The 122,243-nt window shown below is 42.8% G+C and overlaps 4 protein-coding genes across 14 annotated transcripts in view; 1 reads left to right on the top strand and 3 right to left on the bottom strand.

The window, feature by feature from the left end:
- Nucleotides 1–6,075: 6,075 nt before the first annotated feature.
- On the bottom strand, nucleotides 6,076–13,307 carry rnf222.S (ring finger protein 222 S homeolog). Of its 2 annotated transcripts, none has more exons than XM_018238589.2 (2): nucleotides 13,155–13,307; nucleotides 6,076–7,262 (listed from the first exon to the last, which is right to left on the bottom strand). In XM_018238589.2, exon 2 carries the CDS (start codon nucleotides 7,237–7,239, stop codon nucleotides 6,607–6,609), a length of 633 nt encoding a protein of 210 aa, XP_018094078.1. In that variant the 5' UTR covers nucleotides 7,240–7,262; nucleotides 13,155–13,307; the 3' UTR covers nucleotides 6,076–6,606. The 2 variants fall into 2 exon arrangements, with proteins under 2 accessions (XP_018094078.1, XP_018094079.1); XM_018238590.2 differs by lacking the exon at nucleotides 13,155–13,307 and adding an exon at nucleotides 9,538–11,931.
- A 14,913-nt stretch (nucleotides 13,308–28,220) lies between these two features.
- Nucleotides 28,221–45,683, top strand: ndel1.S (nudE neurodevelopment protein 1 like 1 S homeolog). 5 transcript variants are annotated; one of them, XM_041577817.1, is made up of 11 exons: nucleotides 28,221–28,357; nucleotides 35,968–36,065; nucleotides 37,091–37,244; nucleotides 37,457–37,605; nucleotides 38,958–39,094; nucleotides 39,370–39,543; nucleotides 40,845–40,936; nucleotides 41,112–41,272; nucleotides 41,425–41,459; nucleotides 43,125–43,249; nucleotides 44,435–45,683. In XM_041577817.1, the coding sequence occupies exons 2-10, from the start codon at nucleotides 35,980–35,982 to the stop codon at nucleotides 43,241–43,243; spliced, it is 1,107 nt and encodes a 368-aa protein (XP_041433751.1). In that variant the 5' UTR covers nucleotides 28,221–28,357; nucleotides 35,968–35,979; the 3' UTR covers nucleotides 43,244–43,249; nucleotides 44,435–45,683.
- A 4,844-nt stretch (nucleotides 45,684–50,527) lies between these two features.
- Nucleotides 50,528–104,140, bottom strand: myh10.S (myosin, heavy chain 10, non-muscle S homeolog). 6 transcript variants are annotated; one of them, XM_018237388.2, is made up of 43 exons: nucleotides 103,722–104,138; nucleotides 99,355–99,728; nucleotides 90,899–91,055; nucleotides 74,796–74,823; nucleotides 73,956–74,058; nucleotides 73,545–73,574; nucleotides 72,096–72,113; nucleotides 70,710–70,802; nucleotides 69,731–69,794; nucleotides 68,916–69,014; nucleotides 68,035–68,178; nucleotides 67,687–67,782; nucleotides 65,785–65,903; nucleotides 65,356–65,508; nucleotides 64,980–65,153; nucleotides 64,644–64,817; nucleotides 64,428–64,542; nucleotides 63,637–63,830; nucleotides 63,210–63,331; nucleotides 62,151–62,220; nucleotides 61,875–62,035; nucleotides 61,556–61,664; nucleotides 61,288–61,419; nucleotides 60,824–61,030; nucleotides 60,567–60,704; nucleotides 60,181–60,304; nucleotides 59,140–59,311; nucleotides 58,727–58,939; nucleotides 57,649–57,793; nucleotides 57,353–57,559; nucleotides 57,159–57,263; nucleotides 56,883–57,035; nucleotides 56,299–56,547; nucleotides 55,977–56,189; nucleotides 55,573–55,785; nucleotides 54,670–54,831; nucleotides 54,314–54,442; nucleotides 54,119–54,207; nucleotides 53,877–54,000; nucleotides 52,560–52,768; nucleotides 52,187–52,295; nucleotides 51,937–52,109; nucleotides 50,528–51,851 (listed from the first exon to the last, which is right to left on the bottom strand). In XM_018237388.2, the coding sequence occupies exons 2-43, from the start codon at nucleotides 99,697–99,699 to the stop codon at nucleotides 51,704–51,706; spliced, it is 5,982 nt and encodes a 1,993-aa protein (XP_018092877.1). In that variant the 5' UTR covers nucleotides 99,700–99,728; nucleotides 103,722–104,138; the 3' UTR covers nucleotides 50,528–51,703.
- A 12,510-nt stretch (nucleotides 104,141–116,650) lies between these two features.
- The window catches only part of LOC108702227 (bMERB domain-containing protein 1-like), a 7,834-nt gene continuing 2,241 nt past the window's right edge, over nucleotides 116,651–122,243 (bottom strand). The window contains exons 2-6 of the mRNA XM_041578895.1: nucleotides 121,109–121,229; nucleotides 120,049–120,122; nucleotides 119,232–119,346; nucleotides 118,574–118,647; nucleotides 116,651–118,404 (exon numbers count right to left, since the gene is read on the bottom strand). Coding sequence (XP_041434829.1) covers nucleotides 118,286–118,404; nucleotides 118,574–118,647; nucleotides 119,232–119,346; nucleotides 120,049–120,122; nucleotides 121,109–121,229 — 503 coding nt within the window. The 3' untranslated portion in view covers nucleotides 116,651–118,285. The remainder of the gene's footprint in view (nucleotides 118,405–118,573; nucleotides 118,648–119,231; nucleotides 119,347–120,048; nucleotides 120,123–121,108; nucleotides 121,230–122,243) is intronic.

The raw sequence follows: 122,243 nt of genomic DNA, 5'->3' as shown, positions 1-122,243 counted from the left end.
CAAAAAGTCACGTGATTTCCCTCCCGGCCCCTAATTTGCATATGCAAATTAGGATTCGGTTCGGCTGGGCAGAAGGATTCGGCCGAATCCTGGCCGAATCCCGAACCAAATCCTGGATTCGGTGCATCCCTACTTGTTATTGCTACTTTATATTACTTATCTTTCTATTCAGGCTCTCTCCTATTCATATTTCAGTCTCTTATTCAAACCAATGCATGGTTTCTAGGGTAATTTGGAACCTAGCAACCAGATTGCTGAAATTACTAACTGGAGAGTTGCTGAATAAAAAGCTAAATAACTCAAAAAAACACTAAAAATGAAAAAGGAAATTGTCTCAGAATATCACTCTCAACATCATACTAAAAGTTAATTTAAAGGCAAACAACCCTTTTAGGGGGGCAGCACTCAGATGCCTATATGGTTAAAAAAAATTCATGGAGCAAAAATCACTTCCTCTGCTGATGGATGCCTTGCTATTAAACCCGCCAGCAGAAGTGGGGGGTAGGGGGAGTGCTCAAGTGGGAGAACTGCTTCTAAGGGTGAGGCAGGAAGTCTTAAACCCAAATAAACAGGCTGCAGTTATATAGCGTAACTTTTTGTCACAAATTAAGGAAATAAAAATTGTATTCCCCTCCCCACCCCTAATTTGCATATGGAAATTCGGTTCGGTATTCGGCCGAATCTTTAGCGAAGGATTCGGAGGTTCGGCCAAATCCAAAATAGTGGATTCGGTGCATCCCTACTAACGTGAATCACGGGAAGTCCGGGCGCAGCTGCCCGCCGCTTCTGCCCCACAGACACAACACGCAACTATCGGATACAGAAGAAGTGGTTGTTCCAAACTTTATTGTTCAGCCTACAAATATGCAGTGGGCAAGATCTAGCTGGTGCTTGTGTGCTCAAGAACTCCCCTTTGCTATAGATGAGTCCTATGCTAAGCTCTTATTTTCTAGGGTGTAACAAGTGGTATTTACCACTGAGGTGCAGGATCCAGGGGGGAGGGCCTTGTGGTACCTGTACATAGTCTTATTACATATAGAAATCATTATTTTGAACTATGTGCCTTTGGATTTCCTTATATTCCAGTTGCACATGCCGGTTGTCACACATAACTTGCCTGTTCATTTGGATCTGGGGGCTCTCTATGGATCCTGACTGACTTTCTGTTGGGACACCCAGACCTGTATATATTGTGGGTGCCATGGATCACTGGAAAATGGTACTGTTGGGTGCGTGCCCATTTGTGGAGTTGGGTTTCTTTCCATGCTCACCAACACGACTCTCTGGAAGTGCTAATTATGTGCTCCTAGAAGTGACACTTAGGGCTTGTTTGTGGCACCAGTAGAGCTCTGCTTTCCATCATTGTACTTGTTTGCTAAATAATGGACACAGTTAAGGGTCACTATAATGTGACACTGCTTCCCACACCGCTCCCAATACAATGACATAGACTGTGGTGTCTCCATGTGGAGCAAGAGAAAAGGCTTTTCTGAATCATTAACAATCCAGCCATTGTCAGAAATGAGTACCCAGTGTAATAGCATTTCAGGCATAGCAGCCATGCGGGCAAAGGGTGTAAAATCCATAAGTTTTGTCTCGCTGTGCCCTGGAACAATGCAAGACAAGGCCTGACATTCGTACACCCCATGTCCTCTAGTATCTCTTCCAGGGAAGCAGCCGACATATCATATGGGCACATACTCAATTGTTGTACAATAATCGGTTTTCTGTTCTCTTATCTTCCCTATTCAACAACATTTAGAGCTTTCCTCACAGCCAGGGAGTAATATCCGACCTGACTTATTATAACCCCTGAGTCAGGAGGTGTATTGCTGTGTATTATATGATCTCCATCGTAGGAAAGTGACACTGTCCATAGACGCCCCATGTGCCTGCTAGTCAGTTCCCCGGGCAACCCAGCCAGCCACTTCGGCCCCCACCGCAGCAGAGTGTAACCGCACGCAACCGAGGACGCACGTGCGCAAAGCACTTTGACTTCAGAGAGCGCACCCACTTGAGGACTAGGGGTAGACTGTATATGAGGTACGTTACGTCACATACTCTTCTGCTTACCCCTAGTTCCAGGCCAGCCCTGCTGCTAGTAGCCACCCTTCTCTCTGAAACACATGCCACTTGGCTTGGGATCATCAGATTAATTGACACACTGAATAGTTTTTCCAGTCATTTAAAGGGCTGGGTAGGTAATTTGCAGAACAAGGGCCTCTGTCAGCTAAATAAGGGAATCCTTTTGGTCAGCATACAATCCCTGCCAGTTGTGATTAAGTGCACAGCCTTTCCAGGGAGAAGGGAACAGTGTAATTTGTCATTAATAACCCATAGGGGTTATTCTCATCAGGAGAGATTTCTCTTGTGTGTCTAACACGGATATTTAATGAAGTCCCAAGGAACATGGCAGCACACATCTTTCCATTTCAAGTAATAATGCTGTCCTTAAAATAGTTTATTAGCCAGCCTCCTTGTTCAACTGCAACTCCCAGGAAAGTGATAACAGCTGAAAATATGCAGAGAATTACAAGTTGTCCTTCTGCTTCCCAGTCCCTTCAGCGAATCCAAACATGGCAAGTGACAATCAAGTTTTCCACTTGTTGCGTCTGCCCTGTGGCATCCTGTGTATCTGGGTCAGAGAAGGAAATCACCAGTTGACTCAGAACCTCTTTATTTGCCGGGGGGAGGGTATTTTTCTGAAAAATAATATGTAACATACAGACTGTGGTTCCCTGCTGATGGGGAACATTAAACACAAATGATGTATTCTTTGCTGGTGTTTTCCAGCCCAAATCATACAGCAGCTCTGTGCAGTGGAACAAGTCTTCCACAAAAACAAGAAAGCAATCATTTGGGGTGTTAGTAACCCTTTATCCCTGTGAGGTCAGAGGGCCATTAGTGAATCGTGACATGTTAGCATCAGGGGTGAACTGTGATTGGCCAGAAGGCAGGACAACAGACTGGAGGATTCTGGGAGCAAGGCAGGACATGGAAGGAACCAGCAACATGAACAAGCAGCCACCTAAGCAGCGAGATCCTAAGGTGCCCAACTGTGCCATTGAGACAATCTGCACCTGAAACTGCCTATGATGTCCACTGACTTGAGATGTTGATTTAAGGTGGCCATACACGTAGAGATCTGCTGGTTTGGCGAATTCGCCAAACGAGCGGATCTCTCCCCGATATGCCCCCATTGAGGTGGGCAATATCGGGCTAATCTGATCGTGGGCCAGCTTAAGTCATAAATAGGGTTGTCACTTAGCCAGTACTTTACTGGCCCAGGCAGTAAAAACAATCCCTGATACCAATGCTATTAATAGGGAAAAGAATATAGGTAGTCTGGTATTTTTTCCGGAAAAATAACAACCCAAGTCACCATGTTGGATATTGGCAGTATTAAAAGTGAGTGTGAGGACCAATAAAATACAAGTTTTGGGTTTCTACCTGGAGCAGTTGCTTTTGTAATGAGAGAGATGGGTATAAGAGGTTGGGTGGATGGAACTTTGCATTAAGAAACTGTATGAAGTGGACTTGATGCCTAAATATATCTTTGCTCAGGAGGTGGGCCAGTTGGGCTCCTGTAAGTGTTTGTTCCAAGGGCCAATAAATGGATTATAACAAGGGCAAGGAAGGCTAGCTAGGAGAGAAGCATATAAAAAGACTCAAATGGCATTTGCCCCCAGGTATTGTTAAAATCCCCAACAGATATGTAGCTCACCCTTCAGCCAGACAATGGTCAGTGAGCCTGTGCTCACCAGCCTGCCCATGTGACCCTTGTGCAGGGATTCCACTGTTGTGTTAGATACAAAAAATGTAGGACTCATTAAAAATGTAGGACTCATTTACTACACATGGCACAATCCACCATGTTTTTGCATATTGCTCCCATACCTGCATGTAGCTGCAGTGGGACCTCAATAGACCGCTATTGCACAAGAGCCCCAAACTGGCAGGCCCACCAATAATGTGGAGGGTTCTCATGTTTGCCAGAAGGGAAGCACTCTGTGTACACTGGAGTTTGATCTTGCCATGAAAGGGTTACAGCCCCTTACCCCAATATTCTTCTGGAAAAGCTAAAAAATACCCCCAAAATGGGTTATTATTATAGAACTAGCTCAGAGTTTTATTCCTCTCTGGCATCTGTGGCCACTATAGAGCTGGGAAGTATCGTTTAACAATAGCTGAGGGTTAAGGGTATTGTTGACGTAAATACTAGAAAAGTTTATGGCCCTTATGCATGGGGCTGATTTCCGTCTGGCCCAGTGCTCCTGATATTATCGACTGGGAGTAAATTCTGCTACCAAAACACAACACTGGGGTTACAGCTCACAACCACCCTTGGCACTCAAACACTAAAGATCAGTGATCCCTCTAGAGACAGTCTGCTCTGCAGTTTGTTATTGTAAACAAGTCTATTAGTAAAGGTGGCCATACACGGATAGATCCGCTCGTTTGGCGATGTCGCCAAACGAGCGGATCTCCCTCCGATATGCCCACCTTGAGGTGGGCAATATCGGGCTGATCCGATCGTGGGCCCTAGGGCCCAACGATCGGATCCTAGCGTTCGCCAAACGGGCGGTCGGATCGCGGGACCGCATCAACTAACAGATGCGGCCGCGATCCGACGGGATTTTTAATCCCATCCGATCGAGATCTGGCCGACTTTCGGCCAGATCTCGATCGGGGAAGCCCGTCGGGGGCCCCCATACACGGGCCAATAAGCTGCCGACACGGTCTGTCGGCAGCTTTTATCGGCCCGTGTATGGCCACCTTAAGACCAGTGTCGGACTGGGACACCAGGGGCCCACCCAAAAACCTTTGACTAGGGGCCCACCAATTAATCTTAGAAAAGGGGACCACTCTTAGTAGTATTATTATTCCTCTCCTCACTCAAAATTTATTCTCCTAGTCTCTTTACATTCTATAATCTGTTATTCCATCTATTTAGCCACTTTGTTCTAATAGAAATAGGGAATGGCCATTAAATAGGCCACATGTCTAGCAGTATAAGGGCCCACTGACACCTTGGCCCACCGGGACTTTTCCAAGTATCCAGTCCGACACTGAGTAAAACAGAGCCTGAGAATGTGACTGAGATTCAGGGGGTGTGGGAGTGTATTAGCAAGAGAGGGATTATGCGAATGTCAAATTGTGGTTTCCACTATATTGTGAGTTTGAGCCTTGTGCCTGTGAGTCTTTGATTGAATGCCAGTCTGATAGAGTAAGTGTCAGTCTAAGAGGATCTTGTTTTTTGTACGAGAGGTTGGAAAAATCTAATTTCCCTATTTGTTGGTTGAAATGCCCCTTGTGTTGTTCTTGCAGTAGCTGAAATGACAGTGTGAAAAGTCAATGTACATGCACTACTCTAATTTCTCATCTCATTGTATAATCACAAGCATAATGGGTAAAAAACTGTTCGGAAACCCCTGGTGTTTATATTCCTGTTTAATCATGATACCTAATGACCTGGCTGTGGGAGAGAAGATAAGGTAAATTGCAAGCTTTAAGCTGATTTGTAAGCCGAGTCATCAGCTAATTTAATCGTAGTTTTGCAGTTGGGCAATTTAGAGTAGAAAGACATATTTACCCATTTTGGGAGAATGTGTTTAATTATAAATAGATGGTTTTCTGGGGTGAACTTATATTTTGCAGTTTGGCAGAATTTAAGAGATGGATACTTTGTCTATTGATATTGATGTCTAATCTTGAAAATGCAAATCCAGGCAGGTCATGTAACAATTAGATAATCAGGTTGGATAATTCCAGGCTTTTTTTGCCTTTTCTCCCCTCATCCATGTGATAGAATAGCCAATGGCGGAACTACCGGGGGAGCGAGCGGGCCAGCACCCCCTCAGGTCCCCCCCCGGCAGCCCGTGCACCACTGAAAATGCGGCTGTACGGAGGGGGGCTGGGCTCGTCACGCACCAGGTCCCGTCCCCCTCTAGTGACGCTAGTGTGAATAGCCTCCAAAAACTCTAATAATAGTCCAAATGTGACCCCTCCCAGTCCCAGGGCCCGTGCCACAGACAATATATTCCATACCCCAGATAAAACGAGGAACTGAAAATGTACTTTTACAATTTACTTTACTTTCATTTCTTTCAGAACAGAAAGTACCTTCCCCTCCATATTACAAAAATAAAGGTATAAAATAAATGTCTTTACATTTCACAGTTTGGAAAGAGTTAAACAGAACTCATGTTGTGGAGCTGCCATACTGATTCTTGCTGTGTGTATAGTAAGACAAGGTGATGTTGGTAACGCTACAGGTTGGGGAAAATTATAGTTGTTAATTATGACCACATTTTGGCACTTTGCTCCCTTCTGTTTCTGAGCATAGAGATCTGCAGCCACAGTTAATGCTGCCTGCATTTGCCCGTACTGTATTTATGAGGGACAGGAAGGTGGGGGCGAGGGTAGGTAGGAGTCCCCTCTCCCAACCCCTAGTTTGCATAAAGGTGGATAACAGGGCCCTATATTTATATTTCCCGCCTGCCAGGAGGGCAGTGGCTTCGCTGACACTTTGTTCTGTGCAGCGCACTGGATCATACATGTGGCACAAGGTGCAGGGCACAGCCAGATCTGGGAAAGAACATTCCATCAGACCTTTTTGGACAACAAAATCCATGGCAAGACGGCTGCTAAAACAGCCACTAGGAATATCAATAGGAGAATGACAATAAGTACTGGAGAGTGGCAGATATTGTCACTGGGGTGCAACGTTGTCGACTGAGCAGGGGCCACCGCCTCACATGCCAGAGGCTGTCCTTGGTCGCTGATGATAAAAACCTGAGATCCAAAAGAGTCACCGAGGCCTTCTAGGCTAATGGCAGTGTGACATGTGCATGCTGGGAGTTCAGGTTCCTCTGCTGTTTCTTCGGTTTCAGAGATGGGGATCACCACCGTGTTGGGGGTCCTGGTGCTCTTACAGTGTCTCTGGCAGGAGGGGGAGATTGGCACTTCCAAAATCTGATGGAGCTCCCCTGATTTAGGAGGTAAAATGATTCCCCTCTTGCTGAGGAAGGTCACGTAGCGGCACAGGGGGCAGATGATGTTCTTCTTGACAGAACCTTCCTGCTTGGCCGTTAGTAAATATTTCACTAGGCAGTCGTGGCAGAATGAATGGCTGCAGCTCAGCCTCCTCTCTGAAGTGTTGGGGACCTGAAACTGCTCATAGCACACAGGGCACTCGTTAGGCAGGGGGGTCTCCTTGCCACCTTCCTCGCTAGACATTGCAGAGGCTTGTCCTTTGGTGTCTGAAACACAAAGCCAAACAGTGACCAAATTTGCATGGGAGTAACAACAGGTACAGATGGTACTTTCTGTGCAGGTGGGAGAGGGGTGGAAATACACAGTTACTTCCTCCCAGTGCAGTAGGTACAGTGGGTTCCCTGGGTATCTGGGGAAGGTACTTTCTGTACAGGTGGGAGAGGGATGTAGATATACAGTCACTTCCTCCCAGTGCAGTAGGTACAGTGGGTTCCCTGGGTATCTGGGGAAGGTAATTTCTGTGCAGGTGGGAGAGGGGTGGGAGATACACAGTCACTTCCTCCTCCCAGTGCAGTAGGTACAGAGTGGGTTCCCTGGGTATCTGGGGAAGGTAATTTCTGTGCAGGTGGGAGATACACAGTCACTTCCTACCAGAGCAGTAGGTACAGAGTGGGTTCCCTGGGTGCAGGCCCTGACTGGCAATTTGTGAGTTCTGGCAGATGCTAGAGGGGCTGCTGTAAGGTCCCATAGACAGTCCCCATCTAGTGGGCTGGTGGAGGACTATTTGGGCCTCTGTGACTTGGAATGCCAGGGTCTATTTTGATTCCCAGTCAAGACCTGCCTGGGTATATGGGGAAGGTACTTTCTGTGCAGGTGGGAGAGGGTGGGGGATACACAGTCACTTCCTCCCAGTGCAGTAGGTACAGTGGGTTTCCTGGGTATCTGGGGAAGATACTTTACATGCAGGTGGGAGAGGGTAGTTCAGTCGATAAGAATGTTGCAGACACTATATTTAGTTAGAGCTGCACATCATGTTGTCCTGAGCAGTATTGGAGTTGTTGTGGCACTACAATATCAGTGAAAGGAATGCAGAATATCTTCATTTTATGCCACATATTTTTTTACACTGAATAAACAGAGTCAGATATACAAATAATCTCCTTTCCAGTACAGCCTGTTCGGCACAGAACATAAGATGTGTGCTGGGCACTTTGTGACCTAGAAGACCAGTAGGCAGCTGGCATGGTGGCCCTAGGTGAATCTTACTCTGCCTGGACAACACTTTCCCTTTACCAGGCTATACTGATAGATGGAAAATACAATATACTGTAAGCCTGTTCTCAGCCTTGATCTCATGCCTTCTGATTTAGAGCAAGTTCAGGGACAGAGAATCATGATACTGACACATTTACTATTCTTTTCAGCTAACCAATTAGCTTTAAGGGTTAATTTATCTTAGAGCCAGGTCACTAATGAGAGGGGAGGAGTAAAATTACCCCATATGCATCAATTTATGTCTACAGAGTATAAGTGATATTTGTATAGAACATGCTGCTACATTGTGCCTGGGATGGAAGCTTCCAGATGGCATCAATGAAACCCTAATGCAATTTAAAGGGCCATTACACACAAATATACATACATCTGTCTGTGTGTGTATATAATTATATATATAGATAGATAGATAGATAGATAGATAGATAGATAGATAGATAGATAGATAGATAGGATATATATTGAAGAAAGGATCAGCACACACTGTATGTCAGGTGAAAAATCTTGTCATTTATTGTGAAAATATCAGCATAATCCGACGTTTCGGTCCCACCTGGGGACCTTTTTCAAGGATATGGTGTGTCTTTAGTGAGTTCCTTAAATACCCACCCCCCAACAAAGTGTTTAGGCGCCAAATGACGTCATCAGTCCAATCAGAAGTGTTACTTTAAAAGTTTTTTTCTTTTTGTTTCCTTTTGCCTTTGAAATCGTGACGATTTCAAAGGCAAAAGGAAACAAAAGAAAAAAACTTTTAAAGTAACACTTCTGATTGGACTGATGACGTCATTTGGCGCCTAAACACTTTGTTGGGGGGTGGGTATTTAAGGAACTCACTAAAGACACACCATATCCTTGAAAAAGGTCCCCAGGTGGGACCGAAACGTCGGATTATGCTGATATTTTCACAATAAATAACAAGATTTTTCACCTGACATACAGTGTGTGCTGATCCTTTCTTCAATATATATACTTCAATTGATCTTGCACCACTGGAATTACCTTCGTCTGGAGTGCTGGTACTGTGGGTAAATATATATATATATATATCTGCAGCCTTTCAATTGATATTTCTGTTGGGCTGTATTTTAACATCAGATAGAAGGTTGGAAACCCCCTTAAATACCCCACCCCATTATATCAGCGTGCCAGCCTTGCCTACGAATTTGCAACTCCAGCCCTGCATTATAATATCTTTTTACAACAGACAAAATTATTGGGCATGCTTGCCCTTTAAGCAGAATGTGTGCCCCCCTGCACCACACTTACTTGCTAAGAGGATCCCTTGGTTCTCTCCGGCTGTGTCATGGTCAGGAAGCCAAGCAATAGTGAGAGACAGCAGGGTGGAATAAGCTATATAACAATGGCATTCTCATTATTCATCCTACATTGCCATGCCAGGACCTGGGTGAATCAGTCAAGCTCTGAATGTTGTCCAACCCGTTTTCCTTTTTGGCAAACAAGCAGGAGGAATCCAACCTATATACATTTACAATGTATAGTTTGTCATCTGGTGAAGCCTATTGCCGTATGCACTGGGGCAGTGGGAGGGATCAACAAACCTTTAAATGATGTCATTATATGATAGGTATCACATTTAATCAGATTATAATTATGGGGAGACGCCACCCCTTATTCACCAATAAACATGTTTATAGAAAAGGGGAAGCTGGTGGGCCACAGTTTGTAGAAAAATTGACGTGAAACCTAATTCCCCACATACAAACACACTCTTCTTTCATTTAGATCCTTCTATAATTTCATATATATTAAGATTCTGGTCTGGCAGGTTCTGGATGGATTCCTCTATATATTTATAGCACAGAATGTCTGTATATATTTTATATAACAATATGCATATCTCTGTATGTGTGTGTGCGTGTGTGTATATCTATATATATCACGTTAAAACTATTAGAAAAAAATTGCCATTCTGTTCACGTCAGAATTCTTTGTTGTAAAGATAGCTAGAATCTCTGCCATAAAGCAGTGTACGACTGCTGTCATTACAGAAATTTCATTATACTGTTTATTATATAGTTGTGGCAGTTCCAATGAGTTGCAGTACTGTAGAAAAATGTGTAGCTCAGGTTGGCAGGGGACACAAGGTCACAGGCCTTAGGTGATATTATAACACAAGATTTAAGTATTTGCTTTGGGTCTGTTGGACTATGGCAGGTAAAGTAATCCCATTTAATGGCACTATGGGAAATGTCATGGTGTAAGAAATGGGCATCTTGGCTTTGACAGTAGGTATTAATGTGAAAGCAGTTGTCCAGGAAACCTCAATTATCTGAACAAAGAGTTGCCTGTGATTAGTAAGTCCTATGTCTGCTGTGGGGACCATATATCTAATTACTGTACTATACCCATTTAACAGGATTTGGGCAAGTTTAACTCCTCCATCTTATCATTTGTTAGGTCAGCTGTAGGGCAGATGCTTAAAACCAGGATAAAAAAGTACACTGGGGAGTGCTGGGGAGAGAGCCTGGAGAAGAGAGCAGTCTGGGAGAAGAGGGGCCTGTGACAAGACAGAATGTAAGGACTGCAGACCAGAGGGAAGCCATCAGTGGTGTAACTAGATATTAGATATCTAGATATTGGGGCCTAGATATTACTGGGCCCCACAGCAAATTATTTTTAAGGCCCCCAAAAAGTTTAGAGGTTGACTAGTTTTACGCATATTTATTGAAACTGTATATAAATTAGGGCTTCATGGGGCCCCTATACCTCCTGGGCCCCACGAGGGTCTGCTTCCTCTGTAATTATGCCCCTGGAAGCCATGCCCCTGCCCTTTTGATAACACTTATATAGATGTATCATGTTTGTAACTGTAAATATTGTTTTAATCTAATTGTAGTTGTTTAATTGTCATACCAGTCCCTTGATTTACTATTCAATATATAATCATTTCACTATCCAATTATGCTGTGAATTCATTGTCTGCTTGCTCAAAATAACCAAAACCCTAGTTGGTTAGGGGTGAGGTAATATATTATTATTATTATTATTATTATTATTATTATTATTTTACAATGGTAGCTCCAACTAACATGCTAGCAGGGGATGTAATCTGTTCATCATAATTGTTACAGTGTTCTCGGGGGCACAAGAGCCAACACCTTAGAATTCCATGAATTCCCCAGCTGGAAAGTTTCTGTCCTTTTATATGTAAATGATCTCCTGATGATCCTGCTGATTATCAGAGGAAAATCCAGCTCTATAAAAGCCACTGATACTCCCAGACCCCCCCTTCCTGCCAGAAGCTCAGCACCCAACAAATAGCAAAAGTCACAATGTACAAGATCTTTAGTTCCTGTTGTATATAGCAAGAGATTTCTAGCTCATTCATTGGCCTATTGGGATTTCAGTTATATTACATGGAGTTGTATCATTTCGGTTTTTGTGACAAACAGACCTTAACCTAATTAATTATCGAATTATTCTGAGGCTTCTAGTACCAACCAGCCTGTCCTGATGCAAACATAGATAAAGGCAAATAATAGTCTACATATGACTAATGGGTTTCTTGCAGCTGAATTCACGATATCACAGGAACAGTAACATCAAAAAATGAAAGTGTTTTATAGTAATGAAAATATCATGTAGTGTTGCCCTGAACTAGTAAAACTGATCTGTTTGCTTTAGAAACACTACTATAATTAATAAAACAAGCTGCTGTGTAGCAATGGTGGATATTAAAAAAAAGTCTATATGGCACAGGTTAAATAGTGGATAACAGATAACACCATTATGTTCTACAGAGCTTATCTGCTGTGTAACTTGAACCTTTGCTCCTTTGAATGGCTGCTCCCATTGCTACACAGCAGCAAACACATCATTTTTACTAGTGCACTGCGTTATATTTTTCTTACTTTAAAACAATTTAATTTTTTTTAAGCTACACTGCGGCTTGTTTATATTAATTATAGTAGTGTTTCTGAAGCAACCAGGAGATGAGTTTTACCAGTGCAGGGCAACAGTACATGATATTTTCATTAGTTTAAAACACTTATATTTTTTGGTGTTACTGTTGCTTTAAAGACAAGACAAACACTTGCTTCCCTGAAGAAATGTGCCTCTCTTCCTGAGGGTCGGTGGTTGGGGGCAGTAAGATAATGGTCAGTTTAGCAGACAACTGGCAAACGTTCACTCTTCAAGGTCTGTCAACAGCAGAGAGTGGGTTTCTCTGTAGGGAATGTTACAGTTGCTAATTCCTTTGGAATTCAGCGAACAGTAAAATCCTGAAAAACTGGCCTGTTATTATCCTAAATCTAAATGCCATAAACCTGCCTCAGGGGGTGGGGGGCAGGGTGTCTATAGTCTGTCTGTTAATGGCCAACTAGTACAGATTTCCATTTCATTCAAAACATTCAGAAAATATTGTTACTTTTTTCAATTCTTAATTTAAAAAAAATAAAATAAAACATGTTGTACAAATGTAGGTCTTGTGCCAATAGCCCCTTAGTCTTCCTTTTTTATTCTGGGGCCTTTGTCTGTTAATTTATTGTGACCTCCCCATTCTCATATTATTGAAATTAGCCAAGCATTTCATATCAAAGCGCTTCATGTGTTTTGTTGATTTTCAGTTTCCAGAACCTTTGGGATGGCAGGGTGTCCTCCCTCTTTTAAATTAATCACTTGGTTACAGAGCTTGCACTCTACATACCAAAAAGAAAGACACATATTACATACTGCACAGGCTCAGTAATGCTGACAGTTTTACATGGATATATATACTATGCCCAGAATCCAGGTTATATAAATAAATAAATATATATATATATATATATATATATATATATATATATATATATATATATATATATATATATATATATATATAGAGATTTATGCACCCATGCTGTCCCTGACCAATGACTTACCTTTAGTCCTGCAGAGCTGACTTGTTCCTGGTGGGACTTATTGTGCTGAGATATTTATGGTTTTCCCAAAAGGCCCGCCCCTGTTCCACGTGCATTCAGGGTGTGATCTTACCTGCCTCCCTGGCCTCCCAAAACATGTCTTAGATTTCTCCCACCACCCAGACAGGTATAGATGTTCTAATATGCTGGTAGGGTTTCTGTTCTGAAGAAAATGTTTTTACTCAGTATGTTGTAAGGGAAACTAAAGCTGACCATAGACGCAAAGATCTGATAGTACGAATTGAGGATTCGTACGATTTTTGAACCGTGTGTGGAGAGTCCCGACATTTTTCGTCCGGCGGAGATCGGTCGTTTAGTCGATCGGACAGGTTAAAAGATTTCTGTCGGCTGCCGATAAGAGAGAGAGAGACTTTTGTTTAGAGGAATCATATGACAGGTTAATTTACTTTTCAAAAATGAGCTGAAATGTTGTTAAAGCTTGCTGTGATTATCATTTTAGTAAGCCAATAAAGGTATCACTTTTACACCACTTTCATTAATGCTTCATATTAACGATCACCCTGTAAAAATTTCAAATGGCTAACATGGTAGCAAAATCTTTAATTGCAACTTTCTCTAAACCCTGAGTTCTATTAACAATGTTACAAAGTCTTTAGCACCCTCATTTGCATGATAACACCCATTCCACATGCCCCCAGGATAAGGCTTTCACTTCTTTCTAGAAAGAAATACAGACTTTCCTCTAGTTATTTCCTTTTTCCTATTAATAATATTGGCACCAGGTCTCATTTGTATTCTTCAAGCTGGTAAAAGAATTAGGGATGCACCAGGATTCGGCCTTTTTCAGCAGGATTCGGATTCGGCCAAATCCTTTTGCCCAGCCTGACCGGAATCGGAATTTGCATATGCAAATTATGGATGGGGAGGGAAATCACGTGACTTTTTGTCACAAAACAAGGAACGAAAAAATGTTTTCCCCTTCCCGGGAAAACATGAAGGTCGTTTACATGTGGAACACTGGGATCTGGGCAGGTGGCAGATTTTGCTTGTTGTTAAATCTATGCACATCTCTGTGCTCCAGATGTGGGTATGATGGATGCACGTGTGCACAATTGCTAGGGGTAGGGGGACGGTGAGAGATGCCAGCCTCTGGGTACCCCTCACTAGAAATCCGGCATTGCTGACACCACCGCTAGGTCCAGCTGAGAGGGTTGAAAATGTACCTTGTTCTTCTCAGGAGTAGCTGGCTCTGGCCCTCTAACATGAATCTTAGTTGTGCAGCCAAAGTGGCCTCTAGTGTTCTCAAAGCAAAAAAGCAGCTTTATGGTTAGGAGAAAGCAGGAAACAACATTGACTTTTACTTATGGTACATGGCCATGTTGCCACTAGATGGCAGGGCTGTGTAAATAAATGTCATATCTCAGAGTTCTAGATCAATAGAAAGAGTTGCTTCAGACCCACCTGTTAAGGGGTTATGCTGTCACCTAGTGGCAGACCGTATATTAGCACAGGATGTGTTTTGTATTCCTAGCACAGGAAGTGATAAAGCTGTGACAGCCTTGTTATGTATTGTGAGACTGCAGCATGATTAAACAGCAGCTCTGAGTGGACCTGCACAGTCTCTGCATTATTGAACAGAACCACTGCAAACATGGTGTCAGAAGCTTGAACTACAGCACACCATCCACGCATCCAGCTGGAAAAGAAACTCTCAGCATACTAAGCATTGGTATTTAAGCAACCATGTACGCAAACATGATACCTCCACCAGCCGAGATGAAGATGTCCGGCGACTTGGCTACCAACTGGGAAACATTCAAAGCTGAATTTCAAGACTTTATGTTAGCTTCCGGACTGGACGAGAAATCGGAAGAGGTACAGGCAGCCACTCTGAGGCGTCTAATGGGTGGTGAGTGCAGACACATCTATCGCCATAATCTGCATCTGACAGAGGAACAGCAAAAGAGCGCCACTGCCATCTTGGACGCCCTTGAAGCACATTTCAAGCCGACAAAGAATGTAATCTTCGAGCGCTTTGTCTTCGGATCATGCAAGCAAGAGCAGGGTGAGACGATTGACTGTTTTGTAACCAGACTGAGGGAGAAAGCAGCAACATGTGATTATGGACAGTTAAAAGATGAACTTATCAGAGACAGGCTGGTGCTAGGTATTACTGATGAAAGCACGCGCCGTCGCTTGCTAAGAGAAAGGGAACTCACGTTGGCGTCTGCCATTGATATTTGCCGAGCTGCGCAGCAAACAGACTTGCGAATGAAAGTGCTGACACAGGCCAGAGCAGATGACAGTATTAATGCTACAGCTGCCCAAAAGCCAGCACTTCTAAGCACCATAAAGCCCAGCATAGCACGATATCCTAACTACTCCAGAAGCCCTGAAAAGTGTAAGTATTGTGGCAGCACACACAACCGGGGGAGAGCGCAATGCCCAGCTTTTGGCAAGACTTGCCGACTTTGCGGCACCCTCAACCACTTTGCAGCAGTGTGCCTTAAAGCAAAACATGACCAGCGTCAGCTACATACAGTTGACGATCAAGCGGAGCTTGAATGGGAGGTGGACAAGGAGGACAATGGACATATATACACCGCCAGTACTATGGGCCCACCCAGCTCCCGAGGAAAAAAGTGGTTTGTCAACCTTCAGCTCCATGGCATCCGACAACGTTGCCAGCTTGACTCAGGAGCAACATGCAACGTCATGAGCCTTCATGATAAACACAAGATAGCACCCAAGGTAAAACTAGTACCTAGCCAGACCAGACTCAAGCTGTATTCGGGGGAGGTGATGAAGTCATTGGGCCTTTTTCGTACGGAATGCTTCATAAAGGGTCTACGCCACAGACTGGAATTTGAAATAGTCCAAGCAAGCCAGAACCCGCTCCTATCGGGCTCAACATGTGAACGTTTGGGTCTAATGCGCATTACTATTCCAGACGAACTCCACAATCTGGAAAGCCATACCACAGGGGTGCTAACTGAGCACCAGCTTACCAGCACATACCATGATGTGTACAATAGTCCGATAGAGTCTCTACCGGGGGAAGTGCACTTTGACCTAGATCGAACTGTCACACCAGTACAATGCTCGCCACGCAATGTTCCAGTCGCACTGAGGGAAGCTGTAAAAGCCCAGCTGGACAAACACATACAGGATGGGAACCTAGCCCCAGTGACTGAACCCACAGACTGGATAAGCAACATGGTTATAGTCAAAAAAGCTGACAAAATCAGAATCTGCATTGACCCAAGGGCATTGAACAAAGCGCTGAAAAGGTCCCACTATATAATGCCAACACTTGAAGATGTCCTCTATAAACTGCCCAAAGCCCGTATTTTCTCATTGGTGGATGCCCGGGATGCATTCCTACAAATCAAATTGGACACTGAGAGCAGCTTTCTTACTACCTTCTGGACACCCTGGGGGCGAATGCGCTGGCTCAAACTACCCTTTGGTGTGTCTGTAGCCCCAGAGGTGTATCAAAGAAAACAACATGAACTACTAGCCGGCTTGCGAGGTGTGGAGCCAATTGCAGATGATATACTAATAGTGGGTTGTGGAGACTCACTAGAAGAGGCCACTCGCGACCACGATGCCAACATGATTGCCCTTATGAACCGCTGCAGAGAAGTGAAACTGAGACTGAGCATCAAGAAGCTACAGTTTAAACTTAATGAGGTCCGCTTCCACGGTCATATACTATCAGCAGAGGGGTTAAAGCCAGATCCTGAGAAGGTGAGGGCATTAAAGACATGCCTGCTCCAACCGATTCAAAGGGAGTGCAAAGGTTCATAGGATTCGTCACCTACCTGTCAAAATTCATGCCCCGCCTCTCAGCAGTGTGCGAGCCCTTGCGCAGGCTCGTGGATAAAGAAATGCCATGGCACTGGCTGCCAAAGCACCAGGAAGCAGTTGATGAGGTCAAGCGACTAATTACCACAGCACCGGTACTAAGATACTATGACATTAGCAAGCCCATTACAGTTCAAAGTGACTCCAGTCAGAATGGCCTCGGATGCTGCCTATTGCAAGATGGACAACCTGTAGCATTTGCTTCCAGAGCCCTCACGGCAACTGAGCAGAATTACGCTCAGATCGAGAAAGAATGCCTAAGCATTGTGTTTGCCTGCCACCGTTTCCACAGTTATTTGTACGGTCGGGGAAACATCACGGTTGAAACAGACCACAAACCGCTAGTCGCGATATTCAACAAACCTTTGCTTAGTGCCCCAAAACGACTTCAAAGCATGCTACTCTCGCTCCAAAACTATGCTCTGGAGGTGACCTATAAACCGGGCCCATATATGTATGTCAGTGATACACTGAGCAGAGCCACAGCACGCTGGCACGAAGCGGACGCACCTCATGCCCAGCATTCAGTCTGCAGCATGTACCGTGAAGAGCTCGTCATAGAGGGCATAAACCAGGCCGACTATTTAAATGTCACGCATCAGCGTCTGTCGCAGATCAGGGAGTCCTCTGAGCAAGATGAACACCTCAAGATCCTCAAATCAGTTGTGCTCAACGGATGGCCTGATTCAAGGGCAGAGACACCTGTGGCTATTAGAGAGTATTGGAACTACCGGGATGAAATCAGTTTACAGGATGGGGTGTTCTTCAAGGGCCAATGCATTATCATTCCAAAGCAACTACGTGCAGAGATGCTACGTCGCATTCATTGGAGCCATATAGGTGGTGAGGCATGCTTCAGGCAGGCTAGAGAAACACTGTTTTGGCCGAATATGCATGGGGAGATCAAAGACTATGTAGAACAGTGCACTGTGTGTAACGAATATGCACACGAACAACAAAAAGAGACTATGATGTCACATCCCCTCCCTACACGGCCATGGCAGATTCTGAGTATGGACATATTCAACTACGCTGGCAAGGATTTTCTGCTTATCGTCGATCACTATTCAGATTTTTGGGAAATAGAACTGCTGCCTGACCTGTCGGCGGACACCACCATTAAGAGATGCAAGGCTCAACTTGCCAGGTATGGCCAACCCGACCGAGTCGTCACGGACAATGGTCCACAATTTGCTTGTGCTCTGTTCACCAAGTTCTCTCAGGAATGGGGTTTTGAGCATGTTACTTCATCACCAATGTACCCTAAAGCTAACGGTAAAGCAGAATCGGCAGTGAAAATTGTTAAAGGCCTGTGCAGGCGAGCAAAACGTGCAGGAGACGACCCATGGAAATCAATCTTGCTGTGGAGAAATACGCCAACAATTGGCATGGACACTAGCCCCGCGCAACGCCTAATGGCCCGCAGGCTGAAAACTCCCCTCCCAGTGACTGACACACTACTGGAACCTTGCGTTGCATCAGAAGTTCCTGGCAAGCTGCATTTCAAACGGCAAGTGGCAAAACATGCATATGATAAAACGGCCAGGGACCTTCCGGCACTAAATGTGGGGCAAAATATAAGAATGAAGCCTCTTCCAGGTGACAGGACTGGCATATGGAGACTAGGAACTTGCCTCCAACAAACAGACCCTCGCTCCTATCTGGTTGAGGTGGAGGGTACACTGTACAGGCGCAATCGAGTGGACCTCAGGCCAGCAGAGCGAGTGGACCTCAGGCCAGCAGAGCCCAGTCCTAGCAAGCCTGCAGTAACAGTAACAGAATCCAGTGAAACGCCGAGACTAGAAGTGGAGGCCACAGTGGAGAGCCAGTCTGAGCACTTGCCTGCAACGGACTGCACATCGGCCTCACAGCCTGAGAGTGAGTCTGAGATCCCGCGTTACTCACGCAGTGGCAGGCGAATTCAGCCACCAAAAAGACTTAACCTTTAAATAGTTTTAAAACAGTCATGTTTGGTTATCTTTGAAAAAAGTTACATATGTGCATATTATTTAAGTACAGTAGGGCAAATAACGTTACTACTTGAAGGCTTGAAATATTGTTTAAATATGTTGGATTATACAGTTAGAAAAGGGAGATGTTAAGGGGTTATGCTGTCACCTAGTGGCAGACCGTATATTAGCACAGGATGTGTTTTGTATTCCTAGCACAGGAAGTGATAAAGCTGTGACAGCCTTGTTATGTATTGTGAGATCTGCACTGCAGCATGATTAAACAGCAGCTCTGAGTGGACCTGCACAGTCTCTGCATTATTGAACAGAACCACTGCAAACACCACCCTCCACATAATATCCCCGCTTCTGCCAGTGCTATGCCGCAAATACACAGGGTGCTCAGCCTCTTGCTTCCAGGCCATATACCCACTTCTTTCAATCATGAACCATAAGCTATCTACCATAGGTTTTATGATTAAGGGCGGCTTGCCCAGATATGCGTCAGGCTTTGTTGTCTAAAAGCCTATTGCAATAAACTGCTGCTTTTTTAACTGGAGTGCCACCTGGTTCATGATTGAAAGAAGTTAGTATCAGAGTTCTGGCACAGCCAGTGTGAGGCTTGTATGTAAATATGGTCAGATATCATTGACTTTTGCTTCTTCACTGAGTAGATAGCTAGAGTCTTAGCCATAAAGCGTGACAGGACTGCTGCTTACAATGGGTATCAGATAGGATCTGTGCCAATGTGACAGAATGCTCTGTTATAAAGATAGCTATAATCTCAGCCATAAAGCAGGACAGGACTGCTGCTTACAATGGGTATCAGATAGGATCTGTGTCACTGTGACAGAATGCCCTCTTTTAAAGATAGCTGGAGTCTCAGCCATAAAGCAGGACAGGACTGCTGCTTACAATGGGTATCAGGATCTGTATCACTGTGAACGAATGCTCTGTTATACAGATAGCTAGAATCTCAGCCATAAAGCAGGACAGGGCTGCTGTTTAAAAGAGGAGGGACACAAAATTAGATTATTTCCACATTTCTTTATTACACATAGTTTTTATACACAAATATAATTGCGCTGTTTATTTTGCATCGTATCTGATTTTTCTTTTTTGGCAAATGCACACACATATACACACCAGTGTTATAACAATCTGTTCTTGAAAGTCCAAACCAGTCACGGAATAAATCTGAATGTGTCAAAAGGTGCCATTGCCATGCCCCCCCCACAATGCATCTCTTCTTCCCCTGCAGAGAATAGTAATTGCAACTTGCAAATCTGATACGAGACCCTTCCAAAAATTTGCAAATCAGGATTAATTACCATGCAAATGCCCTGATAATAATAAGTGAGAGTTGCAGGGAGGGAGTTTCACACTAATTACACTCACTGTAATAGTAGTTATTAGCTCTTCTGCATAGACCCAACACGCCATGTCCCATAGCCAACAAGATCCAACCAAATCTCACCCACCTCCTCCATTATTATTCTTCTTCGTCTGCTCAGAACTTCCACTGAGATTCCTATTTGTCCCTAATATGATTGATGAGGCTGGTGGGAAATGATGGGATTTGAAGTCCTATTTATTGCTGTTATTCCTTAGACAATAATAACCTATTGCTGTCGGTACAGACACTAGTGTTTCTTGTACATCTAACACTCATGCACAATAGCATTTGCACTTTGTTACTAGCACTCTCACATCATTAGTGAAGCACTCACATTACAGGAACATTACACAGAATATTTCCTGACTAAAAAAACAGTAAAGAAAAATTAAGTTAATGAATCAGTAAAGCACATAAAACGGTCAATTATACCGGCCCCTGTACATAAATTTTATATGTAATAACAGTTTTGCTGATATGCATTTCGCAGAAAAGTAAAGTAAACTGAGTCAGTAGTTATTTTCCTTTTCCTAACTTTTATTCCAATGAATTTTGATCCCATTTTTAAATCAATTTTAATATATTTCATTTATTGGTAACTAATTCAATCAGCACTGACACTTTAAATAATCAACTTAGTGGTATTTATTTTATATAGTTACACAAATATATCATGTTTGTAAATTAATGTGAAGGAATTAATCTCACATGATAAAAAATTTATTAATTGATGAATCACTGTACAGGTATGGGATCTGTTATCCGGAAACCCGTTATCGGGAAATCTCAGAATTACAGAAAGGCCATGTCTCATATAGACTCCATTTTATCCAAATAATCCAAATTTCCCTTTTCTCTGTAATAATAAAACTGTACCATGTACTTGATCCAAACTAAGATATAATTAATCATTATCGGAGGCAAAACCAGCCTATTGGGGTTATTTAATGTTTACATGGTTTTCTAGTGGACTGAAGGTATGAAGATCCAAATTACGGAAATATCTATCTACAGTATGGCTACCTTGTTGACCTTGATGGGTGTGAATTTTTTTTCAACCTCCATCCTATGTTGTTTGAGCAGTGGGTGTCTCCTTATAGTCCTTTTCCAGAGGCACAGTAGGAGGTGAGTAGCCAATCACATGCCTGACTTAACACAAGGAAAGCTAGAATGCAGTTCCCTGTTAAGTCCAACTACCCATTCAACAAATAAGGCATATTCCCTCTATATATCACCTTTGAATTGCACCTGTACATTCCTTGCCCAGTTAATGAGTTGTATTAACCCTCTGGGATAGCTGGTGCACATGGCAATGCTTTTGGCAGCAACTGAAACAAATTATCCCCATACTACTAGTTAACTCCAAGGAAACCCCTGAAGTCAGAGGAGCCCAGCCGTACCCAGCCGTTCTGGACCGAGAGTATTATATGAAGCGGCTCGGTGAAGGTGGTAGTGAAGGTGTACACTACTTCACTGCACAAATATTTGTAACACAAGTTATTTGCCTGCTCTCTAGTTGGATCAGTGGTAACGGAGTTCTTATTGGCTCCCAGGCTTGTAGTTCTGGGACTGATCATTACAAGTCCCCTAGAGGCAATCTAATGTAACAAACTTCCCAACAAGCATCCTCCCAGGCAGGTTCGGACTGAGAATTAAAATAGGCCCTGGCATTTCAGGTACACAGAGGCCCAATCAGCCCACATAGAGGTCCAAACCGCTCCCTACCAGCTCACTAAATAGTGACTTTCTATGGCACCTTATAGCAGCCCCTCTGGCATTTGAAGATTGCCAGTCCGGGCCTGCTCCCAGGAGAGTAAACAAACAATGTATGGGCTGTGTCCCACTGAATGCCCCAACAAATACCACCCTTGATCTATATTTCCAAAATATTGTCAGCCAGTCCAGACATCACTGCTTAGGTTTAAGGATAACTAGATACTTAAAATAAATATAGCTAGAAGCGCTGTATTTTTTTTACTGGATTATAGCACCAGCCCTGAGGTTCAGCAGCCCTATAACAGTAATAATCCAGGTCTTCAAAGTTTTCCCCAGCAGTTCCCCATCTTGGATCTTGTTTGGGCATCGTTGGTGTGTCTGTGGCACTGAACATGCTCAGTGTGCTCTGGGCTGCTGTTGAGAATCCTTGGGGTTGTTGGTAATCCTCAAGCAGAAAATGAGGTTTCTCTGTCATAGAAGCTGATGCTGTAGGGCTGATTATTAAATTCTGATGCAGACTGCACTGAATTATATGCTGCTGTCTGATTTAATTACTAATCATGCTTGTAGTGTAACTTTTTTATTCTATATATGCTGTATATTGTGCGTTGGTCCCTAAGCTCAGATTGACAGCAGCCCAGAGCATGTGCTGTGAATCGCAGAAAAGATGGAATGCTGGCATTGGGTTGATACGGAAGCCCAAAATGAAATGTGCAGCATTTTTTTAGCCTACTTATTTTTAAGCTTTAGTTTTCTTTTAAAATGAAGCCAGAAATGACTGAGCTCTGGCGTTGAAACCCTAATGCCTCCAGTTCTTCACCTTGAGATGAGATGTTGCTGGACTCCAATCCCCAACATCCTTTATTATAAAATTAATCATTAAAGCATGCTGGGAGTTGTAGTACTTCAATGTCAAGGTTTCTTGTTCAGGGCAAGAGCTGCCACTGCCTAAGAACCAGATCTTATTCCATGCAGTGTCCACAAGGGGGTGTGCTGGCACGTCAGTTTACAGAGTAGGACACATTTTGCCTTTTAGTGACCATTCAGAAGCTACTAAAGTCAATGACCCCAGCAGAGACAACAGTTCCTCAGAGGGTTCTGCAGATTTTGCTCAGTACAAATGAGATGGTGCCTGCAGCTACATTTCCCATATTTAGAAAGAAAATACTAATGAAAGTGAATATACAGGAGGTATGTGCACTGGCCAATGAGAGTGAGTATAAGCCGTGAAGGAAACTAAGTGTAACAATAGAATGTATGTTGGTGGAGTCAAGTGTGTCAAGTGAAATGTAAAAGGGCTTGGTAGTTTCTATGGCAACACATTCAGCAGTTATTCTTTTGCTCTCACTGAGAAAGAAGGCGGGGAGAATCAATGGAGGAATTGTGGGATTTGTATATACCACTGAGTTTTTATCATCCTTTAAAGCTAAATTGTCCAGTGAAAAGAACTCTCCTAAATCGTGTATAAGGAAGCTAAACGGTACTGTCTAAGGGAAACACCTCCCATATCTATAAATAAAAACATACAGAGATACTGTACTGTCTAACTGAAACAATATAGCACCTCATGCCCATATGTTTAAATTTTTGGGCAAACAATAAGATATAACCTCATATTGTACTGTCTAAGCAAGGGAAACAATATGGCACCTCATATATATATATATATATATATATATATATATATATATATATATATATATATATATATATATATATATATATATATATATATAATTTCTGATGGTACCCGCACAAAGTAGGAGCACACCGGTGATTTGAATTTTTTTTTTAAAACATATTGATTTTATTATTCCATTTAAAAACAGGCCAACGTTTCGGTCTCCACCTAAGACCTTTATCAAGATGGAGACCGAAACGTTGGCCTTTTTTTAAATGGAATAATTAAATCAATATGTTTTAAAAAAAATTCAAATCACCGGTGTGCTCCTATACTTTGATTTATACAAATAAGCATATTGAGGAGGCACCTGGTTCTTTAAAACGGTGCGCGGGAGGCCGTTGGACTATATATATATATATATATATATATATATATATGTATATATATATATATATATATATATATATATATGTAAGTAGATGCCGGTGCACACAAGGAATTTTTTAAATAAATACTCCTTTATTATATTGACGTTTCGGTACTCAGCTGGGACCTTTCTCAAAATAAATACAACATGTATTTATCTTGAGAAAGGTCCCAGCAGAGGACCGAAACATCGAGATAATAAAGGAGTATTTATTTAAAAAATTCCTTGTGTGCACCAGCATCTAGTTACCTATATTTGAATCTCTGGGAGCACCAGTGTATGTAACTTATCGGAAAGCGAGTGCAGTGCCATTGTGATGTGTGTATATATATATATATATATATATATATATATATATATATATATATATATATATATATATTATGTTTAATCACACCACCCATTATTGGTTTTTGGAGTAAGAGTGCAGGTACTATTGGAACAATTATATATATATCTCCTGCCTGGTGTACTCACAACCAATAAACAGCAACTGCCTGGGTGCCAGGTCAAATCAAATATTCATACATTACCAAAAGAACCGCACTACAAAGACTTGTTAAGTAAAAAATAAAGTTTGTGGTTTATTTCAATGTTTTGGTTCCGGAGCTGAACATTGAAATAAACCACAAACTTTATTTATACATATGGTTGTTTTGGTAATGTATATATTATATATATATAGAAAATTAATGTTATGGGCACACAATAAGCTATACCCTCATATAGCAGAGTATAGAAACTTCAGGTAAGTACAAATTATAACATATACACCCCTGTTATAAATTTCCAGTACATAAAATAATGACGAGAGAGAACTGTGACAATTGGCTGTGACAGCAGTGATTGAGTGTCTTTAACCCTTTCCCTAATCCTAATAAGCAGATTGAATCCCTGAACACGAAACAAGGCACAAAAGATCCGTCTGTCTACCTCGGCAGATGGAAATTCCTCTGCAAAATAAAAGTGCCACTGTAGCCTGAATGAATGCATGAGAGGGCTGATACACACACACTGCAATATTCAACAGGGAGGATGCTGTCATGTGTGGGAAAATAGGGACCCATTTGATGTTATTCAAGGGAAATGGAATAATAAAGGATAACTGATTCCTGTTTTTTTTTATAATGAATGGATAATGTTTTAGGGATCCCATCATAAACACTTGGATGTCGTTAATATGGAAGTTTATCAAGGGGATGAAATAGCAGCACTCAAAACACCCCAATCCACCACTCAGACCTCCCATAGAGATCTACAGGAGATGCTTTGGCTAGGGCAGACCCAGTAGTAAGTAACAAGCAGATCACTGATCAGAAACACTTCTTACACACAGCTCCTTTCCAAGAAAAATCTGTGGGCACAGAGGGCTGTTCCAGCTTGAACCCCTTTCTCAGGGTGGAGGTAAAGTTCTTATTGTGCCAAGTTTCTATCTTGTGGAGCTTGCAATCTAATAAGGATACAGTCTAGGCAGGTGCTCCCATGGGAAATTTTAGATCATTGGGTGCTAATTAACCCATTTCCTGGTGGGAGAATTCAATGCACCACTGCTTGACGAACCCTTTCCCACGCTGCTCATAGACAATTTGGGACATTTCTTTTTCTTCCTGTGTATCTTAGGTGCCATATTGTTTCCATTAGTTCAGACAGTATGATGGTATATCTTATTGTCTAAACAGAACATTCCTTTACTATACATTTGTATTTATACATATTTTGTATTGTATACAGCTCCTCCCATATGTATTTATACATATGGGAGTTGCTGTATGGGCACACATTGATATATTTATGTTCTGCAGGAGGAAAGAATAGAATGAATGGAATAGATTGGGCCATGATCACTTTAAAGGTATATGGCATTTTGCAGAACAGAAAGGCTACTGGGAAAGAGGAAGTGCAGAAGTGAGATACCAGATTGAGCTCGGAGGGGGAAGTAGAGGCTGCAAATTGATCTGCAGAAGAGCAGATTACTTCATTTCCTTCCTGTCTTCATCACACTTCCTGTCATTCACCCACAGGAATAGCCAAGAATGTAACCATTGCTATAAACATCCCCCACCCCCTGCACAGAGAACTCTAAATGTTATGTGGCCCATAAAATAATTAATTCAGGTGCATGCTGCATGTCTTGGCTAGTTAGACATCAGTTTAGTCTGCGTGCATCTGTTTTGACTGCTAATCAGTATTGTCCTGGAAGTTGTAGTTGCACCCTTTTCCTAAAGTTAATTGTTAATGTTCCAGACTCCCAGTAGTAGATGATTTGTTACACAATCCTGTAAATCAGTGCAGTGCTGGGTGCCAGCTGGACTGGGTGCAGAATACTGGGAGATGCGGGGGAATGTTCTATTCATGGATCTGTTTGTACAATGTGACCTAATTCTCTTCGGCCCAAATTATTCAGGATCTCAGAAAAAACCCTGTCTTGAGGGTGTGCAGAGAGGGGGGCTGAAGTCGGGGTGATTTGGGGATAGTGAAGCTCAATACACTTGCCTGCAGCTAATGCAAGTGAAGGGGACACAAGGACAAACTCCGAATCACTGCTTAAGTTAAGTGCAAATTTATTGTAACCCACACAACAAGTTTGTGTGCCTGCATCATTTATCTGAGGGAAGATTTGGGGGTACAGTGGAGTCAGGGAAATAGGGGCACAGTAAAATTCCCTGCAGCATTTATATGAGGCAAAATTTGTGGGGCACAGTACACTTGCCTTGCCTGCAGCATTTATTCGAAAGGGGATTTGAGCACACAGGAGTGAGGGCAAAACATTATATTACCTGCATTAATATCAGAGAGATGATTTGGGGGTACAGGGATATCAGAGGATGAGGACACAGTACAATTGCCTCCAGCATTTAAGAGAGGATTTGTGGGCATGGGAGTCAGATGAATGAGGGGTGCAGTTAGGGTTGCCACCTTTTCTGGAAAAATACCAGGCTCCCTATTAATAATATTGGAATCAACCATCATTTTTACCGGCCAGGTGGCAACCCTAGATGCACTGCACTTGCCTGCAGTATTTATGTGAGAGAGGATTTGGAATAGGTGGGCACTAGGGTTGCCGCCTGGCCGGAATTTTACAGGCCTGGCCGGTAAAAATGATGGCTGATCCCAATGTTATTAATAAGGAAAAAAGATAAATATATAGGAAGGCTGGGATTTTTTTTTCCAGAAAAGGTGGCAACCCTAGTGGGCACATGATCAGGCCCGGATTTGTGGGAAGGCCACCTAGGCCCGGGCCTAGGGCGGCAGGATTTTAGGGGGGCGGCATGCTGCCCAACCACACCCACATTGGTTCAAAAAACTGGGGATGCGCAGGAGATACAATCTCCATGAAAATTTGCATGAATAAAGGGTAGGGGACAGGGGGGACAAACGGCAGTGGGCCTAGGGGCGCCCGCTATGTAAATCCGGCCCTGCACATGATGCCAGTCAGAGGAATGAGGGGAACAACACAATTAACTGCATTAATATCTGAGGGATGATTTGGGGGGCACAGGAGCGTCAGAAGATGAGGGGCACAGCACAAGTGTCTGCTGCATTTATCTGAGGGATGATTGGGAAGAACAGGGGAGTGAGAAGATGAGAGGAACAGTACAATTGCCTGCTGCATGTATCTGAGGGAAGATTTGGGGGGCAGGGGAGTCAGAAGATAAGGGGAACACTAAATCCTGAGGGAAGATTTGGGGGCAGAGAGGGGTCAGAGCAGACAAATGAGGGGCACATTATAGTTACATTCATCCGCAGAAGGATTTTGGGGGGGGGGAATGTAGAGGAAGGGGATAGAGTACTTTTCCTGCAGCATATATATGTCACTAAAGATTTGTGGGACGCGGCTATTATGGGCCACCACTATAGACGGAACCACTGTGTCCTTTACCCCCGCGTTCCACTGAAAAAACGTGCTGCACATGACCAAGACTAGACCTGAATCCTTAGGCTATACAAGCCTGTCTTGTGGGGAATTACAAAATTAAAATTACACTGATATGCCGGTCTCAGCACCACTGGGTGAAGCTCAAGGATTCCAGCAGGCGAGGGACAATGGAGACACTTTTCTCTCCAGGCAGTAAGATGTTAAACTTGTGACGCGTATGGGTGAGGTCTGGGGCTTCTGCGTCACATGTCTGAGCCCTGCCAGTTGGTGACGCTTGACGCTGCGTGGCTGCCGGAAGGGACTGGAGCTGAGAGAGCGGAGCGGGAGGCGCAGTGGCCGGGCGGGAGGTGAGTGACTGGGGTTACCGCTTACATATGGGGATGACAGGTTGCTTCTTGGTGAAGGTGCCTAAGATGTTGGGGTGACAGGCTATTACTGGGGGGAGGTGCCCTTCTCAGGGTGTGAGCGATGAGGGGAGGAGCCTATATAATCGGGGTGGCGGCTAATTTTAGTCTGACAGTCTAAAAGCAAAGTGAGGCGCTTGTATCCTGGGGATGACACATGAGCGCTTGGGGTTCTGCTGGAGGGGGGGGTTCCTTCATTAAAGTGCTGCCAATCAGATAAGAAAGTGGATGTGCCTGACTTGTAGGGGGCATCATTATTATTATTATTATTATTATTATTATTGGGGTTCCTGGTTGGTACTCCTAGAGGTGCATTCTGTTTTGGGGAAGCCGATTAGTACATAGGAGGGGGTGCCTGTATTATTGGCCTGACAGGTGCTTACTCCTGGGATGAAACTGGGAGGAGATAGTGATACTGGGAGGAGGAGCCCCTATTGATGAGGTGATAGACTGATATTGGTGGCAAGTGGCCATATTATTGGGCTGACTAATACTTATGGGAGGTGCCTATTTTATTGGAGTGACAAACTGATACATGTGGGGGAATTTCCTGTATTATTGGTGACAGTTTCATACTTATGGGTGGTGCCTGTATTATTGGGGTGACAGTTTGATACTTATGGGAGTTGCCTGTATTAATGGGGTGACAGTTTGATAATTAAGGGAGGTGACTGTATTATTGGTGACAGTTTCATACTTAAGGGAGATGCCTGTATTATTGGGGTGACAGTTTAATACTTATGGGAGGTGCCTGTATTAATGGGGTGACAGTTTGATAATTAAGGGAGGTGACTGTATTATCGGTGACAGTTTCATACTAATAGGAGGTGCCTGTATTATTGGGGTGACAGTTTGATACTTATGGGAGGTGCCTGTATTAATGGGGTGACAGTTTGATAATTACAGGAGGTGACTGTATTATTGGTGACAGTTTGATACTTATGGGAGGTGACTGTATTATTGAGACTATTATGAAGCATATTGAGGGAAAGTGCCAGAATGTTTGGTTTAGTAGTCTGGTACTGAGGGTATATATATATATATATATAGTATATATATAGTACGGTAACTATATTATTGGGTAGCGGTTTGGGCTTAGGAAAGGTGCCTGTAGTTTTGATGTGTCAGGTTATGCCTAAGAACAGAATGGGTTTAAGAACTGACATTACTGAAAGAATGCACTGCTTTCCTGGGCCCATGTGGGATATTTAGTGAGGGGAGCATGCTTGAGCTGTCATAGTGTGTTATGTACTGGAACTGCTTGGCTCACACTGCTGGTGAGGATACAGAGCATGAGGCAGTAGCTGGGTGCTGTGTATGTGACTGAGCCGCTGTTATACTGCTGATCGGGTCACGTGTTCTCAGTGACTGTCTTTTCTGCTCCTGGGGGGATGTGCAAGAGCTGGGGGCATGTGGCAAGTACATTTATAACTGGCACTGCAGGGTTCCACTGGTCATTCTGTTGCCCAAGTTGTGTGCTGGTCTGTTGAAATATGCCAAAAAAGAAAAACTTACACTCGCACACCCTGGCCGTCCGAAATCACACGAGTTCCAGGTGCTAGATGTGTAGAGGAATTGGACAACCTCGAAAGCAGCATAGACACAAGACACACCAGCACAGCATGGATACTTCTAGCAGGATTAGACCTTGCTAGTTTATTTGCGGATGCAACGTTTCGGGGCGTGAGAAAGGGGTCACGCCCCGAAACGTTGCATCCGCAAATAAACGAGCAAGGTCTAATCCTGTTGAAATATGCCCCAGAATAGTGTATCACATTATTATGGGGCAATATTGTTAGAGGTGCAGCTGGTGATGATGAGTACTTATATCACTTAGTCTCTTGTCGCTGCAGATTCCTCTCACCATGATGTTGCTGTATTTCGGTAGCAGGGTTGTTGGAGGGGAACTGTCTTTGTTGCCAAGGTAGTGGCTTTGGGATTTGTTGGCAGTCGAGGTGCTGCCGTCAGTCTGTTAATGGCGTATCGACTCACCACCCAATACGATGCAGTTTCTCATGCCGAGAGAGCTTCTATCAGACAGCTGACTCTGTAGTCCCACCCCAGCTCTTTGGCTAATGGCTGGCTCTGGAAGAGGATAGTTTTGACATCATGTGTCTGTGATTGGTTTTTCCCAAGGCCACTCAGGACTTGTGTTTTGTCTGCGGCCATAGTTGTAAGCTGACACGTCTGAGCTCTCAATCCCTGCCTTCTGTCCTCAGAGAGGGTGTGTTTATTAGCCTGGATACCATGGGAGGTAAAAATACTTCCTTAGCTCTGCCCTTAAGTCACTTTCTTCCCATGGATAAAGGTTCTCGGTGCTGCCTCACTACTTTTTGGAACTGGAAACCACTATAAAGTGCCCTTATATCTGGTGAGTTCTGACCTAAAGACTTTTCTTAAAGAGATGGATTTATTTTCCCACCCAGTTTTCTGGGGGTTTGCCTTTATTTCAGATGAGAAGTGGCCCCCATCTGGATGTTCTGTGGCTCCTTGGACTTCCTTTTACTTTTTTATTATTACAGAGAAAAAGGAAATCATTTTCAAAAATTTGGATTGTTATAATGGAGTCTACGGGAGATGGCCTTTCCGTAATTCGGAGCTTTCTGGGTTACGGGTTTCCGGATAACGGATCCCATACCTTTATCTCCAACTGGGAGTGGAAAAATCTGTTTCACCTGTCGTTATTGGGTTACAGGGGTTGTGTAGTATTAAAGCATCTCGTGGCTGCAGAATGCCCACCACACACACAGTTTGATCTTAACCTGTAGCATGGTGGGTTTGTTTGAGGAGATTCGATTTTAAGGTCTATTGATGCAGGAATGTGTTTATGTATGTTGCTTTTTGAGCAAGTTCCCCTGTTGGGCTGCACTGGTGCTTACGTTGGTGTTAGAAAGGCAATAAATAATCTGTTACGACCAGTTTTATGCCTGCCCAAAATCATTGGCAGTCACTAGCTCCCCCAGCCATGCAACAACAACCTACCTGTGTATGTGTACCCTAGGGTGCCCAGGCCTCGCCTTACACCATGATATTTTTAAACAGACGCCATCTATTTATTGCTGCATTGCATGTCGCCTCTTATGCTGCAGGCACCTTTATTTAGCTCGGCACAGGTCACTGGAGATGTAGAAAGGACCAAAATAAACCCAGTGGAAAAGTACAAACGGGGCAGTCACGGCTCTTTGGCAACTTTGTGCTGGAGGTAAATCACTCCTTTCACTCCAACAGGGATAACTAATTGAACCTTATTGTTCCACCCTGTCGGCCTTTTGTCTACCTGTTGTAAAATAGTTACGCTGTAAGGTGGGACTCCCAAGTGGCTTCCTTAGTGTTATTTGTGGCGTGAGCGTTGCATCTCTCAGAATATTGTTACTTTACCACTCCCAGCATTGACTGGTTGAGCAGCTCATAGTAATAATCCCTGTAATAGCATCATCATTTCTGATAAAATAGGCAACTCTCACAAATCCATGGTATTCATTATACTAAAGGCAAGTGCATCTGATAAGGCAGCTATTTGTGCCTGATAGTGTATTCTGTACTCTAATAAATATACTAGTTCATTCATTTGCAACCTCAGTGGAAAGTAAATAGGAATTATTTATGGCAGTGATTCCCAACTTGTGGGGTTTAAAGCAGTGGGAGGGGGGCTCAGCCTGAAGGCCAATTAGCATAAATATCCGGGATGCTGCTTGTTTGTGCTCCTACATACAGGTTCGGCCTTAAGGGGGAAAGACTGCACCCTTACATGCCCTTGTAACTTCAAAATTGGCAACCATTAGAGTAAATGTTTTTTTTTTTTTTTAACCTCAGCAATTATTTATTCATAGACGTTATTATCCTTAGGGCTGCTTGGTGTTTTACATAAGGGTGGCCTCCCTGCAGTTCACCAGCACACTAAGTTTGTAGTTCAACAACTGCTGTTGTGTAATCGACAGGACGCTGCTTGTCCCGTGGCTTCTTTGCCAATTAAGAGAAGCACATGGATATCGGCAATCTTTGTGTGCAGGCATATCTCGTTAGGGCAGATTCGGGGAGATTTAGTCGCCTGGCGACTAATTGTCTCTTCTTCGGGGCGATAATCTCACCGAACTGCTTTCCGCCTCCTAAAATGAAAAGTCGCCTGCGCCAATGCACTCGCGGCGCTTCAGTTTCAGAAGTTGCCTCACAAGGAAATTTCAGGCAACTTCAGAAAACGAATCGCTGCGAGTGCATTGCTGCAGGCGTTTTTTCATTTTAGCAAGGGGAAGGCAGTTCAGGGAGATTGTTGCCCCGAAGAAGAGGCGACTCCCCCGAATCTACCCGTGTGCTAAAGCCCTAAATGGAGGCTAAAGCCTGTAGCCTCTAGTTCTGTGTATAACCTTAGGTTAGGCCTGCAGCAGGGTCCTGGCTATAGCCCTATATCAGATTACAAGCCATACTGTTGGCTAGGGTTATACACTTAGTGGGGGATAAGTTAAATGGCCTGTATCTAATACATAAAAAGGATTAAGGGGGTTATGTAATAAATGGCATTACGTTTGCCCAGGAGCAGTAACCCATAGCAACCAATCAGCAGGTAGAATTTACTAGTCATCTGTTTAAAAGCAAGCATCTTATTGGTTGCTATGGGTTACTGCTCCTGGGCAAACTTAGTGCCATATATTACATATGGGGGTATCTCTCTTATCCGTCTGATCATGCCATAAGAACCAGCACCAAGCAGGTGGGGGCGTACAGATTGTTTGCCTTGTTTCTGTTCTTTATAAGTACGTATTTATCCCCAGCCTGGCGTATTTATCAGTAAAATGAGGAAGAATCTAATCACATGCTAAAAACTGCTCTGTCAGATTGTTTCAGGAGTCGCATGCATCCCCTGCATTGCTCTGCAGCATCACTCCACTGTTTGCTCTGTTCTTGATTCCATAGTGCTTGCCCTTAGGGTTGAGACACACGGGCAGATTCGGGGAGATTTAGTCGCCTGGCGTCTAATAGTCTCTTCTTCTGGGCGACAATGTCCCCGAACTGCCTTTGCGTGTCTTCCCGTCCGCTATAACGAAAAGTCGCCTGCACTAAAGCACATGCGGGGCTTCATTTTCCGAAGTTACCCGAAAACGGAAAATGAAGCGACGGGTGTGCTTTAGCGCAGGGGACTTTTCATTGTAGTGGACAGGAAGACACGCGATGGCAGTTCGGGGTGATTGTCGCCCAGAAGAAGAGGCGATTAGTCGCCAGGCAACTAAATTTCCCCGATTCTGACCACGTGTCACAACCCCTAGACTATTGTGACAAGTCTAGAAAGGCTATGTCTTTCAGCCATCTGTTGTTGCAACTGTGCTGTCCTTTTCAAATCGTGGCACTTCATTCTGAATGTCACTGCACATATAGTCATATAGCTGTATGTCTATTAGAATGATATAGGACTACTGATGCAGCCGCCAGCGCTCTACAGAAGAACTAAAGGCAGCTATTGAGTTGATGAGGGCTCCTTGTGGGCCTGTTTATAAATTTGCAATTTGTTTGTTCTGTCCTGAGTGGTTCCCACAGTCCCAAATATAGGCCCAGGTCTTGTATTACTTGTGCAGTGAGTCCCGTGGGAGAGGCCTCATAGCAGCACAGGTGGCAGTTAGTCTGAGAAACTATAGTACTCTCCTTTCCAACAGGCTCTGGCCCTGTTCAGCTTTAACAATATCTGCTTGTTAGAGAGAAGAACAATGTGCTCACATGACTGCTGTTTTGGGCCAGGAACAGAAATTAGGGAGGTGACTGCTTTCAAACTGAAGTGTCCATAACTTCCTCGCGCTTGAATTTCGGTTGCCTCAGCATTGCATCACCCTTGCTTTACTCACCACCCTCCCGGGAGCCTTCCCCTTAGTTTCCTAAAGTGGATTCCAGCTGGATGATATCATTGGGGGGCAGGGAAGGGAATAGAAGGCTGCTTGGCATTCCATCAGTCTTCCACACAGGAACTCCGTTATGCATCCACAAGCCTGACCCCTCACTAAATCAAAGTCCATGGATCTGCTTGCAGTTGGTTGAGCAAAGATAATCGCTACCAGTTGCTGCATTGAGGGCAACATTTTCAGTAGCTCTGCAAATGGTAATCTGCATTGTTAATTTAGTGCCATTATGTTCAGGTTGGAAATAGACATGTTCCTTTACATTGACATAGTTACATAAGCATAATACGTTTTTGGGTGTATTTCCCCTTGAAGGCTGCCGGCTGCTCTGTTTATATAGATATGTCACAATTGCACTCTTCCATGGGCGACTGATGTTTTCATTTATCTTCCCTAAGCACAGCCTACAAATGCTTGATCTAGCCAGGAACATTAATCCTCTTTCTCATATTAGCACCCTCTCTCTCTGCATTCTTCCCCTTCACAAAGCAACGACAGTCTACATTCTGCCTTTCATCTATTATGTAACCCTAGTAAATACTAATCCTGTACTTTACTTGCTCTTGCCTCAAATCCATGTGCTCTTTGTTACCGCTATATCTTCATATTATACCGGAAGCTGCCATTGCACAGAACTGTGAGAGTTATGGCAAATGACTAGGAAACTTGTAATTAATTGGCGTTACTATTGGATTATTGAATGTGTTTAGCTATGGCTTTTTACTTACAGGCCCCCTGCTTAGCTGCCACTTAGCTAATTATATCTTACAATGACTATTTGAAGGGTGAAGACACACAGAGCTACTAGTAGCAGCTACTTGTCACATCCACAAAATGCCAGAAAATACCCCGCCATAGACAATGCTGAGAATTGCCTCTGCTAAAATACAGGTAGATACAATTATCAGAAAACTATCAACGTTGTCTATTTTTGTAGTTGCTACTAGTAGCTCTGTGTGTCTTCACCCTAAGGGTAAGGCCAGACAGGGAGATGTAGTCGCCTGGCGACTTATCGCCACGTCTTTTGCGCGACTATCTCCCCGAACTGCCTCAGCGTTTTTTCCCCATAGGCTAGAATGAAAAGTCGCCTGCGCTAATGCACACGCGGCGATGCGTTTTCAATAGTCGCCCAAAGTTGCCTCAACTATTCGCATCGCCGCGTGTGCAATAGCGCAGGCAATTTTGCACTGTAGCCTATGGGGAAAAGACGCTGAGGCGGTTCGGGGAGATTGTCGCGCAAAAGACGTGGCGATAAGTCGCCAGGCGACAAAATCTCCCCGAATCTCCTCGTCTGGCCTTACCCTTAGAAGGTGACTTAGCCTAAGATCTTTTGTGTTCCATTTTTCTTGTGAATGTGCCGGGACAGGATTGTGAGCCTGGAGCTGATGTAACATTAATATATTCAGCCTTTACTTGTTACGTTTTGAATCCACAAACATCTATATGTATCTCTAATGGAGATTGACAGTTCATGCCCTGGATAAATCCTTGGAGAAGCTCTCTAATCTTCTAACTTTAGGGGCAGTAAGTGTGACTTGCTAACTGTCATGCTTCTCTGTCAGCACCATGTCTGTGTTGTGTGATGTCTGCATGTTATGGTTAACTTACACTACACAAAAGTTTATGATTTGTTTCCCCTTCATTAACCCTCTTCTCATTTTGTCTTTTTTCCAGATTTCCTTAACCATGGAGAACGAGGAAATCCCTGAATTCCTGAGCCCCAAAGAGGAGATTGTCTATTGGCGGGAGCTTGCAAAGAGACTGAAACAGAGGTATTTTAATTGATTCCCATTCTTTTATAGTGAATATAAATACCGGTAGTAAATGGTTCATTGTTTCCTCTGGTCCTGCCCCTTGGAACTGAGCCTGGAGAAACATGTTCTTACTGATGATTTTCAGTGTAATAAATGGACTGTACCATCCTACTGTACCAACCTGTTTGCAAAGAAAACCAAATTAGCTTGTCATTTTAACTCCTCCGTATTTCCATTACCAAAGTCTTATTACTTATTATTAAAGTCTTATTACTAGCCTTATTAACGGAGCCTATGGGAGATTAACTTTCTGTAATTCTGAGCTTTCTGGATAATGGGTTTCTGGATAACGGATCCCATACCTGTACTTATCTTCTGCTTAAAGCAGTGGCCAAAATGATGTGCTATTTGTAGTCCAAATATTATCACGGCTACAAAACTCCACAATATACCATGCTAAAGATAATACTGGGTTTTGTCTTGTCCATGGCAAGGCATTTTTTGGCATTTTGTAAAGGTGTCAAACAGCAGCATGTGTCATTACTTGAAGCTTGTTAGAATAAAGACCGTCATTTTGGTCACTGCTGTGCCTGGGGTTCATTACTGTAGTCCGGCATTACATCTTGTTCTGTGGCTTTACTTGCCCTTTATGACCATGTATCATTTTTGTGGCAAAATCTAGCAGCCGAATAAAGGGGGAACTATTTAAGGAGATGCCTTTTTTATAGTGAATAAAGTACCCCCTCTTGTAAAATATATGGATATTCTAAGTTACCGAGGAGTTTCATGACCATATAAAAACACGAGGCCGAAGGGGTACTTTATTTATTATAATACACAAGTTTAAGTGAGTCATGTGACAGAAATGACATCAGAACCCACTGTTTATAACTGATGACATCAGAACTCACCGTTTATAAGGATATAATTTACAGGATATTCATGGCTTTTGTGTATTATATCTCAATATACAATAAACTACAGTTACTATCTGGATACATGTGGCACTGAAAACCAACCCTAGCTCATGTTTATCTCCTTAGTTACCAAGAGGCTCGTGACGAACTGATAGAGTTTCAGGAGGGGAGCCGAGAGCTGGAGGCTGAGCTGGAAACACAACTGATTCAAGCGGAGCAGAGAAACAGGGATTTGTTGGGTGATAACCAAAGGCTAAAGTGCGAGGTGGATTCACTAAAGGTAAAGGGCCCTTGTACTCTCCAGTAGTGATGGGCGAATCTGACTCGTTTCACTTCTCCTTTCACTGCTCATTGGCCTTCTCCATTAACACATACTTACAAATTTATATCATGCTATAAAGTCTAAACCACCTGCTTCCCTGAATCTGAATTTACCTGTCCATATAGCTGACCATGACACAATGTTGCTGATTGGGTCCTATTCTATTGTAGGAGAAGCTAGAGCACCAGTATGCACAAAGTTACAAACAGGTCTCACTGCTGGAGGATGAGTTGGTCCGTGCCCGCAGCATTAAGGATCAGTTGCACAAGTACGTCAGAGAGTTGGAACAGGCCAATGACGACTTGGAAAGAGCCAAACGGTGAGTTATAGACTGGGCCACTAATACTTTGGAGGAGAGAGCAACTCCAGCCACTGTCTCAGGGTGGGGTGGAAAAGGTGCATGTCATGTAACTATATACATGCTATTGTTATAGTTGTACCTGACATTTATAACATGGTATCCCAGGCTTTCAGGGAGCATGTTAGGACCTTACTGTGCAGACATGTAGAAGAGTGATTATTGGCCTCACCTAGTGACAGAGAGAAATAACAGATTCTTGCAGCACTTTTAATTCCCCCATAGTTTGTATGTGTAATAGAATTCTGTTGTTAATGGGATTACCTGGGGCAGAGTAGCTCCTTCCCCACTGTTTGTGCAGTTTTATTGAAGTGACTTAGACTGATTTATGTAAATATTGTAACAAGCAGTGGGCAGTTTGGGATTTCCAGGCAGTGTTCGTTCATAGGGATGTGTCTCAATAAATCAGTTTCACTGTGTTGGTGACAACAGTGCTTAGCGCCTAATATAGCTCATCCAAATCATTCAGGGTGTGTATAAAGATCTTTATAAATAGGCCAAAGACTACAAGAACGGTGGGAGGATGTAGGGATAAGATAGTGTCTCAGTGTTTGACTTCTGACAACCGCTGTCTGCAGGGTGCGGTGTGCAGCAGGATAATATTACAATAAGTCTTTGTTTTCCTTTGTTTTAATTGGAGAGCTTATTCATAAGTTTATTTTTAGGTAGAGATGCCGTCCTGTTACTATTTCTGTCCACATTACGTTACATTGCTGAGGAGTAGGGATGCACCAAACGTTTTTGGATTTGGCCAAACCCCCGAATCCTTCATGAAAGATTCGGCTGAATACAGGACTGAATCCAAATCAGTAAGGGGAGGGAAAAATAGAGCCGTGCACAAAGTGCGAGGCTAAAACATTTTTTACTTCTTTGTTTTGTGACGAAAAGTCACATGATTTTAAGGATTCGGTTCGGCCAGGCACAAGGATTTGGCTGAATCCTGCTGAAAATGGTCAATACCGAACCAAAAGATTCGGTGCATCCCTACTGAGGAGCGTTGGTTTTTAATTACTATTAAAGGGGTATATAGATGGGGAATTGCAGCTAAGCAGGTACAATCTCACTAATGTCCTTTAATAGATTTAGTATGAAGTGGAAGAAGTTTTTTTTATGGACAGAAAACAAGAGTTTGTTTAAACTTCAATACAGTGTGAGTTCACTGTTCAAAGTGCAAATATTTACAATTGCGTGTCATGCTGCTCAGCTTTTATTACATAACGCTGCCTTTTACTGCTGTCATTGCAACAAAACATGCAAACAAACTGGGTTCTTCGGAAACTGTAACCTGAAACGTGTGCCTTTCTCATATATAGGGCGACCATCGTATCTTTGGAAGACTTTGAACAAAGGCTGAATCAGGCAATAGAAAGAAACGCTTTCTTGGAGAGTGAGCTGGATGAAAAGGAGTCTTTGTTGGTCTCGGTACAGAGACTGAAAGATGAGGCGCGAGGTACAATTATAAATAGAATATTGAAGGTTATTCTATCCGAGACACAATCGACGTATGCACCACTTTTCCCCACATTATAAGTTATAGTTATGGTTTATTATTCCCTCCTGGGGAAGATTAAAGATTATTACTGTTATCTGTATTCTGTTACATTTTTACAGTACAAGGCACAGTTCTAATAAATGGTAATGGTCCCTGTATATGAATATTTATACTCTATGTGTGTGTATGTATGTTGTAAGCGTATATAATGACAGTGTCTTTATTTTCTGCAGACTTAAGGCAAGAATTAGCAGTACGTGAGAGGCAGACAGACGGTATAAGGAAATCGGCCCCCAGTTCACCCACTCTGGACTGTGAGAAAACAGACTCTTCAGTCCAGGCTTCTCTCTCTCTCCCAGCAACCCCTGTGGGCAAAATATCTGAAAACAGCTTCACTTCACCCAAAGGTTGGTCTCATTTTTGCTCTGCAAGTGATTTTCCTTAGTCTGCAAGGAGTGCAGTGATTTACCAGTGGGTGTTTTCTTTTTCAGTTGAGTATCAGAGAAACTAAATAATTGCCCAAGTGATTGCAAGTCCACGGAATGGGACTCTCCGTGTTGTGGATTTTCCTTGGTATAATTAGGGGGAATTCCTGTAGAGTTGGGATTTTCCCTATTAAAGAACTGAGTGCTGCTTCCTAATTTACTTAAAGGAAAAGAAAAGGCTAAAATTAAGTAAACTTTATCAGAAAGGTCTATATAAATACACCAGTAAACCCTTAAAGTAATGCTACTCTGAGTCCTCTGTCAAAAGAAACACTGCTTTTCTTCTATTGTATACACATCGGCTTCTGTATCAGACTTTCTTCTTCAGATTAAAACTCCAAGGCTAAGGCTTGAGCATGCTCGGTCTGCTCCTCTTTCCCTCCTCCCCTCCCTGATGTAATCTGAGCCCCGAGCTATGAGTGAGCAGGCAGAAACTCAGGCAGGAAGTTATGTCACACCGAGTTAATATGGCAGATGCTATCTTAAACAAACACAGACAGTGTCAGGGCTGTTTACTCAGGTATGGTAAAGCATTCTGCAGAATAAATATAGTGTTATAGCTTGCACTATTGTTATAGCTATTGGTAATAAACTACTTTGGTAGCTTTCCTTCTCCTTTAAAAACCAGAGACTGTTTGGATTGTGAGCAGCCTATTCATGTTAACGGTTTTTATATACTGGTATATTGAAATTGGGTCACTGGCTCTGAATGCTCCTCTTTTCAGATACAGGGACAGAAATTGCTTTCCACAGGCAGCCATGTTTAACCTTGTTGCACACCTAAGAACCACAGCAAGCAGCAGAAATGTACCCAAAGTAAGGTAGCACATTCCTTAGACTAAAGGCAAGCCTGTATCTCGCATTGAGCTAGATGAGTCCCATCTCTTTCCAAAGGGGAGCCCACAGGTAGCTTTGCTCTGCATATCAGAGTTGATGACAGGATCTCCTTAATCTCATGTTAGCACTTGATATTAAAGTGATGCAACCTCCCAGCAGTAATGGGGGGGGTTGATAAAATCTGGAATGTGTGCCGCAAATCTTAGGCTTTTGATTATGCAGTTACAGGAGCATAAAACAAATATAAGGATCGGTTCAAGGTTATGCGGCCCTATGATTATAACATCAAGTTGGTGATCTAGTGAAAAGCTTGTTAGATGAGGGTAATATACACAAGCCTACACTAGGCTCAGTTGGAGTCATGCCATGTTTGCATTCTGTTTCAGGTATACCAAATGGTTTCGGAACAACTCCACTTACACCTTCCGCCAGAATATCAGCACTTAACATTGTAGGGGACCTGTTGAGGAAAGTCGGGGTAAGTAATTATATGGTGCAGGACATCCTTTAAACCCGTGAGCCTCACTCCTATGCAGTATGAATATAGTAGCTTAGCTAAGTAGAGACTGCAAGGCACTCTCTGTTCTTTAAAGGAACATTCCTATAAAGTTGTTTAGTAGAAACGTAAGTTTTGGTTTCTTGTTCCCGCCCAGGCCTTGGAATCTAAGCTAGCGGCATGTAGAAACTTTGCAAAGGACCAAGCCTCTCGAAAATCCTACACACCAGCCAACTTGAACAGCAGTAGCAGCAGTGTACTAAACAGCAGTGGGGTCAAATACTCTCACGCGGGGCACACGTCATTCTTCGACAAGGGGTAAGTTCTTACACGACTCTGAGCGGCACTGTCATATGAACCTCCATTAACCTGTATTCAGAACTATAAAACACAATTAACCTGTTTACATACCTGAACAACTTTAACCCCTGCAGGTTGGAAATAATCTGTGTTTTTCTCCCCTTTGCTAGGCAGGAGAAGGTCATTTTCCCCACGTTGTTTATGGGTAATGAAACCGTAGCAATTAAGCTGCATGCTGGTGTTTCTGGGTGACAGTATTAACCGCTAATAACTTGAGATTCCTGGACTAATCGCATGGGGCATTTCTTTAACCAGACTAGACGTAGAGTTTCTCCCTGTAGTCTCTTGTTCTGTACGTGACAGGGAGGAGTGACATAGGCGCCGGTTTGGCTTGGTTTTTGTTATCCTTGGGTAACTAATAACTCATACACAGTAGTGGCCGGTTTTCTAGTTGCTAATGAAAATCAATATTTGGTACCAGTGTTCTTTGGTGGGTTTCATGGTACATACTCCCATTTTAACATACTTCTTTCGGACTGGGGGATCCATTTACAGAAGTTATATTGTGAGACCTATTCGTGTAACAACAGTAGTCGACAACACTCTTGTGCAGGAAGCGCCTGGTGTCTCCACATGAACCATCCCCCAATGTTCCCCGGTCGGCTTCTTTAAAGGAGAACTATTGCGAAAATGAAAATTTAATATAAGCTTCAGCATACTGAAATAAGAAGTTTTCTAAATATAAATTCTGTACTGTTTCTGAAATAAGTTTATTCTCACTATCCCTCTCTCAGCATCTGTTTTGTCTTCATTCTGTCTTCATGCAGGAGTTGGGTGTCAGATAATTATTGACAGATCCACTATATCTTATAGGGGGGTTCGTTTTGCCTAGAAGATGTATCAGAGCTCACTTTATTAAAATCACCAGACAATCTCGTCTCTCTACATGCAGAATTTGTGCAAAAGGCAGTTATTTTGTTTTGTACTGGAATCATTAAATTAAATGAGCTCTAATACATCTGCTAGGAAAGGAAGCTCCCCCCATAGGATATATTGGATCTAACTGTCAATGACTATCTCACACCCAACTCCTACAAGAAGACCGAATGAAGAGAAACAGGGATAGTGAAGATAAACTTGATCATTTCAGAAACAATGCAGAATTTTCATTTGATTGTATTTAGAAAGTTTCAGTGTGATGAAGCTTATATTAAATTGCCCTTTATAGCCTCTTTCACTTGGGGCAACTCTGTCCCAATCTATCACCATTTATTTGCTGTTTCACGTGTTTGGGGCCTTATTGTTATTAAACAATGACACCAAACTAAGGGGCCGTTTAGCATTCGTGGCCTCGGTGTGACATTCAGTTAGTCCCATCAGGATTGTATTACCCGTTTACCTCCCAGACTACTGTTTAGGCATCAGGAGCTGCTTTGCATGGCAGAATTGGACCTTATGTTCCCACCTGCTCAGCACAAAAGGAGCAGTTAATATTGTGCTGGGGCGGGGAATGACTGAGTTCAGTAAGGTATAAGCTTTGCATACAGACCTTTATAATTTATAATATATCACATTAAAATATACACCCTGCCCCACAATAGGCTTTGCCAGTTTTTTTTTTACCAGTTTATTACGTTGTTTTAATTCTTAACCTGAATAAATGCACTCGGTGCTTTCTCCGATTAATTGCATTGATGGTGCTGGAGTTAATGCTTTTTGCTGTATAACATATATAACTTCTTGGCAAATATCAGGGAGCAACCTTAGCCTTTCCCAGATGAGCCTAATGGCTTCTACTACTGACTGCATGGGAATATTGCATCTTCTCTCCAACCCACTTTAGCGTTTTCCTCTTCTCCCTTCCATGTAGTTGATTGTTACAGACAAGAGGCCATGAGATCTCTGCAGCAGAGCTTAGGACTCTATCCAGCGCCTTTCACTTATCCACTAGCCCACCCTGGCCTAAAGGGAACTCAGAGAAAGCTTTAGCACAGGGTATGTCTGATCAACAGTTTCCTTCTTGCCGGGCCTCTTCATTGTCTCTGACTATTAGTTGAGCCGTCCAAGGAAGGCGCAATCCTTTGTACTTCACAATAGCTGGAACCATCTAGATTGTCAGCTCTTTGATGAGGAACTTCCTGATTGCGAGGCTCTGATCACTGAATTTTTAGTTTGTTGCATCACTGTGGTCACTAAATAATCCGTGCAAGGTTGTGCAACACTTGAGTAAATAAACTCTTCATTACACACAGCTGGATTGAAGGAGGAGCAGTCGTATCCCAAATGTTTCTTTCTTGTTTCTGTTGTTTCTACTACAACAGCACTGACTGTCTGCTGGGGGGGGGGGGGCAAATATGATATTCCCCTCTTAACTACCAGTCTCTGTATTTGCCTGTACTCTGGGTGTCATCTAATGAATTCTGTCCTCATTCTGCTAGCAGTGATCTTCCACATGCCTTGGCTCTCCTGGGAGTTTTGGAGTAACACCATGGCTTTACAAATTCTTATTTTTGCCTTTAAACAGGCAGGTTCCCACACAGCCTGTTCATTCCAGCTTGGCTGTATAAGGACATGATCCAACAAGGACTGATGGCTGATACGGCCTGGAACTCTATCACTAATTAAGCTTTATAAATCTGAAGAGAATGCTTGCTGCGGGCTCATTCCTTCCAATAACCTGGGTGTAGGTAATGCTCAAAATGAGAGTCCAAACAGCTTTCTTGTACCCCAAATATGCTCTCATGGACCATGTATATCACATGGGTTTGATTCATCTCTATAAGGGCTGATGTGTGTTTCTGCTTCAGGCTTGAGGGATCTGGGTAATATTCAGCCTTACTAATTATATGACCCTCTCTCTGTGTTCATCCTATCAGAGCATGTGCCCCCAATAACCCTGTTAGTAATGCCCTTTCAGACTCTCCTTGTGTTTATTCACACAGAATTAATGGTTCCACAGGGAGCAGCTGTGTATTTGTCTCTGTATCAGCTCTGTTAGTATGAATATGTAGCCCCCCCATAGAGACATAGCCAGATCCTTTCTGTACAACTGAGAATGATGGGAAGAATCTTAGAATATCCTTGTGTAGCTCAACTTCCTTCCAGCTTTACAGTAGCCATTGTCATGTTCTGCTCCTTGTTACTCCCTCCCTGACCATAAATGTATTCTTTTTTTTTTAGGGCAGTAAATGGGTACGACCCCCCAGGAGTTCTAGGATCCCGGCCTCCGTCCCCCCCAGGCTTGCTTCCGCTTAGTGTATGAGACAGAGACCTTCATTTTTTTTCCAGCGATAGAACAAAACTTACTACGGTTTCAACCACTTTGCTGCCTCCCCGGCAGACAAGGGGCTAAACACTATCTCATTGAGCTGAATGTGGGACTGCTCTGCATCATCTCTTCTGCTGCCTCTCTCTGATGCTTTATAAGGACTCGTCCTACAATTCTACCCGTGTATTGGGGTTGGTTCATAGACAACAAAACCTCGGGCGCTACTATGGTGACATGGCCGAGCCTCATTTAATACATGCACCAGTATGGAATCTCCCCCGCCATGTCTTGCCCGAACCCGCCTGGGAATAACCTGACGCAGCAGGTGAAGAAAAGAGAAGGAAGGGCCTTTCCTCATCTGCCAAGTACCACTTTTTGGGGGTTCTGGCCACCCCAGATCAGAATCATCCATGTACGTTACAGGGTTACAGCTGACTTCATGTCGGCGTTTGTTCATGGTTAAACAGTGTTGTTGGAATATATTTTGCTGTGTTACAAATAGGGCTTTAGACTACAAATTGTGGTCTTTCCAGCTCTATCAATATATATATATATATATATATATATATATATATATATATATATATATATATATATATTTGTGTATCTTTTTGCCCCCCCACTCACAAATACACACAGATTCCACCCAGATTAGCAAAACCATGTCCTGTGTTGGTACCAGTTTGATACTGTATAATCCCACTCCATTTCCAGCCCTACACCTCAATCCCTTGCTCTAAGTGTTCATTGGATCCTTCCTGCACATTATTTTTAAAGCACACTTAATTTTAACCCTCTAGTTAGCTTATATATATATGTATGTATGTATGTACAGATGTTTCTTTCCCCACCCTTCCGCCCTTGAATCTCAATGTTGAAATTGTGATATGACGGTTTACATTTTCCCCCTTTTTTGTTTTTATTGTACATAGATTTGTAAACATAATATTTTTGGCCTAAGATATTTGTACATAACTTGGGCGCTGTAGCTATATTTATTGAGAATTCTATAGGGCATGTTTAAAGGAGGGCGATGCATAGTTCCTCTGTTGCTGCCAACCTTCACAAAAGGAGAAACAAAATGGACTCGGCATCATGGTTTGCAATGGCTGTCTGAAACGGTGAATATTTTTAAAAAGAATAAAAATCTTCAACGTGTAATATGGGAATTGGTGAGTCATTTTAGTTCAGGGATTCAAGGGGAGAGTATACCGTACTTTTATTTTGTAGTTCTTATACAGAGAGATACAGTATACCAAGAGATAAAGCAAGATATATACCAAGAGATATACCAACTGATAGATGACATACCAACCGAGAGATGTACCAACCAAGAGATGACATACCCAGAGATATACCAGGAGATATACCAACCAAGAGATGATATACCAACCAAGAGATGGTATACCAAGAGATAAAGCAAGAGATATACCATGAGATGGATCGATCTATTTGGATAATTCTTATTGTGTGTTATCTGCATTGAAACATATAGTAGGAGCTGCCAATAAGTTCATGCCTTTATTGAAACAAGGTAGGACGAGATGATGATGTTGTTCTAGGACCTCTAGATAGGAGTAGGGACCTGCCAGCTTAGGGCAGTCCAACTGTCAGTGTGCTGTAAGAGAGTGTCTAGGGGACCCCTATCAATGAAGAACAGCCAGAGCAGCAAGAGCTGTATGATGAGTGGCAGAACCAGGACAGCCAGTAACATCATTGGTGGATTCATTCAGTAAGTCACTGAGAAGCCTTAGGAACAAAAAAGAAGCCCTGGCCACATTGATAAGATCTGCTCATTTGTGCACTTGCACTGCCGGCTTATATCGTTTTATAGCTGCGCGTCTGCTCGCCCCTTTTGCGATGTCATCAGCGGGACGGGCCAGGTCTATGAAAGGAACCCGGAAGTCGGGCGAAGGTTGGATGGTTATCGGGCGGGTGTGGGTTTTACTATCACGTATGTAGTTTGGCATCAAAATATGCTGTGTGACTGCACTCGGCTCAAGCAGTGGCTCTGGGTACAGGCACATCACAAAGCAGTTAAGAGCATGGGGCGGATTCTTGGTCTGCGCAGGCTGAGAACCCGCCTTGTGTGACACCAGCGCAAGTCTTCTCATCACACGGGTTTCCCACCCAGAAACATGGGTAACACCTAGGGTTGCCTAGACGGTATTACAGATTTACTGGCAATGTAGCTGCTGGTAAATTTGAAATACCCCTAACAAAACCCCTTGGCCAGCCCCAAACTGCTTAAAACGTACCTTTTTGCCTCCTTCTGGTCATCACGTGCTGTGGCCCCCCCTTTTTTTTTGCATCATGTCCCACCCCCTTTAACGTCATGACCCGTCCCCTTTTACATCACAGCCCGCCCTTTTGTTCCCGCCCCCACCACTGGCCAGGGAAATTTAATTAAAAGGTGGCAAGCCTAGTGACACCTTGCAGTAAAACAAAACCCTGTAGCATCTATTACTCTGTTAAAGGAACAGTAACACCAAAAATAGGTGTCCTAAAGTAATGAAAATATAATGTAGTGTTGCCCTGCACTGGTACAACTGATGAGTTTGCTTCAGAAACACTACTATAGTTCATATAAACAAGCTGCTGTGTAGCAATGGGGGCAGCCATTCAAGCACAGGATACACAATAGATAACAGATCTGAAGAATCCCATTGTATACTGCAGAGCTTATCTGTTATCTGCTGTGTATTCTGTGCCTTTTATCCTTTTTCAGCTTTGAATGGCTGCACAGAGCACGTGCAGTGAATCAGCAGAAAAGAAGATGGGGAGCTACTGGGGCATCTTTGGAGACATAGGTCTTACTTACTAAAGGGCTGTGGTCGCTTTGGGCTGGAACAGAAGCCAAAAACAATGTACAACATTTCTAGCCTACGTCTTTAATAAAGCTTTAGTTCTCCTTTAACAATTCCAGGCTTGCCCTCTAGTGCTGAGATGCTGTACTTCATACATCCAGGATATGAAATGCAGCTCAGCCCTTCATCAATGGTATTTATCCATGTCCTCTAGTGGTCAGATCCTGTAATTACTTGTCATGCCATCATTACAATCCATCATTTCAGTTCGTTTTTTTAACAGACTGGGCACACAGAAGTATAGAATAGAGCAGCTGCATGATTGTTTTGCCTTTATATAAAGAATGGTAGGGCAACATGATGCCTTGTATAGGTTTTACACTGGTTTTAAGGTTGTACATTCTGGGCCCACCTTGGGGTCTGTGATGCATTGGGGAACTGAGTTTGTCCTTCCTCACCACACACTGCAAAGGCTTTTGGCTCCTGATACTTAATAGGGAGTTTTATAATAGGGAATTTAGATTTGAAGAACAGCTGAGCAGCCATGTAATGTATGTCCCCTCGTACACTTACTGATCTGCACCTGGGCTGATTGGCTGGATACCTTTGATAACTGGCCCATGTCTAGTTAGTAAGCACAAGGCCCAGGCTATTAGCCCACTTCTTACCCGATCCTGCAGTATCAGCCACCGATGCAGGACCCAACTTCCAGCCCACCCACTCACTTACTGCTGGTAGTTTGGAGTAAAAAAAGACATATTTACCCATTTTAGATTTGTCCGCTCCTCTTCAGAAACAGCGACACGATCCATCATGCGGTGCTCGATTTCTCATCCCTGGATATCTCCTATAAGGAAGGCAGCGAGGAGAAATGGAGTGCCACACGATGGATTGACTTTTCTGAGGAGGAGCGCAAGCAGAGTTTCTTAATTTATTTCTTAATAAAGACTTGGCGACTTTAAAGTTTAATATGTGTTGGTGTCTTTTTTTCATTGCATGCGAACGAATTTTTTAACAAAAATGTTTTGCTGTTACTGGTCCTTTAAAGAGAAAGAGTACAAAATGTTCAAAAATGGTCGGGCAATAAAAGTACCAGATTGTCTGGCAGTGCAAGGGTTAAAGGGATACAGTCGACAGGGGAAACGTTTTGTTTTTCAAATCGCATCAGTCAATAGAGCTGCTCGAGCAGAATTCTGCACTGAAATCCATTTTTTCTTAAAAAAAGGCAAACCGATTTCTTTTTATATTTAATTGTGAAATGTGACATGGGGCTAGACATGATGTCAGTTTCCTAGGTGCCAACCAACCACGTGACTTGTTCTCTGATAAACTTCAGTCACATTTTACTGCTACACTGCAAATTGGAATGATATTTCCCCCCCAACAGCCTATCAACAGAACATTGGCCAGCTAACCCGACACCCCTGCTGAAGCATTTGTTTGCTTTGCTAAAATTCATGCTCATGACATGAGAATATCACCCAAGCAAGAAAAGCCCTTTTTTTTTTAAAGGGCATGTAAAGTCTAAAATAGAATAAGGCTAGACATGCTGTATTTTGTATACTAAATATAAACATGAACTTACTGCACCACAAGCCTAATCAAACAAATAATTTACACTTTCAAAATTGGCTACAGGGGGTCACCATCTTGTAACTTTGTTAAAAATCTTTGCAAGACTAAGACTGTGCACATGCTCAGTGTGGTCTGAGCTGCTTAGGGATCGTCATAAACAAAGCTGCTTGAGTTCTGCATGGCTGGGAAGTAAGGCGGGGGCTCCCCCTGCTGTTCATAAGTATGATTGTTTCCCTGCTCAGCAGTTAGGGACCGTCTGACAATTCCTATCCACAACAGTAAATGAAGGGAGAATTTCACTGCATACAGTCAGGTTTCTTATCAAGACGCTACACATTTTTGAATTAAAGTATATTGGAGATAGGTTTCTTTTTCATTAAAGAAAGTAAAAATGGGATTTTATGTTTGCCTTTACATGCCCTTTAAGGAGCATGACTTGGGTCATATTGAAGTACAATGATAAGGGGAGAAACAATAGCCGTCTCAAAGCAGTTCCTCCCCGAAGGGCTGGCTCCTTCTCAAAGTTCAGAATCTATCGCAATGCACATGGCTCTCTACACATCGGTATTACAGCTAAAAAAAACCCCACATTTGTTGGTTCAAGAATAATGTTAAATGGGAGTGAATTATTTGCAATGTAAACAGTTATAGGATCTATAAGGTGTGAAAGTTTGATAAACCAGAAATTCTGTTTAGAAGTGTGTAGTACTGAATTGTGGATATTCAACAATAAGTCCATACACATACTGTCTTAACAGATATCTGCCTTTCCATCAATGGCAACTGTGAAGGTACAAGCCTGGACAACAGCCACCCTGCAGCGACAGTAATGTCCATATCAAAGAGATGCAAATAACTGGACACACTGGTGTGGGTGTGGGGATAGCAAGAGTTCCCAAGGGAATGACACTGCTGGATCAACAAAGGGATACCTGGAGTATTGGATTATGGGATTTCTTCCACAGTGCATCCTAAAGGTGGCCATACACGGGCCGTTAAAAGCTGCAGACAGACAGTGTCGGCAGTTTATTGGCCCGTGTATGGGGCCCCCCCGACGGGCCCCACCGATCTAGATCGGATGGGACAAAAAAATCCCGTCGGATAACGACCGAATCTATTCGTTGATTCGGTCCCACGATCCGACCGCCCATTATTAATCGTTAGGATCTGATCGGCCCACGATCAGATCAGCCCGATATTGCCCACCTCAAGGAGGGCATATCAGGGAAGAGATCCGCTCGTTTGGAGACATCTCCAAACGAGCGGATCTCTCCGTGTATGGCCACCGTAACTTGATTTCAGTCCCTTGTCTATCTAAGAAGAGATGAACCATCTTCAAAAACAGCCAACATCGACCTGATTGGCTGGGACTGTCTGTGGGTGTGGCTGTTTTGGGAAAGGGCAGTATGTTTGTTTGTATGGTCTTCCTTATGTACATATAAAGAGCATTGTAAATACTGTTAGTTTCCACTTCCCTCTATTGCACCTTTCCCTATCCCTTTCTACCTCCCTCCATCTTCGTTAGTTCCCTTTGTATGTTATATGTTAAAGGGTCCCTCTGTCCAACGCTTTCCGTGGTGAATAGCAACGGCTTCTCCCAACAAAACAGTCAGGCCCCTTTGGTATTCTATAATGAATAAGTTTATTGTCGTACAAAATTCATTGTCTAGAAATATGGGCTATACAGAGGGGAGGGGTGAGGAGGGTTTAGCAGAGAGGGAGGAGTCTGCAGCTGTTATGTGTTAAAAAAAAATAATATATATATATATATATATAATGATAATGAATGCAGACGAATGCGCACAGAGTTACCTTGATCCGAGCTGGACCCTGTGGTGCCGGAAATGCTGAATAAAAGATTTAAGCTAAACAATGAACAATACAAATAAAGTGATATGTCCAGCACATGACTGAGGATTCTGGGTAATACTGACTGGTCTGTTCATATTATCACAAAGAACGATCTGAACGGTCGGTGGCAGTAGATATGTCATTTTTTTTTTAAATGATCTCAAATTTTAAGTGTCTAAGGCACCGTTTGTCTTCTGTTTGACTATAAAAGGGTCGAGTTTTTGGCTGACGGGGGGGGGGATTAAATGTGTAATAAGATAGCTATTTCTTTCACACTCTGCGTATACAGGTCACACTCTTTAAATGCCAGTCTGAGAGTGAATTTCACAACTGCCAATACAGGCCTGGGTGCGAGTATAACATCCCACCAATACAAGCCTGGGAATGAGAATACAGGCTGAAAGGTGGAGTCACATTGTGCCAATCACAGCTTGAAAGAGCCTGTTAAGGCGGGCGCTAGAAGTGAGTGACATTTCCAGTGCTGATTGGACAGGTGAGTAGAAGTTTTGGAGCCAATGAGGGGCAATGAAAAGACAGTAACGGATTCACAGTTGAGTTCTTCTGCTGTCAACAGAATAAAGGGTGGATGGGGGAATGTACCAGCTACAAGAAGCAAAAGGGGTGAGAAATTAACCACATACCCCCCCCCCCACTGCCACCCTCACCCCACGTGGGATGGGGTCACAGACGTAGTGTTCAGATTCTTCACGTGATGCCAGAAGATGGAGAGAAAGGAAAAAAGTCTAAATGGAGATCTGAAGAGCTGGACATGAAGCCCTTCTGGGGCAGAGATGGGGCTTTTGTGGGGGGTTCAGCAGAACAAGTTCAACGGATCTGTATTTTGGAATTAAAAAAACAAACAAAAAAAGCACTTTTTTTTGCCAGTGAGGGGAGCAGCCGCTTCAATGCTCAGCTTGTCCTGACTCAATGGGACCTGACAAGAGCCACTCACTCAGCTGCTACTGGGATGTTGTTGACATCAGTGTTTTTAGGTTCCATTTCATCATCAGAGATATCCAGGGACGCCCCCTCTATCTGCAGCTGGCGCCGGCCTGAGCGACTGGAGGAGGAAGAAAAGGACACTGGGCCGCCCCTTCTGTGGGAAAGAGGAGGGGGTTTATTGGTACACTGTGTAGGTGGGGCTTAAGCAATTGGGTTAATCATGTGACTTCTGATCTCACCTCAGCCTGTTCTTCAGGGTGGACACCTCCCGGCTCAGCACCTCATTGGCCTCGGTCGCATCATCGAGTTCCCGCTGGAGTTTGCGTCGCGATGCGTTGGCCCGAGTGGCTTCCTCCTCTGCCTCCTCCAGTTGCCTCTTCAGCTGTTTCATGCGAGTATTGGCCTTTTCCATCTGTGTTACAGGAATTCTGGTTAATCGTACTGACCTGGCACTGTCCCACCAGAGTCTCATGTGTGCCCCCCTGGTACCTGCTCTTTGTACTGGTCAGCGTGCCTGCGCTCATCCTCCACTTGCATGAACACCTCTTTCAGTTTCTTCTCAGTCCTGCGCACCAGTTTGTTAGATGCCACCCGTTCCCTAAGGGAGAAACAGCATTTTCTCATTCATAACTCGTTCCTCCACTAGTGGGCACTGTCATTTCCTACATATGTATATTAAGGGCAATGTAATTCCTGCAGATATGCACTAGAGGGTGCTTTGCTCAACTGACTTGGAAGCAAGCCTGGACTGGGATTCAACATAGGACCTACAGAGGCCCAAAGAGCCCCCACCAGCCCAAAAAAAAGTGACTGACCATGGCATCTTACTCATCTGATAACAGGTTTTCCACTAAAAACTTACTTAGCCTCCTGTTCCAGCTGCTCTTCCAGTTGTGCAATCTTAGACTCCAGAGTGGCAATAGTGGCTTTAAATTTGGACTTGACTGAACCCTCCAGTTCCTGTAGTTTGGCCTTTAGTTCCTTGTTCTGCCGCTCCAGTTGCTGACGAGCGTTCTCGCTTTTTTGGCCTGAACTGCGCTCTGCAGCCAACTCTGAGTTGAGGGTGTCCACCTAGTGGGAGAAGATGCAAAGTTTATGCTGACTGCTTGGATGAAGAGCAGGGAGAACAGGATGGAAGAATAAGAGCATGGAGCAGACACAGATTAAGGAAAGAAAAGAAGCAGAGTGATATAGAGGAAGAAGAGCAGGGCGGAGGCATTCAGAAAGAAGAGAAGGAACAGTTCAGTGTAAAAAAATAAAAATTGGATAAATAGATAGGCTGTGCAAAAATAAAAAATGTTTCTAATATAGTTATTTAGCCAAAAATGTAATCTTAAAGGGTGGAGTGACTGAATGTCTAACAGAACAGAATCCAACTTCCTGTTTCAGATCTCTAACTCTGAGTTAGTCAGCGACTTTAAGGGGGGCCACATGGGACAGAACTGTTCAGTGAGTTTGCAATTGATCTGCCGCATTCAGCTTAGATTCAAAAGCAACAGTTATGACCCATGTGTCCCCCCCCTTCAAGTCTCTGATTGGTTACTGCCTGGTAACCAATCAGTGGAAACAAAGAGAGCTGCAAAGCAGGAAGTAGTGTTCTGGCTAATGTTATCCAGTAAATCCATCCTTTCCTTTCCAACTAGCTACATTAGAAACATTTTTATTTTGCGCAGTCTATTTACCCAGTTTTTATTTTTATACTGAACTATTCCTTTAAGAAGCTCAGCCACATGCTACTTACAGCTTCTACTATGCAAAAAAGGCAATCTTAATGTCTTGGAAATCTCTGGATCTGGCTGAAATTGGTAAATGATTTCCTCCCAAGACAGAAACTTACTTACTTAGCCAGGGGTTGCCCAGTGAAATTTGAAGCCATATGGGGAACCTGGCAGGATCTACAAGCTATTTGATGTTATCTGAGTGCTACCCTGGTATGAAATAACCGATACCCTTGCCTCCTCTTACCACCTTCTTTCTTTCCTTTCTGTCCCTTTCTTCTTACTGTTGATTTTTATTTGTTTTTTGAAAATTTGAAAATAAAAAAACTTTAAAAAAAGAAGCTCAGCCACTTTGAAGACCAATGGTGCCGTCACATGAAATTAACTTATTCTGAACAAAGGGCTACACTACACATAGATCCGCATGTGAGATAGGGAGGCACAAGATTTGTGTGCTTTACCTGCAGGGTGGTCTTGCGGAACCGGTCGTTGAGCAACTCCATGTTACTTTGCTCTTCCTCCAGCTCCTCTTCTAAATGAGCTATCCTTGCTTCCAGGCGTCGTTTCTCATCCAGCAGGGCTGACCTGACAATGGAATAAGCATTCACTGTTGATCCCAGCAAATCCCCATAGGACTTCAATGGTCAGCTCACAACCTGGAGCCCTGGTCAGTATATCTAACATGAACATGCTGGCCACTCACTTTCCAGATGTGCTGTTGGAAATCTCATCAGCGAGCTCATCCCGTTCCTGCTCTGCATGGCGCCGTGACCGCTCAGAAGCTGCCAGTTCCTGAGGGGGACATGCATTTTAGTATAGGTATATTCTATTGTAGAGGGAAGGATCCAGACCCAGTAAGCTCCACTCCCTTTAGTCCCATGTCCAGGCCATGGCTCACCTCCTGCAGCTGAAGAATTTCAGCCTCTAAGCCCTTCAGCTTCTTCTCATTCTCCTTGGACTGAGCAAAGATGTCGTCTCGTGATGCCCGAGCCTCCTCCAGCTCCCGCTGGTAATCCTTCGTCTGGGCCTAAAAACAGGTACACGTTATTAATCTTGTATACAGTTGCCAATAGCTGTATAGCATGCTTCCAGAAAAAATAAATTTTTCCATTCAACTGGATGGAAAGATATCACTTGGTGAGAAGGCGCTAACTACAATCCAAAAACATCTACATTGCTCTAGTGAACATGTGATGTCTGGGATCATGGCCAAGGAAGACATATAGAGTATAAGGACTATCCAACTCCCTGTACCTGAAGCTTGCGGAGCTGTTTGATTGCATCTTCCCTGCCTTTATTTGCAGCTTCGATCTGGGATTCAAAGTCCTTCATATCCATCTCCAGCTTCTTCTTGATGGCCACAGCCATAGCTCTCTGCTTGCGCTCATCCTCTAGCTCAGCTTCCAGCTCCCGCACCTGGCAAACAAAAAAAGGGGCAAATAAAACTTGGGCTTTGTGCCACTACAACCTTCTCTGCAGAGAGTATTGACTAAAATCACACACACATTTGTGTTTAAGAAATTTAATAAAACTCAAAATCTTGAATTCGGTGTTTGGGGGTTGTCTGACAAAACCCTAGACCCAAAAAGAACAATCTTGCTTTCATCAATCCACAAAATGTTGGGCCATCTCTCTTTAGGCCAGTAAGTGTGTTCTTTGGCAAATTGTAAGCTTTTCAGAATAATGGGACTTTGCGGGGGCTTCTTGCCGATAGCTTGGCTTGACATAGGCGTCTTCTAATTGTAACTGTATCACAGGTAACTTTAGACCTTCTTTGATCTTCCTTTGAATGGTAGTTTTCCCATTTTTGTTCACATCTTTCAGGTTTGTTTTTTTCACAGAATGAATGACCTCACTAATTGAACCCCACACTGCTATTATTTGGAACAAGTTATTATTTTGAACACTGCTATTATTTCGAACAAGCCTCAATTAATGAATCAATTACACAGAATCAGCAGCATGCATGTCATGACTGTTGGTTTTCCATTTCTACTACACCTATTAGTAAACTATTTGCCATGTAGAAATAGAATTTCTACCAAAAACAGTAATTGATCAGGTTAGTGATGTCGGACTGCTATTATTCTGAACACAACTGCATATACTATGCTTCCCTTGGTTTCAATCTCTGTATGCCCTACCAATAACACTCACCTGTTTCACCAGTGCCCGTTTCTTCTCTTCGTTCTGTTCATCCCGGGTTTGAAGGTCCCGTTCAAACTGAGCTTTCATGGCCTGCATGTTCACTTCCAGGCGCAGCTTGGCATCCTCTGTGCCCTGAAGTTCATCCTCCAGCTCCTCCAGCTGTGTCCGCATCTCCTCTACCTGCTGATCAAGTGCCCGCTTTGACTTCTCCAGCTCGTGCACCTGTCAGATACATAGAGGCTCAAATCTTAGCTGGAGGACTAGGGGGGGGGGGGTTACTCTTATCAGGGGAAGTGGTACTAAAGTTACACAGTGACTTCAACTGTACAATAATGGTCTGGTCCTGCGTGGAACTTGGTGAATATAGAGTAGATGAGAATAGAGACCCTTCTTACTCTGCTGATGGAACTTACATTCTTCCCCACATCATCCTTGGAACTCATTAAATCCTCCATCTCTGCTCGGAGCTGTTTGTTCAGCCTTTCAAACTCATCTTGAGCTTCCAGAGCTTCATCCAAGGCTCGAGCCAATGACAGGGCCTTGGTTTCCTTCTCACGGGCATCGGCCTCTGCACGGTCTCGCTCCTCTGCATGGCGGGCAGAGATGTTCTTCTCCTCTGCCAGGAGCTAAGAATGGCAGATAAAAATAAAAGATTAAGTAGATGAAATAATAATGTGTACCACTGGGACTATGTTATTATGGCCTTCTCAGTTCCTGGGCAAAATAAAGGGTCACCTGATCAAATTTCTTCTGCTTCTTCTCCAAGTTGGACACAATCTGCCTCTGGTGATCCAGATCCACCATCAGATCATCCAGTTCCTGCTGGAGCCGGTTTTTGGTTTTCTCTAGTTTCTCATAGGCAATGATTTTCTCCTCCAGCCTCTGTCCCAGACCCTCCGTGTCCTTCAGGAGCTTCTTTTTCACTTCCTCCAGTCCCTCGATGGTGCCCACCTCATCATCCACTTTTTTCTTAGCCTCTATTAGCTATATATGTGGAGAGTGGATGAAATCAGTAATTAACGTTGGACTACAGATTCTAGGGTACTGTAACTCCATGTCTACTACCCACTATACAATTTACCCTCACTTAAGCTGAATATTAATGTAACTTTGCTACAGTACCTACTACTCCGTATAAACGTCTGTCTGCCCTATTCTCTCATTCCTCACAAATGGAGCCATTTGCCTTTTTTCCCTTATCCTAGTATCTCTTCTTTGCTGCATCCTTCTATCAGCCACTGTTGCAGGCTCCTAGGCCACCTAATGGCAAAAATAACACACAATATGTGTATATGTTTATCTGTCAGTACCATATGTACCTGAGACTGCAGGCTGAGGATCTGCTTTTCAAGAGATTTCCTAGCCTCCTCTTCCTCTTCCTGCTGTTCCTGCAGATTGTTCTTCTCCTCCTCTAGTTGTCGGATGCGGCTGCTCAGGTTTAACTTCTGCCGGGTTTCCTCTTGGAGCAATTCCTGCCAGGGGAGAGGAATTATAGTTACTTTACAGGACACCAACCTAAAGGTGCCAACTTTTTCTGCATTTCCCACATTGTACGCCTTCTAGCAGGGACCAAATTGACTCCCAAAATAGTTCACCTGTGTGTCCTGTAGCTGAGACTCCATGCTTGCTACATCCTTTGCCAGTTTGATCCCTTTCTTTTCAGCTTCTTCTAGAAGAGAGGAAACATTTTCCAGTTCATTCTATGGAGAGAGAAAAGCATTGGTCAATACAGTTTTGTCACAATGTGCCTCTGTGGCTCCCAGGCTGTCTTGCATGTTGTTAGCTCTACCTGCAGCTTGCTGCTCTTCTCCACCATATCTGCCCGCAGACGGTCTCCTTCCAACACCTTAGCATGTAGCTCCTGCACCTGCCCTTCCAGCTTTTTCCTCTTATATTCGGACTCAGCCTTCATCTGCTGCAGGGACTTCACCTCTGTGGCCAGCTCCTTATTGTCCGACTCCAGGCTCTGCTTGTTCTTTTCTAGGTTTACTTTGAACTGCAGAGAACACAAACAGCTGCAAGTTAGTGCTTTGGAGCCTTTGGTTGAGAGAGTGTTGCCAGGAAGTTATAAGAGTCCCCACTTACCCGCTTAGCCTGTTCCAGCTGCTCAGAGAGCTCCTCAAGGGCTGTTGCCTGCCTCTGTCTCATCTCCTGAATCTGAGCTTCATGGTTTCTTGTCTCCTCTTCTATGCTCTTTCTTAGTTCTGCGACTTCCTGCTCCCTTTTAGTCCTAAAGACACAGTAATGAGTTTAAGGCAGGGAGTGAATATTCAAGGACGACTGTTGGGTTGAGGGGAGAGGCTGGAAAGCATTAACAGGATTGTTGTGATTTTTATGGTGTAGTTTCTATCTCTAAATTCCACAGTTTACACTGCAAATAATTCACTCTGCCATGTAAAATGTAATTCCTAACCCAACAAGTGTATTTTTTTTAGATGTAATATTGATGTGTAGGCAGCCATATCAGGTCGTTTCGCCTGTTCATTTGCTTTCAGAAAGTGCCAGTGCTGCACTATGGAACTGCTTTGAGGCAGGCAATGGTTTCTCCTACTCAATGTAACTGAAGGAGTTGCAGTGGGACATGTTTTTTTACTACTGAGTGTTGTTCTTATATCTACCAGGGAGCTGTTATCTGTTACCTTCCCATAGTTCTGCTGATGGGCTGTTGGGGGGAAGAAGGGAGGGGGTGACATCACGCCAACTTGCAGTGCAACAGTAAGGGCAGAGACTGTGTGAAGATTTAAGGAGATTTAGTCGACTGGCGACAAATCGCTTCTTCTTGGGAAACTTCAGGCGACTTCGGAAAATGAAGCTCTCCGAGTGCCATCCCGCCCTCGATTTAGATTCTAGTCGCCTGAAGAAGAGGTGATTAGTCGTTGGTTGACTAAATCTCCCTAAATCTTCGCGTCTGTCTCTGCCCTAAAGAGTGAGTGAAGTTTATCAGAGCATACGTCACATGACTGGAGCAGCTGGGAAACTGAAAATATGTCTAGCCCCATGTCAGATTTCACAATTAAATTTAAAATAATAAGTTTGCTCTTTTGAAAAACTGATTTCAGCTCTGAAGTCTGCTAGAGGAGAACTATTAACTGATGCATTTTGAAAAATAATTTTTTTCCATGACAGGATCACTTTAATGACAAATACTATTTGTTGTAGATACCTAAGTTCTTGCTGGGCTGCAGTGGTGTCTAGAGTATCCTCTAGCTCAGTCTTTAGAGCCTCCAGCTCCTCACTCAGGTCCCTCTTTTGCTTCTCCGCTTTGTTGCGGGACGCTTTTTCTGATTCAAGGTCTTCTTGCAACTCAGCGATCTGTGCCTGCAATTCTCGCACCAACTTTAGCGTATTGTTCTTTTGCAGAACCTCTTCATCTCCCCTGAAAATAGCAAAAGCAGAAGAAACTTAATGCCATAAAAACTCATTTAGCTTCACCTCACTCATCACCAATCCCAGGTCAGTGTAGCCTGTAGCATTCCCTTGCTTCCATCCCACGAACTTGTGAGCATATAGCTTCCCTCACCTCCTTGCTCCTCCCAGAAGGAGCACAGCCAGAACTTTTACCATTTACCCTTTTACCTTGCAAGTGCCGCCTGTAGCTCCTCCTCTTTCTTGGCCAGCTGCAGCTTGAGTTCCTCGATTTGAGCCTGCAGCTCAGCAATTTGGTCCTGGAAATCAGTGGTCTCCCCATCCAGCTTCCTCTTTGCTTTCTCCAGCTCCTGCCTCGTCTTCTCCTCCTTCTTTAGTCTCTCTGGGATACAGGTAAAGGAATATGAAGGAGTAACATCACAAAAGCAAGCAAGAGGGAAAATGGGTGGAACAGTTTATTGGGGTTAATGTTCTAACAAGCATCTATAACAGGGATCTCCAACCATGTTGAGCCACATTCAAATGTAAACAGAGTTGGGAGAGCAAAACAAGTATGGAACATGTTCCTGGGAGGTACCAAATAGGGCTGTGATTTCCTATTTGCTATGTGGACTTGCAGCCTACAGGGGAGTCTATTTGGCAATAGGGCTGGTTTTTATGCAATAAAAACTCCGGTCAAGAATTTATAAATAAGCACCTGCTTTGAGGCCACTGGCAGCAACATCCAAGGGTTTGGTGAGCAACATGTTGCTCCTGAGTCATTGATCTAGAACATGACTGGCCAAACTGTACTGGGAGGGGAAGCGCCACATTCTCATATTAAAAGTTAAAGTCAACAAGGGGCTTGGCCAGTAGCAGAACAGGACAGACTCATAGTAATGCAGCCCTGTGCCCGTGCTTTAATACCCTGAGCTCCATCCTGATATTGCCGACCGCAACCCACACAAAAGCAGCGCAATCTCCTCCTGCACCGAACAGGCACTGCTCAAAGTAGCGACACGGGGCAACAATGTTGTCCCAGGCCGCACTGTAGCACAACACCCGCTGCCTCCGGAATCATTGACTGTATTGCTGTTCGTTCTGACTTTTACGGCCAACATATAGCACTGCATTGTAAGGTCGCCAATTAGACACCACATGTTTACAGCTAATTTCAATTGTGAACCATATTTTGTTGCATGTTTCTCCCCACCCCCTTCCCTTGAAAACAAAATAAAGACTATAAAAAAAATAAAAATAAACTTGACACACCTTCAAGGTCTGAGATCATCATCTCTTGCTTGTTTTTCAGCTTTGCCAGATTTTTGGCTTTTTCTTCTTCCTCAGCCAGCTGAGAGGTTGACTCAGCAATACGTTCCTCCAGTAGCTTCTTCTCCTAATAAACCAGAGCACGACAATACAACCAACACTTTCAACTTTACCATGGCATTGGACAAAGATATACAGGCATGTAAAGTCGCTGGTAACCTTGAAAGAACCCCAAATTGCTAGATGTGGGATTAAGAACACTTCTCCTACCTGTTGGTTTGTTCCTTATACAGGTTTAACCCTTAACAAAAGCCTGACAGGGGGATCCTGACTGATGAACTAAACCATAAAAATTTGTTATCGAAACACATCGCAGATCCATCACCCACCTTTAGGAACTTGGAATTCTGGTCCTCGAGCACTAGGATATCTTCCTCCATCTTCTTGATCTTGGCTTCTGCAGTCACCTTTTCCAGCTGCAGTTTCTGCCGTGCGGCTTCTTCCTCATCTAGCTGCTCCTCCAGGTCCTGCATGGGAGAGGCGATGGGTCAGATATACAGCAGCAATTTACTTTACAAAGGCAATTAACTGCATGTTTCTTTAAAAGCAGAGTGAACAAGTCTAGGATGGTGGTGGGGGAACTAACCTGAACGTGTGTCTGCATCTTCTTCTTCTCGTTCTGTAACACCTGGTTTCTCTCTTCTTCTTCCTCCATGCGGATCTCCAGATCTCTCAGAATTTCTTCCATCTCCTGCTTCTTGATGGCTAGTCGGGCTCGCATCTCCTCTGCTTCAGCAAACAGCTCCGTCTCTGCATGAAGCTGCTCGGCAAGGATGTTCTTCTCCTCCACCAGCTGTGGGAATGACAAAATATGGGGGTTGGGGAGCAATTGTCTCCAGCGGGTTTGACTTCAAAAAGGTTCTACAAAGCTCTGAGGGTCTTTAGAGAGAGACCACAGGGAGAATGGGTTGTGTCTAATGGTTTTTATATCTCTTAAAGGACAAGCATTTATTTAATGTATCCAAACTGTTGTGTTCAAACCTTTGCTCCTTTCTCAAAGGGATCCTATTATTTCTGGGAACCTGAATAAGGTGTAACGCTGAATCTCACCTGCTGGTGCTTTCGCTCCATATCTACGAGTTCTCCCTCCACTTTGGACTGTTTCTCCTTCACCTTCAGAAGTTCCTCATCTTTGGCAACCAGTTCTTCCTCCTGTCGTGTGACCTGGAGCAGCGGTTTTACCTGCAAAGGAAGGTGCCACGAAATAAGTGTCATGCATGGTATACAACATATGCTATGGGACAGCAGGAGAGTCTAACCCTTATCCCTATAGGTGTAGTTCAATTACAGGTGGAGGGATGCACCCCACAGCACTTACCTTGGTGAAGAGACGCCACCACTGCCAATGCCGCAGCTTGAGGTAGGCGGCACAGTTTCTCTGCAGCACTTTGAGGGCAATCAGCTGTTGTTGTTTCTTGGCGAAGGCCCTGCATAGAAATAAGAAATTTCGATGACAAAGCATCAATGACCCACAAATTCAATTCCAAAGTCAATTCCAAAGAGTCAAAACAATGAGAGAATGTATATTTCAGGTAGGTGGTCTGGTCTTTCATACCCAGGGCATTTATGCCATAATCATACATTGCCCAATCATATGACTGATGTGCTGGGCAGAACCCAGGAGAATATAGACTCACTTGCGAGCTAGGTATCCCCTGCAGACAGCCTGGAAGAGTACGATAATATCAGTGATCTTTAGGTCTCTTTCCTCCTCCAGATGAGCCAGGACGCCAGCACGGAAGAAGATCTTACTCTGCCCAATCCTGTAAAGGTTTGGATCCAATTCCAAAGCCCGGATCTGTGGGTGAGAAGAATCAGTGCTTTAATATGGGGACATTGTAGCACAAGGCTGTCAAGTGACTTTGCCCATACCTTTTGCCTACAATTTTTTCACACCATAATCCCCTGCTTACCATTCGCTCGCATGCCTGCTTCCCATCCATGAACCCTCTAGGGATGGAGTTGGGTGTGAGGATCTCATATCTGGAATGGATTAATGATACAATGCTGGGTTTCAGTTAATGAACATACAAAAGTGAGCTGGGTACCAGACACTTTAAAGCAGTGATCCCCAACCAGGACTTGTGAGCAAGATGCTGCTCACAAACCCCTTGGATGTTGCTCCCAGTAGCCTCAAGGCAGGTGCTTATTTTTTAAATTTAATTTTGAAGCAAGTTTTGGTTGCATAAAACCCAGGTGTACTGGCAAACTCTCTCGTAGCTGCCAGTCCACATAGAGGCTAACAAATGGCCAATCACGGCACTTATTTTGCACCACTAAGGATTTTTTTTATGCTTGCGTTGCTTACCAACTCTTTTAACATCTGGCTATGGCTCATGGATAAAAAAGTTGGGGACCACCCACCCTATAGAAAGGGCAAATATCATGCAGTGGAATTACTAATATTAACCACTAGATGGCAGTGTGTTCCCATATAATGTATACAGGCACGCCAGAAAGGGACAGAAATATTATTTCTCTTTCTTCTTATATTAAAGAACGTCATCCTCAATGTTGTAGGCAATTACCAAGGCAACACAAGTTCTTCTGCCATAATTATACTCCTATGATATTTAATGTCTGTGCAGGAGATTTCTTCCTTGCTGTGCAAGATTCTAAAAACAGAGCTGTATCTACAGGGGAAGCAGTTTTCAGTACATATTTAAGGCAAAGTCCTATCCCCTACATTTAGCAGAGCACTAAAATAATGTTGCTGCAGGGCCCAGTAACTCATTACAACACATCTCTGGAGAGAGAATCATATATACAGTAAGTAAGAGGCAATGTTTCTTTTAAGATGTGCGCTCATGTGTGTGAAAACAAATTTTGTTTTGCACACAACAATTTGTGGTTCGTGCAAAGAAATGTATGTGAAAAAAAAATGTTTGCATTCATTCTGACCTGTGCACACAGTTTTTAAGGAAATTGGAAGAGGATCCCAGAGCTTTATATAATAGACAATTGTTTGGTACCTTTGACGGAACTCCTGGAATACAATACGGTTAGGGAATCCCTGCCGGCAGATTCGGATCCCTTCCAAGACACCATTACACCTCAGCTGATCCAGCACTAAATGTGGGTCGAGTTTCCCTGCCTGTTAAATAAATGTGTGTTATCAGTGCTCTGCAACTGGTAATTGAACTACAACAGACTTCAGTTGTCTGAGGCTGCTAGGGATTGTGGTCTGACATCAACTACGAGGTAAAGGACGATTCCTTAGATCTCTCGAAGTGTACAAAGATATTCACATACAATTACTAAGCATCCCACAGCCTCAGACCGGTCTCTGACTTATGCCACCCATCCCCTGTGCCCTCTGCTCACATCTCTAATGAAAATAGATGGTTTGTGCCATAAAAAAAAAAGAAAACTTGGCCCACTATTCTCCTCAATACTCACCCGCTTTTCATGATTGGGGATGATGCAGCGGACAAAGTTGGGGTTTGTGTTGCGCAGAGTTGCCATCAGCTTTGCCAGGGACTCCTTGTACAGCTGCCCAACTGTGCGGAACATGCCCTTCTTGGTTTTGTATGCTGCTCCGAAAGCAGTCTCTGCCATTCCTGCAACCTGGTCCAACCCCACAATGCGATCCACTGTAGAGAGAGTTACAATTTTATTAGACGGGGCTTGGGAAAGCCTGATAGGTACACAAAGACAGGATGGCTATGCTAGGCATACACAATAAGATCTAATAAACTAGAAAAGTTCGACAACACTACTGGAAAGGGCTTTATTATAGCAGTATGCTGATAACACCTAACACGTTTCGGGATCAACTCCCTTAATCATAGGTATTGGGTCAAATTGGGATCATATTGGGCCTAGTAAATCAGATAGTAACGACTATCTAAATCTGCTTCTTGCTAAAGATTCACTTCCACATGCACAGTCATAAAAAGAGGCTTTCTGTGCAGTCTGTAGGTGTGGGCACAGGGTGTGCCAAAATGACACAGATAAAGATAGAAAAAGATTTTAAGGCAGTGGAATGACAGTAGGGACTTGGTGACGGCACAATCCTGCGTATCGATTAGTGACGATACAATTGGGGGATTAATTTGATTTTGTCCAGGTGGCCAACCAGCTGCCAGACCCATAGACAGAAGATGCTGTAAAGTGTAGTTTTACAAAGAGCTGGAGGACTACAACTGTGCATTTTGAAGGAATAGGAAGGATTTGTCATTTCTCCATACCATCTTTCCATAGCTCGCTCACAAACTTGTCAGAGGACTGATGAAGCAGAGTAGCAACATTGTCATTCAGAGGATCCATGTTCTTCAATAGCCATTCATCTGCCTTATAATCCACCTGAGGAAAAAGACAGTCGAGTCAGTGCTGGAGACTCATGGATCAGTCTACTTTATTAGGAGCAGAGAGAACAAGAACCCCATAGCAGTACTGTCACATACCCTTCCAGCATAGTGGATGATGCAGAAATCTGCCTTGTCCTTAAGTTGGCGTGGCTTCTGGAACTTGGAGTGGGTTCCCTGCTCCTGAACTAGTTTGTCCACAAAGGTTTTGTCTGTAGCTTTAGGGAACCAGCATTCTTCGTCCAGCAATGCAAGGACCCCGGGGGAATTGGCCTAGGGTGGTAACATATGGAATGAATTATAACAGAAGGCAAGAACCAGAACTCTGCCCGACAGTGCCACAACTTCTGAGCTCAATCTCTGGGGTACAGTATAAAACCGGCCCTCCAGATTTAATCATTATCCAATGCTAGGGAAGTATGAGAGATGACTTACCGGCCTCTCAATGAGGTCAATACAAGGTTGCAGGTCAAGGCCAAAATCGATAAAGTTCCATTCAATGCCCTCCCGCTGGTATTCCTCCTGCTCTAGTATGAACATGGTGTGATTGAAGAGCTGCTGCAGCTTCTCATTGGTGTAGTTGATGCAGAGTTGCTCGAAGGAGTTCAACTGCAGGAAGTTGAGGGGGATAACGAGAGCTAAAGCATATGTAATTAAATTGCAAGCTTTTTGGTCTACCTTTGGCAAAGTATTGAGAAGCAGGGAATGACTCCCAGTTAGGGTAAAGGAGACAACAAACACCAGAATGATTTTTGACCAATCAGGAGGAATATAATGGAAATTCAGATGGATCCACTGCCCAATGACAAACCTCAAAGATCTCAAATCCGGCGATGTCAAGAATACCAATGAATGAAGCTCCTTGTCGCTTGGTGCGATCCAGCGCTTTATTGATCCGGTAGACCAGCCAGCGGAACAGTCTCTCGTAGGTGGCCTTAGCCAGGGCTTCTACCGCAAAGTCAGCCTGAAACATATACACAGTCATGTGACCCTCTGCCACACCCAACATGGCCACCATAACACTGCATGATTCTAAGGCTATGGATACAAACAGGTTGTTGTCAGCAGCTGAGCAGATCTGCTTCACTCAGCCTGCAAAATTACTCAGGCTGACAACGGCCGCTGATCTGCTGCTGACAACAACCTGTGTGTCCATAGCCTTAACATTCAGATTTGGCAGAACATACGTGAGCCCCCGGCAACGGTCAAATATGCACTTTTATATTTAAAAGCCACTTACCTGCTCTTTAGTCTGTGCCTTCTGCACATAGTCCCTGCCCACCTTGATGCGTGGTGTGAGTATGGCTCGGGTGAACTCCATGATGTTGAGGCCCAGTAGGTGGCAGAGTTTCTGTGCGGCTGCCAGAGTGAGAGAAATCATTATTAATAAGTTATGCATTCATACTGTACTGTAACAATAAGGCATCTCCTTCCAATATGAATAAATACAAATATACAGAAAATGTTCTGGGCACACAATACGCTCTACCCTGAAACTGTACTGTCTATGGGAAATAAGGCAGCTCCTTCCCACAAGAAAAGATGAAAATACAAAAAGGATTTAATGCCTATTTACCCGGAAGTAAATTAGTACACCTGCTCTGAAAAGGGCAGAAGGTGTCACGCAGAGGTTTATGTATATTTTGCAGAGGGCCGATCAGTTCTGAGGAGTTCTGGCAGCTCAGCCAGAGTGTGATGTGCATCTTGAAAGACTATGTCTCTTGGGGGATCTTGCATAGCACAGGAATGAAGTAACTGATATTAAATTACTGGCTTTTTAGCAAACTAGCAAGAAAAGAGGGCGGTGCAGACACTTCAGATTCAGAATGAAGGATAAAGACAGATTGTGCCAAAAAAGGAGACGGCACAGACAAACCTTAAGGCATTTTAACCCCCAAGTTAAATCCTAGTAACAATAGGGTTAACATGGACTATTAACAATAGGGTTAACATGAATTAATTTAAATTTCATTCAGCAATGTCCTGCATAGGGAGACAACCCGACATTTTCCCAGATGAACAGATTCCCTTAAAGGACCAGTAACATCAAAAAATTCAATTATTTTAAAGTGATAAAAATATAATGCAGTGTTGCCATGCACTGGTAAAACCGGTCTGTTTGCTTCAGAAACACTACTATAGTTTATATAAATAAGCTGCTGTGTAGCAATGGGGGCAGCCATTCAAAGGAGAAAAGGCTCAGGTTACACAGCAGATAAGCTCTGTAGAACATAATGTTATCTGTTATCCATTATTTTATCTTGTGCTATATAGACTTTTTTCAATTTCCGCCATTGCTACTCAGCAGCTTGTTTATATGAACTATAGTAGTGTTTCTGAAGCAAACAGGTCAGTTTTATCAGTGCAGGGCAAAACTGCATGATATTTTCATTAATTTAAAGCACTTTAAGTGTTTGGTGTTACTGTTCCTTTAAGACCCTCTCAGCCTCTTTGTCCCTCTCTCTGTACCGCTGGAACTATAGCAGGGTGACGGATACACCAATGTTTCTATACATCTGATCTAAGCCCTGACCAAAATGTGGGCCATGATGTCAGACTTGAAGCAGGAAAGATAGTGATGAGGTCACACTACCCAATGATGGTCACTTGCAGGCAGAGGAGTCTATAGTGTTAGCATTATCAGGCTGCATTATATAATGCAGGAAATCTACATGATAAAAAGCAGACTCAGCAGGCATAGGGTTAACCAAAGAAATGTGTCTGATTGGGGAAAATAATCCCTTAAAAAGTACAGAGTCGAGTCTTGGCTCAGACACATCCCATGGGAGTGAATATGTTTGGCTTTGAATTCTTGGCCTGCACTCGGCTCTCCACAGCCTGGACCCAATAAAAATAAACACGTTCCTAAAGCGCTAAGCATATATGACCTCCATATAGGCCCCCCTGAGCCAAATTAATAGTAAATAATGTGCAGTGACTGGGGGCCACACTCAGAGCTGGGTGCTTCTACTTGACATGAAACTGTAATCAGTGCTGAAACTGACTGCAGCCAGTCCACTGGTTACCATTGTTAGAGTGACCATTGGAATCTATACAGACTGCAGCCTTTTAGCTGTTGCTCAATGACAACTCCCAGCATCCTCGCACTACAGTAACCTGAAGGTGGTGCTGCAGGACTTACCTGTGTTCTCAGGCATGGAAGCCTGGTCTGTATTTCGTTCTTTCTTGAAAACAATGTTCCCAAATTGAAGTACAGAAGATACCACTTTGAGCATGGCTGAAGGGGTAAAGATTGGACAGTTTCAGTACAGTTTAATGGCCCCTGGCTGTATAACAGAAACAAGTATTTAAAAGGAACCGGCAACAACGGATCAATCAAAGTACTGGGTTCAATTCCCCTGCACACACACTTTACATCATTACCTATTTGCAATCCAGGTACTAAACTCTAGCGGTAATAAACCATTTCTGGCCCAGTGTGTGCCATTTCTAATGTAGCCCAGTACACCAGGCACAGGCTGATACTCACACAGTATCTCTTCATGTGAGAAGCCCATAATGTGCATGGCTTCCATTGTCTCCTGGAAGTTATCTTTGTCCTGTTGCCCCGGGATGGGGATGTAGCCGTTTGAGACAAACCGGTAGTTGTTAAATCCATCTAGCAGCAAGTCAGCTGTGCGGGAAAGCAAAGGGTAACAGGAAATCAGCTCTTCAGGGATAAATGAGCATTTAAATCTGTATATGTTTTTTATTTTTATAGCACCAGCACCTCCTCCATTTGGCCACAGTGCCCCTTATAGCCATTTTACAAAAAGCTTTAGGGCCAGGGCAAGAAATCTGCAAAACCTTGTACTCTTCAGCCAGTTCTTCACAACAGTAGCCTCCTTCTGGCACCTTTGCAGCAAAACCCCCACTCCAAGCTAGATTTCCCACCACTGACTTTCCTTACAATCAGCACCCACTGCAGATGGGTTCCCTTGCAGCACCACTACTACAATTGAATTTCCTTACAGTAGCTTCCCTACAGATGGGTTTCCATACGTCAGCTCCCTTACAAGTGGGTTTCCATACAGCAGCTTACCCTACTGGTTATCCTTGTAGTGGCACTCCCAAAAGATGGTTATCCTTGCAGTAGCACCCCTTACAGATGGTTATCCTTACTGCTGCACCCCCTACAGATGGTTATCCTTGCAGCAGCCTCTCAGCAGCACCCACAAACAGAAGTTCCCTCACTGCAGAACTCCCTACTGATTGTTTTCTTTTCCTAAGCACCTGCAAAAGATGCAGCAGGACCCCTTATTGCTGGTTCCCAAATACCAGTGCCCGCTGCAGCACAGAACTGAGATCCCCTGAGCACTACATGGTATGTACAATGACTTTATATTACACTCTGTGGAATAAAGCGCTTACATTTGAGGTGTTCCCCTGAGCCAGCAAGCAGCTGATAAAAGATATGAAAGGTCCTTTCATCCTTCGCTTGGCGTACAGCACGAGACTTTTCCAGCAGATCTGAAGGCTTCCGTTAAGGGTCTTGCATAGTACTAATAAAAGGATGCCCCCATCCATAGTAAAGGCAAACGTGTTGCCCCAAGGTAAATGAGTCTTTCCTAGCATTATGGCATATCCTGCTGATATGTCACTCATAGAACAGGCCATGCTGGCAACAACAGGATAATAAGCAGCCACAATTCTCAATGTGCAGAAACTGCTTGTGTTACTAATTACAGATATCTGTGTTTCATCTCCACGTCTGTGCAAGTATGAGATTCAATTTCCCCACCATTTGCACAGAAAATCCCCAGAGGAGGCTGGAGACATATAGGAACTATACAGCAGTCTGTGACTAATAAGGGCCCTCAGCAACAATGGCTGCCATTACTATTGCCCCGTAATGACATTCTTCAATGCCCCAACCCCCTGTAGAGAGACAAGAGAGGCCAGATGCTGTGACATGCCTTTCTTGCGCAGTCCTGGAATTATCTACCAGTCTGAAACCACAGGATTGTCACTGGACGCCAGGGTGTCCTGAAATATCTGCCCTGGGAAGGGAAGGAGGTGGAACTGAAAACAGATTCATGGGGTGGCCACCTAATTCCTGCACAAGAGATTACTGGTAAATAAGAGACTTCTATACAGTTAGCAAATAGGCTTTTCCAAATTTTCTAACTTTGTTTTGATTGGGGTTTGCAAAGAGTAATTAATGCAGGGGGTGCACACAAGGATACAAGTCTCTATATTGGCCCCAACAATATAACCAGTCACATCGAAATTGATTCGGATGAATTTGCCCTAAAAGAGAAGAGAAACCGGGGGAAACAATGAGCATTATTAGTGGTGGAAATTGTGAGAGGCAATTGAATAAAATGCAATATTTAGCTTTTATCGAGTGCCAGACTTAGCATCTGGCCCTGCAACAGGGTAGTACGGATATAAATTCAAACGGCCAATGTGTTTAATGTGCTTACACTGTATATAATATACTTGGTGTGTCAGTGTCATGGGGGCCGCATTGTGTTATGAAATGCTGGGGCCAATGTAACAATAGAAATAGGTGAAAAGGCTGGGTTACATCAGCAGTCATGAAAATAGGGAGATGCTGGCACTATTTGCTCACCCAACCCTGGAACCACGTGCCAGAAAGTAACACTCCATTTAGGGGGCCCAGAAGTTGATAAGATCGGCCCTAAACACCATTAGCTGCCACAAAGATATCAGCGGATACATCAACCCATCCCAGAGAACTATGGCACCCCCAAGGAATGCTGGTGAACCACATAAACCCCCAGGCACACTCATACACCCCCAGCATGCTTTCACACACACCCACAGACAGACCAAAACAGGAAGACTGCCTCCCCACACTAACACCCATTATATTGAGTTTAAACTCTTCAGCAGAATGAGTTATTTCCCCTGACTGTCAAAGTGCCATCCACTGATCTAATGGCAGGGGCACACATACCACCCATAGCTGCTATTTTGGGGTTGGAATTCAGGAGTCCATTTATCTAATCAGGGAATGTCGGGACACACCAATCAGACACAGAATGTGCAGAGAGGATTACCTGAAATAAACCAGCAGCCTCTGACATCAGTGGGAAAGCACCAGTGCCAAAAGTGCCAGTGAGAAAAAATGTGCCTGGTATTCTGGCAACCAATCTAAAGTGAAAACACTAGAATTGGAAATCTAATTGGGTTACTTACAAAGCGAGAGGAGTTGTCATTTTTTACAGTCTTGGCATTTCCAAAGGACTCCAGGATGGGGTTAGCTTGGAGAAGTTGTCGCTCTAGTTCGCCCTGGTGGGAAGAAACCAAACACAGAAATGCAAGATTGCAGATGCCCCGTGAAAGTAGGGCACAAGAGGCAAAAGAGGGGGTAAGCTTGGAAATGAGGTTTAAAGGGTAGAAGATCAGTGCCCTGGGTATTCCTTGGAAGAACAGTCAGTCATAAAGTTTCATTAAGTGACTTTATAACTCTACAGGCAAGTACCAACATAAAGGAGACGCTACTACAACGTGCTCTAAAGCACTGCCCCCCAAACAGCACCCAGTCTGCCAGCTACCCAAAGAGAATTAACAGGGCTGAGGAGTTCTTAATTAACCCTTTAATTCCATTTTTGGCCCTAAGCATAATATCATATTAACGGCTTAATTAACAAGAGAACTTTGTGCGTGCAGCCCCTTCAATATACACTTTATATTCCAGTGTTTCCTTTATATTGAGAATCACCTGTAGATGTCAGCAGCAAGTGCAAGCGACCATCTTGGGCTAAGGGACTCATCTAAATTGGCCAAAAGGGGGGGAGGAGGTTAAGGATGGTTGTGTGGCTCCTAATCCAAAATAATATGAATACTGCTTATGAGGCAGAATTAGCCACATATTTACCCCACTGCTCTGAGGCCCATGGACTGACATTACAGACTAGTCTAGTCTGGAGCCAAATAAAAATGGGCCACTTTGGAAATCTTTCAGTTGACAAACGAGGGACAAAACGATGTTGAGAGAATACCAGGAATATTAATCTTAGATAAATCTCAACACCAGCAATGAAAATGTAAACTCTGCAAATCCTGTTTTACTCCAAGATAAACACAAAAATTGCCTTGTGTTAACATTATGGGCCGGGTATGAAATTAAAGGGAAACGCTGCTTTTCTCCCTCAGCTATTAACAGCAGCACTTGTTTCATTTGGCTTCTGGCTGCCATTAATATGGAGGATCTGCAGAGGATTGTGGGTAAGCCTGGCCATACAGCTGTAAATGGGCTTGAGCAAGAGACAGCACAGCATGCATTAACAGAAATAATGTCTATATATATATTTTTAGGAGTACTATTTAGCAAGCAAGGCCCTGACCCACAAGCCCTAATTATTAGCAGTCGGCATGAAGCAGAGACTAAAAGACTAATAGCATAAAGCAGTGGGAAGAAGCATGCAAAAGCACCAAGGATGGGGGTCACATTTCCAATATGGAGGGACATGGGTTGGCGAGGAGTGTGTGGTGAAGCAGGGGTGAAAAAGACAAGAGGAGAAATTAAACCAGGAAGTGGGTGGGGGTGCGTGTGTACGGTGGGGGCTGCATACTACTCACATACAACAACGATCCACTCTGTAGTTTAACAAAATGACAGTGGGAGTGAGGGGGGAAAAGAAAAATAAGTTAATGGTTATGAAATACGTGGCACACTCCAGAACAAATTCTACATCCTCCGGCGCAGTGGAAAAGGCAAACACATGGATCCAAAGCAGCCAGCTACAGGCTTAAAGGGCAACTACACCCAAAAAAACATATTTTGCATAATAAAAAGGAAATTATGATTTCAATGTTCATGTATTACATTTCATTTCACTGGATTCATGTGCAAATGGAATTAATATTTCTTGGTAATTCAAGAGTCAGAAACAACAGTGGATTTAAAATGTAAAATAATTACGGATACTGAAGAATTGCTTAGAATTAACAAAATTGTGAGTCAATATCGGCTCCTCCATTCTTCTTATTGTCAATGGCTTGAGCTTGATCCTCTAAGGCAGTGATCCCCAACCAGAAGCTCGTGAGCAAAATGTTGCTCACCAACCCCTTGGATTTTGCTCTCAGTGTCATCAAAGCAGGTGATTATTTTTGAAATCTAGGTTTGGAAGCAAGTTTTAATTGCTTAAAAACTAAAGTATTGTGTCAAATAGAGCCTCCTGTAGGCTGCCAGTCCACGTAGGGGCTACCAAATGGTAGATCACAGCCCTTATTTGGCACCCAAGGGACTTTTTCATGCTTGTGTTGCTCCCCAACTATTTTTACATTTGAATGCGGATCACGGGTAAAACAGGTTGGGGATCCCTGCTCTAAGGAATGTTAAAGGAACAGAAACATCGAAAAAGAAAAGTGTTTCAAAGTAATACAAATATAATGCAGTGTTGCCCTGTGCTGGTAAAACTGATGTGTTAGATTCAGAAACACGGCTATTGCTGCTGTGTAGCAATGGGGCAGTCATTCAAAGGAGAAAATGCTCAGGTTACACAGCAGATAAGCGCTGCAGAACATAATGGCGGTATCTGTTATCCATTATTTAAACTGTGCCTATAGCCTGTTTTCAATTTCCGCCATTGCTACACAGCAGCTTCTTTATATGAACTATAGTAGTGTTTCTGAAGCAAACAGATCCGTTTTACCAGTGCAGGGCAACACTACATGATATTTTCATTACTTAAAACACTTTCATTTTTTGGCGTTACTGTTGTTTTAAGCACATGTCCTGCCAGATGCTGCACCAGGATTGAGTTTAATATGCCAGTCCTAACTGCTGGTCACCTGGCTATCTTGGCTAAATGCATGAATGGGTTAACATCACTGGTGTGATCTTACAGCATGAGCACCATATGAACAAAGCGCCAAATCAGGTGCTTCCCCAAAGATACAGGAAGGGGTCTGAGAATGGAGCAGATGGCAAAGGAAAAATAAAGCTGCTTTAATTGATTTTTTTATATATACCTATACAGAGAGACAAAAATATGGAGTAGGGAGAAGTGTAGAAAATCCACTTGCCTGGTGCTTTATTGCCTTAGGAGATTCAGTCTGTTTGCAGCAAACAAATAAACAGGCGTTAGTAGGATGCAGTTAGCTCACACCAGGAGACTGGGCACAGACAGGCAGATTTCCTTCTGCCCATGTGTACACAGCCAACAACAACAGTTACCATCTCCAGGATTAGACTCGTATTAATGGCAAAAACAAGTCAGTTATAGCGAGGGTGTTGGGGGCCGGTGGTAAGCCTTAGCGTCAAGTTTAATACCCTACTACTAGTTTCTGATAAAAACACTTATTATCTTACGTATTTTTAGTGCATAGATTGAGGATGACTCCCAGGTGTTGTAGTTCAACTACAACTGTAGTCTGGAATTCTCAGATTAATATAGGTATATATAGAGGATTTTGCTGTAAAATGAAGAAACTTACAGGAATTGTGTGGTCCTTTTTCCCCTTATGGGAGGATGCGACATGAGCCAAATATTGAATGACCTTCTTGGTGTTTTCAGTCTTTCCAGCTCCAGATTCACCTCTGGGGGAAAAAGAAAGAGGTTTATTCAGTAAATAGATTGTAAGCTCCTTGGGACAGGGACCTTATCCAAACTGTGTATTGAAAGCTTTTACTTACTTACAGTATAACTTTATTATTACTATACCCCTGTTTGTGCCCACACCTTGTAAAGCACTGCATACAATTGTGGTGCTATATTAATAAATACATACATAGGCTGTGTTCCCATGGGTGGTGTTAATTGAGAGGATGCTACCACTTTTTAAATTAATAATTTCTTTTTATACATATTTAAATCCAAACGTGTGCTAAACTAAAATAAATAAGCTCTGTATTCTGCCACTAGGGGGAGCATGCAGGGAAATATCTGCATTGCTGCAAAAAAGCTCCAGAAAACCGAAAAGAGCCATCCCAGTATTCTTAACCCTCTCCTATACATAAAGTACAATAACTTGGAGCAGATTGTCTCCACATACTTTCCAACATCAGAATCAGACCCAAAGTAGCCTATGGCAGGGGAATGCAGAAAATAGTGGATTTGGTGCATCCCAACTAAAAAGGAGTTGGGGTGGATCGCTTGGAGAGCAGTTTGTTGTACCTGTAAGCTCTTGCTGCTGGTTGGATAGCTAAAGATGAAGTGGGTTTTGGGCAAATGCAGACGCTAAAGTTTTTAAGACAGTAATAGCTGTGGGTGCTACTAATAGCCAACCATGAACATAACTAAATTTTGGGGCCGGTAAAGGGCAATTGCAACTTACGTGCAAAGAATTGATTGGTCCTCGCGGTCTGAAAGATAAAAAGAAAAATGCAATAATTTATTATTATTTTATTTATATTTATTATTACTGTAATGCTGATAATCCACATCATGGATGGGTAGTTGAGCGTTGTAGTTGGGGAACGACATAGAGGTCCGCAAATTACTGAATGCCCTGAATTATATGGTCTAATACGTATATTTTATACTATATACATACACAGTCAATAAGCAGGTGCAATTTACTGAATTGTATATCTCCCCCCACCCACACACAAGAGGACAAGAAGACCGAAATGTTCAGTGTTTTTAAAGTCATCTCTTCTTTTGAGTTCCCCTCCAGGTCCATGCTGGCTTCTGCTACACTTCTTTGTGAGTCAGAACCAGCAGTGCTGCCAGACTGACACTGCTATCAGTAGCAATACAATTCAAAAAACAATTAAAAAGCTTGACAGTCCAAAACAAACCCTCCCTACAAGTGAAATAATGAAGGAGAGAACTGGAGCAGAGACAGATGGTGGAAGGGGGGGGGGGGCTCCCATGTTAGCCAGAGGCACTGATGTACCAATTTGTCACATTATTTATCTGCCCCATTAATGACAGTGAGAATGATAAAGAGCTCTGGTTTGTGTTAAATAAAGGCTTTATTATTATGAGCAGACACCTGAAATCCTAAATCAGGAATGTTTCTAACCCCTATTAATCTTCTGACAATGGGCCAATGTCACTGCTACTGCACATGCCCCCCCCCCTGCTGACGGGTCAAACCTCTAACCAGAGCCTTTATTATAAGCAAATGCCAAGGATAATAAACAGCTGCTAATTTGTCTTCCTGAAATTTCACAGATTTACGACCCCTTATTAAATATAGCAGGATGGTAACCCCTTCATGCCACACTGTCTGCTGAATTCTGCCCCGAGACTTTAATCTGTTGCTGCAGGGGGGGGGGGGATTAGAAAATGGAATTAATAGTAATTAATAGTAATTTGTTGTTACAACATACTGGCTCATCTGCACTTGCCTCTTACACTGAACACTAGTATAAAGGAATATGTTACTTATAGGTAAGAGGCACTGCAAAACAACATTTAGCACAGCGCCAAGCCCGACTACCTTTGGCTGTTAGTGGGGGGCACGGATTGTCGTAAGGTTCTTCAAATCTGAGAAGCACAGAACTAGTTAAAGGGGTGGTTCACCTTTCAATTATTTTTTAGTATGTTATAGAATGGCCAATTCGAAGCAACTTTTCAATTGGTCTTCATTATATATTTTTTATAGTTTTTAAATTTGCCTTTTTCTTCTGATTCTTTCAAACTTTCAAAGCTCCGCATCTAAAAACAAATGCTCTGTAAAGCTACAAATGTATTGTTATTGCTACTTTTTATTACTTGCCTTTCTATTTAGGTCCTCTCCTATTCCTGTCCCTTATTCAAATCAATGCATGGTTGCTAGGGTAATTGGGACCCTAGCAACCAGACTGCTAAAATAGCAACTGAATAAAAAGCTAAATAACTAAAAATCCAGAGATAATAAAACATGAAAACCAATTGCAAATTGTCTCACAATATCACTCTCTACATCATACTAAAAGTTAATTTAAAGGTGAACAAACCCTTTAAGCTGCCGTGTAATTGGACCCTCAGCTTGGTGCATGTTGTGAGGCGCTCAACCCGGTGTGTCTTGTGGGGGCATATAACATTATCAACTCTGTGCATCTTAGGCGGCCACTCAACTCTGTGCATCTTAGGCGGCCACTCAACTCTGTGCATCTTAGGCGGCCACTCAACTCTGTGCATCTTAGGCGGCCACTCAACTCTGTGCATCTTAGGCGGCCACTCAACTCTGTGCATCTTAGGCGGCCACTCAACTCTGTGCATCTAAGGCGGCCACTCAACTCTGTGCATCTTAGGCGGCCACTCAACTCTGTGCATCTTAGGCGGCCACTCAACTCTGTGCATCTTAGGCGGCCACTCAACTCTGTGCATCTTAGGCGGCCACTCAACTCTGTGCATCTTAGGCGGCCACTCAACTCTGTGCATCTTAGGCGGCCACTCAACTCTGTGCATCTTAGGCGGCCACTCAACTCTGTGCATCTTAGGCGGCCACTCAACTCTGTGCATCTTAGGCGGCCACTCAACTCTGTGCATCTTAGGCGGCCACTCAACTCTGTGCATCTTAGGCGGCCACTCAACTCTGTGCATCTTAGGCGGCCACTCAACTCTGTGCATCTTAGGCGGCCACTCAACTCTGTGCATCTTAGGCGGCCACTCAACTCTGTGCATCTTAGGCGGCCACTCAACTCTGTGCATCTTAGGCGGCCACTCAACTCTGTGCATCTTACGCGGGCACTCAACTCTGTGCATCTTACGTGGGCTGTGCTGCATAACCCAGTGCATCTTGTGGAGGAGACACAACACCTTGGTGCATGCAAGTAGTACACAACCTTGTATTACAGCACAAATGTAAAGCGACGGTGCTGCTAATCCTGGAGCGTCTTGAGAGGGACCCTCAACCTCACGTGACTTACAGGATAATAAATTCCGCCAATGGAATTTGTTTTGCTAACAAATAATAGTGAATGTAAATATATCTTTAGAGTCTTTCCATTTACAGACTCAACAAACTGAAGGGGCATTAACAATACTAAGGTTGGTGGCCAGGAATCCTGAAATTACTGACATAAGATCAAGCCAAAAAATTTGGAATATATTAACCCCATTCCTGCTGCAACAAGTTTTTCTATAGGAAGCGAATGGTGAAACTGCCCTGGTGTGGGGCTGAAAGGGTGGGAGGGGGGGCTGGAATGTTGCTCTATAACAGAGGTCAAATTTCTGCCTGATGAATGGCCACTGTCCCCTCTACTACTGGAGAAGGGAGGTGAGCAGCTGTTTCAGCTCTGGCATCTGAGTGGGAGGCTGGCGTTTTGCAGCTGTTTCCCAGAAGATAGACACTGCCAAAATCCAAGGTATCTGCACATTCTGACCTGTCCCTCTGTGTGTGAGCCAAAGAAATAAAAATGAGGCCTACCCGGAAATAAAGCATCCCGAATTTAAAAAAAAAAAAGGAAACAAATGGTTTACCACAGCGCCCAAAGACTGGCCATCTGCAAAGGCCATTTACAAGCAGGACTCACAAAAAGCTCTGGCGTGAAATGGGTCAGGTCCTGTTTTTCCAAAACAGACATGTGGGTCCCTATTCTTCCTTTGTTCAAAGGGGAAGAATAGCAGGATATACACATTCTAAGGAGTGTAAAAATAAACCTGGATGTCACAACTACCACAGCATTTACATATGGGGCCATCACCCTGGTTATATATAGAGCAGTACCAGCTTGGCCTAGAAACATGGCACCTCTTCTGTGTAAGTGCAAAGCGAATGTTCTGGGTACACAACAAACTATACCATTATACTGTATGGTCTAAGGGAAATAGCACGGCACTGCCTACCCATATGTATAAATACAAATATACAGAGGAAGGTTCTGGGCACATAAGCAGCGAAGGCAGTGAACAGCTAAATAGAGACCCTTCTGCAGGCAAGTGCAGCTTCCTGGCAAGAAAGAAAAGGAAGTACAAAATAATAACATTCTCTTGGGCAATATAAATATTGATTTCCATTAATTTCCTCTGAAAGGACAAAGACATCAGAGGTCAAGGGGCCCTGCTGGACCGTTTCCTTCCCACATTCAGCTCAAAAGTTGACAAGATCCAACAAGAGTGTTTCCATTTGCATTCACACTACAATTTGCAGGCAGTCGTGCCATTCAGTGATCAACAGCAAGAACCAGTCTTTTGCCATTAGAGTGTATTGTAGTCAAACACTACACCCCTAGGAGGTGCTTTAAAGTGATTTATTATTATTAAAGAGTCTCTTATGTGCTACATGGCCTCGATCAGTTGAACTTCAGCTTCCTTTCCTAGCAGATGTATTAGAGCTCATTCAAATAAATGATTCCAGTACAAACAAAATAACTGCCTTTTGCACAAATTCTGCATGTAGAGAGACAGGATCTCTGGTGATATTAATAGAGTGAGCGTTAACATATCTTCTAGGCAAAAGAAGCCCCCCTATGAGATATACTGGATCAAACTGTCAGTGAATATCTGACACCCAACTCCTGCATGAAGGCAGAATGAAGAGAAACAGATGCTGAAGAGAGGAATAGTGAAAATAAACTTGATTATTTCAGAAACAGTACATATTTTTTAATTGGTTGTATTTAGAAAGTTTCTTATTTCAGTACGAGGAAGCTTATATTAAATTTTCATAGTTCCCCTTTCAGTTCCTGGCAGCCTCTGAGTTCAGTTGCTGTAAGCAGTTGGATATTATTTGGGGAGGCAAGTCATGCAGGCACATAGGTACAATCAGATGTGGAGAGTGGCTCTGGAGTATCATTCAGCCTGGTACCAGTTTTATTTTTGCACAAATCTGGGTCAAAAAACTTACAATCTAATTAACAAGGAAGTCACCCAGCAAATTCTCAGGGCCTACATATATGTGCAATCTCAGACTGTTGTAATGCCTTACATGAGTCTCATGAGACTGCTGGACAAATATTCCAGAATGCTCAGCAGCAGGGTTCCTTAAAGAATAACAGTAAGATTGTGTTTTTGCCCTTCGAGGGGCCCTATGCTGGATTAGGCCACCCTATATAACATGTTTCTCATTACCATTTAAGCCCCTGTTGGTGAGTACCAGCTTGTTTCAATCAGTGGGGATCGTTTAAAATCCATCAATTAATTTGGCGGAAATTCTGTGCATTTCCAGGCAGAAAATGATCAGGTTTCTCTCCAAAAGCAACAGTGGGCACTTAGGGGAGCCGGCTTTACATCTCCCTGGGCTGGGAAATGCTAGGAAGTTATTAGCTCTTATCATTAAACGCAGGGCATAAAACTCCCAAGCAGGGGTAGCCAGACAGCTCTGCCACTGCCTTGCATGCACACAATGGAAGGGCGGAATGTTAAGGGCAGAGATTAATTTATCCGTATTTGACGCTTCTATTTCTTAGAAAAGTGATTTTATCTGCAGTATAAAAGGAACCGTCTCCCGGCTGCGTCCGGCATTCCTACCGCTACCTGGATTGCATAGCCTGCCACATACACCCCATCCTGTTACCGTTTACTTACTGACTTAATATTTCTACAGCTTTCTGATAGGCGGCATGGCACCCCTATTCCCTAGCACGAATAACTGCGTATTTAGCTATGCCTTTACTTGTCTTTTAATGCATCCTGCTGACCTATAATAAAAGGGGACAGACACAGTGGATATAAAGTAACTCTCAGCATCATTCAATGACTTTTGAAAGGGTTTCTGGGAGTTGCAGTTCATCATCACCCTCATCATCTGTCTCTGATCAGCTGGAGGAGCTGCACTCACATAAAGGCAGTTACGTTGGTCGTACGTAAAGTGAAATTGCCTTGGTCCCCTAGGAGCCATTAATCTCACCCACTTATGTTTAAAATAAATTGCACTAAGAGCTTTGCCCTGTGTCTCATCACGATGGCTTTATGGGCTGCTGGCTACATTCCATGTCCCTGTTACTGCCTGCTCTTTGGGAGATTTCCCAGGCTCTGCCCTCCGCCTTAGACACACTTACACACCACTGGCAATGGGCATATAGATAAATATGTCTGTCGCGCAGCCGTCTGTCCCACATCTGAACTCAAATACCGTCTCAAACTGCACAGCATAGGCTCTAGTTGTTTAGGCAAGGGTAAGTCACTATTTATTTATTATTAGGGCAAGTCACTCATGCAAGGACACAGCATGAGGGCAGGATTCCCCTACAAAAATATCACATGCAAACAAGCAAGCCATCTGCTGTATAAGTGAAATGCTGGCTGAGAATGATGGGAGTAGTAGTTTGGTCTGTGGGGGAGGGGTAGGAGCTTGATATGCCTGATCAATGCCACAAAGGATCCTTATTCCACACCTGTTCTGCCCTGTTTGTTGGCTAATACGCCTGCCACATGCCTGTCATATGAAAGCTGTTAAGTGTAACAATTTAACTCCGCACTGACTGATGGGGAGCAAGCTGTTCCTGGCAGCTGAGTGCTGGAGAACAGGAGACACAGGCAGCACCAAGAACAAAGGGGGACATTTCTCCCACTCAGACTAGGAGCTGCTCTTAGCATTGGGTTCATCAGCGCTCTCCTGGAAAGCAGCAATAGCCTTAGGTTAGCAAGAGAAAACATAAAGGGTTAATGTGACAAGTAGAGAGGAAATTTATAGAGCTGAATGAAGTTTTAAAGGGTTGTTCACCTTCCAACACTTTTTTTCAGTTAAGTTGGTTTAAGATAGTTCACCAGAAATAAAGACTATTTCCAATTACTTTCTATTTTCTACATGTGACCATTTTGCTAATATTCAAGTGTAAATTGCATGTTTCACCATCTAAAGCAGCTCTGGGAGGAGGAGAAGGTTTGTTCACCTTCCAAAAACCTTTTTCATTTCATTTGTTTTCAGATTGTTCACCCAGAAAGATTTTTTTCAATTACTTTCCATTATTTATTTTTTACGGTCTTTCCACAATCTAAGTTTAAAGTTGAATGCTCCTGTCTCTGGTGTTTGAGTCTGGCAGCTCAATAATTCTAGTACAGACTCTAAACGGTTAAAATTTTGCAACATTTTTTTTTTTCAAACCAAAAAGTTTTTATTGATTTTCATTTACAAGACAAGGGGGAAGGGGGGGGGGTATGCTCCCGCCTGGGAGGCACGGACCAGTAACAATTCCGTACAATAGTAACAAGAATACAGATACATTTCCCTTGGTCAGGAGATACATGCTTATTCACCCACATCCGAGATACCCTCAGCATCAGTCCAGGGACGCCAAATCTTATCAAACTTGTCAGGACAGCCCCGAGACAAGTAGGTAAGTTTGATCAGGGGGAGGACAGCATTCACTAGCTTACGCCACATTGTCAGTGTAGGGGGCCGAGGCCCCATCCATCTCAGTACAATAGACTTTCTTGCATAGTATAGCAGACCTCGAGTGAGCAGTTGTAAGAATTTCCCATGAATAACCCCCTCTAAAATACCCAGCAGACAGGAGTGTGGAGTAAGCACCAGGGGGAGATCCAGACATGTCGAGAGATGCGTTATGACAGCTCTCCAAAAGGCTTGTATGTGGGGGCATTGCCATGACATGTGGAGAAAATCGGCCTGCTCCTCCTGACACCTATGGCAGTTACCAGTAGCCCTACCTCCAAACCTATGTAACTTAGCCGGGGTTAGATAGACCTGATGGAGAAACTTGTATTGAATCAGCCTATCGCGAGAGGATACCAAGAAGTGATACAGATTACCAGTCACCTCTTCCCACTGGTCCTCCTCCAGGTCGCCTAGTGTGTCCCGCCATTTAAGGTAAGTGCGATGGAATGGGGCCGCAGGGGCTCGGACCAGGAGCCAATAGATTCGGGATACTAACTTAGCTGGCGTGTCCGTCTGAACCAGCTTCAAGAGGGGGTAGTCCTCGGCTACCAGTAGTTGGGAGCGAAACTGCGCCACAAAGGCCTCCCTCAATTGGAAATAAGCATGAAGCCTCAGATTGGGAACCCTCATACTATCTCTAAGCTCAGTATAAGAAATAAACATATCGTCCACTAGAACATCAGATAAGAATCTTATACCCCCTAGTGGCCAGTCTTGGAAATCGGGGAGGTCCTTAAAGTGGATTAGGGTAGAATTTCTCCAGAGTGGCAAGCTCGGGGAGAGCAATGGTGGGTCAGCCCCTGTCATACGGAGAGCGGAGAGCCATGCCCTATGGGTAGTCGTCACCACAGCTAGTCCCTTGGGGAGATCAGTGGGTGCTCTATAAGGAGCATTCCGCAATGCCTCTACTGAGCCCATCCACGAAGCCTGTAGCTGCATGTTAGGGTTCTCTGCATTAGGCACTAGCCACCAATGGACATAGGCAGCCTGGGCTGCCAAGTAGTAGGCCTTCAAATTGGGCAGCGCCAGACCACCGCTATCCAAAGGAGCACATAAAGTTTCCCTGGCAATCCTGGGGGCTTTATTGTTCCAGATAAATGACGTCACCACTTTGTCAATGGTGCGAAAAACCTTATTGGGTACGTGAACCGGGCAATTGCGAAACAGATATAAGAATTTCGGAAGGAAAACCATCTTAAACAGGGCCACTCTACCCCATAGCGTAAGCGGCAGGTGTTGCCATACAGCTAACACCCTCGTACACTGCTGAATCGCTGGATCTAAATTCAAGGGAATAAACTCAGCAAAGTTATTATGAATTTGAAGGCCCAGATATTTAAAGGTGTCAACCACTTTCAGGTCGAAATTTTGCAACATTTAGTTGATACATTTCCCAGCAGCATCTCTGGAATATTAGCAACTATTGTATCAATTCTAACAGCTGCCTTTAATGAAACTCTGCTTCTGCTCAGCAGGGACAAAGATAAGAAATTTATCAACTAAATGTATCAATTTAGAGCAGTTTACAGGGTCGGCGACCCCTCTCCCAGAGCTGCTTTAGAAGGTGAAAAAAGACACTGTTTACACTTCAATATTAGAAAACCAGTGACACATAGAAAATATAAAGTAGTTGGAAAAATACGTTATTTCTGGTGATCTATCAGAAAACAACTAGTTGTTTGAAGGCGAACAACCCCATTAAAAACGGTAAAAAATAAATGTAAAGTGACTGAAAAAAGTCATATCAGAAAACGACTCAACTGAAAAAGTATTTAGATGGTGAACAACCCCTTTAAAGGAACAGTTTAGTGTGAAAATAAAAAAATGTGTAAATAGACAGGCTGTGCAAAATGTAAAAAATTTATCTAATATAGTTAGCCAAAAATGTAATGTATAAATGCTGGAGTGACTGGATGTGTAACATAATAGCCAGAACACTACTTCCTGCTTTTCAGCTCTCTAACTCTAAATCAGTCAGTGACTTGAAGGGGAGCCACATGGGACATTATCTGTTCAGTTAGTTTGCAAACTAATCCTCAGCATTCAGCTCAGATTAAAAAGCAAAAGCTATGACCCATGTGGGCCTCCCTCAAGTCTCTGATTGGTTACTGCCTGGTAACCAGTCAGTGTAAACCAAGAGAGCTGAAAAGCAGGAAGTAGTGTTCTGGCTATTATGTTACACATCCAGTCACTCCAGCCTTTACATTACATTTTTGGCTAACTATATTAGAAACATTATTTATTTTGCACAGCCTAACTATTTAGCCAGTTTTTATTTTTATTCCACACCAAAAGGACAGTTTTTATTTTTATACTAAACAATGCCTTTAAGGGAAACAAGTGGGGGTGGGGGTGGTATTTACACTTAAACTCAGACACCATCACTTGTTATGAATATCCTGCCTGATTAATTCCAGAAATGTATTATTTCTGCCTGTGTAGACAAGTTTAGCAATTCCCCGATATCTCGGACATTACCCCCTATAAATGGATCTAATTCTTTCCCCATCCTACAGATTTCTTTTCTTTTAATGACTGGGCAGCTCAGTAAGAGATTCATTTCAAGATTAAAAGAAAAAAAAAAAAAAGCAAAGGGTGGATTGATCCAATTCTATATACACTATGTATCACTAATACACAAGGGCATGGTATCCAGTGCTTGTTGCTTTACTACAACTCCCAGGATCCTGCAATAAGCCATTCTTCTAGAATGTATCCATATGTCCAGGGTACAGACGTGATACTAATGGGACACATACAAGGTATGGTACTTTGTCTTTGGAGGGCTGATTATATATCCTGGCCTTCAGCCTCCCAACCACTCAACCAGACGCCCACCCTAAGCATTAACATGTGCACAACAAGATGGCAGATTCATAACAGATGGACTTTGAAGATTGTTCTTGGCAACAACATCATCAAAATACTGTGCAGAACACAATTGTTTCCTCTGATATACCAACACATTTGTCTCACATGCAGGCAATTTCCCTTTAACACACAACATCACCAAAAACAAGGGCCTGAAGTGGATGGAGAACCAGCTGGACAACACAACGCTTTATAAGGATTAAAAATCACCGTTTTATTACTCTGAGAAACACCAAAAAATTCTCTAGCAATGATGATTTCAATTTCTTAAAGGAGAAGGAAAGGCTAAAAGTAAATAAGCTTTATCAAAAAGGTCTAAATAAATTCACCAGTAAACCCTCAAAGTAATGCTGCTTTGAGTCATCTGTTGAAAAAAAACACAGCATTTCTTTCCTTCTATTGTGTATACACGGGCTTCTGTATCAGACTATCTGTTGTCAGCATAAACCTACAGGGCTAGGGCCTGAGCATGCTCAGTTTGCTACTCGCCAACTCTCCCACTCCCTTTTCCCCCCTCTCTTCTCCTCTCCCTGCTGTAATCTGAGTTTAGAGCTATGAGCAAGCTGGGAGAAACTTAGGCAGGAAATGATGTCACACCAAGCCAAAATGGCAGCTGCTATCCTAAACAAGCATAGCGAGTTCTAGAGCTGTTTACTCTAAATATAGTGTTAAAGCTTGAACTATTGTGGCTAATCGATTGGCAATAAACTGCTTTGGTAGCTTTCCTTCTCCTTTAAGAAAGATGCAATTTATCAACAATTAGGAGACCACAGGCTTACTATTAGATAATCAACAGATCCCTGAAATTCCAACAGGATGAAAAAAAGAGGCCCACAGAATCTTTGGTTGGGCCCTGAAGTTCAAGTCAAGTCAGAAGGTCTGATGTTCACAATTTCACACCAGCACTATGCCAGAATCTTTATTTGAAACATGAAGTTCAAGTCAAGTCAGGTCAGGTCATAAGTTCTCAACTTAACACCAGCTCAACCTTTGGTTGGTTCCCTTAAGGTTCCAGAACATCAGAATAGTTCCTCCTCTCCTCCTCTCACAACCCAAAACAACAGCCTAGTCTCCACTACGTTTACCACTTCTCTCAGAACCATCAGTGAGAGAAGGGTTTTCTCCTGGATGAATCAAGTTGTCTATGAGGGCAGTTCATCCTTTTCCATATCTGTAGCTGAAAGTTATGTGCCATATACATATAAAACTATTTGCTGGCAACTTTCAGTTGATGGAAATAAAACCCATACCACTCACTGTTTTGCTACCTTTTCACATAAAATATAGAGCATTACTGATTGGTTAAAGGGATATTGTAATATTCTCCTTTTTGCTTTAACTAGTGAGTCATAAAGTGAATGCCAGACAGGCCAGTCTGCTTTTGCTGTACAATAACACAGCTTGATAATCTCTATATCACATTGTCTCCATGGATCAAAATAAAATATCATAAAGGCAAAGCAGTTGAGCTATATATCAAACAGGAAAAACATTCTTGTTGCAGTCTGGAATGTTATCGTTTAGCTGAGATATTGACTTCAAAAAAAAAAAAAAAAGGCTGTTAGGAAGGCTTGTGTTTGGAGAGCTGCTTTGAGTCAGTATAAGCTGCTTATTGGATACTGACCAAGAAAATATAATGCCAAATACTGCAACATTTGGTTCTCATTTCTGAGGAGTTGGTTATTTTTTTGTGGAGTCTCATTCAGATGCCTTCAATGGACTTCATTTATTTCCAAATTACTCGCACACCTAAATCTCACTAATGGTGCTGTGCTTCCGGCTATTCCTCAAACATCTCTTTGTCTCTAAATCGATGGCATTTCTAACATCAAGCCACGTGGCCCTCTACAACTACAAAATTACAAATATTGCAATATATGGACAAACAATCCCAGTTTTGTTTAAAGGGTAAGGCATTTTTTAGTAGCTGTATGCAAAAAACATCTCAATGTCTTAAATATATTGATAATAGGTTGAGTGCAGAGGACTCTTGTATTTGTCTATATGTATTTTGTGGTCACACCCTCATTACACCCCCGCCTAATGGTTTTAAAAATTAGTGGTGAGCACAACTTTCCCTTGTTTGTTATAGTTTATACAGGAGCAGTGGCCAGCACCATGTTGTAACTCCCACCCTTCCCAGCTATAGTCAGGTGATCCCAGTGGTGGCCAATAAAAGGGCAACCATGTTTGGGAGTTTTAACCTTGAAAGCAGCAAGTAATGGTGGCCATACACGGAAAGATCCGCTTGTTTGGAGATGTCGCCAAACAAGCGGATCTCTCCACGATATGCCCACCTTGAGGTGGGCAATATCGGGCTGATCCGATCGTGGGCCCTAGCGATGGGGAAAGAGCGGCCGGATCGCAGGACCGCATCAACGAACAGATGCGGCCGCGACCCGACGGGATTTTTAGTCCCATCCGATCGACATCTGCCCGACTTTCGGCCAGATATCGATCGGGGAAGCCCGTCGGAGAGCCCCATACACAGGCCAATAAGCTGCCGACTCGGTCTGTTGGCAGCTTTTATGGGCCCTGTATGGCCACCTTAAGTTACAGGTAAAATGTACAATGAAGCAATAGAATTCTTAATGAATCAGATGAAAATTGAGCATTGGACTGGCCAGATATGGGATGACTTTGACGTAGTTGGCCAGCTTAACTATATTGCAATACCTGGACAAACAACCCCTGTTTTGTTTAAAGGGTAAGGCATTTTTCAGTAGCAGTATGCACAAAATGTCTCTGTCTTAAATATATTGTTAATGGGTTGAGTGAAGAGGACTCTTGTATTTGTCTATATGTATTTTGTGGTCACAGCCTCATTGCACCCCCTGCCTGATGTTTTTAAAAAATAGTGGTGAGCACAACTTTCCCTTGTTTGTTATAGTTATACAGGAGCAGTGACCAGCTCCATGTTGTAGTTCCCACCCTTCCCAGCTATAGTCAGGTGATCCCACTGGTGTCTAATAAAAGGGCAGCCAAGTTTGGGAGTTTTACTTTGAAAGCAGCTAGTAAGTATGAAAATGTCTCAATGTCTTAAATATATTGATAATGGGTTGAATGCAGAGGACCTCATGTATTGTCTATATGTATTTTGTGGTCACAGCCTCATTGCACCCCCGCCTAATAGTTTTAAAAATTAGTGATGAGCACAACTTTCCCTTGTCTGTTATAAATCTCACTAATGGTGCTGTGATTCTGGCTATTCCTCAAACATCTCTTTGTCTCCAAATCGATGGCATTTCCAACATCTTGATAAAAGACCGATGGTGGTTGGGTCAGTTCCTAATAAAGGTGTCTTAAAGAAATTCCCTAATGGTGCTGTCTATGACAGTTGATTTCAGCAAACAAAGTGGAGGTGGAAACTGTAGGACTTGCACCAGATTGGAGCCAATCGGTAGGCACAAGTGCAGACTAAAGAACCTGTTGAACTATTTCCAACATTAAGCCACGTGGACCTCTACAACTCCTGCACATAACCAGCAAAGCAGATAATTTCAAGTACTTATGGTGCATTAGTGAAGGACCAGGAACCATTACTAAGGCAGTAATGGAACCCAAAATTTACTAACTCAAAACAAAATTATATAGAGTTCATGGTTCCTTCAAAATACCTATAACGGATGAATGGAAAACTCTAAACCTCCAGTGTCATGGAACCAGAAACAAGCCTTGATTTTGTATTGTGGCTCTTCCCATATACACACGGAATCCATGAGATTAGAGTTGTACATCGCTCTCGGTGGATTTAGGATGAGGCTGCAGGAAATAGCAGCACTAAGCATTAAATGTCAGAACTCAAGGTGGCCAGTAAAGAGGATTGAGATTGGGGATTAAGTTCAAGGCACATTCCATAGAGGCAGCGCAAGCTCGAGAGTGACTCCGATTCTCTAGAAGAAATTGCTTATTTTACAGGAACAAGAAAAAAAGTTTCACATTCTACAAATCAAAAACTGGTCAGAATAATAGCCCTTTATATAAGTCAGAGACTAATCAGACAGGCACAAGGCCCTAAGCAGATGAAGCAGCTGTGATTACAGTTCTGTCCTCTTAATGAATGTGCCACACTATCTGTTTGCCAATACCCTAGTTCTGCCAAGTGCCCTACATGGCCAGGTTTCACAACAAAAGTCAAGATTGTGATCCGCAAAATCTTCCTTTATTTCATGATCACATGCACACAAATATGGCCGTTTGGGTAATCCCCAGAAAATTACAGCCCTCTGGTTCTACTGGTTTAAAGAATGGAAGAGGGATACATTTTACAAACTAATGAGTGCAGGAAAGAGGGGATAGTCCGTAAGTAATGGGATACATGTTTAGTTACACAGTGAGTCCAGTCTCAGCAGTCATAAATAAAATGAGTAGGAAGGAGAATGAACTCCAGGCATGCAAGAGGAGGCAGAAATCCCGGCTCAGCTGGGGAAGGAACAGAACACGATGGCCGCCCTGCTCCCAGGCTGACAGACATTACATAGAGTTGGGGGAGTCTGGGAGTAAGGGGAAGAAGGGGGGGGTTGCTACCACCCTTGGTGGCCCTGACACTCCTCCCTGAAAAAAGAATTATCAGCAGGATGTCCTTGTCGGTAAAAGGGGCCCAGGACTAAATATCTTGTAAACTGTGCAGCAATACCAGCTGGATACTGGGTGGCAATATCAGCTGGATGATACAGCCCTGAAAATAGTTTTAACAGGCTCCATCCTTCATAAATATTCACCAAATCCTTCAACCGGCATCATCCTGCCTTACTATACACAGAGTCCCAGTTACATCCCCTACTGACAATCATTATATGCAATATTCCCACAGTTACCTTTCCTACCCCCATACAGCACCACCACGGCAACAAAACACTTTAAATTCCCTGTGTGCATTTAACCTTAAAATAATTGTTCAGTGTAAAAATAAAAACTAGGTAAATAGATAGGCTGTGCAAAATAAAAAATATTTCTTATATAGTTAACTAAAAATGTAATGTATAAAGGCTGGAGTGGCTGGATGTGTAACAATCGCCAGAACACTACTTCCTGCTTTGCAGCTCTCTTGGTTCCATTGATCAAATGCAAACTCACTGAACAGTTATGTCCCATGTGGCCACCCTTCATGTTGCTAATTAACTAGAGAGCTGAAAAGCAGGAAGTTGTATTCTGTTCTGTTATGTTAGACATCCAGTCACTCCAGCCTTTATACATTACATTTTTGGCTAACTAACCATATTAGAAACATTTGTTATTTTGTACAGGCTATCAACCCAGTTTTTATATTCACACTGAACTGTTCCTTTAAGAATTCAACATATGCTATGCGCTTCAACTGAAGTACGTGGGCAAACTTCCAGGAAAGAGTAAGATGAAAGCTTGTGTACAACTTGTGACATGTGCATGTTCACTTCTATCAGCTTATAGATTCACACTCCTGACATAAGCCATTTAAGCAGCACCCAGAGCTGCTCAGGAGTCTGACCCAACAGTTATACTAACAAACATCAGCACTGGCCTTCCTGCTGAGAAACTACAAAAACAACCATGAAAAGTAATTAACCGTTAGCCCTTGTAGCATGTTAGACTGCTGTTATTACTGTGTCTGGTCAGTAAATCTACAGCTATTCATCAAGCCCACATACCATACAGCTCTGGGATTTTAACATGGCAGCTCCCACACATATGTATAAGTAAATCATGCAAACAACAAAGTTATACAGGAAGCTGCTTCTGTCTTTTATTACAAAGCAATTGTAGGGAGAGAAAAAAAAAACAGCGGTTTGATTGGCAAATGCCAACCTGCTAAGCCAATCGCACAGAAGCAGGTTCTCTCATTCATATCATACATCAAAAGAGACAGAGAAAGAGAGAGCAAAAGCAAAGGAATTCTGGTTTCCCAGAATCCCTCAGGGATCACCTAATTACCATTAAAGTGAAAGTGACACCAAAAAGTAATTAAAATATAATGAACATATAATGAACTGTTGCCATGTACTTGTAACATGTATGTGTTTGCTTCAGAGAGACTACTATAGTTTATTAATCAAGCTGCTGTGTAGGCATAGGTGCAACCATTCAAGCTGAAAAAAAGGAGAAAAGGCATAGCTAACATAGCAGATAAGCTTTGTAAAATACCTTTCTATTGTACAGAGCTTATTGGAGTCCCCACAGCTTGTTTATAGAAGCTATAGTAATTTTTCTGAAGCATACAGAACTTTTACCAGTACAGGGCAACAGTACATTACATTTTAATTACTTCAATAGACTTTCATTTTTTGGTGGTACTATTCCTTTAACCCCCACTTTCTCACCTTGCAGCATGCAGCGGTAGGCAGACTCAGATATGGCATATATGTGTGGTGGCATCTCATGGCGCTTCTTTCCCCGGTACATCTCTATGATATTCTCTGAATAGATAGGCAGGTTCTTGTAGGGGTTAATCACCACGCAGAAGAGCCCAGAATATGTCTAGACAGAGAGGAGAAAAATAACCATGATCAGATTAGCTCTCTCGTGGAAATCACTATTATTATCCACTCACATAACATGACAGCCCCGATAGAACCCGCTATTTACATCCATAAGCGGGTAACTTGGGCTTATTATTATTGTATCTTATTATTATAATGCTTTCCCTGTATCACTTGGCAGTGCTACTTGTGATCTTTAACATGTTTGCAACAATGCAGAATACAAGGAAAAAGAACATTACATATTTCTAGAGCAGTTTACAGCTCTAGAACCAGCACTGGAATTTCTGAATTTCTAACACGTCTACAGAACAACCCCAGACAGGCAGCCCCACTAAACGCCACTTTGTAAGTTAAAACCTCTATCCCAACTTTTGAACGACAACAAAAAGATAGATTGCTAGACTAATTGTCTTATGTTTGGATTATCTTGACTAGAACATGCCCAGAGATGTATAACAGTAGCATTCTTTCTAGAGATTTTATTCTTCAGATAAAACTTTCTCCTTGGCTGTAGAACCACCACACAGACCAGACCAAAATTAGAATTCTAGACTGTTTTCTTAAGAATGTACTGCCTTGACTCTAGAACAGGCCTTGTTTTTGTCTCTGGAACCACTGCAGAGCGCTAGAACACTAGATTACGTTTCAAGGCTTGGCTAAAACATGCCCAGACAGGTAAAGCACTAGAATTTGTTTCTAGCAATAGCACATTCCCTTGGCTCTAGAACCACCAAGACTATGCAACAGATCGCTAGACTATGTTTTCTAAGGCTAGACTCCCGTAGCTCTAAAACCTTCATAGAGAAATGAGCAATAGCACTACAATGTTTCTAGACACCGGGGCTCATTTATAAGCACTGGGCAAATTTGCTTATAGAGCGACCAAGCAGTGATTAGCTGAAAGCAATCATCTGATTGGTTTCCATGAGTTACTGCCCAAATTCAAATTTGCCAGGTGATTACAAATTATACCCACAGGCTTTATTTGTTCTAGAACCACTGCAGAGACTAGACTATGATTCTCAAGGTTGGACTCTTGACCCAGAGATGTATCATTATAATAAATCTTTATAGATGGGTCATTCTATTGTGTCTAGAGCCACGGCAATTTAAAGGGGCTGCTCACCTTTCGAACACTTTCTTCAGTTCAGTTGTTTTCAGATTGTACACCATAAACAAAGACTTTTTTCAATTACTTTTCATCTTTTATTTTTTTACCATTTAAATGTCAGTTTAAAATAGAATGTTCATGTCTCAGTCAGGAAGCTCAGTGATCCAGGAGCATCTGAACGGTTACAATTTGCTACATTTACTTGATACATTTTCAGCAGTATCTGTGGATTATTAGCAACTATTGTATCAATTCTAACAGCTGCCTTTAATGAAACTCAGGGATTCTGCTCAGCAGGGACACAGATAACAAATGTATCAACTGAATGTATCAATTTAGAACAGTTTAAATTGGCGAGTGCCCCTCCGAGAGCTGCTTTAGAAGGTAAGAAATTAACTTCAATATTAGTAAAACAGTCACAAATAGAAAGTAATTGGAAAAAGTCTTTATTTCTGATGAACAATCTGAAACTGAACTGAAAATAAGTGTTTGAACGACCCCTTTAAAAATCGCACACAGAGCTATAGAACCAGTGCAGAGAGCTAGATTGCCAGGGATGTCTATCCTCTAGATCAATAAACATGCAAAAACTTACTGAGGAGTGGTTGTTTTTAATTACAAAGTAGTTACAAACTGAGTGTGTGTGATTTTTAAATGTCCAGCCAGCATTTCTGGGGCTGCTACTGAACTTAAACTTCCACAGCATCCTAAAAAATGGATTCTGGGAACTGTATTTCCACCAAAATAAAAGGTCCAGCATATTCTAAAGTGGCTGCAATCATTCCATGGAATATCACTGTTAGGGTAACTCATTTACCGGACAGTCTTACATGGAAAAGTATACTTAAAGGGGTGGTTCACCTTTAAAGTAACTTTTATTATGTTATAGAACGGTCAATTCAAAGCAATTTTTGCAATTGGTTTTCATTATTTATTTGCCTTTTTTCTGACTCTTTGCATCTATCAAATGGGCATCACGGATTCCCTTCTAAAAAACAAATGCTCTGTAAAGCAGTTATTTGTTATATTATTGCTACTGATCCTTCTATGCAGGCCTCTCCTATTCAATTTCCAGTCTCTTATTCAAATCAATGCATGGTTGCTAGAGTAATTTGGACCCTAGTTACCAGATTGGTTAAGATGCAAATTAAAGAGCTGTTGAATAGAAATCTAAATAACTCAAAAACCTTCAATAATAAAAAATTAAAACAAATTGCAAATTGTATCAGAATATCACTCTATACATCATACTAAAAGTTTTCTCAAAGGTGAACAACCCCTTTAAAGAGTCACGCGCAGGCCCGGATTTGCGGCAAGGCCGCATAGGCCCAGGCCTAGGGCGGCAAAAAAATAGGGGCGGCATGCCGCCCAGCCGCCGTTCAACTACACCAGCCGGCGTTTTTTCGCCGGCGCGCTGGGAAGGCGGGCGCTAGGACAGCGCGGCCGCCTGGTCGGACCGCGCGGCCTAGGGGCGCCCAGAAATTAAATCCGGCGCTGGTCACGTGTGGCTACAGAGAAAATACACAGCAAGACTACTACATATGGCTCTTAGTAAATTCCCTACAGCACTGCTATCAAACTTATTACATTTAACAGGCTGATCAATTCTCATACAGAATGTGATGGGCCAAATTATAGTAATGGGCATCCAGCTGGGACATTCCTGCCCTACAGAAAGGTTCATAGGCTGGAGAGAGACAATGGGAATTAGCACTAAAGAGATGGAAGGTGTTGAAGCCATTAAACAATAACCAGAGCTGTGAGTAGGAGGCCGGAACCCTGTGAATAAGACCAGCCATGTCTCTCCTGTAACTAAATCTTCCCAGGGCTCTAAGGTCCATTAATTTAGAGTTAACCCCTGATTTATAACACAGGAACGAAGTGAGAATTTTGTCATGTTTATAAAGAAAATTCCTTGTGTATAATGAGGCCCAGGAAGTTGGTTTTTGAAAGAGTATGGGAAAGTCCACCTGTGATCCTCAACTGCAGCCAAATTGTGTGTTTTGGCTTTAATTCTTTGGCTCCCTAGAACCCCTATGTATAAAAACCTATGCACGTCTAGGTTCAAGGCAAGAGATGTAAAAAAAGTAACATTTATTCACTTATATATATTCCAATTTCATAAGATTCTTTAATATGCCACTTAATTTGATATATTCTGTAGCTCAAGAATTCATTTTGGGGGGTATAGTTTTCCTTTAAGTGCTCCCTTGCTGGCTGTTAGAGGAATGACTCGTGTTGAGGAGCACTGTCATCATGTGTAAAATAATTAGTACCCTGGAACGCAATTCTCTATTATAAACCCAGAACTCCTCGTAAAGATGTCGCCTGCTGGTGTCTATGGTATAACATACAGCCATCTGTGCGCTGAAAGGGTTTCTGCCATCACTTATGTAACGACTGGTTTCTAATAATTCCATTTAACTTCTCACATAAAATATATCAGAACCACATTATTTTCTGTCATTGGTTTAGATTTCATAGTTTTGTTTTCTCTACTCATGCTAAGAGTGGTGTTCGTCGTATCTAGTAAAGCCTTCTCATAATGTAAGAATGGGCTGTTTTGTGTTTGCCAGAAAAGACGAAGCAAGAGTTGAGCACACCAGGAAATACATCCCCCAAAAGCATGCAAGGAAATGATTTGTTTTCCCAAAAGTTTCACTTCCATGATTGTAGATCCATGTGAAGTGGAGGTGGCAGGAGGAGGTTCTGGTGAAAGGAAAGGGATGGAAGCACAAGTGGTAACATGAGAGAAAATAAATATAATGAGAAGAAAAGAAAGCTAGGTGCATTGTACAAGAGCCCTTCCACACAACAATCACGATCACTTGATAAACCAGTCACATGCTGGGCCCCACATAGGGTTGCCATCTTTTCATAAATTTTCTACCGGCCGGTGGTGACGAAAAAGGGGGCGGGCTGTGATGAAAAGGGAGGGTCATGACGAAAAGGGTGCGGAGCCGTGTCGTGGTGATGGCCAGAAGGAGGAGAACAGTTACATTTCCAGCGCATTGGGGGTTGGCCAAGGGATTTTGTTAAGGGTATTACAGATTTACCAGTAACTTTGCCGTTAAATTAGTAATACCAGCCCCGGCCGGCTAGGCCGGTAAAATACAGACTGGGTTGCAACCCTAGACCCACATCATCCCCAAACTGGGTCCCCTTCCCAGCCAGTCTACAGAGCTAAAATTGTGCAATTTATTTCCATTTATGATGCAACAAAGCTGACAATCTGGATTTATGGAGTACAAAGAGACAGTAGTGGTGCCAGGAATTTGCAGAAAGCCCATGTGCTCTAAGGAACTTTTCCAGCCTTCAGTACTTGATGGCTCTGATCTATACAGATCCTGGCCTAACTCCCAGACCCTTCATACAGGCTGAACTGAATATGCCAGTATCAGCCATCCCTACCAGCAAAGTCCTCTACACTGCCACAGAATCAGTTGATTGCAAACTCTATGGCACAGACTGAGATAATTAGCTGTATATACAAAAAACAGCCTTTTGTACCAGCACAGGATTTGCAGAATTTGCTGATTGCAAGCTCTGCGACAGAGACTGGGAATTACATATTAGTATATTAAACAAAGATAAATAATTCCTGTGATGTCTATAAAAACATGCATGTTTCTACCATTCTCCTTGCCTGCATGACATGGTATAAATAAATCAGATGAGGAAAAAAACCAGTTGGGCATACTCGGTGACACAGGAGTAGGTATGTCAGACCTAATTATCTAATCTCTACTAAGAGACACAATCCCAAATGACAGACCAACTGAGGATGATGGGAGTTTTTTCAAGTTCTAAGGGCCTATTCTACAAATCCCAGCATCCTCTAGAGATGCTTTACCACTAGCTAAATGGAACAAAGGAACCAGCCAAGGGGGCTGGATGGCTCTATGCTGGTGATGAAGTGGGGGGGGGAAGCAGTTTATCAGGGAGAGGAATGTTGGAATGTGCTATACTTTGGCTCCCATCCCATAACAACCACGTCACAAAGAAGCTCGCCCACCCAGGGCCACAATAGTCTCATTTAGAATGGCCGGATCTCATCCTGATCATTGCCATGTGCTCCAGGGCCTTATTATGGCCACTGGGTGCCCCTGACAGCTGGCTGTGCAACAGTGGTGTCAGATTAACCAATTGAAGGCCAGAAGGCTCTGCGAGTGAGGAACAGATGGCTCTCTGATCTGTGCTCTAGGAACAAGGGTAACCACTCACAAGCTTGTGCAAGTTCATTAGTGAGGGGTTCTTTCCTTTAATCAGATAGGTGCCACAGGGGGAATTGCTCCAGCCCCTAGTCATTCCACTGCATTGTAACCACTAGTGATGTGCAGGTCAAGAAAAACTTGACCCACACCCCCTCCTATTTATATACCAGCCCCGACATCACAGAAGGGGGGTATACTAAAGTATACTAAAAAAGGACCACATCCGCTAGAAGTGGAGCACTAGGAAGTCACAGGTTGGATGCAGGCTAAAGTTCAGCCCGCACCCGCCTGCAAACTTTGCTAGTCAGTCAACCCAATCCCAACTGACCCACGGGCTTTGGGTCGCCACACATAACCAGTGCTGGGAGATTTAGGCCAAGCACATCAGTCACCTGAATAAACAGCATGCTCTTGATCCTGCAATCATGGGCCTAGGAGAGACTGGCCCATAAACACATCACTGTCATTAGTACACTTTGGGCCTAGGGGGAGACTACAATACCTATATAAATGCACTCTTAATTTATACTGGCAGATAAGAGAATACAGGGGGTATGCCAGGGTGAGAAAAGACATATAAACCTGAATCTCAGCAGAGAAGCGAGAAACCCAAACTTACCAAACTGCAACCAAAAAGGAAGCAACTTGTAGACAGTGATGAGGCAACATTAAAGGAACAGTAACGCCAAAAAAGTGAAAGTGTTTTACAGTAATGCAGATATAACATAGTGTTGCGCTGCACTGGTAAAACTGGTGTGTTTGCTTTAGAAAAACTACAATAGTTTAGATAAAGAAGCTGCTCCTATACCTTCCTACACCCTGCCCCATCAGACCCACAAAAGTCACATGATGTTCTACCTGCACAAACAACTTACCTGTGCCCATTTGGGTTTAAGTGGTGGCCTAGGGCCAAGTCTGCACTGCTTATAAACAACTGTGATACGGTTAATTGTCCCAAAGGATTTTTATTGCAGTTGTGCCTGTTAGACTGCAAGCTCTACAGAGCAGGACCCTGGGGCCAAACAGAATTCAGAAATGAAACAAATTATTTACACAGTGTGTTGGTACAGCTGTGACATGTCCCCTTTAAGAACCAAATATATTAACCTTTCCTGTCTACCTGCTTACATTTAACCAACTCTTCTATGTTAAACAACTATTCCGGCCCTATGGTAGAACAATTAATTCTGTTTTCGTTCGAAGAGGGATCTACCATTTAACCCAGCACCACATATCCCATCGTTGTTCCGCCTTATTAATATACAGTAAGAGATATGTAAATGGATATATATGGATTAGCAGCCATTTAGCATTTAACCCATGCTTAGCCAGTGTTGGGTTATTTCCTATCACATCTTAGGTCCAGGTTTCACCTTTTTGTAAAGATTACTGTTGCTACCTTTAAAGGCTTTGCCGGCGAGCAGAGCTGTAAGGTAAGGCTAACTGATCCTGCCTGGGATTTATGAAACATCTGCTGTGAGCGAATATCTACAATCCCAGCCATAAAGAATTTCAGACAAGAAGTCGATATTGACATGAAACAGGGCTGCCATATACTATGGTGCAAGCACTTAGGGGAATGAAGTTCTGCCTAGAGAGGCCAGGCCCATTACTTTAGATGAGTAACACTGACTGAAATAGAATGATGACCACGACATGTCTAATCTGTGGCCTCCAGTTATCATCACTGCAGCCAGGCAATACCCTTATATAAATGCAGGACCCAGGGCAAGAGTATTAGGTCAGTTTTGGGCTCTGCAGAGAAACAAGCCAAAGCTACTGGGCCAATCAGAGTCTGAGGCCAACATCCAGGGAGCTGGGGACACAGCAGGTGCTAATGTTCTTTATTAAAGGAATAGTAACACAAAAAATGTGTTTAATTGGTATAGCTGGTGTATTTGGTCCTGAAACACTACTAGTTTATATAAACAAGCTGCTGTGTAGCCATATGAAAATATTCAGTCATTCAAGCACAGGATACACAGTTCTGAAGAATTCCATTGTATACTACAGAGCTTATCTGTTATCCTGAGCCTGTTTAACCTGTGCCTTTTCAGCTTTGAATGGCTGCCCTGATAACTACACAACAACCTGCTTACATAAACTATATTAGAGCATCTGAAGCAAACACCCCACTTGCACCAGTGCAGCACAACTGTACATTATATTTTCATTACTTTAAAAAAACTTTCATTTTTTAGTGTTACTGTTCCTTTAAGTAGAGCCCGCGCCTGTCAGTAGTGATTCAGCCTGACTCAGCTGCTGACTGGCCGTTAGGCACGCAAGCTATCAGGGGGGGGGATAATGGAGGATTAGGGAGCACAGCTGGCACCAGGTGATGATGGAACACAAAAATCTCTATTCTACTGCCAATTATTCCAATTTTAACCTTTACACTGTCAGAAAGCTTGCTTTCGACGCACACAGCACATCCAGCTTTTATTATGGAGAGTATCCATATGGCTATTATGGGTTACCAATCCAAAGAGCTGACAATCTACTGCATGGAGGGGGGGTAGACTCACAATTAAGTTATGAGATGCTTCCAGTTCCTGCTGTAGTAACACATTTACAAAGGCAGAAATTACTAGGAATAATTATTGCAATAAACACGTTAAAGGGAAACTACAGCCAAAAGACAATAATAACAGAACAAAATATCCTTCTAAGCAACGTTCCAATCCACAATGAATACATGCTGTCATTATGTCTGTCTGGCTGTTTATATCTTTACACTTCTAGCTCTGTCTCCTGAAACAATGTAGCAGAAACCATCTGATTAACACACCTAGAGGAAAACAGACTTCTGATACATGGTTTCAAGAGCACAGTATAAGGGAAGCAGACAGAACGGCAAGGGAAGGAGGAGGTCACAATCTATTCTAGTATCCAGGATAACTGACCATAGCAACCAAATAGCATTCCTTTAAAGAAAAATCAAAAAATGACACACAAAGGTAAGTACTCACATAGATGAGACCGGAGTAGTATCTGTCCTTCAGATTGTGCAGCACAGATGCCTCATTCAAGCAAGTGAGTTCCGCCATGTCCTCTACCTTGGAGAACTTGGGTGGGTTCATCTTCTGGATATCATCTTTATTTACTATGGCCTTTTTGCCATTTTCTGCCAGCTCCACCACCACTTCATCTCCCCGCTCTTCCTTTATACTCGCCGCCTCAAAGCCATGTCTCTCCGACGGCACCCACACCAGCTTCTTTGCCGTCCAATCGGCCTGCGTGGTGGGGTTGTACACCACATCACGATCCACAAAGAGGTAACGTTCGGGGTCTTCCTGCCCTGGTCTCTGTGACATTTTGCCTCAGAGGAGTCACTGGGAATCACCTGGATAGAAGAACAAGACAAAATCAGATTCTAAATCCCCCTCGGCGCCTCTCCATTTGCCAGTGCACCATGCTGCTTGAAAATAGATTTGTAAAGATGAACTTCCCCTTTAATTTTTTTAAATGGTTATAGTTCCTATATGGGGGTAGTGTATTTATTTGTAAAGATGACTGTCTCTGTGGAAGCCATGTCCTGCCTTAGAGCAGGTATTCTACATACTTATACACATGGCAGGGTAGCACTGCGATCTAGAAATGCCTGTGACCCATTTAGATAGGGGAGTGGCAAGAGATAAGGGAATAGGCAGACTGTGCAATTATGGGATGGCAGGAGGACATGACAGAGACAGTTTCGACCTACAGGGCAACTGATGAGCTCCTTACTAGTCACTGCAGATGGTACTGATGAAGGAGTGGATTTGGAAATTCTTTGGAGGTGCAAAGCAGCTGGACATTCTTAGGATCCCCTTATACCTATAAACCAGTGATCCCCAACCAGTGGCTCGTGAACATGTTGCTCACCAACCCCTTGGATTTTGCTCCCAGTGGCCTCAAAGCAGGTGCTTATTTTTGAATTCCAGGCTTGGAATGAAGTTTTAGTTGCATAAAAAACCAGGTGTACTGCCAAACAGATCCTCCTGTAGTCTGCTAGTCCACATAGAGGCTTCTATCCGTCAATTACAGCCCATATTTGGCACCCCCATGCTTATGTTGCTCTCCAACTTGTTTTTACATTTGAATGTGGCTCACGGGTTAAAAAGGTTGGAGACCCCGGCTATAAACTATTGATATAAAGCTAGGGAAATCAGGTGTACCCTTGGCTGACTAGGGATGCTGGGAATTGCAGTTTCCAAGAGATGTAAGGTTAGAATAGAGCCCTCTATTTTTCATGCTGAACCACAACTTCCTATATTCTGGGGTGGGGGCACAGACTGGCTACAATTGGCTGATAATGGCATTAATTGATCATTCCGTGCTGCTCAAAGTTAATGGGATCGTGTGTGGCTCAGGGGAAAGCAGATGTGCTGGTGGGGTTGGGGGGCAATATAAAAGAAAATGATTCCAAGAGCAGACAGTAACACAACCAAGAAAGAATGCAGCAGAGGATCAAGTAGCGTCTGCGGTTTTATAGGGAAAAGAGGAGCAGACCTAGGAGAGGTGAGAGGGCTGCATTGTGTCTCCTCCCAGGATAACAAGGGACAGGGCTCTGATTTATTATATTATAGCTCACAAGTGCGCAAGGAATCACCACCTGGTTCCTATTCACACTAATCTCCAGAGAGCCTTTTTTGTTTTTCTCTATGAGGATATGAACTATTCGAACACAGCAAACCATATATGATATATAAAGTAAAAGCTGCCACATGGACTTGACTGATGAATTCTGCATCAACTGCTATAGTGCAGGTGCTCCTAGTGCTCACATAATTATCTGAGGTGCAATAATAGATACAATTTAAACAATATTGCAGCTCCTAACAATATATAAAAATATAGACAGGAGGTATATTCTGCGCGCACAATAAGCTATACCCTCATATTGTACTGTCTATGGCACCTTCCTCCCATACATATAAATACAAATATTGAGAGAAGGAATGTTCTGGGCACATAATAAGCTATACAGAAACATATACTGTGTATATATAGATATAGATATAGATATAGATATAGATAGATATATATATATATATATATATATATATATATATATATATATAGATATATATATATATATGATCTAAAACTCCCTGAACCAAGTAAAAGGCAAGTTGAAATATTTTGGATAAAATAAAGTTTTCCAGCACATAAGAGATGACAGGCTGCCCCCTGGGGGGGGGGGCTTTGCTTTCTTCCCCTTCTCTGTTTTCAGAGGGGGGGGGCTTAGAAGGAGGCGGGCAGAATAGTGAGCGCATGGGAGCTGCCAGCCTGATGCAGACGAATCCTTTGTTCCCTGAAAGGACAGGACCGGGAGCTGCTGCAATGGGAGAGATCTGAGCAGCCGCCCATTCAGTCTTAACTGTATTCACACTCCTCGCTGTTAACTTATCGTGTGTCCCCCTTCTGCAGCCCCATGCTCCTGTCCAGAATAGAAAACAGCAATTGGGTGGCAAATCCTGCACAAATTATTAACTAGAAATGTAACAACACATGCATCAATCTTATTGCAGCACTGGCAGATCCTAAGAGACAATGATGCCCACCATACTGTTAGACGAAGAAGAAGCCATGAGATCTGTGCCGGGAAAAAAAAGGGTGGAGCAGAGACCTAAGCACAGCACCAATTAGCCTGCCTGCAGTATGAGCAACAGAACACATGACAAGCACTAGGAGCAGGACACTCAGGGCCAGAGTTGGGTGACTGGAGCACGGTACCATCTACAGAAGGTATACTGTGCCAATATGCTCAGAGCTGTACATTCAGACACCCCACAGTAAAAGGATGTACAGCAAGAGATCCCATAGTGTTCCTGCAAGTGTTGGGTTAACCTGGCCAAGAGCAAAGAGGTTATTGCAACTAGCAGTGCAGAGAATGTAGGGTTATAGAGCAGGCAAGTGCAGAATAAGGGAACTATTTGGGAGGGTATGTTAGCACTGGAATGCTTACAATCACACAGATAGGGGCTGCTCTTCAATATTAAATGGCCACAAGTCAATATCTGGATTAAAGCATTCAGTCTAGTTCAGAGATGCCTAACCTGTAACTCTTGCAGCAACACCCTGCACTAAAACTCCCAAAATCCCCTGGCACCTGATCGGAGTCTCACTCTAAAGTGTCGCTGTACGAATTACTCAGCCGACAGCAGTTACTGAACTAAAGCTGCAGAGAGCTGATCTATGTCCTGGGGGCCCCAAGAGCTATAAGGTGCTGGATGCACCCTGCCAAATTCTGAAATCAATGGGTATTTTTAGGGACTACCCATCCCAATGCCATTAGTCTCTGAGGGTATTTATAGACAGGTTTAAAAGCAAGTAGAGCTTCTAAAGGGGAATTTTCTCTATAGAGCAGCACCCCAATGTACCCCAGGCTCAATGTGTCAGGGTATTAATTACAGCAGGTTTCTTTAGGCACTGACAGTGGCACTCTAGCTCATCACAGCAGCATCATCCCTAACATTCCAAAATCTACAACCAAATCTAAATCACTCACTGCTGTTGGGGACAGATGACCAGAGGTAATTACCATGGTACCTATAGTTTGGTCCAGCTACTTCTGGTTTATTGGAAGTCTTGGATGTCCTATTGTATTTCTCCCCTCTTAGAAAAACACCCCAGGGCATTCCATAGAAAGGTACCCCCATTGGGTACCCAGTAAAGGCATGATACAATACAGTAATGGTCATCTAGCTGCCATCCTGGGGTATTTGCACTACCATCCACAGGCAATAACTTACTCTCTGGGCAATCTGTTGGCACCAGCTATTCCCCCTGCCATCCATGTGGTACTGGCACATGCTGCACTCCCTGGGGCATTTATTTAGCTACTGTGATCCATGGGGAATTCTGGTGGCACATTCTGTACTCCGTGGGGCATTCATCTAGCTACTGTGATCCATGGGGTATTCTGGTAGCACATGCTGCACTCCCTGGGGCATTTATTTAGCTACTGTGATCCATGGGGAATTTTGGTGGCAAATGCTGCCAGTGCCATTCGCGTGCTGCTGCCAAGCCTGGGATATACGATGGCACAGTCTGCCCCTGATATGGTGTTTTCCCAGTTACTGGCCCCCTGTGATACTCTATTAGCATATGCGCCCTCCCACACGCATTTACCACGGCACTGCCGCCCCACGGGTATTCCACTGACGTGTTTCCCTCGGGGTATTCATCTTGCTACGGACACCTTTGGGGTATTCTTCGGGCACATGTTGCCCCCTTATTGTATTCATCTTAGCGCTGCCAAACCTGGTGTATTCTGTGACACATTCTGCCCCCAGGGATATTTAAATGTGCTTTGCCAGCCCCAATAGACACAATAAGCCGTATAACTTACCGGCGGTGCGTGGGCTCCTCTGTTCGTGTCTCCTCACCGCCTCCCGGTGCCCGCCGGCCCCTCCAGTCAGTCACCTCACACTCCCCGCCCACTCACAGTGGAAGAGTCATGCCCGCTCCATTCCCCCCTCCCATTGGTCCATCTCTAGACTCAGCTTTTCCAATCCCAGCTATCATTGGCCAACCCAGGCGCCAATATATTCCTAAACCGTTACTTCACAGCTTCCATTCTCTCGCCTTCATTCTTTTCCCTTTATCCGCCTCCCCGCGTAACCCATTGGCTTCGGAAGCCTGTCGTTCACTAGCACCGCGCTTCTATTGGCCACAGCCGCGGTCCATGGTTTCTCGCCCGGAAGGCGCGGCTTGCGGTCTGGGTTGCGCAAGATGACTAGCGGCCTTGTGCGCCCCACGTGGGACACCTTTTTGCGGATGACATTGCTCAAGATAGCGGGATTAGTCGTATAGGAAAGCGATAGGTCCTACCTTTTTATCCCTATCCTACACTGATCAATTTGCTGGGTGATCCCCAGCAAAGTGATCAATGTAGGATAGGGATAAAAAGGTAGGACCCATGGCAACCAATCAGATTGCTGCATACATTGTTGTACTTGCAGCTGGTTTCAAAGAGCTAATCGCTGATTGGTTGCTATAGATAACTGCCCATGGTCAAATTTGCCCAGTGTTAATAAATGAGCCTGCGGCTCATAGTGGGGCAAAGTGGGCAGCTGATTTTCAATCTGAAAATACTTCTTTTACTGGTTTTAGAGTTTTTCTACGCATTTAACCGTCTAGAAATTCTTCGAAAACGAGAATTTCTAGGTTTTCATATTCTTATTCAGATTATTTTTGCTTTTTTTTTGTTTGTGGTTTTTATTTTAGGCTGTTTACATAAATGACTTTGTAGTTTTAGTGAAAATTAGTTTTTCATGGTTATTAAAACAGTAACAGCTAAAATCAGAATTTCGATAAATGGGGGCCTTTAAGAGTGCAACTAGATGATGACCTGCCCTTGGATACCAAGATGTCACTCTATGTTGCAGTACTGTGGACTTTATGCTGAACCACTGCCTACCAAATTCCTTGGGTTTTTATGTTTTTTATTGAAAACTTTGCAGAACAGAATATGAACATAATTTAGACTAACATTCCTGGAATCTTGCCCCCCAGCTGTATTCACTAAGGGTCAGGGCACACGCTCAGATTCGGGGAGATTAGTCGCCCGGCGACAAATCTCCTCTTCTTTGGGGCGACTGATATTCCCAAACTGCCTCCCGCCGGCTAGAATGTAAATCACCAGCGGGATGGCACTTGGAACGCTTTGCGTTGGAAAACGAAGCGCTGTGAGTGCCATCCCGCCAATGATTTACATTCTAGCTAGCTGGAGGCAGTTCAGGGAGATTAGTTGCCCCGAAGAAGAGGAGATTTGTGTGGGGTAGGAGCAGGGTTGCTAGGTCTAATTTTCCAAACCAGCTAAAAAACTTCAAAAGGCCTGTTTTCTTAATTATGGAAAATAAAATGTAAGCTTTTTTAACTCTATTAAATTGACTCCGGCTTTACTACTTCATGGGTCCAGGCTTGTGCCAGCCTCTTTTGAAGTTTTTCTGGTGTTTGACTCCCCTTGCCAGTGGCGTAACTACCGGGTGGTGCGATTGGCCCCCCAGCAGCTCACGCGCCACGATTCCCGGGCGTTTCCGGGTGTACGGAGGGGGGCGGGGGGCCTGGCAGCACCCCCCGCGACAGGGCCAGCCCCCCTCTAGTTACGTCATTGCCCCTTGCTGAAGGTCTGGGGCATGTGCACCCGGGCCCAACGGTTACAGCAGTAAGCTCATATAATACGTTCTCGAATGCAGTAGATACTGGTTAAATAATTTGTTTACTCAGCTACAAAACTAGCCAAGAAACACTTCAAAAGTAGCCCAAAGATCGCACAATATGTGCAGCAAAAAAAAGTTTAAAAAATAAATATATGTGAAAATATGCCTTTTTCAAGTTTTCACTGTTTTGCACCAAGGGGGTGTAACTGCAGAGGGGGGCCCAGTAGGTATAGGGACACCATAAGGCCTAATACATATACAATTTCAATAAATATTGGTTAAACAGCTCAACCCCTAGACATTTTGGTGGCCAGAAGATTTTTGCCACAAAATTGTCTGAAATTGAGGAAAGTCACCGGAAAATGGGGTACAGACCCCAAAATCTGTGAACTCCCGACTTCTACACAAGTCAGTCCCATTGCATGCTGGGTATTGTAGTCTTACATTAAACTTGACAGTTGGCAAATTGTTAAACAAAAACTACATTACTAAATTTACAAATGAGGAGAGCATTTCTCAGTAGCAAAAAAAACACTGTGGTTGTGTTTATTTAAGGCTACTACACTACATGTTTCGGGTCATTACATACCCTTTTTACATACCCATACATTACCCAACATGCACTGGGAGACGTAGGCTTGGCACATTAGGGCAAGAAAAAACTTTGGCTGGTTTCCAAAGTACAAACCAGCCAAAGGCCCGAAATGAAGCCCAAATCCGCACTTTGTTTAGTTTCTACTTTCAAAACCGACCTGGGCTTTAAATTAGTAGCCCAATTTGGCTGGAAAACTGCCATCCTGGCAACCCTGGGTAGGAAGCAGCAGTTTCTCCCTGTAAGGGCATTTTATATTGAGATAGCTGATGAGATTCTGAGAATTGTAGTTGTACAACAGCTGGAAGAGCTGCAGGTTGGTCATTATTGATTTATGTAAATCAACTCTTTGTGGGGGTCCCAGCCGTCCTGTATTCTTAGGTGACTCCTCTTTCAAGCTCTGGACATGTTTCCATTCTCAAAAGCCTGCACCCTCATGGACCCCACATGTTGACATACATAATTTAGCAGAATATTGTGGTTGAACTGAACTATTTGAACCCATGGAGCCCCCTTTAGATTAGTTCTGGTTGCGATTCTTGTGGCTACATTCATTGGCAAACAAGCAGTGCACCAATTGCACGTTTAATTCACAATCAGTGATAAGAAAAGTGGAGATAGATATGCTGCATTTATTTCTAAATATGGGAATGTTATACTTGCCCAGAAGTTTTTGGAAGCCTTGGCGCCCCTGCTGTGTCATACTGCACGTCATTTAAACCAATCATTCCAGAAAAATATGAATTATTTCCAGAGAAGCTCATTGCTACACTAAGTCAGGGAGACAAGGATAGAAGATGAGTGGGTAGTTGTGGTCATGCTGCCTGTTTTGTAATTGGAACTCACCTTGTTTACATAGCTCCGGAGCAATCCACAGGGACACAGGCAGGGTCAAGAGCCGTTTATAAATACCAGCGCATTACACCAGGTGGGGATTTAACAGCACCAGCCTGGGCAGCAGTTCTGAATTTCTGATCATAAATGGTTCAGTGAATTATCAGTGACTCATATACAGAGAATCACCTCCTATTTATTTCTCTATTGCCTGCTTCTAAGCAGCCTGGCCCCAGTTATTTGTACGTGTAATTACTACTGAAAGTTGTTTGCACTGCTGGTTTTGACTCTTGAAAATGTAGCAGAAGCCAGTTGATTACACAGACCTCAAAGAGAACTGACTGGTAGGTAGCATGTGGATTTAATAGATAGCAGGGCTTGATTGGCAATCTTTTCTTCACCACGTGGGGCTTTTATTTAGCTATAAATGTAATGGTATAAACCCATCGCTCAGAGTTATATAAACATGATGTCAGGTGAATGATGGGTTGCAGCTAAATGGTTTATGAGGTTACATCTTGGTGTCAGTTCACTTAAATAAATCATTTGTCTCATTAGACGTTATTTTTAGGAACCAGGCTCAGCCATGGAAAGAATAGAACCTAAAATCTACCTCTGAAAAATCAATTATACCCCAATGTGGGTCACGTGTAGAGGCAGGCTGTTCCAGATTTCCATCTCATCCCATTAATAATAAAATACCTTTAATAAATGCTGTAGACCTGTCCAAAGTCAACATGACGTGTCCTTCAATGAATGCTGCAGACCTGTCTGATCCTAAAGCAGCCATGCAGTTTGAGGCTTTTATACAAGGGACAAGTTGGCAACCATTTAACCCTTGAACCTGCTTTAATTTGAGATTTATTCCACAATCTCCTGTGTCAGATATCAGTATATCTCCCCACCAAATCTACAGGGTAGGAGGCACATAAACTTCGCACTTAAGAATGCATCTGGAGAATAGTCATTGAAGCTAATGATGCCATTAAATTCTCATTCTCCTGTTCCTCCACTGTATATATAATCAGTTCCTATATAAGCACACACATGAATATAAATAGATAAAAGTATAGGAAAGGGCTCATTTTCTCTTGGCAATTTGCACTCTGACTCCCAGACATGCAGATTCCTGCTGAGAGTGGGGGGCAACCCTAGGCCTGTGACTAGTTAAAGTCTGGCTCTTTGCCAAGGCCTTCTGCTAACATTTAAGAATGAGCCTGGCCCACAGCCAAGTGGGCTTGCAATGGACGAAGGCTACGGCTGTTACATGGCGTCCCGCAGACATGAACATTAACCTCTGTGCAACAATAGGTGCTGCTAAATGACACTTCAGAGGTGTTGGTTCATCTTGTGACCTTGGGAAAAGAACACTGTGACCTTGATTTCTAGATCACTCTACATGCCACAGGAGCGTATTTTCATTATTGGCAGAATTTTAACACCAAACTGCTGCTAAACTACAACTCATAGGGAGAAGCAGGTAAAGCAGCAAGATGGAAACATTAGGTCAAAATGGAGATAGCAGGACAAGATAGAGACAGTAGAAGGTGAAAATAATAGCATAGCAAGGAGACAGCAGGACACAAAAGATACAACAGAACAAGATGGATACAATAGTATAGGAAAGAGACAGTAGGGCAAGATAGCGACCGTAAGGCAAAATGGGGCAGTAGGACAAGATGGAGACAGGAGGGTAAAGGTTATGATCAGATCTTTATCTATCCACTGTTGATAAATGATAATATCTGTAGGGTACAGAGCATACCCAGTTTAGGAAAGCCCACAATCTCAGATCAGGCAAATGAAAAGATACACATTATATAAGGAGAATAAGAAGGAATGCTGCACCGTGGGGCTAAAAAATATGGGAGCTGCTTCCACAATCCCTTTAGGGGTAATGCAATACGGCAACTATTTTTAACAGTGCTACAGCTTAAGAATTTGGCTTGAGCTAAGCACAGACATTAGCTGCAGAAAGAAACAGTCAATATCTCATGGCAGCACAACTTTATTTTAGAGATCACAACTCACCCTATTAATAAAGTAACACCCTCTAATCTATGAATCATGTGTAGTTATCCCAAAATAAACCCCTTTCTGAATTGACTTCCCCTTACATCATTTCCATCTCCATCTCTCTATGACATCCTCATCTTGCAGTCTCATCATCTTCATTTTTTACATGCCAAGAAATATCCCGTGGAGACTCCTCTGTGAAACTGCATACTGTGGCAGCCATGACATTTGTCTTTCTTTAGTACTTGTCTGTTACCCAGGACCAGCTTTAGAGCTCCTGGCACATTAGTGGTACTAGGGGTGTTGGATTAATTTCTTGCCAAACTATAAATTGGGTACATTTTGCACTGAATCCCAAAAAGGAATATGTTACCACTTATCCTGTTCTGATAGAGTCTCCAATGAATCAATTATTCCCCCTCTACACTCTATATGGTATGTCCAACTTTACTGCACAGTAGCTCTGAGTTTGGTAAAGGCAGAAACACATCCAGACAAGATTGTCTAGTCTCCCTGCTACATGGAAAAGTCATTAGGGTCCTGTAAAGGAGCTCCATCTACTGGAAGGTCTGTGATTGTTCTGTATCCGATTACAATCAGTCTATATGGGAAAGAAATAAAAAGCAAAAGAACCATATTGTTTTGGAAGAGAAGGTCTAAAAGGAGCCAAAAAGCCCTTCTTAAAATGCAACACATGCAATGAGAGCCTTCACATATATATATAGAACATGGAGGAGTACTCGCCAAACAACAACACAGCATATAAAATGTGGTAAAAATGTGTACAGAATAAGACTGCTATATATATATATATATATATATATATATATATAGATATATATATATATATATATATATATATAGATATATATATATATATATATATATATAGATAGATATATATATATATATACTATAACAAACAAGGGAAAGTTGTGCTCACCACTATTTTTTAAAAACATTAGGCGGGGGTGCAATGAGGCTGTGACCACAAAATACATATAGTCAAATACAAGAGTCCTCTGCACTCAACCCATTATCAATATATTTAAGACAGAGACATTTTGTGCATACTGCTACTAAAAAATGCCTTACCCTTTAAACAAAACAGGGATTGTTTGTCCATATATTGCAATATATTTAAGATGGCCAACTTCGTCAAAGTCATCCCATATCTGGCCAGTCCTATGCTCAGTTTTATCTGATTCAGAAATGTCCAAATTGGTACAGAAAAAAATGAAATTAGGAATGTGAGGGAGTTTCTCATACCAGCGGATCCGGCAAGTAAATATGTCAAAACTACTGGAGGGGGTATGTTGAAAAGTGGAGTATTTAAATGCAATAATTGTGTCATGTGCAACACTTTGATATTGGGTGACAAGTTTTACCATCCACACAATGGGAAAACATATTGTATTAAACACAGACTTACATGCCGCTCACAGTATGTAGTTTACTTAATCAAGTGCCCCTGTGGGCTACTATACTGTGGCAAGACTACCCGGGAATTGAGGTGAAGGATAAGTATGCACCGTTCTATGATACGGGCGGCATTGGATGTAAATTATGATAGAAGGAAAGTCAAACAAGATATATCAAAACAACACAACATTGGTTAAATGCGAGGCACCCTATTTCTGCATTCAAGTGCATGCCAATTGACTGTGTTAAAACCCCACGGAGAGGTGGGGACATGGACCAAATGCTACTCCACAAAGAGGCGTTTTGGCCCCGAAAGGTCTTAACATTTCACTTCAACTGAACTGCTTTTTAACAAACAGATAGGAACCCCCCAGTATTGCAATTATTACTGATGATATATGCGGTTTATTTGACAGTAGTGATATAGTCCTGTGCAGCTCACATTTGGCATTAGAGAAACACATCAATAATTGGGAATGTGTCAAAATTTCTTGACTTTTTGCGCAATATGTGATTAACCTAAAAAGCCAGTTGGACTAGGGTTATGGGTAATTTGTTACAGCATGAGGAAGCTAAATTTGTTTTTAAAATTATTAGCACTGTTATTCAAATAGAAGCACTTTTTGCACTATGTTGCTGCAACACTTTTTTAATATATTTAATATATTTATTTAATATATTTATTATATATCTTAACACAAGTGGGTCATTTTAGAGTATTTTATTGTTGTATAGCCATACAATTGGTTAAAACAATTTATGCACATGATGTCACGAGTACCTCCTTACCTTGTGGGCGGAGGCTATTTAAACAAGATTTTGTATGTATTATTCACCTTGATAAAGGTCCCGATGGGGACCGAAACGTCGGTTTTGCATACTATGTAACAATATAACATTTTCATCACTTGAAGACCCTTGGTGCTGGTTTTTTGTTCTTTTCTCTCTCTCTCTTTTGTTATCTGTTGAAGTATAGTTCCCCTTTAAACTTAACTCACCTTACTATACACATTGTGTTCCTTCCCTAAAAAGACTTTTAGCACTCATTCCCTGGGAATTGATAGTTGTACTCTAAAAACAACTGGCTAGGCAAAACTGATTTAAAGTTTCAGTTGTTATCTCCATCTTGTCCTAAACTGGCCATAGACACACAGATTTTATTCCCTTTTACAATCAACGATCGTTAATTCAGATTAAATAAAGTAGTAAAAATAAAAAATCTGAGGATTTGAGACTGGAATATGAATAGGAGAGGCCTGAACAGAAGGATCAGTAATAAAAAGTAACAATAACAATACATTTGTAGCCTTACAGAGCATTTGTTTTTTAGAAGGAAGTCAGCAACGCCCATTTGAAAGCTGCAAAGAGCAGGAAGAAAAGGGCAAATAACTATAAAAAATAATGTAAACTAAATGAAAAGTTGCTTAGAATTGGCTCTTCTATAACATAATAAAAGTTACCTTAAAGGTGAACCACCTCTTTAAGGCTAGTGCCCCATGGGGGCTGTAATTGGCATTAGTCTCCTTTCCTGTAGTGACAGTTCAGGCACAGGCACACGTGGCTGATTTCAGTACGAGAATGCGAAGTCTTGTGTTTCTTTGTCAAAGTCAGTTGCATGTGCCTGCACCAAAGCTGAGACAGTGGTTCCAGGTGCAGGCAGAAGAGGAGGCTAATGCCCATGTAGGGGCTAATTCTTGGCCTACGTACTTTAGCAGGCCAATTTCAGTCCCCTTGTGGAACTAGCCTTACACTAAACATCTCGCCCAACTGTCTCCACCTTGTCCTACAATCTCTGTTTTGCTCTACAATCACCATCTTGCAGCCCTACTGTCTCCATCTTGTCCTACAATCACCATCCTGCTGCCCTACTATCTCCGTTTAGCCCAACTGTCTCCATCTTGCCCTATTGCCTTCATCTTACTCACTTACTTATGATCACTTACTGCCCTATTGTCTCTATCTTGCTATACAATCATATTCTTGCTGTCGTTTCAAACCTGTCCTACTGTCTTCAGGTTGCTTTACAATCTTCATCCTGTCTTACACTTTCCATCTTGCCCTACATCACTACAACTGCTGCTCCATAAGACCTTGCTACATAAGAAGTTTTTGCCCTTTGACCCCCTAAATATAATACATTGTGGAACTGTAGAGCCACAGTGGTATAGAGACAAGAATGTGAATTGTTAAATAGTTACTGTATAGTTAGTTTGGCCACTAGATGGCAGTGCATCCTAAATTGAACTGTGCAGTATAAAGTTGCTGGTACTGAAAAGTGAATAAAGAAAACAGAAACAGGAAATAAGGTGGCCATTCCTGCAGTGATACAGGAAGGGACAGCAGTCTATGTTAGGGAAAGATGAGGTGAAAGGATTGTGCCGCCAGTTACCTGTTATGACAAGCTCACAGCAATAACCTTGAACTGTCCATACCTCATGTCTCAGGGTAACAAGCTGCTGGAGTGAGACCTAGAGAAAATATTCTAAATGAAAACAAGACAACATTTTTTGTGTAAGCTTTTTTTGCAGGAATTTGGCTCAGAGAGAGCAGCTATTAATATTTGAGTGGACTATGATTTATCATCTATTTGTTCTGGACAGGATTTCTACTAATCTTGGATTGTTCTCCCGCCATCTCTGCATAAAGATCTACAAGCAGTGCCGGTCTGGGGCAGCCCTTATATGGTAAAATGAGGTGTCTAATAAAGTGAGATCAGCTTTATGCACTGCGCAGTCTGCAGAACTACCTGCTAAACTATATTTACTAAACAGGGAAAAAGTGCCAGGGCTTTTACCCACAGTAAATCTTGCTCCCCATATTTGTACACATTTTTGCCGCTGCCTAATTACAGAGCTACAATAATTTGCAACCAAAAATGAATGGCACATATACAGACTCAATCTACATTCTGTTACAGTGTTACAGATTCTATCTGATAACCATTGTAAGCAGCAGTCCTGCCATGCTTTATGGCTGAGATTCTAGCTATCTTTATAACAGAGCATTCTGTCACAGTGTCACAGATCCTATGTAATACCCCTTGTAACCAGCAGTCCTGTCCTGTGCTGCTTTATGGCAAAGATTCGAGTTATATTTATAACAGAGCATTTCCCATTGTGGACAAAAATCCTATTTTACAATAAGCAGTCTGTATATTCTTTGTTTGCCATCTAGAGGAATAGCATAGAACTACATGGCAATTACATTTGGCTTAGTGATGTGCGGGCTGGCCTGATACCCACGGGACCTGGCGGGATCGGTCCGACCTCGCACCCCCTTACACTGTCGGCTTCTGACTTCCTGTTTTATAGCCGAGCGTCTGCTCGCCCGCCCCTTTTGCGACATCATCGTAGGGTCTATAAATGGAACCGGGAAGTCGGGCACGGGTGGACCGAGGGCAGATAACGGGCCGGTGCGGGTTGGGAAAAACCCGACCAGCACATCACTAATTTGGCTCACACACCAAATGTTTCACACATTTCTGGATACTGTAATTTACAAAATACCTATATGAGACTAGGATACACAGATGTCACATGGACAAACTACCTGTAAAGGTGACTGAACTACTATGGCACAGTGCAGTCATCTTGTCAGAATGGCCCATGTCACTCAATGATTCACATGTGTGTTATGTGGAAATGTCATCAGTAAGCTCTGCACTAGAAGCAATTGCTAACCATAGCAAAAATCCATTGTATAGCAATCAATGTATTTAAACTGCACACACATACCACCGTTCTAATCACTGAACTGACCCAACTGTCCCATTTCTGCAGGATAGTCCCGATTTTGAGAGCTCAGCCCGCAGTTCTGGATTGTTACTGAAATGGCCTGACTTTCTATTTGATCTCGTGCACTGAACAGCCAGAAAAAGATACAGTGTCTCTAAAACTGAATTGACTTTTGGCAGAGAGCCCAGAATATGTGGCAGGTGCACTACGATACGTTTGTAACAATTTAAGATAAGCAAAGAAGCAATTGTAACAATTTAATATAAGCAGGTCTCTTTGGGAAACTGTGACTTGCAGCATAAATGGCAGTTCACCATCATTAGCAAAACTGTATTAACACATAAAAACCACAGAAATGTGTTCAAACTTTCATAACCTGCCAAATTTTATAAAATGAACATGTAATTAAGGGCTGTGGCCACAAAAAGTGCATGGTCAAAAAAAAATGTTTTGTCCCTCTTTTTATATCTGAAATGTTGGACGGTATGTAGTTACGTTTCCACTATGATAGCATTTACATTATAACAGAACAATCATCTTGTCATTTGTTCTGCACCATCAAATGGTTGCCCCCTTAAAAATTCAATGAGCTGGTCTGTGGAAGCAGTGATGGGTTCTTCTACTATAGTCCCACCACCTTGCCACACTTACAGACCTTGGTATGTCCCTCCAATCACAATAGCTTCCATGCCACAGAGCAGCCATCTTGCCACTCTCACAGAACTTCTGTCCTAAAACAATGCAGCCTTTTTGTCTCTCTCACAGGAGTAATGTTGTGTCCTTCTGCATCAGTCAGGGGTACCAAGTGAGCATTTACAACCTATGTGCTGCACTGCTGAGAGGCACATTCATGGGGTTGGCACTGTTTCTGGGACTTGCCATTTTTTCAATAAAACAAGTGTTATGCAGTATCTGTCACTGTCATCATTTCTCACAGGGAAGTTGTAATAGTGGCAGAGCTGCCATGGTGCACCAAGAAAATTCCATGACGTGGTCGCGTGGGTGCAGATAACACTCAGCCTACAGTAAAGAAACAAGTACCTAACCATAAGGTGTAACCACGTACTGTGTCATTGTCCCTCTCTGCTCTCCGCTGAGGGATAGCCTGAGTGGGAGGACGGTTTTTCTATACCTTTGTCCCTTTATCTCTACATTTGTCAGTTCTCGTGCATTCTACTGGCTCGATATATGCCGTACCCATACAGCAACTCAGCTTTTCTTGCCATGGCAACCGCAGCCCTGTGACACAGATAAATGATGCTGTGGGTCCATGTGCAGTGTGGGGGAGTCATTAACACTCACAGGATGGCGCTCACATTCTATTATCCCTCTTATGCTTATGCCAATGTGAACAATAAGACCAAGAGCAATCGAAGGAGGGGGTGGAAATGTTATTGATACAATTGGAGAGGACATGGGACAGAGATAACAGAAAGAATCTAATAGGTAAAGTATATACAAATTATCACCTAATACATCAATAAACGTATGGTATTTCAAAAACTATAAAGCGGGATCAGAGGAATAATTCCTCAGCTTCTACCTATACGTTATAAATAGAATTAATATTTTGTGCTTCCAATAAGCTAAATCCTCATACTTCACTGTATAAGGGAAACAATATGGCACCTCCCTCTCGCATGTACAGAATAACACAAATATACAGGCAAGGAATGTTCTGGGCACACAATAATGTATACCTATAGGCTAGGGCCAAACAGGTGCCAAAATCAGCTAGCTGAAATATGATTTCAGTTTTAAAGGAATTGTTCAGTGTAAAAATAAAAACTGGGTAAATGGATAGGCTGTGCAAAACAAAAAATGTTTCTAATATAGTTAGTTAGGCAAAAATGTAATGTATAAAGGCTGGAGTGACTGGATGTGTAACATAATAGCCAGAACACTACTTCCTGCTTTTCAGCTCTCTTGGTTTACCCCAGGGGTCCCCAATCTTTTTTACTCGTGTGCCACATTTAAATGTAAAAAGAGTTGGAGAGCAACACAAACATGAAAAAGTGCATGAGGATGTCAAATAAGAGCTGCGATTGGCTGTTTGGTAGCCCCTATATGGACTGGCAGCCTACAGGAGGCTTAGTTTGGCAGTACTTCTGGTTTTTATACAACCAAAACTTGCCTCCAAGCCAGGAATTCAAAAATAAGCACCTGCTTTGAGGCCACTGGGAGCAACATCCAAGGGATTGGTGAGCAACATGTTGCTCACAAACTACTGGTTGGAGAACACTGGTTTACACTGACTGGTTACCCTGGTTACCAGGCAGTAACCAATCAGAGACTTGAGGGGGGGCACATGGGTCATATCTGTTGATATGTACCATGTGGCCCCCCTTCAAGTCGCTGACTAACTCAGAAAAGCAGGAAGTAGTGTTCTGGCTATTATGTTACACATCCAGTCACTCCAGCCTTTATACATTACATTTTTGCCTAACTAACCATATTAGAAACATTTTTTATTTTGCACAGCCTATCTATTTACACAGTTTTTATTTTATTTTCTCTTTTCCTCGTTTGTAAGTGCTGAATCGACTTTGGTGCAGACTCAGGAGGATTCCACTGAAGAACCATGAGTCTCTGCATTTTGAGATGAAATCTGCCGAAGTCTGTTAGCGCCAAGCCAATTCAACAGTTATGAATGTGGAAAAGAGAGGAGGCTACTGCCCGAGGTAGGGCTGAAATCAGCCAGCGTATTTCAGCTAGCTGATTTTTGCCCCCAGTGTGGCGCTATCATTATACTGTGAATAACGCAATCATTCAGTTGCAATTAAATGCTTTTTTATTTTGATTTCGGGATTCATTTAAAGGCGTCCCATTCCAACAATGAAATAAGATATTAAATAAACCACAAACATAAATATAACCATTTCCATAACCCAGGATAATGTAAAAACAATACTGGACAGGCTGTTTCCTGTTGCCTGGGTTTCAATTCTTGCTGCTTTACACAAACCCAGGAATGGGGGTGCAGCACATCACATAACCATTTCTGCGTCATGCAACTTGATCTTCATTATGTGATTACCCTAGATTTCATTCTGCAGTTACTCAGGAATCTATAAGACTATGAATACATGGAGTATGTCCATTTTCTAGCTGACATTCACCTCTGGTGCACAGTGACAGGCATACCGTAAGCCATTTACCTATTATATTACTAACAATTAAAGGCACAGCCTGATGGCTAACTGCAAATTAAGGGGAACTAACCGCTAACCTTGAGACTTAAAAAGTCCCATTCCATGTAATAACAACCCTGCTGGTGCATTTATAGCAAGTCATCTGAGAAAATCCCTATATAAAACTGTATTTAAAGGGAGAATAATTCAAAATATCACATTTCTTCATAATTATAATTCTATGCATCTTTTAAATATGCATTAAATCCTCATTCACACTGGAAAGGAAAGTGTAAATCACTGGGGGTTACAAATATTCTAGGTGATTGCAAATGTGAACGTTTAACTGCAGGCTGGTCCATCGCCCTCTTGCCATTTTCAGAAAGGTCCTTGTGGTCCTTTGCAGCTGTTCAGACCAAGTACATATGCAGTACAGTTCAAGAGCTATGGCAGATAACAGATAACTTTAAACCCAATGGGAATGAGAAATAAATGGATATTGGGAAGTTGCTTAGAATTCTATTTTCCTTTCACTAGTCAGCATATAATTTTGTGGGTTGTATTCCCCTGTATAATATTAAATACACTGAATTACAGCAGATAGAGAACAAAATCTATATGAGGGATACACTGTATACAGAGCCAAAAATGTTCCAGTAGTCTGTCCATCCATCTGTCTGTAACGAGAACTGAAACTTCAAGTCTTTTGCAGATCCTGCATGGAATGCTATGCGTTATAGTTCAGCAATGCTAACTAAGGAGAAGGTCTGCAACAGAGATTGCATTTCATGTTGCTTAGCAGTTATGATATGATTACCTTGCTGAAGGCTTTATTGCTGCAATGTCCTTCATAAATTATGTGAATTCAGTGATTTTGTTACAGTAAGACTGCCTGGCTGTGCCGCTTGTGCCATGGAAGCACAGAATGGCTGCTGGGAGAGATGTATCAACACGTTGCCCCAATGCTGGCTAATCAGAATCAAGAGCAGCAGTGCAGCCATTTTGGCTCTTATTCTTTGTGCTTACATAACAGAGCAAGTGAATCCACAGCAGTCCTTTAGCAGTGTCAGCCCTGTCCTGCTGACCAACGGTGCAGAGGGTTTTCGGGAGGGAACAGCCCTTGGCTTTTCCTTTCTAAAGACTGAGAAAGATTGCATATAAATTGTATACATATTTGCATAATAAACATTGTTTTTATGGTTGGTGTGTGTTGCCATGTCACTTAAACCTTACTACACAGTGGTACAGGATGGGTGACTGAGCCCCCGAAGCGGCCAATTTATTCGTTAGTTAATCTTCTTCTGACTTACCTGCCTTCTTCAGAAAGCTTTTGGATAATTTGCTCTGAAGAAATTCCTCCATCTCCTTATCCTCTTGCCTCTCCCTATAAAACAAGCAAAGAGAACCATACATAACATACAGCTAACATGGCAGCTCTAAAATGTAGAAGGCTTTTGGGGTGTACTCTCAGTTATTTGGGGGCCTGTATTCAATAGACCACCTGCCTGAATTCAAATAAAAGGCCTGTGTGAGTATGTCCATGGAGGAAGTAGTGCTGAATGACTGATAAAACATAGTTTGCCAGTGCAGAAGACTTGGGGAAGCTTTTTATCTGCCTGGTCAGGAAAAACAAGCAGCAATGTTCTATTTTACTTCCATTCAGGAGTAAAGGGAAAAAAGAAAGTTCTGTCTTAAACTGTCTTAAGCTGCAAAATGATCTTTGGACCAGTTCCTGGATCAATTTTGTAGCCCTTTCATACCTTACATTTACATAGTTTCTTAATTTTTTTTTAAATGCAATCAACCCTTCCGGTCTGATGTTTTCCAACTTTCCTCTTGGAGATTCATCACTTTTAGTGTACATTTCTTTCTGCAACATAAGAGGCCTATAACTTAATTTGAATAAAAGAACCTGGATAGTTAGGTTATATGTGCTGGGGATCTCCCTCATTGCTGAAAGTCACTTACCTTAATCTCTCAAACTCCACATCATCCACCATGAAATCTCGTGTCTCCACCAGTTTGTTAATACACTGCAGGATCTGCTCTTCCTTCTTACGATCTTCCCAGGTCTTGTCCTTCTCTGAGGAAGGTGAAAACATTCACAGATACATGGGTCTCATCAGAGTCAATAAATAAGCATGTATAGCTTTGTAGTGTGGCTGGGAACCCAATGTTCTTCATGAGGAGGTAATGTGTTTGTCCTGTGCCTATGATCTGGCCACTGTAAAAAAATTTTGCAGCAGCACTAGGGCAAGCAAAGATGAAGACTGTAGGAAAAGATGGAGAGAGTGGAACAAAATGGTGAAAGTAGAACAAGATACAGAAAGTGGTGCAGGATGAATACAATAGGGCAAAAGAAAAAATAGAAGGGCAGGATGGAGACAGTAAGGCAAGGAGAAAATTGAAGGGCAAAATGGAGATAGAAGAACAAAATGGAGACAGGTGGCAAGATAGAGATAGCAAGGTAAATGATGATAGCAGGGTCTGATGGAGACAGTAGCGGCTGTAAAACAAGATAGTGGCAATAAGGGCTAGATCAATGGTGACATTAACTATATATATATATATATATATATATATATATATATATATATATATATATATATATATATATATACACACACACACATATATATATATATATATATATATATATATATATATATATATATATATATATATATATATATATATATATATATATATATATATACTCTGATTTATTTCTTACTCCCTGCCTGTAGAGGGAACCCATAGACTGTACGGTGCTTCCATTACTCACCTGGAATATAAACCAGGGCCTGTAACTGTTTCTTTAAGATGGTAATCTTTTTACATAGCTGGAAATCATCCAACCTGCTCTTCGCAGCATCACACAGAGAAAATGTGACCCAAAATATGAATAAAGAAAAGATCAGTAAATTGTGCATTTATTCCACTCAGAATTATACTTAGTGATAACAATGAGAATACAAAGCATCCAGCTCTATACACAATGTCCCCAATCTATGAATTGCGAGCCACTGGTTCTGTGGCTGAGGATTCTGGGATGTGTAGTACAGCAAAAGGTGCATACCTAGGTTCATTATATCTAAAAATTAAACATACAGTACACCTGTAGAAAGACCCTGGAAAGCCTCTGGGTTTGTTAGGGAGGTGCTAACGAGGTGTGGGCACCCCCCAAACCCCGCCAGCTGCCCCTCTTTGCCCTATGCTCTGGCTGGTTGCTAGGCAACCTGTGGATAGCGTAATTCATATTGCTGTAACTCACTGCTGTGTAACTGCAGATACCCAGACAAAAACAAAGAGAACTAACCACTTCTGTGCCTTTAACTCTATGCCCTGTGTGTACATGGAAGTGTACGTGTCTCTTATCTAATTGCCCTGTTTAACACCCACAACAGGCTTTATCTAATGAAGGGAGGTATAATTCCAGCAACTTAGTTACTTAGCACATGTTATATGTAATTGTCATTGCCATTGTCTGTCTACTTCTGTTCTCTGCACTGCTGGTTCTGACTCCTGAAACAATTTACTCTAAGCAGCTTCCCAATATCCATTAAGTCCTCATTCTCGCCAAGTTTATAGTAATGCGTAAATGGCATTTCTAGTGTCTAGCACTGTCCCTTTCAATTCTCTGGGTTTGTTTCCTTAATCAATATAAATATAAGAAGCAAGTTCTCCTCTGCTGTTTCCTCTGCATTGTTTCATGAAGACTGTAACTTTTAATACTCTTTAATGTGGATTCCCAGCAAGCAGTCATCCAACTTATACTGAAACGCAACTCCGATAGTCACCCAAGAATCATAAGTGGAACTCTGTGCCCCCCTGTAAATACTCACATGTATCGGAGCTCTGACTCTCTCCTCATTAGGATCTCCCGAATTCTCTCGATCTTACACAGCTCATCCTCAATGTCATCAATGGTCGTTGTGGAATCGGCCATTGAAATGACGTCTTCACCTTAAGATCGAAGTTGGAGGCACAATTGTATTGTAACAATACAGTACAGTGAGATGTGGAAGTCAAACTAGTTTGGGTGGTCATGTAAGATGAAGGGGAACTTCACCCAAGCACTGTGTTTTGCACAATTTTGAAATTATTCACCCTCGACATTACCATAGATAAAGAAACCTGGCATAATATATGGGAAACTACAGCCCACTGTTCTAGGAATATTTCAGTACTGGAAACAACATATAAAGTTCTCACACACTGCTATATAGTCCCGTCCTGTCTACATAGAATAAACCTTAAAAACTTAGCCAAGAATGGTTAGAGGCTGTGATTTAACAGGTACTGTGATGCATATCTGGTGGGACTGCCCAAATACTCAAAGATTCTGGACTCGGGTCTATAATATCATATATTCAGTAACACAGGTTAATCCTAGGAAAGATCCTTTGAATGTTCTATTAAATAAAAAGATATCTAATATCGATACCAATACAAAGACTTTGATAACTTTTCTGTTTTTGGCTGCAAAAATTACAATAGCTAAACATTGGAAATCTCCTTGTGTTCCGATTTCACATTTTAAAGACAAGCTGAACTGTATAATGGTTAATGAAAGACTAACCAGTATTCTTATTGAGAAATATGAGAAATTCAAAAAAATTTGGGAACCATGGTACAGATATTCTTTCCCAACTACAGGAACCCCTTCGATCATCTGGTGATTACAATCTGATAACAATATAAACTGATGTTTGTTTGGTCACATTTTCTATTGTTTTGGATCAAGACTAACTAATACTCCATAGTTATATTTCAAGTATTTTCCTCAGCTGTAAGCCCATAGAATCATTTTATATATATATATATATATATATATATATATATATATATATATATATATATATATATATATATATATATATATATATTTATTTTATAATTATACTCAGGGGACCTCGCAGAAAACACCCTAGAACATGTACTGCTCAATACTAATTTTTTCTAAAACATTTTTAATTT

Source organism: Xenopus laevis, chromosome 9_10S (assembly GCF_017654675.1).
Source record: "Xenopus laevis strain J_2021 chromosome 9_10S, Xenopus_laevis_v10.1, whole genome shotgun sequence".
In the NCBI taxonomy this organism is placed as follows: Eukaryota; Metazoa; Chordata; class Amphibia; order Anura; family Pipidae; genus Xenopus; species Xenopus laevis.
The sequence above is the reverse complement of the archived record's forward strand: the minus strand, read 5'-3'. Positions and strand labels throughout refer to the sequence as shown.

Excerpts from the sequence above, each read along its gene's own strand:
- ndel1.S (XM_041577816.1), top strand. Across the intron at positions 36,066-37,090 it reads GCAAAGAGACTGAAACAGAG|TTACCAAGAGGCTCGTGACG; the intron begins GTATTTTAATTG and ends TTATCTCCTTAG. Across the intron at positions 41,273-41,424 it reads ACGTCATTCTTCGACAAGGG|GCAGGAGAAGGTCATTTTCC; the intron begins GTAAGTTCTTAC and ends CCCCTTTGCTAG.
- rnf222.S (XM_018238589.2), bottom strand. The coding sequence starts at position 7,239 with ATGTCTAGCGAGGAAGGTGGCAAGGAGACCCCCCTGCCTAACGAGTGC.
- myh10.S (XM_018237388.2), bottom strand. The coding sequence starts at position 99,699 with ATGTCACAGAGACCAGGGCAGGAAGACCCCGAACGTTACCTCTTTGTG. Across the intron at positions 65,509-65,784 it reads AGGCACAGACTAAAGAGCAG|GCTGACTTTGCGGTAGAAGC; the intron begins GTAAGTGGCTTT and ends TATATGTTTCAG. Across the intron at positions 52,296-52,559 it reads CAGCTGGAACAGGAGGCTAA|GGAACGGGTGGCATCTAACA; the intron begins GTAAGTTTTTAG and ends TTTCTCCCTTAG.